General features: G+C 36.6%; 7 protein-coding genes across 7 annotated transcripts; 4 read left to right on the forward strand and 3 right to left on the reverse strand.

Moving 5' to 3' along the window:
• The first annotated feature begins 244 nt into the window (after positions 1 to 244).
• On the forward strand, positions 245 to 28023 carry LOC126824056 (nucleoporin 88). The gene is made up of 12 exons (XM_050553217.2): positions 245 to 262; positions 1802 to 1994; positions 3328 to 3499; positions 16976 to 17074; positions 17538 to 17619; positions 19501 to 19605; positions 20188 to 20334; positions 20947 to 21069; positions 21843 to 21989; positions 22538 to 22664; positions 24812 to 24930; positions 25207 to 28023. The coding sequence occupies exons 2-12, from the start codon at positions 1836 to 1838 to the stop codon at positions 25277 to 25279; spliced, it is 1353 nt and encodes a 450-aa protein (XP_050409174.1). The 5' UTR covers positions 245 to 262; positions 1802 to 1835; the 3' UTR covers positions 25280 to 28023.
• A 1016-nt stretch (positions 28024 to 29039) lies between these two features.
• LOC126824097 (glyoxalase domain-containing protein 4) lies at positions 29040 to 48373 on the reverse strand. The gene is made up of 10 exons (XM_056101924.1): positions 48195 to 48373; positions 45104 to 45153; positions 38873 to 38993; positions 37971 to 38109; positions 37028 to 37078; positions 35615 to 35694; positions 34990 to 35076; positions 33670 to 33783; positions 32621 to 32707; positions 29040 to 32133 (listed from the first exon to the last, which is right to left on the reverse strand). Exons 1-10 carry the CDS (start codon positions 48282 to 48284, stop codon positions 32068 to 32070), a joined length of 885 nt encoding a protein of 294 aa, XP_055957899.1. The 5' UTR covers positions 48285 to 48373; the 3' UTR covers positions 29040 to 32067.
• Positions 48374 to 48501: 128 nt separating this feature from the next.
• Positions 48502 to 53252, forward strand: LOC126824048 (rRNA methyltransferase 3, mitochondrial). The gene is made up of 4 exons (XM_050553208.2): positions 48502 to 48923; positions 49458 to 49702; positions 50640 to 50798; positions 51256 to 53252. The coding sequence occupies exons 1-4, from the start codon at positions 48508 to 48510 to the stop codon at positions 51849 to 51851; spliced, it is 1416 nt and encodes a 471-aa protein (XP_050409165.1). The 5' UTR covers positions 48502 to 48507; the 3' UTR covers positions 51852 to 53252.
• Positions 53253 to 53368: 116 nt separating this feature from the next.
• LOC126824105 (ribosomal RNA small subunit methyltransferase NEP1) lies at positions 53369 to 60460 on the reverse strand. The gene is made up of 6 exons (XM_050553302.2): positions 60302 to 60460; positions 58504 to 58605; positions 56774 to 56915; positions 55416 to 55474; positions 54689 to 54838; positions 53369 to 53503 (listed from the first exon to the last, which is right to left on the reverse strand). The coding sequence occupies exons 1-6, from the start codon at positions 60425 to 60427 to the stop codon at positions 53390 to 53392; spliced, it is 693 nt and encodes a 230-aa protein (XP_050409259.1). The 5' UTR covers positions 60428 to 60460; the 3' UTR covers positions 53369 to 53389.
• Positions 60461 to 60959: 499 nt separating this feature from the next.
• LOC126824019 (uncharacterized) lies at positions 60960 to 96431 on the forward strand. Its single transcript, XM_050553119.2, has 31 exons — positions 60960 to 61173; positions 62034 to 62183; positions 64250 to 64452; positions 65089 to 65135; positions 66326 to 66504; positions 67411 to 67527; positions 68169 to 68244; positions 69013 to 69101; positions 69447 to 69506; positions 70549 to 70649; positions 71731 to 71870; positions 73209 to 73401; positions 74505 to 74597; positions 75015 to 75138; positions 75758 to 75834; positions 76677 to 76788; positions 77461 to 77553; positions 78358 to 78444; positions 78753 to 78834; positions 80338 to 80411; positions 80871 to 80995; positions 81886 to 82001; positions 82859 to 82971; positions 84890 to 85037; positions 85867 to 86036; positions 86857 to 86939; positions 87988 to 88054; positions 89373 to 89543; positions 90522 to 90716; positions 91328 to 91513; positions 92642 to 96431. The coding sequence occupies exons 1-31, from the start codon at positions 61123 to 61125 to the stop codon at positions 92891 to 92893; spliced, it is 3774 nt and encodes a 1257-aa protein (XP_050409076.2). The 5' UTR covers positions 60960 to 61122; the 3' UTR covers positions 92894 to 96431.
• Positions 96432 to 97233: 802 nt separating this feature from the next.
• On the reverse strand, positions 97234 to 110582 carry LOC126824099 (uncharacterized). Its single transcript, XM_050553293.2, has 6 exons — positions 110488 to 110582; positions 108373 to 108599; positions 107085 to 107232; positions 106037 to 106182; positions 104226 to 104405; positions 97234 to 103045 (listed from the first exon to the last, which is right to left on the reverse strand). The coding sequence occupies exons 2-6, from the start codon at positions 108593 to 108595 to the stop codon at positions 102864 to 102866; spliced, it is 879 nt and encodes a 292-aa protein (XP_050409250.1). The 5' UTR covers positions 108596 to 108599; positions 110488 to 110582; the 3' UTR covers positions 97234 to 102863.
• Positions 110583 to 110612: 30 nt separating this feature from the next.
• On the forward strand, positions 110613 to 117609 carry LOC126824082 (mitochondrial ubiquitin ligase activator of NFKB 1). The gene is made up of 3 exons (XM_050553264.2): positions 110613 to 110851; positions 111805 to 112001; positions 113464 to 117609. The coding sequence occupies exons 1-3, from the start codon at positions 110732 to 110734 to the stop codon at positions 114170 to 114172; spliced, it is 1026 nt and encodes a 341-aa protein (XP_050409221.1). The 5' UTR covers positions 110613 to 110731; the 3' UTR covers positions 114173 to 117609.
• The last annotated feature ends 17838 nt before the right edge of the window (positions 117610 to 135447 follow it).

Consider the following 135447-nt stretch of genomic DNA (forward strand, 5'->3'; position numbering starts at 1 on the left):
CATAAAGATATAATAATAGTTATTGTGAGTTCTTATATTGTAATTTATCTACAGAAAGGTTATCATACATGTAAAGATATAAAAATAGTTATTGTGAGTTCTTATATTGTAATTTATCTACAAATGGTAAGGTTATCATAAAGATATAATAATAGTTATTGTGAGTTCTTATATTGTAATTTATCTACAGAACGGTAAGGTTATCATAAAGATATAATAATAGTTATTGTGAGTTCTTATATTGTAATTTATCTACAGAACGGTAAGGTTATCATAAAGATATAATAATAGTTATTGATTAGTTCTTATATTGTAATAAAATCAAATCATAAAGATATAATAATAGTTATTGAGAGTTCTTATATTGTAATAAAATTCATCTACAGAATGGTAAGGTTGTCATAAAGATATAAAAATAGTTATCGTGCGTTCTTATATTGTGTATATTTGATCAAAGTTAATGCTTGTGGCCTATTTACATCTCCAATTAGATTGCAAACCCAGTTAATAAACATACATTATGCAAGAGCTAAATCTGTCTATTACAAGTCTTTCTTTAGGCTTTAAATGTTATGTAAGGGATTAATTAGACATTTATTAAATTATCCAGACCATAATCAACTGACGATGCCATCATTAGCCTGCAATATTTAGTAGATTTGAATAAGCTTTGTAATGGATGAAATAACCGTAAAAATGGATAATCAACACTTAATTTATTATTGTACTAACGGTAGTAATGACGATTGAGGCTGGCCTAAAATTGAATCCCTAATATCTCGGTTCAGAGTGGAGCAATTTGATTGAAATTTTCAGCATATTCGGTTTTTATTATCTGTTTTTTAACTATTATAGCGAGAACTTACCAAATGCTCCTTTAAGCAGTCCAAAAAGGAATGAATGAACTAGTCTGATAAAGAAGGATTTGCATCTACTCTTTATCCAATTTCAACCGTGGTGGCTCACTAACAAGGTCAGAGGTGTTTGTCGAAAAAATTCCCTGGAATTTACCAGCGCAGTTTCTGTAAGTCACAGATGCAGGGGGATGGGTCTGGCAAGGACAGCGTCTAGTCATTTGGATGGCACGAAAAACAGTTTGGCATGCACGTAAAACGTAAAAAATATCCTTGACAGATGGAATTTGGAATATGAGTAGGACATAGTGCCGCTGTCCGGGCAAAATTCTCCTCCTAACACGCTGTATGACTTTAACCTGTCTTCAGTAGCCCAGTCAGTGCAGAATAGTAGGATGTTAAACCCCATTTCATTTCTAACTGCTTCTTAAAACAGTCAAGAGATAGTAATTATTTATGGTCATTGATAACGGTTTAGTACAATGGGTGAGAAATGTTCACTCTATTTTGAGTGATTTAGATCTACCTGAAATGAGGTTTAACATCCTACTGTTCTGCTCTGAACTGGGATAATGAAGACGGGCATACGCCATACAGTGTGCTATGAGGGAAATTTTGCCCGGACAGCGGCACTACGGACTAATCTTTTATCGAATTCCAACTGTCAAGGGGTCTTTTACGTGCACGCCAATGTGTACACGGGACCTCGGTTTTTCGTCCCATCCTAACGACTAGACAGTTGTCCTTGTCAGGCCCTCCGTCCTGCAACACCGACAAGGGGGAACCACCCCGGAAAATCAGGATGAACTTTCTCGGCCAATGTAGCGATCAAACACCCAACCTCCAGGCTAGCCACCATGATCCCCCCCGCCCCTCCCCCGTTGCAAAAGGAATACTGATTTGTTTGATTCATTTTGATTATTTATGTTGCTTTATTTGTGTTACAGTGAATTAAATCTACCGGTTCAGGGGCCATTGATTATGTATCCCCCAGCAGATGATAATTATGGTATAGATGCCTGTGATATAATGTGTTTAAATTCTACGCCACCTGTGTTAGTCGTCGTTACCTGTGAAGGGAAATTACACCATTGTCTAGTATTACAAACTGTTGATAACAACTCGAACTCGACCATTCAGGTATCAAAAGAACAACAACCAGCACATTTTTATACACCCACACTGTAATTTCGTCACCCTGTCCGTCCATCCGTCAACAATTGGCTTGTGAACGCGTTAGAGACTACAGTTTTCAATGCAATGTGCTAGGGCTATACTATATACCGGAAAACTATCGGAAAACACCATGTTATACTGAATACTGGAAAACACCGGAAAAACACTAAATACCGGAAAACACACTAAATACCGGAAAATACCGTAAATAGGTAACCCGGAGAAGGGTTATACTATAAAGCGGAAACTAACTTTAACCCTAACCCTAACCTTAACCCAGGCACACAGAGGACCAGACTCCGGGTTACCTATTTAGGGTGCCAGTCTCCGGGTTACCTATTTACGGTATTTTCCGGTATTTAGTATGCTTTCCGGTATTTAGTGTTTTTCCGGTGTTTTCCGGTATATAGTATTGTTGGTGTGCTGTAAGGGAAATTCTGCCTTTATGTAATTTCTACCTACCCTTCGTTGAATTCAAGGGTTCTTATACATGTCCGCAAACCAATGAGTATACAGTTTTCTGTCGCAACCGAAAGACTAGAGGCTTTCCCTTGGCAGGCACTCCATCTTGCATCTATTACAAGAAGTTAGGAGACTTGAAAATCTTGAGGAACTTTCTTGATTCATGGTTAATGAGCCAGCTTCTTGCTCACTGAGTGGTCGAATGGTTAACACTTGCACGTTGGATCACATGGTCTGTCACCGAGGAGGGGAGTTTGTCAAATGGTTAACACATGCGCGTTGGTCACAAGGTCTGGCATGGTTACGAGTTCCAGCTTGTACGTGTCAAGTAATAGGATCGCTTGTCCAACCTCGTGGGTTGTCTCATGGTCCTGTAGTTTCCTCCCACTGCTAAAGACCCCTACACGCAAGCGAATTATTAGAATAAATTTGAACCATATGTTAGTCCCAAAATTTGTTTGTGAGTGGACATTAAACTCTGGCCACGGTTTCATAAAGCATACTCAGACTTAAGTTAAGAATTTACTCAACTTTCAATCACTGTTTATGAGAAATATTTTTCATCCAGAAACACTAAATTTTGTCCATTTTTTTTTGATTGATTTATTTGATACAATAAAACAATAAAAGTTTTATAAAGGGCTATATTATAGTAAAAAAGTTTCGTTCATATTGAATTCTTCAGACAGATTTGACTCACATGGTAGCCTTTTATTCATACTATTCCTAAACCTCATCCAGAGATTTTCTCTTGGCTAAAATAAAACCTTTTTACTTTGTTAAAAAAACTTTTGCTTGTATATTGTATGTAATAGTTTTATTTTCACTTTTCCAGTCAGAACAGAGTAGCAAGTTGTCATGTGATAGTATGTTTTATGAACCTATAACTGAACCTAATCTTTATGTGATAGAGAGTGTTGAATTAGAGTTATCCCTCGCTACACCTCAACATGATTCTAATGAACTAATAGAAGATGATTTTACCTGTCCAGTTAAATTACAAAAAGGTATGTTAAAGCCTCTTTATTAGTTAGTCTTTACAGCTCCAAGTTGACCACAGTGCCTTCAGAGTCGATTTCCCTATGTTACTATCGAAGGCTTATTTTTTATACGCCTACCATAGAAATGTGTTTGTATATTGTCATCACCTCTGTCCGTTGTTTTATACGCCCACATAGAAATGTGTACGTATATTGTCGTCACCTCCGTCCGTCGTCCAGGCGTTAAACAAGATTTAATTCAAAATTTAGTCAATGTTTTGTCAGTCAGAAAGGAAAACATTTTTTTAAAAAAAGTTGTAGATGTTATTTTTACTCATAAAACTTACCCGGAAAAGCAAAATTGTTGGTTTATCATTGGTCGAGAGAGAGAGAGAGGAATAATGTTGATATTTCTGACTTTAAAAACAAAATTAAATGTTATATATATAAAAAACACCAACACATTGCAACATTTTTCTAGAAATAGTTTGATACCAGGAACAGGTAAAATTTTTAGTATCAATTAATTAAAATTAATGTCATTTTAGGATGTAAAGTGCTAGAATTCAAGATGGATTATGTGGTTTACTAGAGTTATAAAAACATTTTGATATATAACATTAATTATTATTATTATAACAGAAATATATACATAATGCTGTCTTTATAAAAAGTGCTTTGGAGAAATTATAAAGTGCAGAAAGTGGTTTTAATTTCCCACTTGTAGAAAATGAAATGAAATGAAATGGGGTTTAACGTCCTACTGTTCTGCTCCGAACTGGGCATACGCCATACAGTGTGGTATGAGGGAAATTTTGCCCGGACAGCGGCACTATGGCCTACTCTTATATCGAATTCCAACTGTCAAGGGATCTTTTACGTGCACGCCAATGTGTACACAGGACCTTGGTTTTTCATCCCATCTGAACGACTAGACAGCTGTCCTTGCCATGCCCTCCGTCCTGGCACGCAAGTCGACAAAAACATGTTAACGTATATTTCAGTCAGGTGGATACGATCTGCTCGATTGGTATTTAAAAGAAGACAAATAATTTTATTACGGACCTATTTCGTGCGTTTTTCATCGCGAGTTCTTTCCCTTGAACAAAATGGCCTCCCTACGCTATTTTTTTTAGCATAGAATATTTAAATCATAATCTAGACTCGGATACATTTTAAACAATTATCCAAGAATTCCATCTACCTACCGACCCTACCCTTTTTTCCATCGTTACAGGAAACAAACTTTTTTTTTTTGGCCTAATATACTTTCATGTAAAAATTACCTTAATGGGGTCTAACAAATGACTCAATTATACTAAAGGTAACATATTAGATTAAAGATACATTATGGGAGATTTTTACAGAGAATTGGCCATTCTTGCTATAACAGTTCAAAAGTAGATGATGAAAGAAGAATATTTTGAAAATTTCAGTCAAATTACTTTATTCTGAACATAGTTATCATTGTTGTAATATTTGACTAGAAATGGTAGTGAAATGTGCCTTCACCGTGGCTGATCGTTTGATTGACAAGCGTTAACTCCACCTACATATCTCGATTATCAAGTAAAGTTTTCAATGGCATGCGGAAACGCTCTACAGCGGCCTCGCTAAGTACACTCTATCATTTAGCCTCGATCTAACTGACGTATTCTCATCAGGATGCGCCATGTTTGAATTAATTGATAAGTGAAATCCTATTTAAATCCGAGCTGTAGCCGAGCCATCCGTGGGTCTACAGAGTTGATTTTGGGCTTGTTGTTTAAATAAAGATCTAATTTATAATTTCTATAACATCTGAAGCCTAAATTAAGACTTGCAATAATCAGATTTTGCTCTTGCATAATGTATGTTTAATTTAATATTAGGCAATTTGAGTCTATGGTTTTAATTTTCTGGTCATTACAAATAAGGAGCCTTGGTGGCTAAGTGAGTAAGACGCTGTGCTTTTGAAAATACACAGGGGAATTTGGGGTTATTCTTCTGAAAGTTTTTCTTTAAACCTGTAACAGGTTATTCTTCCAGGGTAGTTTTTTTTTTCTCCATAAGAAAACATAATCTAAAGTTTTTCTTATGGGAATTCTGGGATATTCTCATTTTGCGTACATGTAAACATAGACGTTTTTTAAGCAAGATAAAGTCCTCGACTTCGGTTATGCTGGGGAAGAAAATCTTCAGAAAAAACCCTTGACAGAAATGGGATTTTTTGATGGATTCAAAGAGAGACTTCTTCTAATAGGAAGCGAGAACATTCATATGAAGAAATTGAGTTGGCAGATGAAGTTTGAAGGTTTCTTCAGGGCATGTAAACTTTTAATAAGAGAGAGAGAGAGAGAAATGGGGTTTAACGTCCACTCGACACAAACCAGGTCATTTCGGGACCAACATATGGTTTAACTTTATTTACATAATTCGCTTGAGCGTAGGGGTCTCTAGCAGTGGGAGGAAACCGGAGGACCCAGAGAAAACCCACGAGGTTGGACAGGCGACCCTACTCCTTGCCACGTACAACCGGGGATTCGAAACCATGCCAGTCGACTCAATGACAGACTTTATGATACAGCGCGCGCACGCTAACCATTCAGCCATCCAACCCCCCAACTTTTAATAAGCCATAAAAGTGGTATGTATGTAAAAACAGTGGGATTATATGCACTTTACAACAATTTAAATGAAATGAGATTTATCAAAGTCCTACTTTTCTGCTCCGACTGGGCTAATGAAGACGGGCATACGCCATACCATGTGCTATGAGGGAAATTTTGCCCGGGCAGTGGCACTATGACCTACTGATATATTGAATTCCACCTGCCAAGGGATCTTTTATGTGCACGCCAATGTATACACGTAGCCTCGATTTTTCGTCCATCTGAACGACTAGACAACTGTCCTTGTCAGGCCCGTCGTCCTGCAGTACTGACCAGGGTAAAACACGTCGAAAAATCCTGATGAACTTTCTCGGCCAATGCAGGGATCGAACACCCGACCTCCATGCTAGCGAGCCAGTGTCTTACCCACCTAGCCACTGTGGCTTACACATCAATTTAAAGCCAATCTGATTAAAATTATTTGATACAGGACCGTTTATGTGTAACACAATTTAAAAACCTTTTCAGTTACAGACATACATGTATCAGGGTTAATGATCATATCATGTCACACATACTACACACAGAGTGTATGTTTAAGTGTAGTCGTTCGGATGGGACAAAAAACCAAGTTCCCATGGACACATTGTCGTGAATGGAAAAGAGATCCCTTGAACAGTGGGTGTCCTCGCTAGAGATAAAGGGACATAATTTATAGGCGAGGCGGTCCCACGTGACCTCATTGTTTACCTTATAGCACAGTTTTTCTGTACATTCATTACGAACTCGTGTGTTGACAAACGTTAGTTTTTGTCGTTAATATGGAATTTAATACCGATACGGTTCTCTTACCATTGATAAGGTCACGTGGAACTGAGTTTTTACTAGCGACACCTGGTGGGAATTCCTTCAGCGATGACGCCCATTGGAATTCGAAGTAAGAGTAGGTCATAGCGCCGCTGTCCGGGCAAAATTTCCCACATAGTCATAGCACACTGTATGGCGTATGCCCATCTTCATTAGCCCAGTCAGAGCAGAAAAGTAGGATGTTAAACCCCACTTCATTTTGTATGTTTAAAGTGTAGGATAAAGCATGAGAATGAGGTTATGCTGGGGAAAGAAAGACTGAAGAAAATAACCTTAGAAAAAGAAAAACCGAGGCCGGCCTGCCTAGGTTTTTCTGTCGAGGGATTTTTTTGAAGATTTTCTTTCCCAGCATAACCGAAGTCGAGGACTTTATCTTGCTTATAAACCGTCTATGTTTACATGTGCGCAAAATGAGAATATCCCAGAATTCCTATAAGAAAAACCTTAGATTATGTTTTCTTATGGAGAAAAAAAAACTACCCTGGAAGAATAACCTGTTACAGGTTTAAAGAAAAACTTTCAGAAGAATAACCCCAAATTCCCCTGTATATATTCAAAGCAGCCCTCGACTTTCAGACCTCGAGTTATTCTGGGCATAGAATATACCCCAAAGATCAAAGAAATTTACCGTTACAGGTTTATAATGACCAATAATGCACATGGCAATGTTCTAAAGTTGTACGGGGGGTTGGATGGCCGAATGGTTAGCACGTGCGTGCTGTATCATAAGACCTGTCATTGAGTCGACTGGCGTGGTTTCGAATCCCCGGTTGTACGTGACAAGGAGTACGGTCGCCTGTCCAACCTCGTGGGTTTTCTTTAGGTCCTCCGGTTTCCTCCCACTGTCCAACCTATGTTAGTCCCGACATGACCTAGTTGTGTCGAGTGGACGTTAATCTCTCTCTCTCTCTCTCTCTCTCTCTCTCTCTCTCTCTCTCTAAAGTTGTACATTTTATATAAGATGGCATATTAAATTGTTTATTGTCAGTGCACTCTTGGCTTTCTCAATTTATTCTTACCAAAAAAGCACAGAAATATAGCCTTGTCATTGTCATCTGTCTTAGATATGGCATATTTATACCAAATTCTAAATAAAATTTAAAAATGAAACCACTTTTTTAATGAGCTAAACGACCTTGTCTTGTGATTTTATATAAACATATTATTTATGTATCAGGTAATTGTTTTATTTTATTTGTTAATTGGATTAGAAATCAGTCAAGAGTATAGACCAATCTGGTTAAAACACAGATCCTATTTCGTTTCGTTTTTATAGTTCAAAATTTCGTCTTTACTACACTTGGATCTGGAAGACTTGTTATTTAACTCGTGTTCTGCTTGAAAGGAGGGGTCAGCCAATCAAATGGTCTGTCGAATCGAGTGTTTGACCTTTTTTGCCCGGAACTGTGGGTAATCCACAAGTAACATCAATGCTGATTGGTTAATCAAATGTCTGACATCATAGGTCAAAAGTCGGTCTTTTGACCCCTGACGTGACCTATCGCTATAACTTGTCAGATCTTCATGTAGTGTAGGCCATCGAAAGTATAAAAAAACGAAACGAAATATAGATCTATATTTTAATTAGATTGGAGTACAGATGAGCTGATCTGATTTAATCATCCGTTACTACATCAGTATCAGGTGGTAATTGTATTTTCGATAAATATCGGTATTTGCCGATAATTGGCCATATTTACCGATGTTTTTACCGATATTCAAAGGTAGCTGAATTTGATGTGTGGTTTTTAGAGTAAATGTGTTTTGTTATGTAAATATTGGCAATTTTACCCATATCGGCTCATCTGTACACGGTAATCCATGTATCATTTGATCTTGGGTATCTAGCACTATTTTCTCTCACATTCATTTCATATCAAATCATTGTTTAAAAATTCATAAAAATCATTTAAAAATCAGCCCAAATCATCTAATTTTAACTTGCGTCCAGTTTAAAGCAGACCATTCAGTTTTGATAATTTAATTTAATCAATCAGCTTTAAACCGGACGCAGGTACAAGTTATATGCATTGTGGTGATTTTAAATGATTTTTATGAATTTTTAAACAAAGATTGGATATTAAACAAATGTGAAAGAAATTAGTGCTAGATACTCAAGATTAGATAATACCCGGGTTACAGTGCAGTCAGGAGTTAATGAGTTTTGTGATGTAGGTTTTGATTGTGTGTGAATGGCCGAATGGTTTTGTTTGCGCATAGTGCCATCCTCCTACCCTCCTATTAGAAAATTAGATTATATTAATTTGAGATATATTTCGGATGTTATTATAGAAAATTAGATGATTTTTATACGCCCACATTTTCATGTGGATGTATATTGTCGTCGCCCCTGTCCGTCCGTCCACATTGAATGTGGACACTCTACAGGTCACAATTTTTATTAGATTTTGACGAAACTTAAAATATAGGTCTATCTCCCAAAGATCTCTGTTCCCTTCGATATTGGCATACATGTATATAGGACCATAATTTCATGGATTATGGCCCCTGATTGTACAAAAAATCACATTTTTAGCATGTGGACACCCTAGAGGTCACAATTTTCATCTGATTATGTTTATAACCTGAATTTCTTGGTTCCTTTTGATATTTGCGCATATCGGATCGTAACTTCCTGAATTATTGTCCCTGATTGTATGAAAAATCATGTTTTTAGCTTGTGGTCCCTAGAGGTCACAATTATTATCCGATTTAAAAACCCGTTTTTATATTTCATTGTTACACCCTAATGATGGCTGAGTTCGAATTTCTGGAAAATCAGACCAAAATGGCAGCCTCTTGTACGCATATATTGTAAATATATGGTATATCAAGGTTGTGGACCCTCTAGAAGTCACAATTTTGATCCGATTTTGATGAAACTTGAAATATATTTTTATAACCCAAAGACCTTGGTTCCTGTCGATATTCACACATATTGGATTGTAAATTCCTGAATTATGGCCCTTGATTGCAAGAAAAATCGCTTTTTGTTTTAGCTTGTTCTCTATCCATCTCTTGCAAAATGTGGGCGTATCCTGCCTAGCAGCTGCTGGCAAAATGTTGTCATAGAAAATTACATCATTTTTAGAATATTGTCGTAGAAAATTTGATTGTATTAAACTGAGATATTTTTAGAATGTTACCATAGAAAATTTGATTATATTAATCCAAGATATTTCTGGAATTGTACCCTAGAAAATGAGATTATTTTATCTTCTTCGATTGGCATTTAGTAATTGAACATATTAACACAAGGTACAATTTTATGGATACACAATTGCTCAGTTTAATACTAAGCGACGTTTCGACGAGGATAAAGACGTAACGTCGCTTAGTATTAAACTGAGTAATTGTGTATCCATAAAATTGTACCTTGTGTTAATATGTTCAATTACTAAATGCCAATCAAAGAAGATAGTGTTCTATATTAGTTGTGTTGAGATTATTTTAAACTGAGATATTTTTGGAATGTTTCCATAGAAAATTAGATTATATTAATCTGAGATATTTTTAAGTTGATCTTGATGGACATAAAAGGAACCAGTGTTGACATGTAAATAAACGTTCAGTAAATCATTGTGACTTGGGACTAGTTTATAATGGATTTCCTTGTCACCATCAACAAGTTTTATTTATCTGATGTTAGTAGATTTCATTATGGCCATCATTGTCTTGTAAAAGACGTAATAATTTTAGTCCTCACGTGAAATTTAATACAATTTAATGTCTTATTCCATAATATCTTAATCTGCAGATGTTTTTGTGATACGGACACTTAAAGGAGAGAATGAATGTGTTTTTATGTCCGTTGTTGACTGTTAAGAAAATATAAACAAGTTCTTTTCAAGGTTTAATGACAAAAGTGACATTAATTTCCACATAGAGAAAGAGAGACAAATGGGGTATAAGGTCCACTCTAGGTCATTTCGGGACTAACATATGGTTCAATTTTATTTCAATAATTCACTTGCGCGTAGGGGTCTTTAGCAGTGGGAGGAAACCCACGAGGTTGGACAGGCGACCCTACTCCTTGTCACGTACAACCGGAGAATCGAAACCATGCCAGTTGACTCAATGATAATTTCCATAATTTCTTTAAAGAGTGGGAGTCACGGTGGCTAAGTGGGTAAGACGTTGGCCCGCTAGCCTGGAGGTCGGGTGTTCGATCCCTGCATTGGCCGAGAAAGTTCATCAGGATTGTCTGACGTGGTTTCCCCTTGTCAGCTGTCTAGTTGTTTGGATGGTACGAAAAACCGAGGTCCCGTGTTTTCCCTTGTCAAGGGCCTGATAAGGACAGCTGTCTAGTCATTCGATGGGACGAAAAACCGAGGTCCCCTGTATACATTGGTGTGCACATGAAAAATCCCTTGGCAGTTGGAATTTGATATAAGAGTAGGCCATAGTGCCACTGCCCGGGCAAAATTTCCCTCATAGCACACTGTATGGCATATGACTCTTCATTATCCCAGTTGGAGTAGGACATTAAACTTCATTTTATTTTATTTTCTATAAAGAGTAAGAATACCCTGCCCAATGCACAGTACCATAACCTTATTTGATTATTGAATTTTGATTCACTGGATGCTTTTCGACATGATTGATACATTTCAATATACCATTGGTGCATTTTATTTGACTATTGGTGCATTTCGGCAGATGATTGGTGAATTTAGATAGACGATTGGTGCATTTCAATAGATATTTCGATAGACGATTGATGCATTTTAATAGATCTTTCGATAAACAATTGATGTATTTCAATAGATTGATGTATATTTTGACAGACGGTTGGTGCCTTTAGATAGACGATTGGTGAATTTAGATAGACGATTGGTGAATTTAGATAGACGATTGGTGAATTTAGATAGACGATTGATGCATTTCAATAGACGATTGATGTATATTTTGACAGACGATTGGTGCATTTAGATAGAAGATTGATACTTTTTATAGACGGTTGGTGTATTTAGATAGACGATTGATGCATTTCAATATTCGATTGATGTATATTTTGACAGATGATTGGTGCATTTAGATAGACGGTTGATACTTTTTATAGACGATTGGTGTATTTAGATAGACGATTGATGCATTTCAATAGGCGATTGATGTATATTTTGACAGATGATTGGTGCATTTAAATAGACGATTGATGTATATTTTGACAGAAGATTGGTGCATTTCAATAGACGATTGATACTTTTTATAGACGATTGGTGTATTTAGATAGACAATTAGTGAATTTAGATAGACAATTTGTGAATTTAGATAGACGATTGGTGCATTTCAACAAATGATTAGTGAATTTAGATAGACGATTGGTGCATTTCAACAAATGATTAGTGAATTTAGATAGACGATTGATGCATTTTGACAAATGATTAGTGAATTTAGATAGACGATTGATGCATTTTGACAAATGATTAATGAATTTAGATAGATGATTGGTGCATTGCGACAAATGATTAGTGAATTTAGATAGACGATTGGTGAATTTACATAGACAATTGGTGCATTTAGACAATTGATTAGTGAATTTAGATAGACGATTGGTGCATTTCGACAAATGATTAGTGAATTTAGATAGACGATTGGTGTATTTTGACAAATGATTAATGAATTTAGATAGATGATTGGTGCATTTCGATAACTTCAAGTGGTTAAATATTGAATTCATGAATTTATATCAACTCTTGTCATTTACTTCAAATTGTGGGTAGTCTGGAATTCAACCAAAATATATGAGCTTTGGAAGATGTCACTTAACGAGCCACCACAACTGTCATTTTGCCACATGTCACTGTCAGAACGTAAATGTTTTTATATTTGTTGTTTGACAAATAATGAAGGAGGTCTGATTTTAAAATATGAATAGTTTATTTATATTGACCTTAAAGGTTATTTGAGCAGGAAAGTGCTGTTGCATCTAAGCCAGGTGTAAAAATGATGCAAATATCTTCCTTCGTCTCTTGACAGAGAATTTGTCTTGGTATTAGAAAGTAATAAAAGCTTGGGTGTGTTACAGCTTTTGTCGCCAGTCATGCATCAAGTTGTCAGTTTATTTTGACGAGTATTGGAAATACATTGACAGCTATCTTAATTTGAAGTGTTTATAGATCTAGCAACAAGGGAGGATGGGGTGGAATGGGGAGGGGGGAATTTCAATTTCTAAAATGATCAGATATGTCATGGGCGCAACATTATTTTTAAGCTTTGTGTAAAGTTTTAAAATGAAATGAAATGTAGATTTAAAGATAGGTTCCCAGAAAAGTATTTATCGGGTGATTATTTCCAATAAAAGTATGGCAATTTTGGTATATATGGAAAGTAGAGATATCCAATCTTAATAGAAAAATACTGGATTCCCTGAAAAACACTCATGGAGCGTATACAGGCAAAAATGTCAGGGTTCTCCTAATCGACAGCCCGACGACTTGGAATATCTGTACGCGTGACGTCAAAGGTTAGACGTACAACACTTTCTGAGATAAAAATCATGGAAAAAGACGGGGGCAGTGGATAATCTAAGAATTTAATTAGGATTTGATATTTGTAATAAATAGTCATCGATTAAAGACAACATTGTCTTGTGTATGCAATGAATTCTCCTCTGACTTCGCACCCGTAAGTCACGTGACACAAACATAACCTTTTTTGATCGATTTTTTATAGCAAGGGTATTCCTTGACAATTACAATGTTTTGAGAAGGATTTGAAGCAAATTTATGATAAATTAATTATTTTGAATATGTTTTTAGGCCAAATATATCATCAAATCCCCCAGTTTGTATGCGGGAATGTATCTTTAACGTCCTACTGTTCTGCTCCTAAACTTGGCTAATGAAGATGGGCATACGCCATGTAGTGTGCTATGAGGGAAATTTTCCTTCATAGCACACTGTATGGCGTATGCCCATCTTCATTAGCCCAGGTTTGGAGCAGAACAGTAGGACGTTAAACCCCATTTCATTTCATTTCTGTCACAGACTTTGTGAGACACAAATTATCACACAATGTTCATTGTGCACATACAAGCAATTTTCGTGGGACTTTTCAGACAATGCCAGCACTGACCTTCTGACTAGTCAAAATGGCGGCGTCCATGGACGAAAATCAAGTTATTGCCGGCTGCCATTTTGTGAGATCACAGGATATTTTAGCTTGTGCTGATTGGTCTAACAAAATAATTGCTCCATGATTGGCTGCTTGCTGCTGCATACACAGCAATTTATATAAGATTTCAGAGCGACGAGCAATCTGATTAAAACACAGATCCTATTTCGTTCCGTTTTTTTTTTATAGTTCAAAATTTCGTTTTACTTGTCTTTACTACACTAGGATCTGGAAGAGTTGTTATATAACCCGCATTCTAGTTGATGTGAGGGATTAGCCAATGAAACGATCTGTTACAGCGAGTTCTTGGTGTGTGAGTGTGATGCACAGAATTGTGGGTATCCTGCTAGAAACATAAAGGCTGATCAGTTAATCAAGTGTCTGACGTCATAGGGTCAAAAAAAGGTTGTATAACTTCTGACGCGACCTTCCACTACAACTGGTCAGATCTTCATGTAGTAGAGGCCATCAAAAGTATTAAAAACGAAACGAATTATAGATCTGTATTTTAATCAGATTGAGCGACAAGCAATTCTATATTGTCGAATATCAAACTGGGGTGAAAAGTTGATAATGATAGTGACACACAAACCAGTGAATTTTTCTAGCATTTAGCCTGTGTCGGTCTTATTTAAAGGCCTATTACTCCCCGGTCCGAGGTACCCCTATACAGCAAATTTCAGCCTTCGGACAGCCCTGAAGTAGCTACCAACTCTGAAAGATACATTATGGGAGATTCGATAATGAGTTGGGAGTTCCCACTATAATAGTTAAAAACTAGATAACGTAAAGGCAATTTGCTGAAAATTTTCATTCAAATTGATCCACTATGAACCGAGGACTAAGCTATTGAAATTTCTGCCTAGCCTCGGTCATCATTACTAAAGTCAGTACGATAAACAGCATAGTCTCGATTATCCATTTAATCGTTTAATCGAGAAGGAAAGTTATGTAGTAAATCGGCTCACAATCCACTTAAGATCGCAGGCTAGCGATGCCATCTAGAGTTGATTATGGTCTGGATAAGTTAATTAATGTCTAATTAATAATTTAGATAACATTTCAGGCCTAAAGAAAGACCTGCAATAGACAGATTTAGCTCTTGAATAATGTATGTTGAACAGACAATCAGAATATTAGTATAAACACATGTGCCTGTACTTTCAAAAAAATGAAAATATATAAAATATTTATATACCCAACCCAATTGTTGATTACATCTAAATGAACACAATTCATGATTTATTGTCACGTTTTAAACTTGTTTTTATGTTACTATGGCATCTGATTTATTCAGTCCATCCTCTATTGTGAACAGGTAATGAATTTATATATTTATGTATCGTGAGGAGGTGTTGTGTTATGTACCCAAGCTTCTCCTTCAGTGATTTTAATTGTTGAAATTGTTTTAAACTTATAATGACATACTCGAAGGTTTATAATGGAAAATGTCCATGCTCTTCTACTCGGAATTGTTGTCTTGACTGGCCCCATAGGGGTTTAAATTTAAAAAGATTAATGACTTAATGGAAATCACCATGTACAAGCTGTCACAAGCCAATGACAACTTGATGCTAAAACAATAAAATAGAAAATAATTAAGTACTATTATATATCATTCACTGTCCTTGTCATCGGCCATCTTGTTGCTAAGGGTTGAAAGATGGAGTAGCAGTGCAGCAGTTAATCCAGGGAGTGTTATTTATGACTAATTAAATTAAGATAGCCAAGAGATTTATTCTGTTACACAATAGTTGCCGTAGCGACATATTTAATATATTTAATCTTATGTGTCTTTCTAATGGTAACGTTTATGTAAAACATGATTTATATATTACCATGGTGGATTTGACACGCCTTATTTAGCAACAACTAAAGAAATGCCTTATTTTGCAACATTTAAAGAAATGCCTTATTACTCAACATCTAAAGAAATGCCTTATTACTCAACATCTAAAGAAATGCCTTATTTAGCAACAACTAAAGAAATGCCTTATTTCTCAACATCTAAACAAATGACTTATTTCTCAACATCTAAAGAAATGCCTTATTTTGCAACATCTAAAGAAGTTCCTGATTTATCAAATCTTTAGTATGAATTTTATTCAGTACTAATAGCTGGAACATGTCACATTCAACAGTATTACCGTTACACATATATAATGGCCGAATTCCACAAAATCATCCACCAAATTATTTAACATTAGTGGATTTTATTGTCCTAAAATTATTCTCTGTGCCCAGACCTAAAATCTGTGCATTGTGTTGAACTGTATTAAACCATGCAAATTTGAATTTTGCTAGTACGAATTTTGTTTTCCATTTCTCCAAGAGTCTTAATTTAAAAACAAAAAGTAGGCTGCTTGGTTGCTGATGCTCTCCTCAAAACCTTTCAGTTCCCAAATGTTTAAATTTTGAACTTCAAATAACAAAATTTTCCAGAGACTTGAGTGGCTATTTATTCATCCCCCCCACCCTCCCTCCCCAAAGAACTAAAAATTGAATTGGTTTTGTTAATAACGTCTGGAGTTATGGCCCTTGCTTTATCTTGTAGAACCTTGTGAATGCTCAAACGATGATAGTTATCTCCTGATCTCTATGAAATTTATGTGCATCATATAAATTGTTGAAACAAGGAAGCGTATCAAATTCAAATTTCAACAAATTTGTTAAATTACTGCTAGAGTTTGGTCTTTGTTTCACTTTAAAGGAGCTTTTAAATGTTCAAAGAAAAAATATCATCTGATCTGTATGAAATTGATATTGATATCAGTGATAAATGCACTCATTACCTACAAAAGAATAAATATGTGACAACCCTTGTAGACTGCTCGCACGATTTAGCTGCTGTGGGCATATGTTTATATGTTTCGTTGCCAGGCAACCTATCATATTGTGATGGTTGAAAATTTTTCTCTTTTTTTTGCAGATCCGAGTACATATGATAGATATCACTGTAGTCATGCAGCAGGTGTACATACAGTAGCGTTACCATGGGCACACAATTTAAACACTTTTGCTTTAGATGGTAAAATTTTTATTAGTAGAAATAAATTTATATAATTAAGGGTGCTGATCGTCATTAATTATGACAACAAGATCAAAATATATCAGTGGTAGATATCTCCTGGCTGGGAGGGGGTGGGGCGGTTGATGGCCGAATGGTTAGCGCGTATTATAAAGGTCTGTCATTGAGTCAACTGGCGTGGTTTTGATTCCCTGGTTGTACGTGACAAGGAGTAGGGTCGCCTGTCCAACCTCGTAGGTTTTCTCCAGGTCCTCTGGTTTCCTCCCACTGCTAAAGACTCCTACGCACAAGTGAATTATTGAAATAAAATTGAACCATATGTTATTCCCGAAATGAATTAGTTTGTATTGAGTGGACAATATATTATTTTATTTTAAATTTGAAATAAATATTTATCAAGTTGTCAGGTGATGTAGGAATCATTATAATCTAAATTCCATGTTTTTATTTTGATTATTTACAGAGGATCAGATCAATCCTGTTTTACCAGAAAATCAAGAATGTATCGTGGAGCATGTCATCTGTACAAAACCACTCACTTCAAGGTAACAACATTTCTGATTATCAGAAAATAAAAAATGGTTGTTCTCAATTATTGAATTATTAATCATGTCTGTCTGTTAATTTTTTTCTTAACAATGGCAACTTAAGGATACATTATGGGAGATTCGGTAACGAGTTGGCAGTTCTCACTATAATAGTTAAAAACTAGATAATGTAAAGGCAATTTGGTGAAAATTTCATTCAAATTGAACCACTATGAACTGAGAACTAAGCGACTGAAATTCCCATAAGCCTCGGTCATCATTACTAAAGTCAGTACGATAAACAGCATAGTCTCGATTATCCATTTAATCATTTAATAGAGAAGGAAAGTTATGCAGTAAATCGGCTTACAATCCACTAAAGATCGCAGGCTAGCGCTGCCATCTATAGTTGATTATGGCCTGGATAGGTTAATTAAAGTCTAATTAATAATTTAGATAACATTTCAGGCCTAAAGAAAGACTTGAAATAGACAGATTTAGCTCATGCATAATGTATGTTTAATAAAGCTTGCTGGAAACCACAGAATTGTCAAAAACACAAGGATTATTGAGGGAAGGGAGATAACTCCATTTTCACATGTTGAATTATTTTAGAAACATTTGGGAGGTATTTTTACTAAAAAATATAGCTGTAATATAAGTAATGTGCTTTAAAACCCCCAAAACAGTTAAATATAGGGGTTACAACAAGACACAATCAAAATTACTTTTATTAAGAAATATTTGGGTCCGATAATTATTCAAATCAGTCAATGTGTGTTATACAGTCAGTTCTAATTAAAGTTATGGCCATTTTAATACGCCCACATGGAAATGTGGTCTGATATTGCCGTCGCCCCCGTCCGTCCGTCCGTCCGTCCATCGTCCATAATTTCTTGTAAACGCTCTAACGCCAAAAGTTATCATCCAATTGTTTTAAAATTGATTTATGTTGTTTACATTAGTGAGATGAAGAAACCTATTTAATTTCAATAATTTTCGTTTATAACGTCTCGAGTTATGGCCCTTGTTTCACTTTGTTGAACCTTGTGAACGCTCTAATGCCAAAAGTTAACATCCGATCTTTGTGAAATTTATATGCAATATTTAAATTAGGGAAACGAAGAAACCTATCGAATTTCAGCAATTTTCGTTTATTACTTCTAGAGTTATGGCCCTTGTTTCACTTTGTTTAACCTTGTGAATGCTCTAACCCCAAAAGTTATCATCCTATCTTTCTGAAATTTATATACATTATTTAAATTAGTGAAACGAAGAATCCTATCGAATTTCAGCAATATCCGTTTATTACTTCTAGAGTTATGGCCCTTGTTTCACTTTGTTTAACCATGTGAACGCTCTAACCTGAAAAGTTATCATCCTATCTTTCTGAAATTTATATGCATTATTTAAATTAGTGAAACGAAAAAGCTCTTTCAAATTTCAACAATTTTTGTAGATTACTTCCATAGTTGAGACCCTTGTTTCAATTTGTAGAACCTTGTGAACCCTTAAACGGCAAAAATTATAATCTGATCTGTATGGAACTGTCTTGTAAAGGCCCCCGATTACCTACAAAGGAATAAATATGCGACAACCCTTGTCAACAGCTTGGTTGGGTGGTCTCATGTGTGCACTTTAGATCATAAGGTCTGTCATTGAGTCTCATGGCGTGGTGTGGTTTTGTTTCCCCTTTTCCCACTGCTAAAGACCCCCAATGTGTAAGCGAATTATTGAAATGAAATTGAACCATATTTTGTGTCAAGATCATAGTATAGTATTTTATATTAAGATATAGTGTACCATATCCTATACAAGGTTCATCATAATGTTTTATATTTAATATAGTGTACCATATCCTATACATGGTTATCATAATGTTTTGTATATTTAATATAGTGTACCATCTCCAATACAAGGTTTATCAGTCGTCACCGATCCGTCATTAGGCGTAACTCTGTTGGTCTTATCCAGTGATTATCAATTTACAGCTCTCCCTCTCGGGTAAGTTCAGTTTGTTTTTGTCTGTAGGATAAAGTACAATCTCGCAAGCCCGGAAATAATAATCATACACGTAACTGACAAAACATCCAGTTCTAATGAACTTGAATCTGACATTTTGAACTTTGCGGTCAAAAATGAGAGGCAACTGGGATGTCTTGAAGGGTCTAATACAAGGGTGGCCAATCTTATATGTGCCAAATATTAACTTTTCATCTTCAACGGAATTCAAACAAAGATTTGATAAAATACACAAGATTAAATGATACCTGGGTTACAGTGTAATATGCTGATAATGAAAATTTTGAATAAATGTGAAGAAATCAGGGCTAAATAATAATTAATTAATTATAAAAATAACAATAATAATAATTATTATCAATTATTATTATTTATTATTAGTAATATTATTAATATTATTAATATTATCAATAATAATAATTTATGCAACTTGTATAGCGCCAAAATCCAGGTACACACAGCTGCTCTATGGCGCTTTTACAATGATACAGTTCGAAAAAGTGAATGGATTACAACGAATGGGTTACAGTATAATATGATGACAATGAAAATATTTTGTTTCAGTTCCAAATATAGAACAGTCTCAGCGTCGTTGGCATCTGATTCCGAGAGCAGAGGAGTAAAATCACCGTTACGAAGATTAAGTAGGGAACCCTTTGATTACCATATATCTAAAATATTACAGAGAACATCTTCTAATCCATTACTAAAGTAAGCTTATATATATTATTATTATTGTTTTATTCAGTATATGAGGGGGGTGGGGAATGGCCGTGCACTTTGTATCATAAGGTCTTTCATTGAGTCAACTGCCATGGTTTTTATTCCCTGCTTATACGTGACAAGGAGTAGGGTCGCCTGTCCAAACTGGTAGGTTTTCTCTGCATCCGTCGGTTCCTCCCACTGCTAAAGACCCCTACGTGTAAGCGAATTATTGAATTAAAATTGAACCATGTGAACCCCATGTGTTAGTCCCGAAATGACATAGTTTGTGTCAAGTGGATGTTAAACCCCTTTTCTCGCTCTCTCTCTCTTGCTCTCTCTCTCTCTCTCTTTCTCTCTCTCTCTCTCTTTCTCTCTCTCTCTCTCTCTCTCTCTGCTTTATTAATATGCTATGAGATCATTTTTAACCCTTTGGTTAAATTAGGGTATATTGATAGGGGATGAAGATATCTTACCCCTTTATTGTCAGTCCGTGTTATCAGCTGTGATATACTGGTTAAATATTGGTTTACACCTGTGACACGACCCCTTTGTTGTCAGTCAGCTGTAATATACTGGTTAAATATTGGATTGGTTTTATTTTATTTTGTTTTTAAACAGATCTGGGTATGGAACAGAAGTAAGTCAGCAGGAATGTTTTCAGTTGTTAAGTCGAGCAACGCAAGTTTTACGTGAGGAGTATATGCAGAAACAAGACCAAGCTCGGGTTGAAATAGAAACAAGGTATGGCATGAAATAGGATACTTCAATCACTTCGGATGGGACAAAAAACAGAGGTCCTGTGTAGTCTTTGGCGTGCACATAAAAAATCTTTGGCTGTTGGAAATCGATATAAGCGCAGGGGGTTGGATGGCCGAATGGTTAGCATGTGCACGCTGTATCATAAGGCCTGTCATTGAGTCAACTGGCATGGTTCTGATTTCCCGGTTGTACGTAACAAGGAGTACGGTCGCCTGTCCAACCTCGTGGGTTTTCTCCGGGTGCTCCGGTTTCCTCCCACTGCTAAAGACCTCTACGTGCAAGCAAATTATTGAAATAAAAAAAAGAATTAAACCTTATGTTGTGAGAGAGAGAGAGAGAGAGAGAGAGAAGAGAGAGAGAGAGAGAGAGAAGAGAGAGAGAGAGAGAGAGAGGCTTGAAACTGGCTTTTTTGGCTTTTGCTCATATGATTTTTATATGTTTTTATACAGTAGAATCTGTATTTTTACAGTTTTTTTTACCTGATTGGTGGGGGGTCAGATAATTAACTATTAATCATGGGATTGGCGAAGGTGTTACAAATTAGATGGTATCATTCAACACTGACCGTTGAATGGGCGATGTTTTGTTAAATTTATTAGTAAAATAATGATGAAACAATAGAATTTCTACGGGGTGGAGGGAATTTATTGTGACATCTTACAAGAAGATCTCGCTGAATATGAGTGGCTTCTCGTATAGATTCTACTGTAATGAAAAAAAAAAAAAAATAATGACATATAAATGTTTCTCCTCAGAGCCAAAATTTTGACCGACCAGAAACGACTTCAGAACGAAGATTTAAAGAGATTGGAAGAATCTAGAAATATTCTACGAGACCAAGCGGAAACTATCGCAGAGAAACTAGAAATGTGTCAACATTCACAAGAACTTATTTTAAAAAGGTATAATTATAACATCACGGTTTTCTTCATTTCGCTGGTTGGGACCGAAAAGTAAAACTTTAAACTCCATTTCTTGATCCTTGAGACAATTCCTGGATCCCGTCTTCATTAAGTAGGACGTTGAACCCCATTTTATTTCTTGCTCCTAAAGGTAGGATGGAGGGCCCGACAAGAACAACTGTCTAGACATTCAGATGGGACTAAAAACCAAATTCCTGTGAACACATTGGCATGCATCTAAAAGATCTCTTGGCAGTTGGAATTCAATATAAGAGTAGACAGTAGTGCCGCTGTTCGGGCAAAAGTTCCCTTATAACACACTGTATTCAAATCCGGTGAATATCGCAGGCTAGCGATGGCATCGAGAGTTGATTATGGTCTGGATAGGTTAATTATTGTCTAATTAATAATTTAGATAACATTTCAGGCCTAAAGAAAGACGTGCCATATGCAGATTTAGCTCTTGCATAATGTATGTTTAATCCAATTGGATCTAACCAGTGACTTTAAATAAAACTTATATTTACTATGTTTGTATTAATATTTAGATTGGGGGGTATTATGAGAAAAATACAGTCCCGTCTACCTATGCTGTCTGATGCTGAAAAGAATTACAATAAAGAACTACAGACCATGAGTGATAATATTGATGTGATTAAAAAGAATTTAGAACAGGTAAGAACTTTAATTCAGACTTAGGCCTGTTTTCAATGTACGCGTATTTGTGGTGTTTCCGCGTGTGTTTTCGCTGGAGAAAAAGTCAGTTTAATGCAAATGTAATGGGACCACATGAAACAGTTACTGGAGTCAGACCGACTGATTCTTTCTGTGTTATTGGAGTCAGACAGACTTACACTCTCTGTTATTGGAGTCAGACAGGCTGATACTTTCTGTGTTATTGGAGTCAGACAGACTGATACCTTCTGTGTTATCGGAGTCAGACAGACTGATACTTTATGTGTTATCGGAGTCAGACTGATACTTTCTGTGTTATTGGAGTCAGTTTGAAGCAAAGATTAGCTGAAGTCTCAAGTACAAAATTCTCCTAAATTTAGAATTCTGTTGTGTTCCCAGCATTGCACTCTTGTATTAGACTCTTGTATTACCAAAATACATTGTGTTCACAAAGATGTCAAAACACATTTCTTCTCAAATTCAGATCCATATCGTCATTAAAGTTAGCCTAAATGATGATGATTTGATTCATTTGCCTGTGTACTTATAATCCAACTACATGTAAAGTTTCTCTGTGGCACTGATATAAATATATTAAAAACATATCACAGTTAGATAAACTATTTCATGGTGCGATGTAGGACGGAGGGCCTAACAAGGGACAATGTATAGTCCTTCTGATTGGATGAAAAACCGCTGTCTGTCTGTCTGTCCGTCCGTCCGTCCGTCCGTCCGTCACACTTTTTGGGACGCAATATCTCTCCTTCTAATTGACCTAGAATGTTCAAACTTGGTGTAGGTGTTTATTAGGTCAATGCCTTGATGGAGTTCGAAGATGAGCATTTTCTGCTTAGGGTAAGCAGAGATAAGCGATTTGATTGGTTGATGCTTTGGGACACGATAACTTTAGTTCTAATTAAGTGAGAGTGATGAAACTTGGTGTATAGTTTCATTACATCAATACCTTGACTAAGTTCGATAATGAGCATTTTCTGCTCAGGGTAAGCGGAGCGATAAGCAATTTGATTGGCCGAGACTTTGGAACACAATAACTCTCCTTCTAATTGAGGTAAAATGTTCAAACTTGGCGTAGGTGTTTATTAGGTCAATGCCTTGATGGAGTATGAAGATGAGCATTTTCTGCTTAGAGTAAGTAGAGATAAGCAATTTGATTGGTTGATGCTTTGGGACACGATAACTTTAGTTCCAATTAAGTGAAAGTGATGAAACTTGGTGTATAGTTTCATTACATCAGTAGCTTGACTAAGTTCGATATTGAGCATTTTCTGCTGAGGGTAAGCAGAACGATAAGCAATTTGATTGGCCAAGACTTTGGAACACAATAACTCTCCTTCTAATTGAGCTAGAATGTTCAAACTTGGTGTAGGTGTTTATGAGGTCAATGCCTTGATAGAGTGCGAAGATGAGCATTTTCTGCTTATGGTAAGTAGAGATAAGCAATTTGATTGGTTGATGCTTTGGGACATGATAACTTTAGTTCTAATTAAGTGAGAGTTATGAAACTTGGTGTATAGTTTCATTACATCAATACCTTGCCTAAGTTCGATGATGAGAATTGTCTGCTTAGGCTAAGGAGCAATAAGCATTTTGATTGGTCAAGACTTTGGAACATAACAACTCTGCTTCTAACTTGATGTTGATGTTCGTCTTGACCGAATTCAATGATTAACATATCGAGCTAAAGCTAAGCAGAAATAAGCAATTTCCTTGGTCGATGCTTTGGGACAAGATAACTTTGATTCTATCTGATAGAGAGTGATGAAACTTAGTGTATAGTTGATAATCAGTTTGATTGCTCGATACTTTTGAAAAAAATAGATGTGTGATTAATTAGTATGTGTCATCTATTTATTTGGGGATTTCGGCGGGGGACATCAGCCTCACTGTTGGCTTGTTTTGTCTTAAATATTGGATATCAGAAGCCCATCTTTTCCAGGTAAGACCACAACACCAATGCTGAATTAAATTGCAAAAAAAATCGTGTTTTCAATGTCGAAGATTTTGGATGATATTGAGTTACGGACTTAGCTACTTTAAACCCCCATTTCTTTCCGCATGATTCATTCTTTTAACATCATGTTTTGAAATTTCATCAAACTTGCATCTTTTTATAAATTTTATTTCAGTTGAAAAAGAAACAAGAATATCAGAAACGCCAGATGTCATTTGGAAACAATATGGCTGCCAGTAGTCCAGTTTTAAAGAAAAATCAAACAACTAAATTAAAAGAAATTTTACAGCAAGAGTAAGTATTGCTATATAAATAAAAGATAAATTGGTTCTCACAAACAGTCTATGTTAATGCCCCGATGTGTCATTTTAGTGCTATAGAATCACTTGCAAATTACAATATTTAGAAAGATGGATCTCTAATAGCAATATCAGCAGGCCTGGAAATAACGGTAGCAATATCAGCGGGCCTGGAAATAACGGTAGCAATATCAGCGGGCCTGGAAATAACGGTTTTAGATGTACCTGATCAGAGATTTTAAGTAATTGTTTAATATTTTTCTATTTATAGAAGTGATGAAATAAGTGAATTAATGAAGAAAGTGAATCAGTTGAAGGTGGATACTAGTATATCGTTATCATAGCCTAGGGCTCAAATTGTATTGAATACAAGTACATCATAGCCTAGGATTCAAATTGTATTTAATACAATTTATATCATAGCCTAGGATTCAAATTGTATTTAATACAAGTATATCATAGCCTAGGATTCAAATTGTATTTAATACAATTTATATCATAGCCTAGGATTCAAATTGTATATAATACAAGTATATCATAGCCTAGTGTTGAAATTGTATATAATACAAGTACATCATAGCCTAGGATTCAAATTGTATTTGATATAAATACATCATAGCCTAGTGTTAAAATTGTATTTAATATAAGTACATTATTGGCTAGAATTCAAATTGTATTTAATACAAGTACATCATTGACTATAAACACAGGCATGGAAATAGTGATTCTAGTTATACCTGACATAAATAAAACACTACAAGACATTTGGAACTTTGTGCCAGACATTTATCATAAACATGATTAAGGATGCATTATTCAAGAGCTAAATCTGCCTATTGCAGGTTTTTACTTTGGCTTCAAATGTTATATAAATTAATTGTTTAGACATTTATTCACATGACAAGCCTAGAATCAAGTCACTAGATCATTGTTAGGATGACCCACCATAAATAAATATCTCCATATATCTCGACAATTACGCCACAATATTTATATGTATGCCAAGTCCCAAATCAGTTTCACACAATTATAGTCACTAAATAAACGATCATGTTGTACTTAATAAGCTATGACCATTAATCATGTATAAATAATAGACTGAAAACTGGTTCCAAGAGTCGTCCATAACATCCAGACACTTTTGAGTAAAAGATAGGTTACGTGCCCTTGTTTTGAAATTAGTCTCGCTTAACCAGTCTATCGACCATTCTACGTCTGATTGACAGGTCGGGATAATCAAGACTACTTTTTTACGAAACATAACAGAAAGCTAGAACAAGAAATTGAATTTAGAAATAAGCACATTAGGTAGCTCAACAATCGTTTTATGAAGCTTGTAAAAGTAAAATGTAACTAATGCTAGTATCATGTTCCTGTCTAACCCGAGTGATTCAGAGATATTATTTGTACTAAACCAAAAGATGCCGCTCTTAACGGTACAGTTAATATAAAGCGATTTAAAAAATGAAACGAATGTAATTTCTAAATCTGCTGTAATAACCAAGAAGCTTAATTTTACTGCTATTCAAAATTGTCAACAAAAATTTTTTTACGGCTGTAATAGTTGATAGATTTGTAGAGAATTGCACGTGCAAGGGCTATTTATAGTATCATACTGTCAGAAAGTTGGTCTCGGAACGGCGAATGTGCACGCTTCAGTGGTAGTCTCGAACTATCAGCGGTGGACTGTATTTCTGTGAGTACATGGGTCATCCTACCATGGATGCTGTTTCACCCGCATATGCCGGACATGTCCTGTGCCAGTTGACAACAGTCCAACCTTGAATATGCCCAATTGGACATCATGATATAGTGAATCATATTCAAAATTCCAAAATTCCTATCATTGTATAGGAGAGATTTAAACCGATTGAATTGCAATCACCATTTAATGATTTAATATAAAAATGGAGAAGCGAGGCTGAGTCTCAATTAACAAATTATGGAACTATTATTGCTCTTTATCTAAATCTTACATAATGCATCTTTTAAAATACTTATAACCAATACCGTGCCTGACAAAATGACAGGCAGAGTAGGAACTGTACCTGACAACACCTGTATTTGTACCTGACGTAGTCTATGACAGGTGCCACATTTCCAGGTTGGAATACCGACCATTCGCACAATACACACACGGGAACATATAACAGAATAATTATTTGAAGACCACCATAACCTGAAAATCCCAATGTTATAGATTTAAGTGCTGTGGATCGATTTATGATCAATGTTTCAGCCTATTCCATGTAGAATTTGTAGGCTTATTAAGCCTTGAAGTGTTTATGTTAGTGTACAAATCCTAAGAGATTTAATCAATTATGACAGCCAAGAAAAGATACAACATTTTGTTTGTGAGGACTCGAACAGAGACACAAATAGTTATGTGATGTTGTCATTTGATGTTGGGTACTATTATTTTAAATAGCGGTACAGGCACTTAATTAATCTTCCATAGAAATACATGTGACATGATTGAGTTATCAATACTTTAGGTTGTTTAAAACAAGACATTACGTAATATTTTGATCAATATGAGTAGAATCATGACATAAATAAACAGCTGTTATGGTTGGTTAAGATATCTTCTTATGCAGTTGGCCCAAAATGCCCCTTTTCACTCAATTTTCAGTATTTTTGGGATTTAGAGAATTCATTTCCGTAATGTCCAGTCAAGTATCTCCGTTGTTACTTAATGTCTTGACCTCAGCCTTTAAACCACACTTAAAATCATAGGCCCATAATTAATTGTTGGCGAATTAAAGATACGTTCTCACGAAAGTATTTATAGGGTAGTTATTTCCAATAAAAGTATGGCAAATTTGGTACACATGTATATGGAAAGTAGAGACGCCCAATCTTACTAGAAAAATACTGGATTGTACATGGGAAGGCATCTTTAATTGGTGGTGATTTAAGGGCTGGGGCCACCTGTTCTGTATATAAATACTGGATTGTACATGGGAAGTCATCTTTAATTGGTGGTGAATTAAGAGCTGGGGGCACCTGTTCTGTATATATACACATATTGTAAGTTGACTATAATACCCAATGATTTTGTAAAATGTAGATAATAAATCTGTTATAAAAATCAGATCAGGTCTGTTCAATACTTAATTTTCACCCAAATCTTATTTTGAGGGATCACGGTGGCTAAGTGGGTAAGACGCTGACTCGCTAGCCTGGCGGTTGGGTGTTCGATCCCTACATTGGCCGAGAAAGTTCATCCAGATTTTCCGGCGTGGTTCTCCCTTGTCAGTGATGCAGGACGGAGGGCCTGACAAGGACAGCTGTCTAGTAGTTCGGATGGGACAAAAAACCGAGGCCCTGTGTACACATTGGCGTGCACGTAAAATATCCCTTGACATTTGGAATTCGATATAAGAGTAGGCCGTAGTGCCGCTGTCCAGGGAAAATTTCCCTCATAGCACACTGTATGGCATATGCCTGTCTTCATTAGCCCAGTTGGGAGCAGACCAGTAGGACGTTAAACCCCATTTCATTTCAGTACATATGGTTGCTGGCTCAATAACGAGCCTACTAAACTTATGCTGTTTGTTTACAATTAGCTTCGCTTGAGAACCGACACTAGGCTAGTTAACCTACATAAAGATGATTTTAGTTGAAACACTGATAAGTAATTTCGACAAGTATATATTCTGCTTTCATTAAATAAAATTGAAAAGGTTTAATTAGTCTTTTTGTCAGAGTCATTTCGGGACTAACATATGGTTTAATTTTATTTCAATAATTCGCTTGCATGTAGGCGTCTTTAGCAGTGGGGGAGAAACCGAAGGACCCGGAGAAAACCCACGAGATGGGACAGGCAACCCTACTCCTTGTCACGTACAACCGGGGATTCGAAACCAAGCCAGCTGACTCAATACAGCGCGTACGTGCTAACCATTCTGCCATCCAACCCCCCTATTCTCGAAGTAGAGTGGGTAGTGTGCAGAATGAAGAATGAATAATGAGGAGGTGCCAGGATTGTTCTGACAAGAAATGTGGCCTATAAATTCAGACACCGTCTTTTAATTCTCGACCAATTGATCATGAAATCAGGGGAAACCATTCTTGATCTTCGATTTATAAATAAAAAAACGATTTTGAGGAAAACTCCATGATTTATAATTCATTTCGCCAGTCACATTAATAGTAACATTCACATCTATATTTTATACAAATAGAATTCTGGCTGTGATCCAATAGAATTACAGTAGGCCTTACAGTAGGCCTACCCTGGCTGTGATCCAATAGTATTAAAGTACCCTGCTGTGATCCAATAGTATTACAGTACCCTGGCTGTGATCTAATAGTATTACAGTACCCTGGCTGTGATCTAATGGAATTAAAGTACCCAGGCTGTGATCCAATGGAATTGCAGTACCCTGGCTGTGATCCAATAGAACTACAGTACCCTGGCTGTAATCCAATAGAATTACAGTACCTTGGCTGTGATCTAATAGAATTACAGTACCCTGGCTGTGATCTAATAGAACTACAGTACCTTGGCTGTGATCTAATAGAATTACAGTACCCTGGCTGTGATCCAATATAATACAGGACCCTGGCTGTGATACAATAGAATTACAGTACCCTGGCTGTGATAAAGCACAGATTACATCAATTTAACATGTTTTATATTTAAATTCAAAGATGCTGTATATTTGCATACACACAATAATTCATTACAATAACATCAATACAATTATTTAGAAAAAGCTGTTTGGCCAAAAGAAAAGCCTGCAATTAAAGTATTCTGCAACAAGCAATAACATAAACACTTGTGTAGAATACAGTGATTGTTTTCCATATCAATTTCCATATATAACCAATATGGAAAAGCAATTTGGCCAGAAGAAAAGCATACAACTCGGGTACTTTCTGCAACAAGCAATAATATAAACATTTGTGTACAAATTGTTGATTGTTTTCCATATAAAACGTGTTGTGTTTTTTTTTATTAAAAGCAGATTGGCCAATAAAAAAGTATACAACTACAGAACTTTGTGCAACAAGTAATAACATTACGTATAATCTATCTGGATTTTTTTTTACCCTTAATATTGCCTTGTTTAAATATCATTTTAGCGTAAAAACGAAACCCGTATTTTCCATATTATTGCTGACGAGGCCTAATGAGGCCATAGGTTGCATGGGGTTTTGCCGAACTGTTCAGGAGAGCTAAAGAATTTGCATAGCTGTAAAGAATTGTACAAATACATCTGGTCAAAATTTTACATTTCTAAAGATATCTCTACTGAATGTATGTGTAGCGGTTTAAAGAGAGAGAGAGAGATATGGGGTTTAACATCCTCTCAACACAAACTAGGTCATTTCGCCACTAACATATGGTTCAATTTTATTTCAATAATTCCCTTTAATAAAGAGAAGAAATGTCATGTCCAGCACCTTGTGAGGTCATGATTTTACCCAAAATATTTTGTCAATAATAGGCAACCAAGGTGTAAGGTCATGATTTGACGTAGAATATTCTGTCAATTGGCATTCAACAAGCTGCTAAATATAGAAAAGAAATGTCATGTCAACTGAGTCATGTGATGTCATGATGTTATATACATGATTTTTGAATTAATTTACATACCGGTAATTTGTACAACATATATAGTCTTTGAATGCCTATGTGAAACCTACCCAAGATCCATTTTAACAAATAGTTCCAATGGCGGACTACGTCATACAGCTGAGGCTATATGTAGGGTACTGGAGTCGGCTGAGGTTTGCCGAGTGATGTGAAACATACCCAAGTTCTAATTTAAGAAATCTTAGTTAAATAGAAGTATATACCAGGGCTCTTGTTTGAGCTATATTAACCAGTCATGACTGACCAGAGTGTGAAAATGACCAGATGCTAAATATAGATAAGAATTTGAGAATATTATGTATTGATTGTAAATCATTGCTGTACCTTTAGATTAAAGTAAAGGAAGATGTAGGCAAGACTGAGGTAATTTTATTCCAGCAGTTTGATTTATTTAATTCTGGAATAAATACATGTTTTCAAATCACCTTGGTGTTATATTAAACCTCACTCTAATTCCGATATATGATCGTAAACTAACTTGTCAGTCAATTCATATGTTTTAAAATTAATTATCTAAAGAAAACCTCAAAACACAAAATACAGTAACATTTATAAACACAAAAAAATATATGGACAATATTTGGATAATGTTAAAACTTGTCATAATATCAAGCTAATCGCTAATCCCAAGTAAACAAAAGACCTCAAATATTCACCTGTTAGCAAAAATTGACTTCATATTTAATTAATAATTCGTCAATTGCTATTATATAACTAATATCTAAAGTTCTACAAATATTTTTTTTATTTAGTTTTAATCAACCCTAGAAAAATATGATACAATTTATGTATATTTAATAGATATCTTTAAAAATAAAAAAATGTCATAGATAAGTCATGATATTGGACACGTCAATCGTCAACATTTAAAATTGATATTTTCTTTAAAAGTTTAAAAATCAACATTTAATATGGACCTGACCCTGAGTTCACAAAGCATTCTCAGACTTAAGTTAAGAATTTACTCAACTTTCAATCACTGTTTATGAGAAATATCTTTGATCCAGAAACACAAAACTTTTATTAATGATGTATTTGATACATTAAAACAACAAAAGTTTTATAAGGGGCTGTATTTTAGTTACAATAAGGCGATCAGTTTTAAGTAAATTCATAACTTAAGTCTGAGAATGCTTTGTGAACTCGGGGCCTGTTGTCAATATAGAATTGAACTTTGAACTCCTATTGCTTTATGCTCCTTTAAACCTGTATAAGATTGGAAGACGATGTTGGGATATATAACTTATATCATACTTCAGGAGCACCTGTTTAAAAATTTGGCTTCTTATTTCGTCATGCTAAACAAAAAGTATTTGATTCCTCTTCCCAAAAACTTTTAGGTACAAATATTGAAGATGTTAAATTTTAAGCAAATATTTTCCTTCATCATATAATTTGGGTATTTTATAATGTTTTAAAACTGGTAAAATCTAGTCAAAAAGTCTCTTTCATCCAGAACATGACATATGGGTTAACAGTCTAATATGATTTTTAGAATATGATGGGTAAGAGATCAGATCCTGTTTTTTACGCTGCAGCTTTCGACTTGTTGTGTTTCGCGAACCATTCATCACTTTTGTCATTCTTTAAACCCTGCAAATATAGAACAACAACAAAATCTTAAAATCTTTCATTTTCTTTTTTTTTACAAAAAGATGTCATAAATTTTGTTTCTAATAAAGTTGAAAATATTCTGAGAAAAAAACCAAAAAACATACTAATTATTGGATATGGCAGCAAATTAGGGTAGAGATCTTTTCTCGAAGTAGAGTAGATAGTTTTCTGTGTACAGAAAGCCCCTGACACTGTAATTCATGGTTTTAGCCTTACTACTCGACTAACACGGTCTCCTTCCCCCACATGGATCCACAACACTAAGCATGACATACATGAGAGATAGAATGGCCCTGACACTGTATAATTCATGGTTTTAGCCTTACTACTCGACTAACATGGCCTCCTTCCCCCACTTGGATCCACATCACTAAGCATGACATACATGACAACATATATAGAGATAGAATGAACTTGGATTTCAGAAGCCAGAGGTACTGGGTGTATGATAAAGAAGTTAACAAACCTCATCTAAAAGAGAATCAGCTTTTGGGTCCACTTGTGATAATTCTTTAAACGCTTCATCTCCAACAAAACATATTTCATGGCCATCCTAAAATTCAAAAAACAAATTTTGATATAAAGTCAATAATAGTTTTAAGTTGTCTTTTTAGATCAAGAGAGAGATCAAAAAAAAAGAGAGAGAGAGAGAGACAGACAGACAGAGAGAGGGTTTAAAGTCCACTCAACACAAACTAGGTCGTTTTGGGACTAACATATCGTTCAATTTTATTTCAATAATTCGTTTCACACAGGGGTCTTTAGCTGTGGGAAGAAACCTGATGACCCCAAGAAAACCTGAGGTTGGAGAGGCAACCCTACTTCATGTACAAACAGAGAATCGAAACTACACCACTTGACTCGATGACAGACCTTATGATATAAAGTGTTGTGTTAGAAAAAATTCAACCACCCAAGCCGGTTATATTTCATAGAATTGTGTCCCGCATGTGTATTTGTTAAAATTGTGTATTTGATAGAATTGTGCATTTGATAGAGATGTGTTTTTGATAGAATTGTGTATTTTACAATGTCACAAAGTGACCTCAGGTTCTTAAGCTTAATAACTGCCCCTTTTCCCAATTTCCCACACAACTAATTAATTTATTTCAATGATTTAAAAATATAGTTCATTTTGGCATCTGATACATACCAAATGAACATAACAATGGTGACTGATAGAACTGTGTATTTGATAGAATTGTGCATTTGATAGAATTGTTCATTTGATAGAATTGTGCATTTGATAGAATTGTGTACTTGATAGAATTGTGCATTTGATAGAATTGTGTACTTGATAGAATTGTGTACTTGATAGAGCTGTGCATTTGATAGAATTGTATACTTGATAGAATTGTATACTTGATAGAATTGTATACTTGATAGAATTGTGTATTTTTTTAAATTGTGTATTTGATAGAATTGTGTATTTGTAAAAATTGTGTATTTGATAGAATTGTGTATTTGATAGAATTGTGTATGCCCAGTTTAATTACTTAATGCCAGTTGACTTACAGGATCAGCCAATATAACAACTTGTACTGTTGCCTTGCCAGGAGTATCTAAACTTATCAATGGGGTCAATATCTTCTGATTTTCATTCTTCATTAACTGTTCTAATGCTGGTAACTATAAAATACAAATATTAATATTCAATTTTACCGGTAATATAATACTGGTAATTCTAATTTCTGGGATATTATTTGCAATATGATTAAAATACAGATCTATATTTCATTTTGTCTTTTTATACTTTCGACGGCCTACATAACACGAAGATCTGACCAGTTGTAGTGGAAGGTCACATCAGGTGTCATACAAGCGGCTTTTGACCCTATGACGTCAGACATTGATTAATCAATCAGCGTTGACGTTTCTACTGGTTTACCCACAGTTTCGTGGATCGCATGTCAAGAACTCGCCATAACAGACCATTCTATTAGTTAATCCCTTACTTCAACCAGAATGCGGGTTATATAACAACTCTTCCAGATCCTAGTGTAGTAAAGACAAGTAAAACTATAAAAAACGAGAGGAAATCGGATCTGTGTACTAAGAGCAGGATTTATTCACACCATATAGTAAGGGCTTCATGCACACCATAATGGTAATGGCCTTATGAACACCATCTTCCATAATGGACTTTTTAATGGCCTTGCTTACACCATCTGCCGTAATGGCCTTATGCACACCAAGTGGTATTGGCCTTATTCTCTCCATCTACGGTAATGACCTTATGCAAACCATCTGTCGTAATGGCCTTATGCACACCATGCAATACTGTAATGGCCTTATGCACACCATCTGTGATAATGGCTCTATGCACACCATCTGTGCTAATGGCTCTATGCACACCATCTGTGTTAATGGCTCTATGCACACCATCTGTGTTAATGGCTCTATGCACACCAAGTGGTATTGGCCTTATTCTCTCCATCTACGGTAATGACCTTATGCAAACCATCTGTCGTAATGGCCTCATGCAATACCCTTATGCACACCATCTGTGATAATGGCTCTATGCACACCATCTGTGCTAATGGCTCTATGCACACCATCTGTGTTAATGGCTCTATGAACACCATCTGTGCTAATGGCTCTATGCACACCATATGTGCTAATGGCCTGTAGCACTCCATTTACTCCTTTAGAACTTAAGACTGCATGAAACCGCCTGATAACTTGTGTGCCCTTAACTGCTCCAAAATGCCTGCGTCACGTGTATAGCTGTGGTGCCCCCAAAACCTGTATACTGTCCTACAGCGTCAGTCAAAGAAACAAACAGATAGAGGGTTAATGAATCTGAAATATCAAACAAGAAAAAGGGTTATTTACCTGCTCTTTAGGACATGCAAAAGCAATTCGGCCAAAAGCTGTTGCATGATCAATAGGTACTCCTAAATCAATAAATTCTAATTTACACTGAAATAAAAAAACAACAAATAAACATCGGTTGTCATACAATGAAACATATAATACATTCTTTCTGTTTGGTCTTGAAGCCTGTATATGACAAGGAGTAGGGTTGCCTGCCCATCCTCATTGGTTTTTTTGTTTAGCAGTGACGGGAAACAGGAGGACTCTGAGAAACTACACTTGGTTGTCTGGGCAACCCTACTCCTGGTCACGTACAAGCTGAGATCGAAACTGTCCTAATTTCTAAATTTCAGACCTTATGATCCAAAGGAAATGCTTTAAACGACTCAGCCCCTCCCTCCTCCCCTCATGCAAAGTAAGAGAAAGAGAGAGAGAGAGAGAGAGAGAGAGAGGTGACTTGTATATTCAACTTCAATTATTAAATGGAATTGAAACAATTATCAATGAAGAGAAGACAGCTAGTTTATGATTTAATGAGCAGAATGATAAAGTAAAAGTGGTTTATTATTTAACTGGACGTATTTTTAATTTTTAAAGTATTTATCTACAGTAAACATAGAAATACTACTTTATATATAAATACCTTATTATCAGAATACCCTAGAACGACAGATTTTTCAGTCTGACTGTATATTTTCATTCCTAATAATCTTGTCCAATAATCTGGAATATATACATAAATACACTGTAATAATAACCTGGTTCAATATGTATTATACATTATACAAACTGTATTAATAACCTGGTATTAAACATACTAATAACCTGGTCCAATTAATATTATATATCTACATACATAAATACACTGTACTAATAATATATCTTTAATAAGACTAAAATTATCAATGGAATATATCTTTAATAAGACTAAAATTATCAATGGAATATATCTTTAATAAGACTAAAATTATCAATGGAATATATCTTTAATAAGACCAAAATTCTCCATAGAAGATATCTTTAATAAGACCAAAATTCTCCATAGAAGATATCTTTAATAAGACCAAAATTATCAATGGAAGATATCTTTAATAAGACAATTCTCAAAGGAGGATATCTTTAATAAGACCAAAATGCTCAATGGACAATATCTTTAGTAAGACAACTCTCAATAGAAGATATCTTTAATAAGACCAAAATTCTCAATGGAAGATATCTTTAATAAGACATAAATCCTCAAAGGAGGATATCTTTAATAGACAATTCTCAAAGGAGGATATCTTTAATAGACAATTCTCAAAGGAGGATATCTTTAATAGACAATTCTCAAAGGAGGATATCTTTAATAGACAATTCTCAATGGAGGATATCTTTAATAAGACAATTCTCAAAGGAGGATATCTTTAATAGACAATTCTCAAAGGAGGATATTTTTAATAGACAATTCTCAATGGAGGATATCTTTAATAGACAATTCTCAAAGGAGGATATCTTTAATAGACAATTCTCAAAGGAGGATATCTTTAATAGACAATTCTCAATGGAAGATATCTTAAATAGAAAATTCTCAATGGAAGATATCTTTAATAAGGAGGATATTTTTAATAGACAATTCTCAAAGGAAGACATCTTTAATAGACAATTCTCAAAGGAAGACATCTTTAATAGACAATTCTCAAAGGAAGACATCTTTAATAAAGACATAAATACTAAACGAAATGGGTTGTAACACTATGGTCTACTCTTATATTGAATTCCACCTGCCAAGGGATCTTTTACATGCACGCCAATGTATACACAGGTCCTTGTTTTTTTGTACCATCCTGATGAACTTTATCGGCCAATATATAATAAGGTGATTGTGTAATGTTGTATAAAAAATCTGATACATAACTTGCTTTATCATGTTGCACATGTTTTTGATAACAGAGTTTCTTTTTGTTATAAATTCTACACAAACATTGCAAGTTATTATCTTAATCGAAAACAAACATTCTTATCAAAAATAACATGATAAAGCAAAAAATTTTAATATAAAAATAGAAGTTATGATTACCAATGGTATTCTGTAGATTAGAACATCCAAGTATAACTTTCTGTACAGGGTCTGGTAAAAAATAAAAAAAATAAAAAAATAAAACGAAATGAGGTTTGAGAGAGAGAATGTGGTTTAACATCCACTCAACACTAACTAGGTCAATTTGGGACTAACATATATGGTTCAATTTCATTTCAATAATTCGTTGCACTTAGGGGTCTTTAGTTGTGGGAAGAAACACAATGACCCAGAGAAAACCCATGAGGTTGAACAGGCGACCTTACTCCAGGCTAGCGAGCCAGCTTCTTACTCACTTAGCCATCATTTGTGTTGAGCGGACGTTAAACTCCATTTCTCTCCCTCACTCTCTCTTTTTAAAATTTTGATAAAAATAACCATCCGACATGATAAACTTGTGACAACAAACTAGATCAAATTTGATTGATGACTATAAATTTTATTTATTGTTATCTACAAATGGTGGGAATGCCATTAAAATTCTTAAAACTCCCAATGGTGCTATCATTTAATGTACAAGATTATGTAATCATCGTAGTACATAAATAATTTGAATGTCTTAAACATTATCACGCAATGTCACACCCGAGACATTCAAAAACCTTGAAATACAGACTAAACTATCACATACGTCAAATTTTGTATCATCCGAGTCCTTTAAAACATTAAAATACTGATAACATTATCAAACACAACAAGTTTTGTATCACTGTATCACACAATGTCTTGCAAGATACCTTTAAACGAGTAAAGAGAGAGAGAAAAATGGGGTTTAACATCCGCTCGACACAAACTAAGCCATTTCAGGACTAACATATGGTTCAATCTTCCAGATCCTAGTATAGTAAAGACAAGTAAAACGAAATTTTGAACTTTAGAAAACGAAACGAAATAGGATCTGTGTTTTAATCAGATTGCAAAGATCAAGTCAAAATAAACATACCTCCATTTATATCTGCAGGAAGAATAAAGAATCTATAACCACCCGGTGATATGATAGTTGTCACACCATTTTCAACCGTGGCTGGTGTGTTTGTCTTCTGGATATTCTCTAACACTTTATTAGAAGCTATTGCTATACCCTATAAAACAAAACAAATGATATGGGGTTTAACGTCCTACTGTTCTGCTCTGACTGGGCTAATAAAGACGGGCATGCGACCATACAGTGTGCTATGATGGAAATTTTGCCTGGGCAGTGGCACTATGGCCTACTCTTACATCGAATTCCAACTGTCAAGGGATCTTTTCTTACATCCATGCCAATGTATATACGGGACCTCAGTTTTTCATCCCATCTGAAGGATTAGACAGCTGTCCTTGTCAGGCCCTCTGTCCTGCACCACTGACATTGGTATACTGATGTTGTTTTGTTAATTAAATGCTAAACAATCAATTTAAGTACATATTTAGAATTTAATAAAGCTGTGAGAAATTTGATATTAAGCCAAAAATGATGCATCGTTACTTTAAACATACATTATACAAGAGCTAAATCTGTCTATTGCAGGTCTTTCTTTAGGCCTGAAATGTTATCTACATGTAAATTATTAATTAGACATTAATTAACTTATCTAGACTATAATCAACTCTTGATGCCATTGCTAGCCTGCGATATTACTGGATTGGAATACATTTTGTGAAGGCTGATTTAACGTCAAAATGGATAATCAAGACTTTGTTTTTTTATCGTACTGACTTTAGTAATGATGATTGAGGCTAGGCCTAAAATTCAATTGCTACAGCATCTTGGTAAATTTTCAGCATATTCTCTTTACATTATTTTGTAACTATCATAATTACTCCCAAATGGCCCCTTTAAGTAAAAATTTATTAATCACCTACCTGAAAATCATTTCCTACTTTATAGGATCCAAGACCATAATTATACGTTAGTTCTACGACAAAATGATCATCTTCCGGTCCATAGCCCACCATGGATTTACTCCATCGACCATCATACGGACTGAAAAATAACAAAACTAAAAATTAATCTACCATCATACGAACTGAAAAATAACAAAACTAAAAATTAATCTACCATCATACGAACTGAAAAATTAAAAAAATATTACTCATTGATTTTCCAAGCAACAAACTTGACTGAATTAGAAGAGAAGTTTTAATCCATGTCATGTTTCAGGTACAAACATTATAACAACTGGCTCCAGAAATGCGCAGGGGGATCACGGTGGCTAAGTGGGTAAGACGCTGGCTTACTAGCATGAAGGTCGGGTGTTCGACCCCTGCATTGGCTGAGAAAGTTCATCTAGATTTTCCGGCGTGGTTCCCCCTTGTCAGTGATGCAGGACGGAAGAAATCATTAGAGGTGACTGTAAGGGGAAAATTTCCAATAATTAAATGACCTTTCAATTGCAAATTGTCTTATACATTTGTTTATCAGTTAAGTTTGGCGACTGTCTGTCGTCGTGTCACTGTAAAAACTATTACTATTCTTTATAAATCTATGGACTGCTTCTAATATTAAAATATGTGATATGTGATTTTATCATTTTTATATCAATTTTGATGTCAGTTTTGTCATATCATGCAGTTATCTCTGGTAATAAGTTTCGGCCATTTTGCTGTCATGCAGTTATCTCAATATTTGTTTTTTTCTGGTAAGAAGTTTGGTCATATCATGATTATCAGAGGAAAACCTTATCTTAAGTTACATTCTTATGTATAATATATTCAACCCTAACAGGGATAGACTGATAAAGACAGCTGTCTAGTCGTTTGGATGGAACGAAAAACCAAGGTCCTGTGTACACATTGACGTGCACGTAAAAGATCCCTTAATGGTTGGAATTCGATATAAGAGTAGGCCATAGTGCCGCTGACCGTCTTCATTGGCCCAGTCGGAGCAGAACAATAGGACATTAAACCCCATTTCATTTAATTAGCCCAGGGAGAAGTTGGACGTTAAACACTCATTTAATTTCAACTTTAACAGGGATAACTTGATAAGACAAGTATCAGTCTCTTTTATAAGAGATCAATGGGGTTTAAAATCCACTTAACACAAACTACATCATTTGGGGACTAACATATGGTACAAATTTATCTTTAATAATTTGCTTTTCCATAGAGGTCTTTAGCAGTGGGAGGAAACTAGAGGACCCAGAGAAATCCCACAAGGTTGGACAAGTGACCCTGGGAATTGAAACTACTTCATGTGACTCAATGTCAGATCTTATGATCTAAAGTACATGCATTAACAACGTTTATTATTCAATGACATGCGTTATACCACTTGGCCACCCAACCCTCCCTCTTTAAAGAGAGAGAGAGAGAGAGAGAAATGGGGTTTAACATCCACTCGACACAAACTAGGATATTTCGGGACTAACATATGGTTCAATTTTATTTCAATAATTCGCTTGCGCATAGTGGTTGTTAGCAGTGGGAGGAAACCGGAGGACCCGGAGAAAATCCACGAGGTTGGACAGGCGACCGTACTCCTTGTTATTTCGTAGTTCAAATATCTTGTATGAGTAAACATATATTATTTCGTAGTTCAAATATCTGATATGAGTACACATGTATTATTTCATAGTTCAAATATCTTATATGAGTACGTACATGTATTATATTTCGTAGTTCAAATATCTTATATGAGTACATATTACGATGTAGTTGATATCTGATATGAGTAGTATTATCTCATAGTTCAAGTATCAACAACAGATTATAAACACATGTCTAATATCAACATAGCTGTAATTCAATACACACTATCAAACTTAAGCTCTTCTTAATGTGAGAGAGAGAGAGAGAGAGAGAGAGAGGATTTAACTCCACCAACACAAACTAGGTCATTTCGGGACTAACATATGGTTCAGTTCTTTTTCAATAATTCGCTTGTGACCCTACTCCTTGTCACGTACAACCAGGGAATCAAAACCACGCCAGTTGACTCAATGACAGATCTTATGATACAACGCACTAACCATTCAGCCATCCAACCCCCCTAGAAAGTTCCTTTATGATACAATGCGCTAACCATTCAGCCATCCAACCCCTCTTTCAATCACGGTATTGGCCTAGAAAGTTCCTTATGATTTTCCATTGTGACTTTCCCTCTTGGGTTTTTGTATCATCCAAACAACTATACATGTATGGTGTCCCATGCCAGACACCTTTATCCTGCACCACTAACAAGGAGGAACCGCGTCGAAAAGTACTGATAAACTTTCTCGGCCAACGCAGGGATCAAACAAGGGACCTCCAGGCTAACGAACGAACGACTTACACACTGAGCGACCGTGGCCATTAAGTAAATTAGGCAGTCAGTAGTAAGAAGATAGTTGATCACCTGTATGAATGAAACTATATCAGATGAATGGGGTCGAGTCCCAGGTGTCACAGGTGTAAACCAATATTTAACCAGTATATCACACCTGATAACACGGACTGACAACAAAGGGGTAGGATATCTTCATCCCCTATCAATATACGACCTAATAATAATATAAACAAAACCCCTTATCAATATACCCTAATTTGACCAAAAGGTTGAACATGATCTTAAGCTGAAGTTATTAAACATACATTATGCAAGAGCTAAATCTGTCTATTGCAGGTCTTTCTTTAGGCCTGAAATGTTTTATTAGAAATTTATTAACATGAAAAGACCTTAATCAATTCTCGATGCCATCTTTTCAATGGATTTGAATCCAATCTGCTGCTCAATGCTAATTGATGATTAAATGCAAAAATGGATAATTGAGACTATGTTTATTATCGTTTATTTAGTAATGATGAGGGAGGCTAGGCCGAAAATTCAATCGCTAATATCTTGGTTCAGAGTGAAGCAATTTGACTGAAATTTTCCGCATATTCCCTTTACATTATCTACTTGTTAACTATTATAGTGAGAACTGTCAGCTCTTTATCTAATCTTCCATAATGTCAGTCATTGTTTTTTAAGGCGAGCGATCGCTCTTGATCACCTGACACTCACCTGAATGTCGACCAAGGGGAGTTTTTTTCCCCTCCCCCTAAAACTGAAAATCGCTCTCCTTTACATAGTCATTGGGGGTTTATTATCATTTGATAATAAGAGTGATTTAAAAATTAAGGAGAGTGATTTAAAAATTAAGAAGAGTGATTAGTTATGTGCATGGGAAATGGTTCTAAAATCAATAACTGCATGTAATGGGGTCATTCCTGGCCCTAAGTTCACAAAGCATTCTCAGACTTAAGTTGAGAATTTGCTCAACTTTCAATCACTGTTTATGAGAAATAGCTTTGATCTAGAAACACAAAACTTTGCACATAGTTTCTTATTGATGTATTTGATATATTAAAACAATAAAAGTTTTATAAAGAGCTATATTTTAGTTAAAATAAGGTGAACAAGTTTGAGTAAATTCTTCAACTTAAGTCTGAGAATGCATTGTGAACTTGGGGCCAGGAATGACCCCATTACATGCAGTTATTGATTTTAGAACCATTTCCCATGCACATAACTAATCACTCTTCTTAATTTTTAAATCACTCTCCTTAATTTTTAAATCACTCTTATTATCAAAACTGGGAGAGTTTTTTGAGGGGAGCGATTTTTTCAATTCATTGATTGTAGGGAGCTTGTTTTGGCTTTCTCTGAAATACAAACAACAACGACTTGAATTCCCCTTTAAATATTCACAATATTGACCAGATTTTCATAACCATGATACACAGTGTAACATTGTACAATACATGTATATCCATCTTAAGACAAGTTTCAAATTAAACAAAATTTGACCAAAGAGTTGAAATGATCTCAAGGCATCTTATTACATCCAAAGTTCATAATTAATATTGACCAAATATTCATAACCAAGATTTAATACTGCAGTCTTGATGTATTTTTTATCTGCTCAGTATATCCCAATCTATTTCACAGACAGGCCTGGAAATAACGGTTTTAGATGTAACTGACAGAATGTCACGCACTAATGAAATAGTACCTGACAGTTACAAACCGGCCAGAAGTGGGTCAAATGAAGTCCCAGTAGGAAATAGGTTAATTATAAGCTTCCATTCCCTTTAATTTAACCAGACTTCAACAAAATGAAATGAAATGAAATGGGGTTTAACGCCCTACTGTTCTGCTCCTATACTGGGGTAATAAAGACGGGCATACGCCATACAGTGTGCTATGAGGGAAATTTTGCCCGGGCAGCGGCACTATCGCCTACTCTTATATCGAATTCCAACTGCTAAGGGATCTTTTATGTGCATTCCATTCCAATGTATACACAGGACCTCGGTTTTTCGTCTCATTCGAAGGACTAGACAGCTGTCCTTGTCAGGCCCTCCGACTTCAACAAAAATAAATTTTGGTAATTTTTTATGGAGAATGTCTTATATTCTAATGTATGTGATTATCACAAAAATAATGCCAATTATTGATAAACATTTGGAAAATTTTCCATTTTTAATTCATCCATCGATCGTGATGATCTAAAATATTAGCATTTTTCTACTATTGCCAGTATCAAAAAATGCTTCATTCCTAGGACAAAGAGAGAAATGAATGTAATGGGATTTTACGTCCTACTACTCCAACTGGGCTAATAAAGATGGGCATACCCCATGACGTGTGAAATGAAATCAAATGGGGTTGAACGTCCTACTGTTCTGTTCCGACTGGGCTAATGAAGTTGGGCATACACATACAGTGTACTATGAGGGAAAATTTGCCTGGACTGCGGCACTACGGTCTACCCTTATATCGAATTCCAACTGTCAAGGGATCTTTCACGTGCACGCCAATGTGTACACAGGACCTCTGTTTTTTGTCCCATCCGAACAACTAGACAGCTGTCCTTATTACTTTACACTTGTTTTAACACAACCGAATTTAAAACCACAAGTGGAAAGTAATAACTGTCATAAATTATCTAATAAATAATTTGATGATTCTGTCGGATCATTAAATATGTATATTTTCTGGTTATATTTACAGATCTCTCCAGTAATGACAGTATGGTTTCATAGATAATATATTATTAATTAAATAGACGGTATACAAATAATCGCGATCATTAACAAATTAATAGTTACGCATACTTAGTAAGACGAGATGTGCTTGTTTTATAAACAAATAACCATTAATTATTTCTGTGAACACACGATCTTCTAATCCGATTAAATACAGAATTATTGAACATGACAATGGAAAAAATAAAATGTAATGAGGTTTAACGTGTTCTGCGGCGACTGAGCTAATGAAGACGGGCATTCACCATATAGTGTGCTATGAGGGATATTTTGGCCGTACAGCGGCGTTACGTCCTACCCTTACATGTATATCAAATTTCAACTGAAAAGGAATATTTTACGTGCACGCCGATGTGTACACAGGACCTAGGGTTTTTGTCCCATCTGAACAACTAGACAGCTGTACTTGCCAGGCCCTCGGTCCTTCAACACTGACAAGGGGACACCCTTTACAATGGAAGTTCACAAATTCTATCAGCAAGCCTGGAAATATAGCACAACCCTTCTGGTACCTATCGTACAGAATTGATTTTTTCAAATTTTTTATGGGAATGTTATTTACAATGCGGCAAAACCCGCTGGTCTAGAGAGTTGATTATAAGCTTGTCATGTGAATAAATGTCTAAATAATAATTCATATAACAATTGAAGCCAAAAGAAAGACCTGCAATAAGCAGATTTAGCGCCTACATAATGTGTCTTTAATGTATACCGGGTGTTTTTTTGGCTGAACCCTTAAATCATAAAATAGATATTAGCTCTCATGTTTTAAAACTGTTGCATTAATTTCTTTTGGGTTCTAAATAAAATGTGTGAGAGAGAGAGAGAGAGAGTGAGAGAGGTCTACTCAACACAAACTAGGTCATTTGGGGACTAACATATGGTTCAATTTTAATTCAATAATTCACATGCGCGTAGGGGTCTTTAGCAGTGGGAGGAAACTTGAGAACCCAGAAAAAACCCACGAGGTTGGACAGACGGAATCGAAACCACCTTAGTTGACACAATGACAGACGTTATGATACAGCGCGCATGCGCTAACCATCCGGCCATCCAACCCCGGCGACAATAAAATGTACATACCCATTACAAGCAGCTTTACATCCTTCTTCAAATTCTTCATGACGCAAAAACTGAAGAAAAAAAAAATATCAAACAAATTATCTCAAAGGAATTTTAAAGCTTATTAACTTAATAATTAAATCTTTCATTTTTACCAACAAGTTAAACCCTTTATATTAAAGTTCAAGTTCAGATGACTTGTCTCATCTGACCCAGAAAAATTAATCACTTAAAGGGACAATAACACTCTTGCTGGCTTGACAGCTCCAGAAAATAAAAAATAGCCTTATTCTAAGTACTAGATGTGTTAGTGTCCTACCTGTTGTGTAAATTATCCATTAAATCCTATTTTACTTGTCCAGAGGGCTCAAAAATATTTTTAAATCCAAGTCACATTTGAAAAGCTTTACGTCAGGCTTTTCAAATCATTTAGTTGAATTATTCCAATTTTATAAATTAGGTGTGTTAAGATGAAATTTGTATCATCAATTAATTGGAATATTGTAAAATAGTACAATTTGTTGACCAGAATAAAGATTGGGACATATTATTCAGTTACAACAACAGTGGTATTGAGCCTTTAAGATGAGAAAATCTGTTCAACATAAAACTGTGACTTACATGTATATGAAAAATGAATGTATTTTGACATTCATTCATATCTTATTCACTGTCATAGATATTGTAGTTAATTGTGCTATTCAGGTTTTTTTATAATAATAATAATAATTGATTTAAATAACACCAACAACTCAACTCAGCGAGTTGCTCTCGGGCGCTTTACATAAGTACAACTATATAAGTACGAAAACTTAACTAAAGATAAAATCCAAATTTTAGTAGATACTTCAATTTTGATTGGCTAAGCACTAAAATCAATCTAATATTATTCAATCAAATTGCTAAAATTTGGATTTTATCTTAGTTAAAATTTTGTGAAACAGCCCCCAGATCCGTGGTACATAGATTAGTATAGACTAATGACAGACTAACATGTTCATAAATTACAGTAACATCTTTACGTTTGTCATTTACATTGTACCTAATGTCAAAAGGTCATAGGTAATTTTCTCGAAGTCCCGAGACAAATCTAGCATATTTGTGTCTTTCTGGTATGTGAAAAATTATAATAAATATCGTTGACTAAAGGTAGTGTAACTCCATTTTAAAAAAACCCAAACTATAACTGTAAACATGCCTTCAAGGTCATTCGTCTAAACCTGATTTTCTAGAAAATGTTTTAAATACGTATTACTGTTTTAACATACAGCAAACAAGAACTATCATCAAAACAGCAAGAGAACAGTTTAAAATATTTTAAAAAGACATTATACATTCTTCTATTGCCCACCTCCACTCTTCGCACGGCAACACATAACCCCATTCTCTATCATACCGCCCCCACTCCTCCCACCCACCCCAACTCTAAACAAATTCCCCAACTCCTCCTATCTACCCCTATTCCTCCCATCCACCCATTATCTCTTCACACCACACCCACTCCTCCCACCCACCCCAACTCTAAACTACATGTACTCCCATCCTCTTCACACCACACCCATTCCTCCCACCCACCTCAACTTCAAACTCCTCCCATCCACCCATTCTCTCTTCACACCACACCACACCACACCCACTCCTCCCACCCACCCCAACTCTAAACTCCTCCCATCCACCTATTCTCTCTTCACATCACACCCACTCCCCCCCACCCACCCCACACTCTAAAAAAATTCCCCAACTCCTTCAATCCACCCCTCATCCTCCCAACCACACCAACTCCAAACCAGTTCCCCAACTCCCCCCATCCACCCCTACCCTGCCCACCCACACCAACTCTAAACTCCTCTCGTGCACCCATTCTCTCTTCACACCACCCCTACTCCTCCTCCACTCCGACCATCCACACCAACTCTAAACAAATTCCCCAACTCCTCACACTCACCTCTACTCCTCCCCCCCCCCCAGGGTTACATACAAATATGGGAAATTAATATGAATCATTACAATAAATTAACGTGAAGTGTGTAAGAAGGGAGACATCTTGGCTACAGACAAATTTCAATCACTCATATTTCTGTCTATATCTTTGTCTCCAAAAATATCTAATCATAAACAATTGTTTTTAGAGAGAGAGAGAGAGAGAGAGAGAGAGAGAGAGAGAGGTGGTGTGGTTTCCATTCCTGCTTGTTCATGACAAGGAGTAGGGTTTCCTGCTTCCTTCTACTGCTAAAAGACCCCTTCAAGCAAATCATGATATTCTGCCATTATTCCAGGCCAGCCCTGATTAATTTCTCTTAGGCGTAGAGTTATTGAAAAAGCATTTTCCTGTGCAACTACTAGCTGGTATCAAATAATGTTCAAACTGAGAAAATTTATGAAATTCAATGAGATTTGAATGGAAATATTAGTGGTTTGGGCGTAGTTGTAGGCCAATCAAACAAGCATTATCATTTGACAATCAAAACCTACCCTTTATCTTGTGATTTTAAATGTATGAGAGCATCTCTAAAAGTCATATGACATATCCTCAAATGATCAATATTATCACATGACGTTTTTGGAAGAGAAATATGCAAGACAGCCCATAAAAAGGTTGGTGCTAAATGATAAGGCCAAGTCAATTTTTCTTCATATGTCACGAGATGTAAACTGGGCTAGCACTAATCCCAACCCTAACCCTGGACCTACCCCCAATATGCTAACACTAACCCTAACTTACAATCTCGCCAACAATCACATGCCCTAACCTTACATCTCAGCGACCTTGACAAAAATTGAGCTGGTCTTAACAACTACATGTAGATTTAGCCCCCCTAAAAATTGTATTCACCATTCAGTCAGACAGGTGGAAACACCAGTAAGTACGATGTCTTAATCATAAAGGCCTAGTTTGGAGGCTTTATGAAATGTAATGGTTCACTGCACTTTAATGTTAATTCTACATGTCAACTGATACTGTCTAGATTTTTGTAATTTAGGCCTATAGTATATAAGACTTTGTAATATATAAGCATGCCTATAAAAACATACAACTGTCTTAAAGATAGGCTACTAAATACTATAAAAATAGTAGCCTATATAAACTATAATCATGTTAAAATAAACCCACCTTCATACCAAGCACATCTCTGTAAAACTTTGCTGTTTCGTGTCTATTCCCAATTTTAAATACGAAATGAAGAGCTCTTCGTGATGCCATTTTGATATCAATAACAATACAACTTTGTCGGCGTATTTATGCTGAATAATTTTCCACTTGTTGGCCGACTGATTTCATTCAGCTTTCTTGTCACATGACAGCCATGTGATCATATTTACACAACTATGTAGTCTTGTTAATCCAGACACTTTGTTGTGATTTGATATGGACAAATGACCTGTAAAACGTGACTTAATGCAAGGTCAACAAAATGGCGGCGTCCATGAAAACGTGTATTTCTAGTTGTTTTACAACTTTATTTAAATTTAAGCCACAGGCGTCCTCCTATAATCTGTCACATAATCTAATATGTAGATCGTACGCGAGAGGAGTTCGAAGGCGTGTCGAAAATATGCTTACACCAGAAATGGAACGCGAAAAACTTGCAGAAAAGGGGATTTCAGTGGAAGACCCCTCTCAGAATCCTTATTTATCCTACATACCTACAGATCCCGTGCAACAAAATATCAAAAACTCAACCAATAACAAAATTGGAAAGAAAAAATCCAAACATGAAGATCAAATGACTGTCGAAAAAATTAAACGGCAAAATAAAATGTTTGAATCAGAAGTCAAAAATACTAAATCCAGTTCAAAATACCAATATGAAAAGTTGGACGATGGAGATAAGAGATTTGGGTAGGTATATTAATTTATACCCAAGCCTGGACACCAGTTATCATACAGCATATATTTACAGGCCTAGACATAAGACAACTGCTATAGACATTATTAAACACTGCAAAACACAGTTATTGCCAATTGGTCTCATCTGATTGGGGGATGGGGGTTGATGGCTGAATGGTTAGCACTTGCGCGCTGTATCATAAAGTTTGTCATTGAGTCAACTGGCATGGTTTTGATTCCCCAGTTGTACGTGACAAGGAGTAGGGTCGCTTGTCCAACCTCGTGGGTTTTCTCTGGGCCCTCAGTTTCCTCCCACTGCTAAAGATCCCAACGCGCAAGCGAATTATGGAAATAAAATTGAACCATATGTTAGTCCCGAAATGACCAAGTTTGGGTCGAGTGGACGTTAAACCCCATTTCTCTCTGTCTCAGATCTGATCGAAGAACCATAAAAACTTGAGATACAAGATTTTGCAGTAGCACTGACAATGTGTTTGTATTGCATTTTCATCGTAAAAAAATATGAAATCTATTTTTCTATTTCAGTAAAACCATTCTAGCCGCCAAATCCAAGCCGCAGCGCGAAGAGAAGAAGATAATATTATTAGAAGGTCATAGGTTAATTAATGATGGGTTAAAAGCTGGTGGTGTAATGAAACAGTTGTATTTTAGTGATGTTAAGCTGCTATCGGACTTACGACAAGAATCTTTATCGACAACACCACTGTATAAAATTACTTATAAGCAACTCAAAATATGGTCGGATACCCAATCACCATCTGGTCTTATTGGTAGGTATATCATTCAGATGTTGTCAGTGAATTGGGAGCCGCGGTGGCTCAGTGATGAAGACGTTGGCTCTTTAACTTGGAGGTCCCGTGTTCGATCCCTGCGTTGGCCGGGAAAGTTCAACAGTATTTTCTGCGTGGTTCTCCCTTGTCAATGGTGTAGGATGGAGGGCCGAATGGGACGTAAAAAAAATTCCTCAGCAGTTGGAATTCGATAGGACGATATAAGAGTGGGTAGTAGTGCCGCTGTCCGGGCAAAATTTCCCTCATGGCCCACTGTATGGAGTATGCCGGCCTTCATTAGCCCAGTCGGAGCTGAACAGTTGGACGTAAAACCCCATTTCAGTTTTGTTAGTGAATTCATAACCTGCTACACATACATGGGGGTTGGATGGCTGAATTTTAACGTGTGCGCAGTGCATCATAAGGTCTTTCAATGAGTTAACTGGCGTGGTTTTGATTCCCCGGTTGTATGTGACAAGGAATAGGGTCACCTGTCCAACCGCGTGGGTTTTCTCCCGGTCCTCAGGTTTCCTACCACTGATAAAGACCACTATGCACAAGCGAATTATTGAAATAAAATTAAACCATGTTAGTCCCGAAATAACCTAGTTTGTGTCGAGTGGCCATTAAACCCTATTTCTCTCTCTCTCTCCTGTTTTCTAGTAGTTTGTGTTGTTGTATTTTAACATGAATTTGTTTTATAGTAGTTTGTGTTATTGTATTTTAACTAACATGAATTTGTTTTCTAGTGATTCATTTTATTGTATATTTAACATGAATTTGTTTTATAGTAATTTGTGTTATTGTATTTTTAACATGAATTTGTTTTATAGTAATTTATGTTATTATTTTTAACATGAATTTGTTTTATAGTAATTTGTGTTATTGTATTTAACATGAATTTGTTTTATAGTAATTTGTGTTTTTGTATTTTTAGCTATATTTGAGAAACCAAATCAAGGACAAGCATTAAGTTTACCTGAAGAAACCCTACCTGTTACCTTGATATGTGATCGTGTTCGTGATCCAGGTAATATGGGAACATTGATCAGAACAGCTGCAGCAGTCGGATGTCGGGCAGTCATGACCGTTAAAGGTATTTATAGGTCTATCTGTTTTTTATACATAGGTAAAATTTATTTGAATGGTCGTATGTACAATTTAATGTGAAGAATTTTTACTGGCCATTAAATTATATAAAAAGGCGAAGTTACATAATTGAGACATATAATAAAAAATATTTACAGGTGCCTCATAAGAGAGAGAGAGAGAGAAATGGGGTTTAACGTCCACTCGACACAAACTATGTTATTTCGGAACTAACATATGGCTTAATTTTATTTCAATAATTCGCTTGCGCGTAGGGGTCTTTAGCAGTGGGAGGAAACCGGAGGACCCGGAGAAAACCCACGAGGTTGGCCGGACAGCAAGATTTTTGCCCTACTCATCTTTAAATTGAATGACAGACCTGATGATCTAACATGCATGCGTTTAACCATTTGGCAACCCAACCCCCTATATTTAATAAACAATAATTCTCTTGTTTTTGACAGGTTGTGTGGATGCTTGGGAACCGAAGGTACTTCGTGCTGGTATGGGCTGCCATTTTAATATTCCAATATATACTGGCTTCACCTGGGACACCGTTTCAAACTATTTTAATTCCTCAACTCAAATTTTCATAGCTGACACGAGACAACCTCAAAAAATCACCAGAGGATTGGACGAAAAGAATGTTGATTTATTTCTAGATCTGGCAGAAACCGTTACGATTGAAGGTTCAGATGTGAATATGGACGAACACCGTGAAGATGACCATGATGTAGATGATGATGAATCAGAAGATCGCATGACTAAATCAATGAAGAAACTTTACAAGAAAACGCCCCTTCCCATCACTAGCTATGATAAACTTGACGTAAACTCTAATGTGGCTTTAATCATTGGTGGTGAAACTGAAGGCGTCAGTCCAGAGGCTAAGAAGATGGCTTTCGATCGGTTTGGACACATTGTGACCGTTCCTATGACTAATGTAGTGAATAGCTTAAATACGTCTATTGCAGCGGGTGTTATTCTCTATGAAATTAAAAGACAAATGGACCTGAACAGAGCGAATGACCAGCATCCAAATATCTCGCACAGGGAATGAAATAATGTGTAAAAAGACAAATAGGTCTGATAAATGCAAATGACCAACATCCAAATACTTCACACACAGAATAAGAGAATGTGTTAATATTTATTTGTGAAAAAAACAATTAATCTTTTTTGTTCCCCCTGCCTTTTCGGTTTGTTCATCTGTCACAATAAATATTCTTTTGTAATGTATAAAAAAACAAATAGGTGTGAACAATGCAAACGACCAGCATCCAAATATTTCACATACGGAATAAGAGAATGGGCAAATATTTATTTGTGAAAAAAACAATCTTTTTTGTCACCTGCCTTTCCGGTTTGTCTGTCTGTCACAATAACTATTCTTCTGATTGATGTAGAATGTTCACACTGGGTGTGGCTGATTTGACCGGGTTCGATGATGAGCATAATCTGAGCTAAGCTTTTTGATTGGTCAAGGCTTTAGTAAACACAACTTTGAATCTAATTAATTAAGAGTTATGAAACTTGTTGAAAAGTTTAATTACGTCAACACCTTGACTATGTTTAATAATTAGCATTTATTGATTGGTCAAGACTTTATAAAGATAAATATGCATGTAATTAACAAGTGTCTTCTATTTATTTTACATTAAGACGTGCAGGATGGAGGGCCTGACAAGAACGGCTGTCTAGTCATTCAGATTGGACGAAAAACCGAGGTCCTGTGTATACATTGGTGTTGGAGTAGGCCATAGTACCGCTGCACGGCCAGAATTTCCCTCATAGCACACTGTATGGTGAATGCCCGCCTTCATTAGCCCAGTATAGAAGCAGAACGGTTGACTTTTACATTCTTCACTTGATGTAGATGAAATAAAAATGCTAAATAAAAAATCAATCAATCTGAATAAAACACAGATCCTATTCGCATAAGGCATATTTCAAACTTTTGTTCGTATGTGCGAGTAGATAACTTCCATTTTGTTGCCATATTTGAAAAATGTCCTACATTTTCACGGAAAGTGACTCGTACAGCAGACAGCTAGTTTCGAATTTTCCGGGAAAATTCTATTATTGCGTCGTGTCAAATAGGCTGATTGGAGTCAAAATGATAGAGGGAAGTATTTTGGGGCTCTGTGCATGGAATAGCTGACCATGTTTTAGACCATCGGGACGAAACTGACAGTGAAATTCTGAACATACTGCTGATCTGACTTAGACGAAGGAAAAAAGCCGGAATTGGATCAAATGGACCAAAGATTTTGATCCGAGTTGAACAAAGATCCGACTTACACGCAGAAATTTAATAAGAAAAACGTGCTGGATCAAAGGGTCCAAATGATTTTTTCCGAGTTGAGCAAAGTTTCGACTTATACAAATCTGACTTGCGCGAGGTTTACTGTAGGTAAAAATTTCTTTTACTTATCTTCACTATACTAGGATCTTGATGATTTGTTATTTAATCCTCGTTCTGGTTGATGTCGAAAGTATAAAAAACAAAATGAAATATAGATCTGTATTTTTATGAGATTGAAAAATAATTAGAATAAAAATCCAAGATAAAGTGTATACAAAATATATAATTTTATTTCAAATTACACCCCATTCCTCTTCAAACGCTGAACAGAATTTAGCACACGTTAGCGCTGCGGATAACGGATAGTTGCTAACGGATACTGATTTCTCTACATAATCTATATCAACCTGAAATATATAAATATGAATATATAAACGGCAGGAAAGGAATTAACGTTTAACATCCTATGACAAAGGGGGGAAACCACAGTGACTCAGTGAGTAAGACATTGGCTCGCTAACCTGGAGGTGCCTTGTTCAATCCCAATGTTGGCCGAGAAAGTTCATCTAAGTTTTACGGCCTCTTATCAAAGGTGCAGGGACAATGTATAGTTGTTCAGATGGCACAAAAAACTGAGGTCTTGTGTACACATTGATGTGCACGTAAAAGATCCCATGGCTGTTGCAATTTGATATAAAAGTAGGCTATAGTGCTGCTGTCTGGGCAAAACTTCCCCCATAGCACACTGAATGGCTAATGTCCTTCTTCATTAGCTTATTTGGAACAGAACAGTAGCATGGTAAACTCCATTTCATTTCGTACACCATGCAGTGTGCTTTGAGGGAAATATTACACCGAACCTCCTGGTGAGTGAGTTAACCATATACTCACCACGCCACCTGGGTTCCCAAACATAGACATTAGGAAATCAAATTGGGTTTAACGTCTGGCTTTTCAACTGGGCTAATGAAGACAGACATATGTAATGCAGTGTGCTAAGAGGGAAATTTTGTCCAGGCAGTGGTGCTATGGCCTATGTTTATTTCGATTTATAACTCTCAAGGGATCTTTAACATACTGCGAATGGTATTGGCATATATGGGACCTAGATTTTTTTTTGTTGTAAATCCAAACAACTGGATACTGTCGACATTGATATTGAACCAGAACCTCCTAGTTAGTGTGCCAGTGCTCAATGAGGCATGTCCCTTGATGACATGAAGGCATGTCCATTGATTACACAAAGGTATTCTCTTGATTACACAAAGGTATGTCCCTTGCTTACACAAAGGTATTCCCTTGATAAAAGAAGGTATGTCTTGATATACACGGAGGTGTGTCCCTTGATTACACAATGGTATGTCCCTTGATTACACAAAGGTATGTCCCTCAATTTACACGTAGGTATGTCCCTTGATTATGCAAAGGTGTGTCCCTTGATTACAAGAAGGTATTCCCTTGATTACACAAAGGTATGTCCCTTGATTACATGAAGGTATGTCCCTTGATTACACAAAGGCATGTAATTATAAGGATCTTATCTATTTACAACAAAAGTTTTCTGAAACCAAAATAAAGTAGGCCCTACTCACTTTGCCGTGTGCCATGGCTCCTATGACTACAACCATTGGACTATCTTTAGGTACTAAGGTTCTAGGATTGACCACTTCCTCGGCTTGAAATGATGTACCTAGTTTCGTACAACCCACAGGAAGGTGATCTGTCACAGGATTTTTTATAACCTGAAATTAGGAAATTGTTTCAATGACATTAAAGAGTCAGAGCATTAATAGAAAGAAAGAGAGAGAGAGAGAGAGGAATGTAGTTTAAAGTCCACTAAATACAAACTAGGTCATATGGTTCAATATATTTCAATAATTTGTTTGCACGTAGGGGGTCTTTATCAGTGGGAGGAAGAGCTAAATCTGCCTATTACAGGTCTTTCTTTAGGCCTGTAATGTTATCTAAATTATTAATTAGACATTAATTAACCTATCCAGACCATAATCAACTCTAGATGGCATCGCTAGCCTGCGATCTTTAGTGGATTATGATCCGATTTACTGCATAACTTTCCTTCACGATTTAACGATGAAATGGATAATCGAGACTATACAGTTTATCGTACTGACTTTAGTAATGATTATCGAAGACAGGCGGAAATTTCAATAGCTTAATTCTCGGTTCATAGTGGATTAATTTGAATGAAATTTTCAGAAAATTGCCTTCACATTATCTAGTTTTTAACTATTATAGTGAGAATTGCCAACTCGTTATCGAATCTCCCATAATGTATCTTTAAGTAATAAAACGTCCTACCTTTAATAATTTTTGTGGACCATCTGAAGCATGTATACTTAATTTGTGGAGTAACTGAACTGAAAAAGAAGAAATATCGCACATTTATATCTGTCCAGTTCTTTAAATTAATTTCATGGATGTCGACATCTTGTTTTATGACTAGTTGCCTCCCTTAGACTTTGTTTATGATAATGTAAAAGACCAGATAATCTAGCCAATGACCTATTTTTCTCAAATGTTGACAACGCATCCAGACTAATATTTGTAGAATATTTTTCTGGATGATAGAGACTACGATGCTACATATCCGAAATCATCATGTCAATTTCAATAGATATTTGTATAACACATGACACAATTATACATTATACAAGTTACTAAATGCTGCTTAAACATACATTATGCAAGAGCTAAATCTGCCTATTGCAGATCTTTCTTTAGGTCTGAAATGTTATCTATTATACAAGTTACTTATAAGTTTAAGCGTGTCCTGTTTTATTCTATTCCCTTACTAAATGCTGCTGAAACATAAATCTGCCTATTTCAGGTCTTTCTTTAGGACTGATATGTTTTATAAACTATTAATTAGACATTAATTAACATCAAAAGACCTTAATCAACTCTTGATGCCATCTTGTGTGTCGGATTTTCATTGGATTTGAATCTGATCTGCTGCTCAACGCTCAATGATGATTAAATTCATAAATAGATAATTGAGACTATGTTTTTTTTTATCTTACTAACTTTAGTAATGATGATCGAGGCTAGGCCTAAAATTCAATCGCTAATATCTCCATTCAGAGTGGAGTAATTTGACTAAAAATGTTTCAGCATATTCTATTTACGTTATCTATTTTTTTAACTATTATAGAAAGAACTGTCAGCATATTATCTAATCTCCCAAAATGCCCCTTTAAAAGTTTTACGTATGTCATGTGTAATTTTCTACTCCGTTACTAACTGTTGTGTAAACAATTTAGACATTTGTTGGATGTGTTGTTACACATGTATATCCATGATGACTTACCCATTCTGATTAAAATACAGATCTTTATTTCGTTTCGTTTTTTTATACTTTCGATAGCCTACACTACATGAAGATCTGAACGAATGTAGCGATATTTCGCGTCAGAGGTCATACGAGTGAATTTTGACCCTATGACGTCAGATTTAACAATCAGAATTGATGTTACTAGTGGATTACCCACAGTTGCGTGCAAAACACGCCTAAAGCTCGCCGTAACAGACTGTTTCATTGGCTAATTCCTCACACCATTCAGAACAGGTCAATGATAACAACTCTTCCAGATCCTAGTATAGTAAGGACAAGTAAACGAAACGAAATAGGATCTGTGTTTAATCAGATTGTGACTTACCCATAAGACCACAGAATCGTTCAAATGTTCTGGGTATTCTAGTTTGTGGATTGATCTCTATTAAGACATTATTTTCTGTGTGAATATAAACTTGTAATAAACCAGCTCTATTTAACGGACTATCCATTAACATTAATAGACACTGAAACAACAAAATAAACACGAGTTACATTCAGTTGTGTCCAGAGGCGTAGCCGTGACATATATATTGGGGGGGTCCGCAACCCTAAACCCTAACCCCAACCCATTTTTTAAAACTCCTAAAAAATATAAACAAACACCATGTGGCCATGCTGTCTACCAAGACACCACGTGCAAAAGCATTATGGTTACGTTGCTGGCGGTTATATTTTTGGGTACCTACATGCGATTCACTCTGATAAGTGGCAGAAAAAAATTAACAAAATATTACTGATATGCAAACTAGACACAATTTTACGGAACACAGGTACTTTTCACTTCACACATGTTTCCAGGATGATTATCTCTGTGTTTTATTTTAGCAGTATAAACCATATTGGGATATGTACAGGTTTTATATAGATAGAATCTTACCAAACCTAATAATTGTTGTAAATAAATAGGAGTTTGGGCCTACTATGTAAATTTTTTGGGGGGTCCAAGTATATTCAGACCCCCCCATGTGTGACGCCCATGGTTGTGTCACATTATGTGACTCACATACAAGGATATGAAACGAAATGGGGGTTTAATGTCCTACTATTCTGCTCCATCCAGGCATACGCTGTGCAGTGTGCTATGTGGTTAACTAACTGTTCTGCTCTGACTGGGCTAATGAAGACAGGTATATGCCATACAGTGTGCTATGAGGGAAATTTTGCCTTGACAGCGGCGCTATGGCCTACTCTTATATCAAATTCCAACTGTGTGTACAAGGGACCTTGGTTTTCCATCCCATTCGAACGACTATGTTGTCCCTTGCCAGGCCCTTGGTTCTGCACCAGACATGGAGGAAGCATGCCCGAAAATCCTGATGAACTTTCTCGGCCTATGTAGCGATTGAACATGGGACCTCCAGGTTAGCAAGCCGACGTCCTACTCACTGAGCCACCGTGGCCCCCTAAGGAGCAATAGTTTTGGGCTATCCAGGGATATATACGTACTGGTATCTAAGGAATTGGGTTTGTCAGTATTTACCAAATGTAGTTAAATCAATAATTTAACATTTAATCAAGAAAACAAAATATCAATGGCAGATAATCTCTTGGTTTGGATTCAATCAGATTCAAATGAGATCCATGAGAATATTTTACCCATCCCTTACAGGAGTCGATGACTCGCTTAAGATGTTCAATGTTGCGAAATGTTAAATTCATCGAGGGATAAAGAAGTAAGAGAGAGAATCTAGGTCATTTCAGGACTAACATATAGTTTAATTTTTTATTTCAATAATTCGCTTGCTCGTAGGGGTCTTTGGCAGTGGGAGAAACCGGAGGACCCAGAGAAAACCCACGAGGTTGGACAGGCAGCCCTACTCCTTGTCACGTACAACCGGGGATTCGAAACCATGCCAGTTGACTCAATGACAGGCCTTATGGTACAGCACGCACATGCTAACCATTCGGCCATCCAACCCCCCTGATAAAGACGAGGAGAGTATCATCGTCGAAACATTGCATGTTAATAAACCAGTGATTATTACTCCATAAATCGCTCAAATGTAAGAGCAGGAGGACCACACCACACACAAAACAAGTTATAATAGTTACCTGATGAGTAATATCTGGTCTGCATTGTGAAATATCTTTTTTAAATTTTTTAGATAAATGTTTATGTCGATCACAATTTAATAATTCATAAGATTTTCCGGTCTGAAATAGGAAATTTGATAACTACATGTATTAGGTTTTAAGTCATGTGCTTGCTGGGATTTAACACAATGTCTGCCTTTTGTTGGCAAATCATTATACTTATTAATAAAGAAAATGCGATAGCAAGGAAATGAAATGAATGAAATGAGGTTTAACGTCCTACTGTTCTGCTCCGACTGGGCTAATGAAGACTGACATACGCCATACAGCATGCTATGAGGGAAATATTGCCCGGGCAGCGGCACTATACTGGCCTACTCTCAAATCAAATTCCAACTGCCAAGGGATCTTTTACGTGCATGCCAATGTATACATGGTACCTTGGTTTTTCATTCTATCCGAACGACTATACAGCTGTCTTTGTCAGGTCCTCCTTCCTGCATCACTGACAAGTGGAAACCACGTCGGAAAATCCAGACGAACTTTCTCTGCCAATGCAGGAATCAAACACGCGATCTCCAGGCTAGCGAGCCAGCGTTATACCCACTTAGGCAATAGCAAGGTGAAATGAAATAAAGGGGCTCAATGGTAGCTAACAATAACCTATCAGCTGCACTGAAGGTTTTAGCAATGGCCGACAAAATGAAATGAAATGAAATGGGGGTTTAACGTCCAACTGTTCTGCTCCTATGCTGGGCTAATGAAGATGGGCATACGCCATACAGTGTGCTATGAGGGAAATTTTGCCCGAGCAGCGGCACTATCGCCTACTCTTATATCGAATTCCAACTGCCAAGGGATCTTTTACGCGCATTCCAATGTATACACGGGACCTCGGTTTTTTGTCTCATCCGAATGACTAGACAGCTGTCCTTGTCAGGCCCTCCGTCCTGCATCACTGACAATCTGGATGAACTTTCTGGGCCAATGCAGGGATTGTAGCAATGGCCGACAGTAAATATAAGCAATGTAGAAAAATGAATCAGACGTAGCAGGATCTTTCAACTAAATTAGCTTCGGGTGTAAGACGGTGAATTGTGGGTAAATCCTTGTGCAATATATGAATGCATAACCGCCTGGACAAAGACAAGTTGGACCAGTTGACCACTCGGACCAAGACAGAAGACCACTGGGACTAATAATAATTTCAAGTGATTCCAGAGTCGCAACTTTCATGCAATTGTTTTGTTTCATGTAACAGACATAGCTTACAATTACACATTTAATCTGCTAAAACAGTCTTAAATATCAGAAAGCCAATCAATACTGAATACAAGGCTACTGAATACCTGACAACTCATCCCAAACACAACTTATCCCAAGACAACTCATCCCAAAAAAGAAGACAACTCATCCCAAGAAAGAAGACAACTCATCCCAAGTTAGAATACCGAGGCTACTTTATTATAAAAACATCGGAGAACTAATCTCAATCATGTGGTCTTATAAGTTAAAAATAACAATTATGTAGTCTTTGATTTTAATTATGAAGCGAATTAGTAAAAGTAAAGCTTAATATTAGTCTGAGTTGTCTTCTAGTTCTATCTCGGTCCAAGTGGTCTATCAACTGTCTTGGTTCGAGTGGTCTTTGGTCCGAGTTGTCTGATTATCCAGTATCTGCACGTGGGCAAAACCACGTGCTGTATTTAGCTACAGAGTACATGTAAACAAATAACCATTTTCAATATTTCGTTATTTTGTGGGCGTAAAAATATATACTTTTTAAGCCCTCAAATTACATCAAAATTTAAATAACCTTGACTGTTTCTAATGAGGCTTTTTCGAGAACAACAATTAATCGTTTTTCTGTGCTTGATTTAGATACAGATTTGATAATTTTCGGTTTTCTTCCAAATTCACGTTCTTCACTGGGCGCGGCCATCTTGCTTATTTACAAGCAACCGGAAGTAACACTTCACGAGACCTGTCCACGAATTATTGTACTAACGCTATTAATAATAATTAAGTTGCATTCTAAGCATGATTAGACTATAAAAATCATTCCGTTCGATCAATAATCAATATAAATTGATAGAAAGCTGTTACTACGTCGCCATCTTTTGTTTACGTTTGCGACGCACGTGTTTGAAACCACGTGACATTGTTTTGGTTGGATGTGACATGTCATGACAGAGAATATGTTTTGACAAGGCTGACAGACGTTTTACAGTTAATGAAAAAAACCCAAACAAACATGTTTTTTATTTTCGCAACATTTACGATCTGATGACAAAAAGTTTGATAACTTTCAGTTGTTTTAGTTAACTTTATAGTTTATCAACTGGCAAATTACAAAATAATATTTTTGGAAATTATTCATGCAACTTTTATTATCGGTACTTATCTGATTACTAATCTTCAACAGATTACTAATCTTCAACAGATAACATATACAAAAAAACAAGAGGATAAATTTGATGACTCAATTTCATCAAAAATTGTTAAAATTGTAGTTAATCCACTGGTAGGGGGAAGGTTATTTGGTGCAAAATGAAGATAATACCGTAACATCGGACCCACTTTGGCTAGGTGGTTACAAATTTTATTTATTGGTAGCCAAAAGTTTCATCAGCGAGGATGTCAACCAATAAAAATAAAGCAGCTGATAATAAAGCAAAGTCAAACAAAGTAGGTTCATGAAATATATTTTTTGAGCATGATAATTAATGTTATTGATTAAAACAAGTTTAGTTTCTATAAGCTTGTGATGCATTTAATATGAATTGAAAGCTATAACTCTCATTTAGTTGCAGTGGTGGACAGATTCAGCATTTTTGCATCCTGATCTCCCGCTTGTTAGTGGCGCAGGATGGAGGGCCCGGCAAGGAAACAGTGGCTATTCGTTGGATTGGCCTAAAAGAAATCTTTGACAGCCAGCTAGAGTTGCATGGAGAGGTGGTTGATCGAAACTGAGCTGTCTACTTTCTTCATAGCACACTATATGACATCTTCATTAGCCAAAGGTGTGCAGAAAAATAGAAAGTTAAATCCCTTTGTATTTTGATAGATAAAAATAAGAGAGAGAGAGAGAGAGAGAGAGAGAGAGAGAAGGTGGAAATTAACCGATCTGTCTGTTTCCCTCATAAGACACTACATGACATATATATGCTATACCCGTCTTCATTAGCCGAAGGGGTGCAGAAAAATAGGGGATTGAATCCCATTGCATTTCTATACAGAAAACTAAATACATTTAATGCGATACATTGGGGCAGCATGTGGTCAGTCTAATGCTAACGCTTTAGATCATTAGGTCTGTCATTGAGTCAAGTAGTGTAGTTTTGATCCCAAGCTACATGTAGTATGTGACAAGGAGTAGGGTCGCCTGCACACCTTTCCCCTGGGGCCCTATGCTCAAGCAAGTTATTGAAATAAAATTGTACCATAAACCTCTCCCTCTCCCCCCTCTCTCTCTCTCTCTCTCTCAATAGAAACATTGAAAGGATAATACCCAAAGATATTTTATCATATTTCATTTACTCAAACAGCAAAAAGCTCAATACAAACCTAGCAGTAATGGTAGGAAACCTCAATCCCCTGCTGGTCAGCCTCCTCCCGTGGTACGAAGACAGTCCCGAGGTGGATCAGCTGCTCCAAGTCTAGCAACCATATCAGAACCAGAATCAGTACAGTCAGATGTAAGTCAGCAATTCATTTATTCTTAAAGCCATTGATTGTCATTTAAGGATGTCCTAAGACCATGAAAATTTAGATATAAACCCTAAAGATTTTTTAAAAGTCTTTCTTGTTAATATTGTCTCAGTTAGCATGTGCTAACCATTCGGCCATTCACCACCCCCACCCACACACACAATATTGTAAAATTTGAATCTCTAAAGGGAATATCAATTCAAAAGTGCTTTAATTTTGTTAAAGTTATAATTTCAATTTCATATTTTTAAGTTATATTTTTAAAATGTATTAAAATAAAGCCCTTAAATAGATGGTATCTATAAACAGTCCTACCTTGTTAAAGAATAATCCTATTAATCCTATAATTCACTATTGCCAGTTGAGAAATTGGCAAAAATATCATTTTCAACTTCAAATTCAAATGTTGTTTGAAGATAGCTATTCCATGGTGGGGAATAGGAAAACAAGGGAGGTAATTGGGAGGTAATTGTGTTATTATTTCCGGTGTGAAGATTTTTAAGTGTGAGAAAGATAACCTATGATCGTATAATAGTGAGTTGACAACCTATTGAGCAAAAGACATAGAAATAATTATGTTTTGACTTTCTTAGAAAATATGAAATTGTAACTTTAAGGTATTTACAAAGATGTGATGAATTGAAAATTTGTCAACACTCAGCATCCTCTGCAAACAATATTACCAGGATTTCAACTTAACAAGCTGGCACCTACAATATATGCTATATCTTTTGACAGGCCTCTCTGTAATCTGATGGGGGGTTGGATGGCTGAATGGTTAGCGTGCGCGCGCTGTATCATAAAGTCTGTCATTTAGTCGACTGGCGTGGTTTCGAATCCCTGGTTGTACGTGACAAGGAGTAGGGTCGCCTGTCCAACCTCGTGGGTTTTCTCCGGGTCCTCCGGTTTCCTCCCACTGCTAAAGACCCCTATGCGCAAGCGAATTATTGAAATAAAATTAAAACCATATGTTAGTCCCGGAATGACCTAGTTTGTGTCGAGTGGACGTTAAACCCCATTTCTCTCTCTCTCTCTCTGTAATCTGATTGTTCTATTTTTATTAAATGTTAATACTCAATTTGAGTACATTTAAAGGAGCCAAATCGCTAATATTTGGGGCCTAGAAATTGACACAAATGGGTCGCAACGCATATAATAATGTAATATGAATGTATATAAACTGATTTACATTCAATCGTTTCTGTTTTTACTGCAATTTCTAATCAGTTATGTTCCGCGAAATACGCCAGAAGTCTCAATCCAATGGCAATCTCTAGTGTCTGGTTATTCCACTCTATTCCGATAGTATTTATTGAGCATGCTCTCCAGATAAGAATATGACGTCACCGTTCGACATGACTTGTGGAATATATCTAGCCTCTTTCTACGAGTCCCTTGTTAAAAATGGCCCTGAAATGCACCATGGTACACGATTCATGTACCAAAGGTAAAATGTTTATTTTGTCTTAATTATTGGATGTCAGAAGCCCATCTTTTCCCCGTAAGATCACAACATCAATGTTGATTTAAATTGACAAATAATTCGTGTTTTTAATGTCGAAGATTTTGGATGATATTGAGTTAGAGACTTAGCTACTTTAAGTAGTGAATAAATTATGAAAAATATGATATTTTCCACAAAATGAAAACAGTGCACAGAGCCTTTAATCCAAATTTATCAAAATAACAAATGAAATGAAATGAAATGAAATGGGGTTTAACGTCCTACTTTTCTGCTCCTAACCTGGGCTAATGAAGACGGGCATACGCCACACAGTGTGCTATGAGGGAAATTTTGCCCGGACAGCGGCACTACGGCCTACTCTTATATCGAATTCCAACTGCCAAGGGATCTTTTACGTGCACGCCAATGTGTACACGGGACGTCGGTTTTTCGTCCCATCCGAACGACTAGACAGCTTTCCTTGTCAGCCCCTCCGTCAAAATAACAAACTATTAATGGTCTAAATATATTTCGTAGAGAACGACAAATGGCCTGATGTGTAAATAGCTTGATCTTATTCAGTTTTATTGATTGTCTTCTTATTTTCAGGCATCAGAAATCTTAGCAAGAGCGAAATATGACGTACCATCTGGTCCAAACGCTCGACTAAACAACCAAATACGGGAATATTTAGAAAAGACCGGATTAGATGCTAATTTTAGATTGGTGTTGGACAGATTATTGAACAGAACGGATCTACCGTATAATCCATACGCTGGTTTTGTTGTTAGGATGAGAAAATTTTCAGAGAGGTAAATTATAGGTAGAATGGTGTTTTAACGCCTTGTCAACTTAATGTGTTGGTTATTTTGAGACTAACACATGCATAGAGAGAAATGGGGTTTAACTTCCACTTGACACAAACTAGGTCGTTCCGGAATTAACATTGAGTGTAGGAGTCTTTGAGCAGTAGGAGGAAACCAGAGGACCAGGAGAAAACCCATGAGTTTAGACAGGCGCCCCTCTGTTTTGTCCCATACAAGAGTTGGATCGAAACCATGATCACTTGACTCAACGACAGACCATATGATCCAAAACCATCCAAACTCCTTGGTGTACATGGCAAGAATTTTACCCAAATAGTTCTGTTTCTGCCTGCTCATCATGAAATTCTAACCGCCAAGGTTCTTTTACGTGTACGCCATTGAGGTATTTTTTATTTCAATGATTACATTTACAATTCAACTGGGAGAATTTGGCCTGGACAGCTGCATTTCTACCTTCTTTTCTTTGATTTCCAACTGCCAAGAATTCTTTTATTTGCATTCTAGAGTAGTGTGTATACTGGAGGACTGCGTAATATGTTTAATGGTGCTTTAACAATTATCTCCCTTGACACACTAAAGGGAGATAATTTGTAAATTGTGGTGATTTTTTTTTTATTGTAGATTTTATTTGGAGTCAGATACAATAGAGAGGATAGAAATGGCTCTTGGTAAGATTATTTTAAAAATCAATTATTTAGAATTGAAATAAAATTATTTGTTGATTAGTACCCAAATTATTGTCATAATATTAAAGTTTTGGATGCAATCTTTTAATCATGCTACAGAGAGAGGTTAGGTTTCACAGACTTTTTATGATGCATATGTTATGCTAGCTTCCCACTATCACGATTCGCGCTACGATGGATATAGTGATTTTAATCGTGGAGTAGTCGTGGTGATCCTATCAGGTCTTATCAAATATTGAGGTCATTCGTAGAAATCCTGTTGATCATATCGAAACGAATCCGAGCATATCTGCACATACCAGATCGTGGACTCGAAGGGGGCAATCCTATCGTAACGCATCGCATGACAGTTGGAACCTAGCATTAGTTAGGTTTGATTGTAAGGATTCCATTGTCTTATGTTTTCATATAAGAGCATTGTATTATATGTTAGGTATAGACTTAAGACCACAGGCCATAGAATTTATAGACGTCATTTGTATTTCTAGAACAATATCTAGTTTTTCATGGCTTAATTTTTGCCATGAAAAGTTTTATTCAAATTGATCATGCAAGAGGTAAATCTGCCTATAGCAGGTCTTTCTTTAGGCCTGAAATGTTATATAGACTTTTAATTAGTTAAAGTAGCTAAGTCTCTAACTCAATATCATCCAAAATCTCCGACATTGAAAACATGAATTATTTGTCAATTTAAAACAAAATTGATGTTGTGATCTTACCGGGAAAAGATGGGCTTCTGATATTCAAGGCACTCGAAGAACGAGGCTAGACATTCAAAAAGTCATGTCAAACGGTGACGGCATATTCATATCGGGAGAGTATGCGCAATAAATACAATGTAGACTAGAATAACCAGACGCTAGAAATTTTCATTCGATTGAGACTTCTGACATATTTCGCCGAACGTAACTGATTTTAAATTAGAGTAAAAATGGAAACGATTGAATGTAAATCAGTTTATATATATTCCTATTACTTATTCTATGCGTTACGACCTATTTGTGTCAATTTCTAGGTCCAAAATATTAGCGATTTAGCTCCTTTAAGTATTGTCTAACTAGTTAATAAATTTCTAGATAATAATTTAAATAACATTTGAAGCCATAAGAAAGACCTGCAATAGGAGGATTTAGCTCTTGCATAATGTATGTTTAATATATTTATATTGACAGGTCGTATGTTGCAAGAAACCAATATATTAAATCTTTATACACTGAGAGAGAATCCATGTGTGTGGGGATTATCCAGTATTTTACCTACAGTAAATCCAACAACATTATTACATTATAAATGGCTGGTTGATAACATCACACCTAAAACAGAAGAAATACTTGATGATGAAGACTACACAGTAAATTCATAATAACTTTTCTTGATATTGCTTTTGGGGGGTTGGATGGCCAAATGGTTGTTGCATGGTTTTGATTCCTGGGTTGTACATGACAAGGAGTAGGGTCGCCTGTCCAACCTCGTGTGTTTTCTCTGAGTCCTCTGATTTCCCTATGCGCAGGCGAATTATCAAAATAAAATTGAACCATATTTTAGTCCCGAAATGACATAGTTTGTGTCAAGTGGATGTTAACACCCCTCTCTCTGTCTCTCACTCTCTCTCTCTCTCTCTCTCATTATGGAAACCTGTTGTTAACTTCTCATTCCCTCATCCAACCCAAATTAATTCTTCTATCTAATATAATGATTATGTTTTATTTAGGTTCAAGCTATGGTAGCTTTAGTTGGAACAACAATATTTCTAGTGTAACAATTATGTTTTATTTAGGTTCAAGCTATGGTAGCTCTAGTTGGAACAACTATATTTCTAGTGTAACAATTATGTTTTATTTAGGTTCAAGCTATTGTAGCTCTAGTTGTAACAATTATGTTTTATTTAGGTTCAAGCTATGGTAGCTCTAGTTGTAACAATTATGTTTTATTTAGGTTCAAGCTATGGTAGCTCTAGTTGTAACGATTAAGTTTTATTTAGGTTCAAGCTATGGTAGCTCTAGTTGTAACAATTATGTTTTAATTAGGTTCAAGCTATGGTAGCTCTAGTTGTAACGATTATGTTTTATTTAGGTTCAAGCTATGGTAGCTCTAGTTGTAACGATTATGTTTTATTTAGGTTCAAGCTATGGTAGCTCTAGTTGTAACGATTATGTTTTATTTAGGTTCAAGCTATGGTAGCTCTAGTTGTAACGATTATGTTTTATTTAGGTTCAAGCTATGGTAGCTCTAGTTGTAACGATTATGTTTTATTTAGGTTCAAGCTATGGTAGCTCTAGTTGGAACAACGATATTTCTAGGATCCTTCTATTCCCAGTCTCATCTGATACAACTTAGAATAACGTATATCATATCTGGTCCTTCAGTTCAACAGGTATATATGTCTTACTTATAGTCAGGATTAACTCGTAGACTTTAGATCATAAGGTCTGTCATTGAGTCAAGTGACATTGTTACGATCGCAAGGAGTAGGGTATTCAACAGGTTCTCCCCTACACACAAGCAAATTATTGAACTTTGTATCATCTGTTAGTTCAGAATTGACCCTGTCCGTGTCATTGTTTAAAGGGCCAATTTCGATTATATTTTGAAGAATAAAACTGCGTAATTTTGTGTTAAAGGCCCCTAAAAACCTCTACCTTAGAGCCGAGCAACTAACTCAGTATACGTGCTACGTTTTCAAACAAGTTAAACCCACCGGTGTCCCAAGACTTTTATTTTATGAAAATAACGTGTAGGTGAAATTTACCTTTCGTTATCAAGTACAGCACTGTATAGACCTCCAAAGGAACAGTAATCGATTATTGGGTAACCCAACGAAAAAATTGACCCTAAATTTTAAAAGGGTTACAAGTCAATATTTTGAGCTGAAATTTTGAGACAAGATAAATACACCATTCCTCTATATTTTGGCGCTTAAATTTCATACGTAAATGGACTTTTATTTTTGAGACACTGTTCAAATCAGGATGGTGTCTTTAATAATGTTAGTAAATGTTTGTCTTGTATTAACAGGGAGTGCCTTTGTTTATTAATAATATAATGAAAGACATTGATTCTATGTACAGAGATCCAAACCACAGAATACTAGGTGGGTATTGGAGGAATTTTTATTATATTACTTCTAATTCCTTCTATCAATAATTTTTGCCCTAAAAGATACCAAGGTATTAGGGCCTGACAAGGACAGCTGTCTAGTCATTCGGATTGGTGTGCACATAAAAGATCCCATGACAGTTGGAATTCGATATAAGAATAGGCCGTATTCCCTAATGGCATACTTTCTGGCATGTGTCCGTCTTCATTAGCCCAGTCAGAGCAGAACAGTAGGACGTTAAACCTTATTTCATTTCATTTATACCATTTAGCGACGGTCTTGAAATTCAATGTATGAATATCATTGATGTTTTTAGACTAATACCCATGTTCAATCTGGTTAAAACACAGATCATTATTTTGTTTCGTTTTTATAGTTCAAAATTTCGTTTTACTTGTCTTTACTACACTTGGATCTGGAAGACTTGTTATTTAACTCATGTTCTGAATGGTGTCAGGGATAAGCCAATGAAACGGTCTGTTACGGCGAGCTTTAGGCGTGTTTTGCACGGAACTGTGGGTAATCCACTAGTAACATCAATGCTGATTGGTTAATCAAATGTCTGACATCATAGGGTCATAAGTCGGTCTTTTGACCCCTGACGTGACCTATCGCTATAACTTTTCAGATCTTCATGGAGTGTACGCCATCTAAAGTATAAAAATCCGAAACGAAATATAGATCTGTATTTGAATCAGATTGTTCCCATAAATTGATCAAATTTCAGCATTTAAATATTTTTGAATTAAATATTTTTGTCAGGTGTAAATGTACCTGTACGTATTGGAGAAGGAACCAGAGAAGACTGGAGTCAGGCGTTCTGGGATCCTGCAGGTATTCAAGAAGACAAGGTATAAGATTCTGTTCTTTAGGAACGTAAAATTTTACTTCTTGCTTGTCTTTTTGGGTAAAAAAAATAATTTTAAAACTTGGGGTGGGGGTGGGGGGGCGAATAGTTATGGTGTGCACGTTTGATCACAAGGTTTCACTTCCCCGCTTGTACGTGACAGGGAGTGGGGTCTCCTGTCCAATAGGTTTTCTCCCCGTCCTTCAGTTTCCTCCCACTGCTAGAGACCCGAACGTACAAGGGAATTATTGATATAAAACTGAACCATATGTTAGTCCTGTAATGAATGACCTGATTTGTGTCGAGTGGATGTTAAACCCCATTTCTCTCTCTCTCTCTCATATTTCAGGGAACATTTTTACAGTCTGTCAGTGATGCTGTTATTGGCAATAAATATATCTATGTAGAGGTAAGAGTTTATGAACAAATTGTCACTAAATACTGAAAGAACAAAATTAAACATACATTATGTAAGAGCTAAATCTCTCTATTGCAGAACTTTCTTTAGGCCTGAAATGTTATCTAAATTATTAATTAGACATTAATTAACCTATTCAGACCATAATCAACTCTAGATGGCATCGCTAGCCTGCAATCTTTAGTGGATTATGAGCCGATTTACTGCATAACTTTCCTTCACGATTTAACGATTAAATGGATAATCGAGACTATGCTGTTTATCGTACTCACTTTAGTAATGATGATCGAGGCTAGGCGGAAATTTCAATCGCTTAGTTCTCAGTTCATAGTGGATCAATTTGAATGAAATTTTCAGCAAATTGCCTTTACATTATCTAGTTTTTAACTATTATAGTGAGAACAGCCAACTCGTTATCGAATCTCCCATAATGTATCTTTAAGTCCTGTTCTGTTTTCAAGACTGTTACTATGACACTATTGCAAGTTATTAAACATACATTATGCAAGAGCTAAATCTGCCTACTGCAGGTCTTTCTTTAGGCCTCAAATGTTATCTAAATTATTAATTAGACGTTAATTATTAACTCTTGATAATTATTTTCTGAATTTGAATACATTTTGTAATGGATAATCGAGAGTTTGTGTTTCATTGTACTGACTTTAGTAATGATGATGGAGACTAGCCTAAAATTCAAAAGCTAATATCTCGGTTCAGAGTGGAGCAATTTGACTGAAATTTTCAGCAAATTGCCTTTACATTATCTAGTTTTTAACTATTATAGCACGAACTGCCAACTCTTTATCTAATTTCTCATAATGTATCTTTAACTAATATGTTAATGAATTTGAATAAGATAGATTCTCTTGTGAATGTCAGATTATTTTAGATTTGAAATTCAATCAGTGAACTTGTGTAGATTGAAATATATTGAAAATGTCGTCCTGGATTCTGTCAAGGGAGGTAATTCTTTCAAATTTAATTTTATTTTAATTCTTATAACTAATAAAGTAATACTTATTTTGAATTTCAGTGTGTCTTCAGACTAGATCCTAATCAGCTATCATATGTTCGCGGACAAAAACAGTATGCGTTAAATTTTATTGAAGTAATAGACAGCATTCAAGAACAGGGGTAATCGTCATGTTATCTTCATTGTAGCGAGGTTGGATGACTGAATGGGAGAGAGGGAGAAATGGGGTTGAACGTGTCTAGAAAAATGTTGTCTTTTCATACGAATGAAATGAAATGGAGTTTAACTTCCTACTGTTCTGCTCCGAACTGGGCTAATGAAGATGGGCATATGCCATACAGTGTGCTATGAGGGAAATTTTGCCCCGACAGCGGCACTATGGCATACTCTTATATCGAATTCCAACTGCCAAGGGATCTTTTATGTGCACGCCAATGTATACACGGGACCTCAGTGTTCCTTGCTATCTGAAAGACTGTATATTGTCCCTTGACAGGCCTTCTGTCACACACCAGTGACAAGAGTCAAACACGGCTTTTACATAAGAAAATGGGGCCGCCGTCGTTGAGCGGCCATTTGTTTAGGTTTGAATCCAGGTGTGGGCCAAGAAGAATCTTTGCGAATTTTAAAACTTGATCTTCACTTGTTAGGGACCTCACCTTATTTACTCATGGGAAAAGTGTGCATAGTCTTTTGGATGGGACAGCCCCCCCCCCCCCCCCCACGAGGTCCATCTGTGTAAACGTTGATGTGCACATAAAAAAAGCTTTCATTAGCCCGGTTGATGCAGAAAAGTAGGACATTAAACCCCATTGTAACATGGACGGGAAATCTTCCTTTGTTCTTTTCGTTAAATAAGCCGATTGTTTTCCCTCTAGTAGATTGGGTGGTGCTTAACCATGCAATAACTAGACATGTTCAATGTTATTGCACACTTTTGCTAGTTTACGCCAGTTTTAGTAGAAATCCTATACTGAAGTGGAGTAGTTTTCTGTGCAAAAACAACAAGCATGTTGAGCAGGTGTCCATGTTACAAGTCATTTATAGCACGCTTCATTCGTTAATAGGTTTAACGCCTCGGCCTACAGCCTCTGGTTAAACGTGTTAACTCATGAAAGTCGTGCTATAAATATAACTTTCATAGTTTATTGATGTGAATTAAACACAAATAAAGCTTTTGATCAACAAATGAATGAAATTAGCTAACAATAATGATTTATTTTAGTTTTATATATTTTGTAGTTTGTCCAGTTTTTCCGAGTTTCCGATGTCATCTTTACACGAAGGTTTATTTTTAAATCAGGCCCATGCTGAACATTATTTCTCAGTGTTTACACCACAGACAGAAGAAGCTGATATACAGAATATACATATAGGATCAGGTAAATATATCTCACATAGAGTATTTGACGGAGTGTAAGTCGACGTGGAGTATACATCTAATCGTCATATTTTACGGGGTATAAGTTGAATCAGCATATTTTACAGGGTTTAAGTTGAATCGTCATATTTTAAGGGGTATAATTTTCCGACATGGTTTCCCCTTGTCAGTGGTGCAGAACGGGGGGCCTGACAAGGACAGCTGTCTAGTCCTTTGGATGAGACGAAAAACCGAGGTCCCGTGTATACATTGGAATGCACGTAAAAGATCCCTTGGCAGTTGGAATTTGATATAAGAGTAGGCGATAGTGCCGCTGCCCAGGCAAAATTTACCTCATAGCACACTGTATGGCAAATGCCCGTCTTCATTAGCCCAGTATAGGAGCAGAACAGTAGGACGTTAAACCCCATTTCATTTCATTTCATTTAAGGGGTATAAATTAATGTGGAGTATAAGTCGGATTGTCATATTTTACTGTTTTTCCATTCATAGAATATACATATAGGATTAGGTAGATATTATATGGAGTATAAAATGAAACGAAATTAAATTGGGTTTAAAGTCTCACATAACGTATTTTACGGGGTATAAGTTGATATGGAGTATAAAAATGAAATGAAATGAAATGAAAATAAATTGAGTTTAAAGTCTCACATAACATATTTTACAGGGGGAATTAGTTGATATGGAGTATGAAATGAAATAAAAATGAAATGAAATGGGGTTTAATGTCTCACATAACGTATTTTACATAATATACAGGGTATAAGTTTATATGGAGTATAAAAATGAAATGAAATGGGGTTTAATGTCTCACATTATGTATTTTACATAATATACAGGGTATAAGTTTATATGGAGTATAAAAATGAAATGAAATGGGGTTTAATGTCTCACATAATGTATTTTACATAATATACAGGGTATAAGTTTATATGGAGTATAAAAATGAAATGAAATGGGGTTTGATGTCCTACTGTTTTGCTCCAACTGGGCTAATAAAGACTGGCGTACACTGTACAATCTTTTACAGGTACGCCGATGTATACACAGGACCTCGTTTTTTTTGTCCCATCCAAATAACTAATATGGTTTAATTTTATTTCAATAATTCGTTTGCGTTAGCAGGGGTCTTTAGCAGTGGGAGGAAACCCTGCTCCTTGTCTCATACTAACGGGGAATGGAAACCACGCCAGTTAACTCAGTGACAGACCTTATGATTCAATGTGCACGCGCTAACCATTGGTCCATCCATCCCCTCCCCCTGTCATTAGCCCAATCAAAGCATAACAGTAGCATGTTCAACCCTATTTCATTTCATTTCATCAATATTTTTCAGCTCGTGGTGCCACTAGACAGAGTAGTACCAGAAGACAGTCTAGTGCCATGGGAGCTGGTGTCAGTGGTCTACAGAATCACGTCTATGAACAACTAGAACGATACAAACCAAAGAAAATCAGAATAGATGGATTTAAATTAGGAGACGATCCAGGAAGTGGGCCTTTTGCCTGGCAGATTGTCTCCCCTTTAAAGTAAGCGCATAATCTAAAATTTATACGAATGAGCCTTTGTTTGTATACGCCCATATGGAAATGTGGACATATATAGCTGTCACCCCTGTGAACGCTTTAACGCCAAAAGTTATGATCCGATTGTTTTAAAATTGATCTATGTTGTTGACATTAGTAAGATGAAGAGGCCTATTTAGTTTCAATAATTTCCGTTTATTACTTCTAGAGTTATGGCCCTGTATGAAATTTATATGCGTCACTTAAATTAGTAAAAAGAAGAATCCTGTTTATTATGTCTAGAGTTATGGCCCTTATTTCACTTTGTTGAACCTTGTTTGTAAACGCTCTAATGCCAAAAATTGTTATCTGATCTGTGTGTAATTTATATGCATCATTTAGATTAGTGAAACCACAAATCCTATTGAGAGGCTGTACCCAGTTGATATTCAGAATTCTAGAATTTGTTCCAGAGATACAATGTGTGAACATGACAGGGGGGGGGGGGGGTGGATGGCTGAATGGTTAGTGTGCGCGCGCTGTATCATAAAGTCTGTTATTGAGTCGATTGGCATGGTTTCGAATCCCCGGTTGTACGTGACAAGGAGTAGGGTCGCCTGTCCAACCTCGTGGATTTTCTCCGGGTCCTCCGGTTTCCTCCCACTGCTAAAGACACCTATGCGCAAGCGAATTATTGAAATAAAATTAAACCACATGTTAGTCCCGAAATGACCTAGTTGTGTCGAGTGGACGTTAAACCCCATTTCTCTCTCTCTGAACATGACAGAGATCAGATTTCTGGAAATCATATCAAATTTGGTCAACATCAAATACACTTAAAATATATATGTGTTGGGTATCATTATTTAAAATAATGGTACGGGCAATGTGCCAAGCATACATTATTTATACTAGTTGAAATTTTGGACCTGCATGACGTATTTCATTGCAAAGCATGTACGAGTGTCTGTTTGTTAAGTTGTTTAATGGTCTTGAGCTTAAGACATTGCGTAATATATTGAAACAACACTCAGGACTAACTTCCTTCTTGTTGTTTCATTATATTACTTAATGGCTTGCTGTCGACCATTAAACCCCACATATATACACCTATTTGTATTTTTCAGATCACACTTTCAAAGAAGAATAGCCAAACAGAGTCCAACTGCAGAATTATTTGAAACAGTTTATAGTGCTTTAATATTAATATTAATGGACAGGTAATAGTTTATAATAAACTATTTGAAACAGTTTATAGTTTCCAAAGGGGAGTCATGGCGCCTAAGTGAGTAATACGCTAGCTCGCTAGCCTGGAAGTTGGAGGATTTTCCGGCGTATTTTTCCCTTGTCAGTGGTGCAGAACTGAGAGCCTGACAAGGACAGCTGTCTCTTCGTTCAGAGGGGACGGAAAAGTGAGGTCCTGTGTACACACTGGTGTGCACCTAAAAGATCTCTTGGCAGTTGGACTTCGATATAAGAGTAGGCCGTAGTGCCACTGTCCGGGCAAAATTTCCCACATAGCTTACTGTATGGCGTATGCCCGTCTTTGTTATCCCAGCTTAGGAGCAGAACAGTAGGATGTTAAACCCCATTTCATTTCATTTCATTTATAAATTTTAACATCTTTTTATCTACAGGTCGTCTTATTCTCCGAGTATTCTGTTTGAAATTTATCGGTTATTACATGGTACCCCAGGTCGTCTGCATCTCATAATGGAAGAAAATAAATCTATTAGAGCCTTATTACGGGGTTTTGCTAATGTAAGTTTATTATCATAATTTTGGATTATAATTAACCATATTACAGCTTGATACATGCATTTATCTAATATTTACTCAAATTGATCATAAGGGTGTATCATGAGTTCAGGGGGGGGGGTGGTGGTGGCCGAATGGTTAGCACGTGTGCGCTGAGCTGTATCATGTGGTCTGTCATTGAGTCAACTGGCGGGGTTTCGATTCCCCGGTTGTACGTGACAAAGAGTAGGGTCGCCTGTCCAACCTCGTGGGTTTTCTCCGGGTCTTCCGGTTTCCTCCCACTGCTAAAGACCCCTACGCGCAAGCGAATTATTGAAATAAAATTGAACCATGTGTTAGTCCCGAAATGACCTAGTTTGTGTCAAGTATCGTTCAAGACTGGATCCCGAGCTTGTATGTGAAGTAGGGTCACCTGCCCAACTTCATGTTTTTTCTCCGGGTCTGCAGGTTTCCTCGCTATTTCATGAAATACCTGGTAGAAATTTACATGTTATTTACTAACAAAAACAAGTTGAGCGGACATTTAACTCCATTTCCCTCCATTTTTAAGCAGGTCAGTATTGTTTATTGAAATAATATTTTGTATTGTTAAATGATTTTTTTTATATGTTTATTCTTGTAGACAGACGATATTTATATTATACGATATTTTCTAGCCAGATATAAATGTGATATAGAAGAATTGTTATCCAGTAGTCTGTAAGTAAAATTACTTACTTGTAGAAGTCACGAAACATACTGATATTATAGAAGGGGTTGGATAGCCGAATGGTTAGTGTGTGCGCACTGTATCATAAGGTCTGTCATTGAGTCAACTGGCATGGTTTTGATTCCCGGGTTTTGCGTGACAACGATTAGGGTCGCCTCCATTTCCTCCGGTTTCCTCCCACTGCTAAAAATACCTACGTGCAAGGGAATTATTGAAATAAAATTGAACCATATGTTAGTCCTGTAATGACCTAGTTTGTGTTGAGTGGATGGTAAACCCCATTTCTCTTTCTCTCTCTCTCTCTCTCTCTCTCTCTCTCTCTGATATTATAAGTCATTATTCACAATTTTGGAAGGGGGTGTGGGGGGCTGTAATGAGCCAAAATGTGTTTTTTTAAAACTAATGAACACATATTTGCAAATTATTTGGGGGTCTTCAGACTTCAAACAGGTGTGTTTAAATACAATTTCAATATTCAATCCAGATGCCCCCTCCCCCTTTGGTTCTGACAGGTCTGTTTAAATATAATTTCAATATTCAATCCAGTTTTCAGTTAATCCTATCTTTGTAAATAGGGTTGGGGCACATGATTGTTGACGAGATTGTGGATTAGGGTAAGGGATAGGGTTAGGTTAGGGTGGGCGCTAGCCCTGTTTACATCTTGTGACCTTGACAAAATCTGCAGGTGGCCTTAATATTTAGATCTAACAATTAAGACCATATCTTTAAGAATTGTATTAATGAAGCTTTCAATTTATTTTGAATGGTAGTTACAGTAATAAAGATTAAACACATTTCAAACTATAAATATATAATTGTATATTTTTTGTAGACAAGAACGAAGTAATGATATAGTTACAGTCGGTCAAGTTTTAACTGCTCAGATAGATGACCTCCTGGCACCGGATGATTTCCATTTTGGTTCTGCAACACATATCATGAAAGTAGGTCTATTATATAATAAGATAATATTTTTTTCGTGTGTTAAATATGATATATTTATTTGACTTTACAGATCTCTGCTTTTATTCCTATGTTAAAACTATATGGTAATAAACCCAGTACAAATCTTAGATCGCAAATCAAAATTTTTTAAACTCATTAAATACCTGATCGTTCTTTTGGTCAGCATTCTTTTTCATTGACTGTTCTAGTATCACTACTTTCAAAGACAAACTTTTTAAAGTTATTTTATTATTTATGGGTTTTGTCCTGTTACTCTTCTTATGTGCAATTCATCTTTTACTTTTATCTGTTACCTGGGAGGGGCCATTGAGTCAATTGGCGTGGTTTCGATTCACCGGTTGTACGTGACAAGGAGTAGGATTGCCCTCCAACCTTGTGGGTTTTCTCTGGGTCCTCCTGTTTCCTTCCACTGCTAATGACCCCTACGCCCAGGCAAATTATTGAAATAAAATTGAACCATATGTTATTTCGAAATTACCTGGTTTGGACATTAACCACTCTCTCTCTCTCTCTCTCTCTCTCTCTCTCTCTCTCTATCCTGTTAACTCTAATATAAATTTCAGGTCTAAGCATTGTAAAGTGCCTATGGGTAGCCATTGGTTGGATTTTGTTCCACTTTATAAATGAATAGATTATTATTATTATTTCAGATTGTGGGTACTCTACGTAATATGAATTCATATTGTCAGACATTATCTATACAATTAGCTGAAGATTGTTTAAAATGGTGTCCGAAATTAGTTGTAAGTATTTAGTGTCCGATTTTCTTTGGATTTGAATCCGATCTGCTTTTCATCGTCTAGGTCCAGGGTTGGGGTTGGGATTAGCGTTAGCCTTGTTTACATCTCGTGACCTATGACGAAAAATTGAGCTGGCCTTATCATTTAGCGCTAACCACTTGCTCCCTAGTCTGCAATTTGTCACAGAACTAGTATATGACCAGTATTCAGAGTTATTAATGTGATTCTGAGTCTTTAGAAAGAGCAGGAGTTTTGGGTGGCCTGAAAGCTTAAATTGTTATTATGAAACTAGCGGATGTCCCTGCGCTGCACAGGTTGAAACACCACCAGACCTAAGTTAGTCCCTATTCCGAGCTACCCCTATACACAAAATTTCAGCCACCAACCCTGAACAAACAAACAAAGAAACGACAGCTGTGTTTTAATCTTGGGGAGTTGGATGGCCTATAATGGTTAGTGTGTGTGCAATGTATCATAAGGTCTGTCATTGAGTCAACTGGCGTGGTTTTGACTCCTGGGTTGTACGTGACAAGGAGTAGGGTCGCCTGTCCAACCTCATGGGTTTTCTGTGGGTCTACCGGTTTCCTCCCACTGCTAAAGATCCCTCCGTGCAAGCGAATTATTGAAATAAAATTGAACCATATGTTAGTTCCAAAAAAGACCTAGTTTGTTTTGAGTGGACCTTAAACTCTCTCTCTCTCTCTCATTTCTGAATGAAAGAAATGTCTTTAATATACAACAAAAGAAATTTAATTTTGAGTATTTCAGAGTCATAACATGTATGTTATGTTTGAATTGATATTTCAGGAGCTTATTGAGAAAATGCAGACAACCTTTCCCAATGATATGCAGAGACCTCAGACTAAATTACGAGATAGAGGAGAACAAAAAAAAGTGAGTTTCATAAACTTATCATAAGGCCTGTCATTGAGTCAGCTGGCGTGGTTTCGAATCCCCGGTTGTACATGACAAGGAGTAGGGTCGCCTGTACAACCTTGTGGGTTTTCTCTGGGTCCTCCGGTTTCCTCCCACTGCTAAAGTCCCCTACGCGCAAGCGAATTATTGAAATAAAAGTAGACCATATGTTAGTCCCGAAATGACCTAGTTTGTGTCGAGTGGACTTTAATCCCCATTTCTCTCTCTCTCTCTCTCTCTCTCAAAAAGAAATAGGAAGTGGAATGAGGTGTTCTATATTATTTCAGACAGGAATGAGAGCGTGGGAAACAGATGATGTATATAAACATGGTATTGAAGAAGAGGATATAATTAAACATGAAACTAGTGGTAAATATAACATTTACTTAGGGGAAAAAAATATAATTAAAAATAAAAAGTACTTGCTTTCTCTTTCAAAAGTTTTAGTTCCCCTTTGTAGTACTATCAAACTTCTTTCCTTGTGTTTGTTTTCTTCGTGATCGTAATCTATAACACTACAGAATAAATGGTTTTACAACTTTATTGTTAAGCTGTAATGGCTTTGAAGGTACCTCGTTCTCAATAATAATAGCTGCTTGGAATATCTGGGTGAGCTCTGACCAATCTTGCTCCACACCCTGTTTTATAACCCCCTAATTTCTGCACGTCTTAGATAGCCTTGACGTTAATTTCCATCCCAAATATGGAATAAACCTCTTTATTTCACAAGACAAGAGGAGGAAACATTACCTTATTTGGTCTACCAACCATAGGTCAATAAACAGATAGAATTTGATGGATATTTTGACACTGTTTTTTATGTATAACTATATATTCCTCTTCATTAAGTGCATGTGATTTGACTCTATAGACAGAGTGAAGCAACAATTCTTCAAAGAACCAATATTGTCTTAAGGACCAAAATGCTACACCTTTTCACATTTTGAAATTTTATACAAAAATATCATTCACAATCACAGTGGCTATTTATTTATCAAGTCAAGACCCAGAAACTCTAGTAATTAATTTGTATTGGCCTAAAGGGGACTTCGTAGCTGGGTTATTAATCCATTTTGAAACGAACCGGTCAGAATTGGGTCAAATAAGGTTCCGGTAGGAACAGGGTTTTAAAATTTTAAGCTTCCATTCCCTTTAATATAACCATACTTCAACAAAAATAATTCTTGGTAATTTTTTTATGGAGAATGTCTTATATTCTAATGTATGTGATTACCACAAAAATAACGACAAATAGGTACACCGTTCGGAAAATTTTCCATATTTAATTCATGTACCGGCTTGAAATTCATGTCAGTAATATTCCTGAATAAATTACTGTATTATATATTCGGTTTGTTTTTTTTTTTGTTGGATATAAGCTGATACGGCACTGTCGTATTTCTTCATAGCACAATTTGTAGGGTTTTTTTTCTATAACTAACTTTCAAATGTTTTTATTCATTTGTCCATGAAAGACACATGGCTTTAAAATTAAATTCCATACGACTGTGCCATAGCTTTCAATGATAAAATAGACTTCGTAGATATTGAAGAGCCACTGGCTCGAAGTTGCTGATGGCCATTTGAGGGATCGAGGAATTTATTGTATACTACAATATCGAGGAAGTGAAATCTCTATAAGGATTTGAGGAATTCAAAATTTCACACCATCTGGCATCCTCTTCAGATGACATAAACAAACCAGCACCACCCACCTATAAGTATTGGATAAAAATATTTTGATTGGCCTCATTGATATTTTGGTTTTCTTTTCTTAATGTAATGTTTTAAAATAATTACATTTTAGCATGGATTAAGATGTGAGTAATAGGTCTTGTCTAGTGGAATATATCGGCTATTTTAATTTTTCAGTTATAAATGTACAGATGTGTATAGAACGAGATACGTCTCCTAAAATCATGTCAACAGAATCTGTTTTAATGAAGGTGAGTTACAATCAGGACAATGTACATGTCAACAGGGGGAGGGATATAGAACAGCCTATCTTATTAAAAAACAGATCTATATTTCGTTTAGTTTTTTATACTTTCGATGGCCTCTACTACATGAATATCTGACAAGTTATAGTGGGAGGTCATGCGAGCGTCTTTTGACCCTATGACGTCAGACATTGATTAATCAATCAGTGTTGAAGTCTCTAGTGGTTTACCCACAGTTCTGTGCAGAGCATGGCAAAAACTCACTGTAACAGACAGTTTCACTGGCTAATTCCTCACATCAACTAGAAAGAAGGATATGAAGACAAGTAAGACAAAATTTTGAACTAGAAAAAACGAAATGAAATAGGATCTGTGTTTTAATCAGATTGTAAGACTATGAATAATGTATGAGTGTATTTGTATATATAATAAGAATAATGTATGATTATATTTGTATGTATATAGTATATGATTGACAGTCATCTAGATGAAACATGGTATAAGTTTCTAGTAGAAGTATATACAGGGGATTATATACCACCAAATCCTTACGCCAGATTAATTACCAGACTTAGACAATGTGCTATGAAGTAAGTATTTAAATGTAACTTGCTTGCTAGTGAGGAAGAGGGAGTTGGGTGGTCTAGTGGTTTAAATCAAATAAAATTGAGTTTATCGTCCTACTGTTCTGCTCCAACTGGGCTAGTGAAGAAGGGCATATGCCATACAGTGTGGTATGAGGGAAATTTTGCCTGGGCTGTGGCACTATGGTCTACTCTTATATTGAATTCCAACTGCAAAGGGATCTTTTACGTGCACGCCAATGTATACACGGTACCTCAGGTTTTCGTCCCCTACGAACGACTTGACAGCTGTCCTTGTCAGGCCCTATGTCTTGCCTCACTGAAAAGGGGAAACCATGTCGGCTAGTGCCTTAACCTTGTGAGCATGAAATCCCAAGGTCTGTCATTGAGTCAAGTGGCGTGACAAGGAGTAGGGTCACCTATTCAACCCTGTGGGTTTTCTTCGGGTCCTCCAGTTTCCTCCCACTTCTAAAGACCCCTATGTGCCAGCTAATTTGAACCCCTACGCGCAAGCGAATTATTGAAATAAATTTGAACCATGTGTTAGTCCCGAAATGACCTACTTTGTGTCGAGAGGATGTTAAACCCCATTCCTCCCTCTCGCTTACTAGTAAGAAAGAGGGGTTGGGTGGTCTAGTGGTTTAACGTGTGAGCATGAAATCACAAGGTCTGTCATTGAGTCAAGTGGCGTGACAAGGAGTAGGGTCACCAGTCCAATCTTGTGGGTTTTCTCTGGGTCCTCCGGTTTCCTCCCACTTCTAAAGACCCCTACGTGCCAGCTAATTTGAACCATATGTTAGTCCTAGAATGACCTAGTTTGTGTCAAATGAGCTTCAAAGCAGAAAATTTAGATATTTTTTTTTAATTCTGCTTATATATATATTTGTATATTTTAGAATGGATTTATGTTATGAACAACCGTCTGCTGTGTTAGAAAGAGTAACAGGAAATTCACCAAAACTTGTCGATTCAGAGAATTTTGTTTACCAAATTCCTGCTACTGAAATATATGGTAATTTATTTCTTTTAAACTCTTGAACACTACTAGGTCATCCAGAATTTATATACACATGAAGGATGAGTTGAAACTTGCAGTATTTTTCTCGGGTAGAACATAGAGACTGGTGACTGCAAATGACTGATGTTCCTGGGTTTTAATGTCCACTTCGACCGAGGCTGATATCACAGACTAGCAGAGAAATGAATAACTACTGGTAGATCATCCAGAATTTGAATACACATGAAGGATGAGAAGAAATTTGCGTCATTTTTCTTAGTCGAAAAACAAAGACTGCCGACTGCATTTACTCATGTTCATTCGTTCAAATGGCTTTATGTTTGCTTCCACCTAGGGTGATATCACAGACTAGCAGACAAATGACTGACTAGCATTTGGTTCGTAATTAACCGGATTTGTTGGGTGGTTTGACGTGCTAGAAGGAGCAGAAGTTATGTTCAGTTCAGGTGCTAAAGGGTTAAATTTCATTGTTGATGATGAGGTTTTATCAGGATCTCTATTATTTTATCAGGAACTGTCTATTATTTTAAAGCGAGAATTTCAAATTTTCTAAGAAAGTCAAAACATAATTATTTCTATGTCTTTTGCTCAATAGGTTATCAAATCACTATTATACGATCATGGGCATTATTTCCCACCCTTAAAAATCTATGACACAGGAAATAACAACACAATTACCTTCCCTGTAATGATATTTTTGCCAATTTCTCAGCTGGCAATAGTGAATTATAGGATTAATAGGATTATTCTTTAACAAAGTAGGACTGTTTATGGATACCATCTATTTTAAGGCTTTATTTTAATACATTTTAAAAATATAACTTGAAAATTTGCAATTTCTGTTTTAACAGGACCCCTGTCTATAATGAATATTGTTGATCCAGATGCTATAACCAGTGTAGCACAGATTGTAGCTAAACATCTTACGCCTAGAAATTATATACAGAGAAAAGGACCTTATCGGGTGAGTAGAAAATTATATGGAACATTGCTAAGCTAGAGAACTCCTCAAATAAAATTAATTGCATGGTGTTCTCTTCAAAATAAAATTACATGGCACATTGGTTATCTAGAGAACTCCTCAGATAAGATTACATGGAACATTTGTAAGCTGGGGATTTCCTTAAATACAATTACACGTAACATTTATTAGCTAGAGAACTCCTCCAATAAGATTAAATGGAACATTTGTAAGCTGGAGATTTCCTTGAAGACCACATAAGATAAAAATCTTAATTGCATGTACTTATAGCCAATGGTTACTATATCCATTTTACGGCTAATTCAAACCAATCTGGTTAAAATTAATTCAGCTATTAAGGTTTAAGTATCTGAAAGCCAAAAACGGTTTTCAGATTTCCTTAAATACAATTAGATGGAACATTTATTAGCTAGGAAAATCCTCAACTACAATTACATGAAACATTTGTTAGCTAGAGAACACCCCAAATAATATTATGTGCATGGTGGTCACTTTGAATAAAATTATATGAAAAATTAGTTAGCTAGAGAACTCAAATTACATGGAACATGGAATATTTTGTTAGCAGGAGATCTTCTCAAATACAATTACATGGAACATTTGTTAGCTAGAGAACTCCTCAAATAGAATTACATGGAATATTTATTAGCTAGAGAACAACCTAAGAACATTTGTTAGCTGGAGAACTCATCAAATAGAATTACATGGAACATTTATTAGCTAGAGAACAACCTAAGACCCTGTCTATTTCAAGCTGATTGACATGAAACGTATCATGCCTGTTCTTTGGACATTTACGCACAACGATTTATGCATTTCATAATTCCAAGATGGCACCAATCACATCACGAATCAGAGGTTCTTTATTCATAATACAGTCGTCCATTAAGTAATATATTGAAACAACATGAGGGGCGTTAGTTGCGAGCTGTTGTTTCAATATGTTACACAATGTCTTAAGCTCGAGACCATTAAACAACTTAAAATACAGAAACTTGCACTTAAATACGTCATGTGGGTCCAAAATTTCTTCGGTATCATTATTTGAAATAATGGTACGCTAACATCAAAGGATGATGTCACATCTGTATTTTAAAACCATATATAATAGATATAACTTTATTATGTATAGGTTGGTATATCTCCTGGTATTAGTGGTAATACAGTATATTACACTAATAGATACTAATAGATATAACTATATTACACTATATAACCATAGATATAACTATAGATATAACTATATTATATATAGGTTGGTATATGTCCTGGTATTAGTGGTAATACAGTATATTACACTAATAGATATAACTATATGATACTAATAGATATAACTATATTATATATAGGTTGGTATATGTCCTTGTATTAGTGGTAATACAGTATATTATGGTAAATTACAACCCTATATAATAGATATAACTATATTATATATAGGTTGGTATATCTCCTGGTATTAGTGGTAATACAGTATATTACACTAATAGATACTAATAGATATAACTATATTACACTATATAACCATAGATATAACTATAGATATAACTATATTATATATAGGTTGGTATATGTCCTGGTATTAGTGGTAATACAGTATATTACACTAATAGATATAACTATATGATACTAATAGATATAACTATATTATATATAGGCTGGTATATGTCCTGGTATAAGTGGTAATACAGTATATTACACTAATAGATACTAATAGATATAACTATATTACACTATATAACCATAGATATAACTATAGATATAACTATATTATATATAGGTTGGTATATGTCCTGGTATTAGTGGTAATACAGTATATTACACTAATAGATACTAATAGATATAACTATATTACACTATATAACCATAGATATAACTATAGATATAACTATATTATATATAGGTTGGTATATGTCCTGGTATTAGTGGTAATACAGTATATTATGGTAAATTACAACCCTATATAATAGATATAACTATAGAGGAACATTATTATATACAAGGACCTACTGGATGTGAGGGGGAAGTTAGACAACTCTTTGCTAAAATAGGTCAGTATTTTCTAACCCTAATACTCTATGCTCATTAAAAACCTGAAATATTTGCATTCATAAAAATAAAGTCGCCTTTCCCGATCGCATATTTTTGTGACAACTTCTAACTTTTCATGACTTAATCCACTCAAGTTGATTAATTAACATTTAAGTAAGCAAAAAAAACCAAATTCAACTGATGGCCGAATCAAATTATAAAGAGGCCCATCAAAAGATTATGGGTGGTGCTGAGGTGTTTGAAAAAAAAAAATCATTTGCACTTTTTGTTATGTCCAATAGAGTAATATCTTGCTCATTATTCTATTGTGTATTTAGCTTATTCTATCATACATTTAGTACGCCTGTCCAACCTCGTGGGTTTTCTCCGGGTCCTCCGGTTTCCTCCCACTGCTAAAGACCCCTACGCGCAAGCGAATTATTGAAATAAAGTTAAACCATATGTTAGTCCCGAAATGACCTAGTTTGTGTCGAGTGGACGTTAAACACCATTTCTCTCTCTCTCTATACATTTAGTTCATTCCATTGTTTATATAGCTCATTCTATTGTATATTTAGCACATTCTATTGTATATTTAGCTCATTCTATTGTATACTTAGCTCATTCTATCATACATTTAGCTCATTCCATTGTATATTTAGCTCATTCTATTGTATATTTAACTCATTCTATTTTATATTTAGCTTATTTATTGTATATTTAGCTCATCATATGGTATATTTGACTCATTCTATTGTATATTTAGCTCATTCTTATGTATATGTAGCTCATTCTATTGTATATTTAACTCATTACATTGTATATTTAACTCATTGTATTATTTTATAGTACATAGCCATGTAAGTGAATTAATACAGAGAAAGACCTATCCTGTACTTGGTGTTTATATGGGAGATGAAGAGATACGTTGGCCATGGGAAGATATATTAAACAAAAGACGAGGATTCTGGACAGAATTTGAAATGGTTGTATCGAGAAAAGAACCTGTCTATATGAAGGTGAGATTTTGACATTTGGGTTTTTAGGACATTTTTAATATTGTGTTTTTTTTTCTTGGAATAAGGCGTTTTTTCTGATTCATTCTTGTTATCCATTTTGGAAAAATGGTTGACTTTCTGCCCAAAAGACTTTTGCGATAAATGTGAACCACCTGGCTTGTTGTACCTTTAAAATGGGAAACCCCTACAGATTGGGTTTCTACATTCCAGATATACCAAATTTGCCGTACTTTTATTGGAAATAACTACCCTATAAATAGTTTTTGTGTGTGGGAATACATCTTTAAACTTTGTAATTTTTTCTGGTAAAATTGAGAGTCTCTACTTTCCATATATACCAAATTTGCCATTCTTTTAACCTATAAATCTTTTTTCATCGGAATGTATCTTTAAAGATACATTATGAGAGATTAGATAAAGAGCTGGCCGTTCTCACTGTAATTGTTACAAACTAGATAATGTAAAGGGAATTTAATGAAAATTTCAGTCAAATTGATCCGTTCTGAACAGAGATATTAGCTTTTGAAGTCTAGGCCTAGCCTCGATCATCATTACTAAAGTCGGTACGATAAAAAACACAGTCTTGATTATCCATTTTTGGATTTAATCATCAATGAGCGTTGAGCAGCAGATCAGATTCAAATCCAGTAAATATCACAGGCTAGCAATGACATCGAGAGTTGATTATAGTCTAGATAAGTTAATTAATGTCTAATTAATAATTTAGATAACATTTAAGGCCTAAAGAAAGAACTGAAATAGGCAGATTTAGCTCTGGCATAATGTATGTTTAATACCGGTAACGTTGTAATTGTTTCAGGCGTATATTATAATGGATAGATGGCGATATGTTCCTGTCAAGAAATTTTTCCTCCTACATTTTCTTAACAACGATGGAATGAAGTAAGATTACCCAAATATTTACGATTGTTTAATAAAAAAAATGTTTTCGAAATTTGTATCGTGACGTGAAAGGAAGTAAAAATTTGCATTCTGAAGTTCCTATCTCCATGGGTTGTCACTCTGATATTCCTTTTTCATGTCTTGTCACTCTGATATTCCTTTTTCATGTCTTGTCACTCTGATATTCCTTTTTCATGTCTTGTCACTCTGATGTTCCTATCTCCATGGGTTGTCATTCTGATGTTCCTATCGCCATGTGTTGTCATTCTAATGTTCCTATCGCCATGTGTTGTCATTCTGATGTTCCTATCGCCATGTGTTGTCATTCTGATGTTCCTATCGCCATGTGTTGTCATTCTAATGTTCCTATCGCCATGTGTTGTCATTCTGATGTTCCTATCTTCATGTCTTGTCACTCTGATGTCCATGGGTTGTCATTCTGATGTTCCTATGTCCATGGGTTGTCATTACAGAAAAGTATGACTTAAAATCCCATTTCATTACATCTCTGTAATTGAGAGATATATTGTTCACTAAATAAATGAATGATGCTATGATATATATATATATATATACATATAAGGAGTGTGTTTGAAATAGCTTTATTTAAACATACATTATGGGAGATTAGATAAAGAGATGGCAGTTCTCACTATAATAACTAAAAACCAGATAATGTAAAGGGAATTTGCTGAAAATTTCAGTCAAATTGATCCGCTCTGAAACAAGATTTTAGGGATTGAATTTTGGGTCTAGCCTCGATCATCATTACTAAAGTCTGTACGGTAAAAAAACATAGTCTCGATTATCCATTTTTTGATTTAATTATCAATGAGCATTAAGCAGCAGATAGGATTCTAATCCAGAAAACATCTCAGGCTAGCGATGCCATTGAGAGTTGATTATGGTCTGGATAAGTTAATTAATGTCTAATTAATAATTTAGATAACATTTCAGGCCCAAAGAAAGATATGCAATTGGCAGATTTAGCTCTTGCATAATGTATGTTTAACGTCTGATATTGTTTATATCTGTTTTCTATTGCTAGTCAAGAACTATTCTACAAAGAGAATCCTACATCATATTATCATAGTGTGTTTCTTAGTAAAGACAGAGTAAGTTTTTCCTCAATTATTTCAAGGAGCTCTCACTCAGTATTATCAATAACACTCGAATTTTTAAATACTAATTAGAATTCTGTATTGGTCCATTCCAATCAATATTGTGAAATATGGGCTCCTGATGATGTCCAATATTTTGGGGGATCACGGTGGCTAAGTGGGTAAGACGCTGGCTCGCTAGCCTTGAGGTCAGGTGTTTGATCCCTGCATTGGCCGAGAAAGTTCATCCAGATTTTACGGCGTGGTTTCCCCTTGTCAGTGATGCAGGATGGAGGGCCTGACAAGGACAGCTGTCTAGTCATTCGGATGACACGAAAAACAGAGGTTCCGTGTCCACATTGGCGTGCACCTAAAAGATCCCTTGACAGTTGGAGTTTGATATAAGAGTAGGCCGTAGTGCCGCTGTTCCGGGCGTATGCCCATCTTCATTAGCTCAGTTCGGAGCAAAACAGTAGGACGTTAAACCCCATTTCATTTCCAATCTTTTTGAAGAACACCTGATATCACTTATTTTGGGAAGCTTACAGAGCTAATGTTTTCTATGGTTACGTGTGCAATGCAAGGGGGTTTCCCCCTTCCCATTTTCAAATTCCAACTGTGAAGGGATCTTTTTAATCTATCAATATTTTGAGGATCGCTCAGCCACAAGTGCATTTTAATGAAGGGTTCTCTCCCCTTGATGCTTAACATGTGCCAAGGTTTTGGTTTAGAGAGTAGTTCACTAACAGAACCCTGGGATAGCCCTAAAACAGCTTCACCAAACAGTTTCTGGCCGAAATTATGAAACTGAAGAACATATTTTGTATATAGGACAATAAATTTGTCGGACCATCTGCAGGACTTGGCAAATGTGGGAACTGGGCTTAAAACTTTCAAAGATACTTCTGAGCAAACACAGAGATGGAAATCTGGGACATGCTGGTTGTGGGTTCACACCATCCTCCCAGTCAGAGTTGTCCTCCCTTGTAATTCACACTAACCTCTAGATTAGATCTAATGGATGATGCCAACTTCAAGTTTGGTCAAAGGTCACGAGATGTAAACAGGGCTAGCACTAATCCCAACCCTAACCCTGGACCTAGCCTCAATGCTTACCCTAACCCTAACCTACAATTTCGCCAACAAATCAAGTGCCCTAACCTTATTTACATCTCGGCGACCTTGATGAAAATTGAGCTGGCCTTAACAAATAGATTTAGCCCTAACCTCTACTAATATCTATTGAAGTCTAATGCTGGATAGCGAGAATTGCATGGGAGAATGGGTCCACACCTGTAGTTGTGAATGCAGCTGCCAATCTTCAATTTTTCAGTCTGCCTTTCATTTTCAAAATGGTGGTCCACCACGTTCAGGCGATCCGATGAGTGAACCCAATATACGAGCTGTTTGTTTACATCTTAATGAAGAAATGACACGAGCCAAGGAGCACTGTGATTGGTTGAAAGTTCACAGGTTATTATTACTGAAGTCTGTCATGTATCAGGTATGATAATAAATTGTTTAAAACTCAATGATATAGGGGGAGAGATATAGGTCATTGCGGGACTAACATATGGTTCAATTTTATTTCAATAATTTGCTGGCAGGTAGGGATCTTTTAGAATTAGGGGGAAACCGGAAGAACCGGAGAAAACCCACTACTTGTCATGTACAACCTGTGAATCAAAACCACGCCAGTTGACTCAATGACAGACCTTATGATATAACGTGCACGCATTAACCATTAGGCCATCCACCCCCCCCCCCCCCCTCACTGATATAAGATTTAAGATAACTTCAAAAGGCTAAAAAATGTTGTTTGACTTTGCTGAGTTAGTGTTATTTTGCAGAAGATGTGCAAAAGAGGGTAGAACAACATTTTATGAAATAAACAGATAATTCTCGACAGCTATTTTAAAGCAGCTTCTCTAATTTTACAAGATTCTATTCTTTTCTGGTTTTTTTTTATTTTAGAGAACCCCTCAATCCTGCATTTTTGCAATCTGGTTAAAATACAGATCAACATTGCGTTTCATTTTTTTTATACTTTTGATGGCCTACGCCACATGAAGATCTGACCGGTTATAGTGGGAGGTCGCATCAGAGGTCATACAAGCGGCTTTTGACCCGATGATGTCAGACATTGATTAATAAACTAGCGTTGACGGTTCTAGTGGTTTACCCAGAGTTCCATGCATCGCACGCCAAGAACTCATCGTAACAGACCGTTTCAATGCCAAATCCCTCACATTAACCAGAGCGCGGGTTATATAACAACTCTTCTAGATCCTAATGTTGTGAAGACAAGTAAAACAAAATTTTGAACTATAAAAAATGAAATGAAATAGGATCTGTGTTATAATCAGATTGGCATTTTTGCCAATATTTCTACAACTAATATGGAATTTTTTTTTAAAGTGAAAGCTCTGTTATATAATAAAAATGTATTTTTATAAATTTTAATTTATTTTTTTTGTTTTAGAGAAGTGATCATATTGTGGATAGTTGGAGAATGTTACATTCTATGGCTGGTCAAGCGGAATATGTCCGTTGTCTGTGTACGTCATTAAAAGATCTAACAGTATATAATATAGAATATATTAAATGGCTGAATCTCATGGAATCAGATGTAGGTACCGAAGTCAACAGTTTCGCGAACTCCACCATTGGTAAAAAGGTAGGGTATTTTTATATATAGCCTTAAAACAGAGGGAGAGGAGAGGGAGAGCAATGGGGTTTAGTGTCCACTCAACACAAACTAGGTCATTTTGGGACTAACATGGTTCAATTTTAATTCAATAATTCACTTGCATGTAGGGGTCTTGAGCAGTGGGAGGAAATCAAAGGACCCAGAGAAAACCCACTCCCTGTCATGTACAACCGGGGAGTCGAAACCACGCCAGTTGACTCAATGACAGACTTTATGATACAACACGCACTCTAACCATTTGGACATCCAACCCGGCTAGCCTTTAAAGGAATGGTTGACCTGTTTCAATATGGCTGATAAAAAGCCTTGTTTTTTAGTAAATGGGTCAATTTGTTTTTTATAATCATATCTACATTTGTAAAGCGCCACTGTCTGAATGTTCAGCGCTTTAGAAAACGATTATTATTATTATGTACTCTATGGTGCATTGTTGGACAAAGAGGCTTAAACAAAGTTGGCTTAAGTGCTATTTTTAAAATCGGAAATTATTTTATTTTCTTCCAGGTACCATTATACCTTACACCAAATCAGCTACCAGATTTATTTTTATAATTAGAAATTATTTTATTTATTTGCAGGAACCATTGGATAGTACAACACTGAGTAAAATGACTCGAGCTTTTGAACAGAAGTTAAACGATGTGTGTGAATGGAGAATATCTATGGCAGCTGACGAATTACCTGAAATAATTCTCGATAAATTAAAAACTGTGACAGAAAAGGACAAACATTCACAAGAAACGTTTCCAGTCGCAGATGAAGAGGTATGTAGATTTATCTTGAGTTCATATTATTCTCTTTATTTCATCATTGACAGATTTATCACAGGATTCCATTTTCAGCAAATAATTTACCTGTATTTTGTCATGGTGCATACTAGTAATTTACCTGTATTTTGTCATGGTGCATACTAGTAATTTATACTAGTAATTTACCTGTATTTTGTCATGGTGCATACTAGTAATTTACCTGTATTTTGTCATGGTGCATACTAGTAATTTATACTAGTAATTTACCTGTATTTTGTCATGGTGTATACTAGTAATTTACCTGTATTTTGTCATGGTGTATACTAGTAATTTACCTGTATTTTGTCATGGTATATTCTAGTAATTTACCTGTATTTTGTTTTGGTGTATACTAGTAATTTACCTTTATTTTGCCATGGTGTATTCTAGTAATTTACCTGTATTTTGTCATGGTGTATACTAGTAATTTACCTGTATTTTGTCATGGTATATACTAGTAATTTACCTGTATTTTGTCATGCTGTATACTAGTAATATACCTGTATTTTTTCATGGTATATACTAGTAATTTACCTTTATTTTGTCATGGTGTATACTAATAATTTACCTGTATTCTGTCATGGTATATTCTAGTAATTTACCTGTATTTTGTTTTGGTGTATACTAGTAATTTACCTTTATTTTGTCATGGTGTATTCTAGTAATTTACATGTATTTTGTCATGGTGTATACTAGTAATTTATATGTATGTTGTCATGATTTATACTAGTAATTTACCTGTATTTTGTCATGGTGTATACTAGTAATTTAACATTATTTTGTAATGGTGTATACTAGTAATTTACATTTATTTTGTTATGGTGTATACTAGTAGTTTTTTGGTTTGGTGTATGAGAGTAATTTACCTGTATTTTGTCATGCTGTATACTGTTTACCTGTGCTGTGCCAGGGTATATACTTTTAATTTACCTGTACTTTCTCATGGCGTATACTAATAATTTATATCTGTAAATTGTTTTGACTTTAATTTTCATTTATTGTGATGTATACTAGTAATTTACCTGTGTTTTATCATGCTGTATATATGTACAATGATGTTACGACGTATCTTGTAAAGTACCTGTATTTGTATTTTTTTTTCAGACATTACAGGTGTTAGATGAAATAAACCACATGATTAAAGCCATTCAAGATACAATAGCAGGCGACGTTCATAATATCAGTCCCGCAGCAGAAGCAGACATCGTTTCCGTAGAAACGAATACAGGAAATCGACCAATGAGTGTTGCTTCCACACAATTAGACAATCCTAATCGTTACCATCATCCACCTAAGGCCATTCGAGCCATGGTTAGTGAAGATGACTATTATCTTTCTAAACCACATTACAGATAACACCCAGCATTATATATAGATAAATCCCAGCATTGCAAATAACACCCAGCATTACAGATAACATCTAGCATTATAGATAATACCCCGCATTACAGATAACACCCGCATTACAGATAACACTTGCATTACAGATATAACACACAGCATTACAAATGACACTCAACATTACAAATAACTTCCAGCATTACAGATAACACTCAGGATTACAGATAATACTTAGTATTACAGATAACACCCAACATTACAGATGACACCCAACATTACAGATAACACTCAGGATTACAGATAATACTTAGTATTACAGATAACACCCAGCATTACAAATAACACCCAGGATCACACATCTAGCATTGCAGATAATATCTAGCATTCCAGATAACAGGCAGCATTTCAGATAACCCTAGCATTACAGTTAGCATCAAGCATTACAGATAACTCCCTGAAAACACTCATCATTACAAATAACACCCAGGACAACACTTGGCATTACAGATATTATCCAGCATTACAAATGACACCCAGGATAACACTCAGCATTACAGATAATACCCAGCATTACAGATAACACCCAGGATAACACTCGGCCAAACAATCCTTACCATTTTCACCATCCATCTTGTGGCATCAGTGCTTGAGATTTAGATGTTTGGAGTGACAATCTCAGTAACCCTTATCCTTTTTATCATCCATTTTAGATTCAGATGTATTAAGTGACATGTTTGACATCTAACAACAAAGTAATATTTTCTCAAATACATTGAGATCTAATGCAGTTATATCTCTTTAAATTTAGACATCTATGGAGTAACATCTTTGCCAAAAATAATGACACAAGTAACATGTGCTATTCCATACATTTAGGTCTAATGCAGTTAAATCCCTTTAAATTTAGATCTATGGAGTATTATCTTTGCCAAAAATAATGACTTAAGCAACTGAACCATGTGACATTTTGTCGGATGTGCTATTCCATACATTTAGATCTAATGCAGTGAAATGTCTAATACAATACCACATCCCCCATGTTCCTGGTCATTTGCATTCAGATTACAAAAGTTCAAACTAGCATTATTTAAGCATCTAAATAGCGCATTAGTTTAGTGTTTGAATGATTACTTCCTGATAGTATAACTAAATAACGATCATGAATATAACAATATCCTGGGCAAATGTCTGTCATGTACATGGCAGGAATCAAAAGCACTAAAGCACATGCATCAAACCACTTGGCTACCCAACCCAACCCCCATCATCCCTTTTGAAGACATATATTTGTCATGTACATGCCTTGAATCGAATCTACACCACTTTACTAAGTACAGTCCGGTATGATCTAAAGCGCATGTGTCCGTCCCCTGTCCCCCACCTTAACTTTGAAAAGAAAATGTTAAAACCAGTTTCCTGTGTGTATATTAATTTTATTGGTCCAGATAATGTCAATATACATTTCTCTTGAAATCCTTAAACGGCATTTAGTAATTAAACATATAATATAAAAACACAAATTTATATGGAAAACAATCACCGAGTTCATTTCACACTACGTTTCAACAAGTTCCTCTTGTCAATTCTCTTTTACATATATCTCTTGTAAATTATATTTTATAGAATTACATGTATTTATTAAACATGCATTATGCAAGAGCTAAATCTGCCTATTGCAGGTCTTTCTTTAGGCCTGAAATGTTATATAAACTATTAATTAGACATTAATTAACGTATCCAGACCATAATCAACTCTCGATGTCGACGCTAGCCTGCGATAATTGTTGGATTATGATCTGATTTGCTGCATAACTTTCCTTCTCGATTTAACGATTAAATGGATAATGATTTTTGTTGTACCGACTTTAGAAATGATGACCGAGGCTATGCGGAACTTTGATCGCTTATTTCTCGGTTCATAGTGGATCAATTTGACTGAAATTTTCAGCAAATTGCCTTTACATTATCTAGTTTTTAACTATTATAGTGAGAACTGCCAACTTGTTATCTAATTTCCCATAATGTATCTTTAATTATTAGTATTAATTACACTTGTTATTCATTAGTTAGTCATGTATTAATTAGTTATTACATGTATTAAAGATCCATTATGTAAGATTTAGATAAAGAGTTGACCGTTCTTGCTATAATAGTTCAAAAATAGATAATGTAAAATAAAAATATTGAAAATTTCAATCAAATTACTTTATTCTGAGACAAGTTTCCACCGTTTGTAGTTTTGACAAGATGTGTGCATAGTGGTAACCAGGGCACTTGTATATTCGCGACTTAGCCTCGCTTTCCCATTTTTAAATTAAATTTTTAAATGGCGAACTGTTCTGATCTAGTTAAAATCTTGAGTATCCGATGCCATCGAGAGTTGATTATAGTCTTGTTTTATTAATAAATATCTAATTAATAATTTAGATAACATTTATTGCCTAAAGAGAGAGAGAGAGAGAGAAATGGGGTTTAACGTCCACTCGACACAAACTAGGTCATTTCGGGACTAACACACAGTTTAATTTTGTTATTTCAATAATTCGCTTGCGCGTAGGGGTCTTTAGCAGTGGGAGGAAACCAGAGGACCCGGAGAAAAGCCACGAGGTTGTATTGCCTAAAGAAAGACTTGCAATAGACAGATTTAGCTCTTGCATAATGTATATATGTTTAATTAAACTTGTTATTCCATGTATTAATTAGTTATTAGTATGAAGTCCTACTGATCACCGACAAGAACAGATATTTCAATTATCCATAATTTTGTCATCCAGATTTTCCGACGTGGTTTCCCCTTGTCAGTGATGCAGGACGGAGGGCCTGACAAGGACAGCTGTCTAGTCCTTCGGATGAGACGAAAAACCGAGGTCCCGTGTAAACATTGGAATGCACGTAAAAGATCCCTTGGCAGTTGGAATCCGATATAAGAGTAGGCGATAGTGCCGCTGCCCGGGCAAAATTTCCCTCATAGCACACTGTATGGCGTATGCCCGTCTTCATTAGCCCAGTATAGGAGCAGAACAGTAGGACGTTAAACCCCATTTCATTTCATTTCATTTCCATAATTTTGTCAATATCTATTTACAACCGGAGGACCTGGAGAAAACCCACGAGGTTGGACAGGCGACCCTACTCCTTGTCACATCAAAGCGGGGGAATCGAAACCACACCACTTGACTCAATGACATATTTTTCCTTTTCGGTCTCTTCTTGCAATACCTGGTGGGGGGGGGGGTTCTTTAGCAGTGCAAGGAAACTGGAGAAAACCCACCAGGTTGGACAGGCGACCCTAGTCCTTGTCACGAACAACCGGGGAATCTAGTTGACTCACTCAAGGACAGACCTTATGATACAGCACGCACGCGCTAACCATTCAGCCATCCAACCCCCGGAATCAATAAAGAAGAAAGAAAGCTTGTTGGTGATTAGTAGGGTGGGTAATTTGTTATTTTATACTTTGTTACTTTTTATACTTTCTCTTATTTTACCCTGATTATTTTATTGTTATAGATTTTTTTATTGGTCTTAGTAAATAAATAAAACTATTGTCAAACAAAAATTGGATTTTTGTATAAAGATTTTATTCATTGCTGTCAACCAGGCCAGTTGATTCAATGACAGACCTTACGTTACAAAGCGCACATGCTAACCATTCGGTCTCCCCCCCCCCCCTCCTGTTTGAAAGACCATGTATGACTGAATAAGAATATAATATATCCACCAATCGGCACAGCTTAAACATTTTCAATGTCATAATTCCACTCTGATTTCTGCACTAAGAGAACAGGGACTTGAGTCTGGATCGCAATTTTATCTGTAAGAAATATCTTCATCATGTTAGGTAGCATTATGCTTTGAATTGAATCCCTTCATTATAGTCGCTAATCGTCAAGAAGGATTCTGAATCCTATAAAAACTATAATCTTGTTGAAGTTGAATCTCTAAAAAGAATATCATTCCAAAATGGAGAGAGAGAAATGGGGTTTAACAACCACTTGACACAAACTAGGTCATCTTGGGACTAACACATGGTTCAATTTTATTTCAATAATTCACTTGCGCGTAGGGGTCTTTAGCAGTGGGAGGAAACCGGAGGACCCTAAGAAAACTCATGAGGTTGGACATGCGATCCTGCTCTTTGTCACGTACAACCGGGGATTCGAAACCACGCCCATTAACTCACTGCTGTCTACTTTCCACTCAACAGAAACTAGGTCAGTTCAATTTTACTTCAATAATTCGCTAGCAGTGGGAGGAAACCGGAGAAAACCCACGAGGTTGGACAGGCGACCCTACTCCTTGTCACGTACAACCAGGGAATCGATCCAAAATGGAGACTTGATATTTTTGTATATTATATGTTTAATAATCAACCCGAGTACATTTTAGATTGGAATAAGTCGTAAAAAATTAAATATTGTCCGAAAAATACAAATGACGATTGGTTGCATTAAATAAAATAAAATTAAAATTACCCATACATCTTGTCAATATATTCAAATCATCTTTGAAACCTCGATAAATTTTTTATAGCACTTTTAAATATTTCCTTACAAACAATTAATAATGTAACAATCAAACATCTAAACAAGGTAACAAGCTGATTAACCATTGCTACATCTAGGTATCATTTAATCTTGTATATCTAGCACTAATTTCTTTAACATTCGTTTAATATCAAATCTTTGTTTAAAAATTTGTAAAAATCATTTAAAATCATCCAAAGTCATCTAATTTGTACTTGTGTCCAGTTTAAAGCTGACTGATTAATTTTGATAATGAGTGTCCAATTTACAAGTGTTTAATTTCCTGACCACCGTAGGTAAAGGCAGGATTTTAATAAATAAACAGCCACCTTGTCTTGTAAACAAAATTCAGATCTTGAAAATTCGGAAATGAAATGGGCTTTAAGACCCTATTTTTCTTCACTGACTGGGCTAATGAAGATGGGCATACCCCATACAGTGCGCTATGAGAGAATCTTGCCCAGGCAGTGGCACTACATCCTACTATTATTTAGATAGCCACCGCCTTACTAATTGCAGCTCCCTCAAAGTTTGAAACTAAAAGCTTTTGATAAGAGCAAACAAAGACTTTTTGTCTTTAAATGATTTTTTCTCCAACAAATCAGAAACGGAGAAAGATAGATCGGAGACAGTCCTTTACATATGACGTCATATGTGGATTATGCATTAGGGTTAGGGTTAGCACCAGCCCTGTTTACATCTCAAGACTTTGACGAAATCTGCAGGTCCTAACCCACAATCATATGATGTCATATGTCCTAAAATTTGCAGGGCCGTCGCCGTAAATGTAGCAATGGTTAATGAGCTGGAATATGCGTAATCAATAATGACAACAAAATAATTAAACTTGTATAACATAAATGTATACACTGACATAATATGGTCTATACAACGAGCAAACATATTCAAAACAAAAGGTAAACTACTGCATAACATATTAACGAGATATGGTCAAAGCCAGCGCTACCTGTAATCTTTGTTAAAATCTTTTAATGGGCCTAACTTTAATCTGATTGATTATAAACCGGGAGATTTTCTACTTTTGAATAATATTGTTTTCTTATAGATACATTATGAAAGATGGCCGTTTGTGCTATATTAGTTAAAAAAATAGATAATGTAAAATGAATATATTTAAAATATCATTTAAATTACTTTATTCTGAGCCAAGTTATCACTGTTTTGCAGTTTTGATAACATGTTTATTATCGTAACAAAGGTCCAGAGGCCTGTTTCACGAATTTTTAACTAAGATAAAATCCAAATTTTAGTAATTTGATTGGATAATATTAAATTAATTTTAGTCCTTAGCCAATCAAAATTGAAGTATCTACTAAAATTTGGATTTTATCTTTAGTTTAGATTTCGTGAAACAGGCCCCTGGTCAAAACTTAAGACTCGCTACTTCATTTCAAAATTTATTCATTAAATGGCCGAATCGTTCTAATCTAGTTAATAGCTTGAGAATCTGATAGCATCGTGAGTTGATTAATTTTATTTTTATTTCTTCAGGATTTGCTACTCTTGATTTATTTTGTCACAATTTAAAAATATAAAAAAATTATTTTCCCTTCCTGTTTATGATAATCACTCCAAATTTATTTACTTGCTCAATAATCCTGAAAAAGTAAAATTCTGGTGGCCTAATATGTAGTTCCAGGTTGTTATTCAAAATAAAAATCGAATGGGCGAAGTCTGTAGGTTTTGTTTCGAAATACATGTGTGGAAATAGATTGCTATCTGACTTACTCATCAACACAAAAGATTATTGCATTGCCTAATATCAACTACTGCTTACCCTGTGCATGTGAAATTTAAAGCATGTGGTTATTTGAGGTGAATTATTACCTCAATATCAACCATCAACCCGTAGTGACTTTACAGAATAGCCATCTTAAAACATCAACAGTTGCTATGGAAGATATACGTCTGGAGGTGTGTAAGTGAGAGAGAGAAATGGGGTTTAACGTCCATTCGACACAAACTAGGTCATTTCGGGACTAACACATGGTTCAATTTTATTTCAATAATTGGCTTGCGTGTAGGGTCTTTAGCAGTGGGAAGAAACTGGAGGACCCGGAGAAAACCCACGAGGTTGGACAGGCGACCCTACTCCTTGTCACGTACAACCGGAGAATCGAAACCATGCCAGTTGACTCAATGGCAGACCGTATGATACAGCGCGCGGTGGTGTGTAAGTTATATGGTGTCTAACGTCCTACTTTTCTGCACAGACTGGGCTAATGAAGACAGCCTCAGCAGACAAAATGACATATAATCGCTTGGACACAAGGTTTATCTCTCTCAAAGAATATACAAACTCCATAATTAACAATAATTAACAATATTTAAAATAATTAATAAATCTTTCAACACAATATCGATAGATACCAGTACACCATTAAACATTAAATTTGATTAACAATTAACAAAATATAATATCTTTATAATTAGTATCACTTGTTTTGTTCGATTAACAAAATATAATCTCAATCAATTTACAAATATAAATGAATTTAATCGTGGTTTTATGTACTGTTTCTCTACACCAACTGGGTTAATGAAGACAGGTTTACACCATGCATTGTGCTATGAGGGGAATTTTGCCTTGACAGCAGCACTATGATCTACTCTTATATCGAATTCCAACTGCCAAGGGATCTTTTACGTGCATGCCAATGTGTACACAGGACCTCGGTTTTTCGTCCCATACGGACGACTAGACAGCTGTCCTTCTCGGGCCCAGTTGCTAATATTTATTACACAAAACATGTACTGGGAATCAGATGATAAAGTTATTGGATTTTCCGGTGTGGTTTCTCGTTGTCTGCTTACTCTTTATCAAATTCTAACTACCAAGGGTTCATGGGACTTTGTTTTTTTTGTCCCATCCAAATGACTAGATGTTCTTTGCAAGGTCCTTAGTCCTGCGCCACTGACGAGTGGAAGCAACGCAGAAAAATCCTGGGGATCTTTCTCGTCCTACACCAGGATTGAAGCAAAGACCTAGCTGTCTGGTGTACGAATGCCTTACTGACTTAGCCACTATGGCTCCTAGTAGAATGCTACAAACTCTGAATTTGGGGGTGTTGCATGCGTAGTCAATATACATGTACCAAGTCCTAAAGGATTAAAGCCCCTCTTTGCAGAAAAAATATCAAATAAAGTGACCAAGAAATTGGTTCGATTTTAGCCATATCTGCCAAATAAACAATCAAAAATAGTGCCAAATAGATGGGTCTCATTTCTCTTATATTTGGAAGTGGGAGTGTTCCAGTTTTAATCAGGCCAAACCAATTCTTATTTCATTGGGATATCGATAAACAAGTAGCCATTATTCTTATGAACTATGTTTTGTTCCCAAGATAAAGGAAGGAAGCAAAAACATTTTAATAAGTAATCCCCAAGATTAAATTGGTATGTCCTCATATTTATGTCTGTTGAATTTAAATCATCAAACAGGCCATTGAAACCACTATAAAATAATCATAATACTGAAAATATATCCTTACAAGGCCAGCCAATATACAGAGAGAGAGAGAGAGTTTAACGTCCACTTGACACAAATTAGGTTATTTCTGGACTAACACATGGTTCAATTTTATTTTAATAATTCATTTAAGCGTAGGGGTCATTAGCAGTGTGGGAAACCGGAGGACCGAAGAAAACCCACGACATTAAACTTTGAAAAATGATTGAAGAGAGAGAGACATATAGAGAGAGAAAAGAACTTAGTAATGCACTTTGATTGGTCCATTATGTAAATATCAAGAATATTTAATATACCTGTATTTATATATATGTTTAGGTTTAGATACAATTCTGTCATGAGATTAAAGGATTATTTATACAGTCAACGATTCACTATTTAAACAATCGGACTAAAATACAGATCTATATTTCGTTTCAGTGTTTTTATACTTTCGATGGCCTACACTACATGAAGATCTGACAAGTTATAGCGATAGGTCACGTCAGGGGTCAAAAGACTGACTTATGACCCTATGATGTCAGATATTTGATTAACCAATCAGCATTGATGTTACTAGTGGATTACCCACAGTTCCATGCAAAACACGCCTAAAGCTTGCCGTAACAGACTGTTTCATTGGCTTATCCCTGACACCATTCAGAACACGAGTTAAATAACAACTCTTCCAGATCCAAGTGTAGTAAAGACAAGTAAAACGAAATTTTGAACTATAAAAACGAAACGAAATAGGATCTGTGTTTTAATCAGATTGCTATTTAAAAAGACACGATCTCTTTGATTCAGATCAAAATAAAATTACTGATTTAATTAAATTTGATCTTTTCATTTGTTGAGAGGCAATCGAAATAAAATCTTAATCTGCTTGGTGCCAAAATCAAATGTAAATTTTCTCATGCTTATATGCAAGCCTGGAAATAAGGCATCGGTCACAGACAATGTCACACCTGTCACAGACAATGTCAGTCACAGATTCAGGCTTTGTCAGGCACCTGATTTGTCTTTTTTATTGATATTATTAATACATGTCCGCCACTAAGTTGTAAATGTCAGGTACTATTTCATTAGTGTCTGACATTTTGTCTGGTACATCTAAAACCGTTAATTCCAGGCCTGCTTTTATGTAATCATATAATCATTGAGAGACATTTAGCCGTTGATTTATGATATAATACTAGAATACTTAGTATGGATACAATCACTTGGTTTATTATACTGCAACGTTTTAGCAACATTTCACAACTCTTCGAAACATGGCCTTAAAATACACTAGTAGCTGTTTTCCATAAGTATGTGATTTTGTTGTTTCTCTGGTTTGATGGTCGAGAGCGAGACATTAAGTTATATATTGATACTGCACGAGGCGTAAGCCGAGTGTTGTTTCAATATATTACGCAATGTCTTTAGCTCGAGATCATTAAACAACTTAAAACACAGACACTATCTCCCACGTGCTTTTCAATGAAATACGTCACGCAAGTCCAATATTTCATCTAGTATAGATAATGTACGATCAGCAAGTTGTCCGTGCATTATTGGAAATAAAAGTACGCCAACATCAAAGGATGACGTCACATCTGTATTTTAAATCCAGTTTATAAATGCCATTTAAAGATTAAGAGTTCACAAGTCGTTTTTGTATGTTAGGTATTTGCTTGAAAGCGACTTGTGAAATCTTGTTGAAATGTTGCAGTATAATTTTAATAAACCAAGTAATTGTATCCAGAAATAGAACGAATTTCACAAATGTTGGTGAATTTCATGGACGGTGCAGTCACTACCCATGACCAAAATCTCCTAATAATAATAAACTATTACCCAATTCCGAAAAAACTAAATGCATGTGAATTGTCTGCTTCAACAGGTAAGAAGAGCGAAGGTGCAGAAATCAAGCTGCTTAAATCCAGTAACTGCAACGTCCAGTCATCAGCCCCTTTATTTAGATCTAAATCAAAGTGTTCTCGTCCCTTTAATAATAGGCGGCAGCAATACTCAAGCCCTTAACAAGATCCCTTATTTCGGTTTCTATATCAAATAATGACATATCTATAGATACATAGCCGCTAACACCCTCTGCTATAAGTTTCGCTCGCCATTTTGGATTTTTATTCATATCTATCAATGCTTGAGTTATTTTGTCTTTTACATCACCTGCAAAGACAAGTTCAAGGTCATTTACATCATTTTTAAATCTCTGAATAGATATTTATTAATTTGTCTGGTTGGATATCTTGTCTAGCTTGTGAAGAGATTTGGAAGGCAAAATGAGAGAGAGAGAGAGAGAGAGAGAGAGAGAGAGAGATGGGGTTTAACATCCACTTGACACAAACTAGGTCATTTCGGGACTAACACTTGGTTCAACCTTATTTCAATAATTCGCTTGCACGTAGGGGTCTTTAGCAGTGGGAGGAAACCAGAGGACCCTGAGAAAACCCACAAGGTTGGAGAGGCGACGCTACTCCTTGTCACATACAACTGGGGAATCGAAACCACACCAGTTGACTCAATGACAGACCTTATGATACAACGCGCAAGCGCTAACCAATTCGGCAAACGAATTATTGAAATAAAATTGAACCATATGTTAGTCCCGAAATGACCTAGTTTGTGTGAGTTAATCTCCATCTCTACTTTTCTTTCAGGATTACCATGACACACTCTCTCTACATACTTCAGGTCCTGTGGACAATGAGATTTCATATCTGGAGGTTAGGTGTTTGATCCTTGCATTGGCCGAAAAAGTACATCCAGATTTTCCAGCGTGGTTCACCCTTGTCAGTGATGCAGGACAGAGGGCCTGACAAGGACAGAGGTCCCGTGTACACATTGGCGTGCACGTAAAAGATCCCGTATTGAGTAGGCCGTATTGCTGCTGTCCGGGCAAAATTTCCCTTATAGCACACTGTATGACTTTAGCCTGTCTTCATTAGCCCAGTTCGGAGCAGAACAGTGAGACGTTAAACCCCATTTTATTTCATTTTGCTTTCATCTTATCTACAACACTCCCGTCAAAAGGCAACACCTAGTAACTCATGTTTTTCTTATTTTGAGAAAAGCAAAGGAAAACGTACATGTAATGAATGAATATTAAAGCCCAGCTTATCCATTGTTTTGACTATTGAGTTACTAGGTGTTTCTGTGGCATACTAGGCAAATGAAGGAAGTTGCTAGGTTGTGTCATGGGTGTAACTGCTTACAAAATCAAAAGATTGAATATCTAGTACAACAAACAGGAAGCACATACCCTAGTAACTACAAATTTGGTAAAAAAAAGTGAGTTACTAGGTTTTGACTTTTAACGGGAGAACATAATGTTGAATCATATACTTACCCGGAAGTCTTGAATTAAAAACTATAGGATATATAGGAAGTGGTCCAAATGATGTTATAGTTGTTAAACGACCTTTCATATGAGGATTTTTTCGGAAGTAAGCCGTCAGTGTATTAGAATCAATGGCTGCTGCATCAACAGTATGATCTAACACCATTTCTATAGACTTGAGATGACCACCTGATAAAATACAAGCAAACTAGAATATATCGGGACTAACACATGGTTCAATTTTATTTCAATAATTCACTTAACAGTGGGAGGAAAATGGGAGGATCTGGAGAGAGAGAGAGAGAGAGAGAGGGGGGTTACATCCACTGATACAAACTAGGTCATTTCGGGACTAACACTTAGTTCAACCGTATTTCAATAATTCACTTGTGCGTAGGGGTCTTTAGAGCAGTGGGAGGAAACTGGAGGACCCGGAGAAAACCTACAAGGTTGGACAGACGAGCCGACTCCTTGTCACATACAACCAGGAAATTGAAAATACGCTAGTTGACTCAATGAAAGAACTTATGATGCAGCACGCACACGCCAACCATTCAGCCATCGAACTCCACATTTGGCCATTCAACACCCCCGTGTCATATTAGGACTGACATACATACAGGCCCTGGACTGTAGAGTGCAGTGGATGATTACAGCTCGCCCCCGGATATATTCACTTATTCTAATTGTTTATTGCTTTTTGGGGTTTTGTTTGCAGAACCCCTTGCAGAGAGAGAGAAATGGGGTTTAACGTCCACTCGACACAGACTAGGTCATTTCGGGACTAACATATGGTTTAATTTTTTTATTTCAATAATTCACTTGCTTGTAGGGGTCTTTAGCAGTGGGATGAAACCAGAGGATCCGGAGAAAACCCACGAGGCTGGACAGGCAACCCTACTCCTGGTCACGTACAACTGAAGATTCGAAACCGTGCAAGTTGACTCAATGACAGGCCTTATGATACAGCATGCACGTGCTAACCATTCAGCCATCCAACCCCTCTATTTGCAGTACGGTCCTCCTGCACTTTCTATATGATACAATTTTAATTCAATAATTTGCTTGTGCCTTCTTAACCTCATGGTTTTACTCCAGGTACTATGGATTCCTCCTACAGTTAAGACCCCTGGCCCCGAGTTCACAAAGCATTCTCAGACTTAAGTTTAGAATTTACTCGAAACTGTTTGTCTTATTCTAACTAAAATATAGCCCCTTATACAACTTTTGTTGTTTTAATGTATCAAACACATCAATAAGAAATTATGTGTAAAGTTTTGTGTTTTTGGATCAAAGATATTTATCATAAACATTGAAAGTTGAGTAAATTCTTAACTTAAGTCAGAGAATGCTTTGTGAACTCCGGGCCTGGTCTGTCACTAAGATGATAAAAATAAGACAACTGTAAATATTGAATAGAGAGAGAGAGAGAAAAATGGGGTTAAACGTCCACTCGACACAAACTAGGTCATTTTGGGACTAACACATGGTTCAATTTTTTATTTCAATATATGCTTGCGCGTAGGGGTCTTTAGCAGTGGGAGGAAACCGGAGGACCCGGAGAAAACCCACGAGGTTGGACAGGCAACCGTACTCCTTGTTATGTACAACCGGGGAATTGAAACCCCGCCAGTTGACTCAATGACAGGCCTTATGATACAGCGTGCGCACGTGCTAACCATTCGGCCATCCAACCCCCCCTAAATTTTGAATAGAAAAGAACCATATTTGGACTGATATTGCTTCAACTTTTCACAATGTTATAGTTTTCGAAGGGATTCAAAATCAAAATGGTCTGTCATAAAAATTGAAGATCTCACCTGAGTGAATTATATTTCCAAAGAAATTAGCGTTGACTCCCATCTGTTTTAAATGTTTGAGTACAATGAGATTACCACTCAATGACAGTTGATCGTTGTATGCCCATTTGTGTCCCTTTAAATCTTGGAATTCCTTGTATTTGGTCCTAAAATAACAAGAGAAAGATACATAAAATGTAATATTAATATAAAATATATAAAATGTAATATTAATATATAATCGCATAAAATGTAACATTAATATTGAATACATAAAATGTAATATTAAAATTAAATACATAAAGTGTAATATTAATATTGAATACATAAATGTAATATTGATATATAATCACATAAAATGTAATATGAATATTAAATACCGCACATAAAATATAGTATACCAGTTTTTCCAGTATTAAATACATAAAATAGATTCAAACCAACACTTACTGGCGTGTTTATATCTCGTCTGCAGAGGATTGCAAACTGTCAGTTTAAAAGATTTTTGTAAATACTAATTGGAATTGAACCATTTTGGACTTATATTTCTTAGGGCGTGTGTGCTGTATCATAAGATCTGTCATTGAGTCAGTTGGTGTGGTTTTGAATATCCGCTTGTACATGACAAGGAGTAGGGTCGCCTGTCAAACCTCTTGGCTCTTCTCAGGGTCCTCTGGTTTCTTCTCACTGCTAGCGACCCCTAAGCGCAAGCGAATTATTGAAATAAAATTGAACCATGTGGGAGAGAAATGGGGTTTAACATCCACTCGACACAAATTAGGTCATATCGGGACTAACATATGGTTCAATTTTATTTTAATAATTCGCTTATCAGTGGGAGGAAATCAGAGGTCCCGGAAAACCCACGAGGTTGGACAGGCGACCCCACTCCTTGTCACGTACAACCAGGGAATCAAAACCATGCCAGTTGACTCAATGACAGATCTAATAATACAGCACCCACACACTAACCATTCGCCCCCCCCCCTCTTTTCTTTCAGAGCTAAACACAAAATATAATTGCAGGATTTTGAATTTAAATATATCCCATCAGAACATTCTTACTTACTTGTTTGAACTATCAATGATAACATCGGAGAAATAAATTGGTCTGTTTTGTCCTTTCGGATGAACGTGTATCGGAGCAGCTTTACATAACTCGACAAATCCATTCTTCTCGTTTTGTAATCTCATAAATCCTGTACTACACATAAACCCTGTTGATATATAACATAAACCCTGTTGATACATAACATATAACAGAAACCCTGTTGATACATAACATATAACATAAACCCTGTTGATACATAACATATAACATAAACCCTGTTGATATATAACATAAACCCTGTTGATATATAACATAAACCCTGTTGATACATAACATATAACATAAACCCTGTTGATACATAACATATAACATAAACCCTGTTGATATATAATATAAAAACCCTGTTGATATGTAATATAAACCCTCTATTGCAGGTCTTTCTTTATGCCTGAAATATTATCTAAATTATTTAGACATTAATTAACTTATAAAGACCATAAATTTTATGATGGATGATTTAACGTAAAAATGGATAATCAAGACTTTGTTTATTATCGTACCAACGGTAGTAATGGCGATCGAGGCTAGCCTAAAAGTTAATCGCAAATATATTGGTTTAGAGTGAAGCAATTTGTTTTCATTAACTATTTTTTAATTATTATAACGAGAACTGTTAGCTCTTTATCTAATCCAGTGATTTCAACCAGATCTTCCTAAGTGTGACGCGAAATTTTGAACGGCACACTAAGAAAATGTGAAAAACCATATGATCCCAACTGAGTATTCACTGGTGTCTACTGATAAGTTCATAGCTGTGTTTTTCTTTATTTAGTTTGAGTCATTCTATGTGTCTATGACTAGTCTGTGTCTACGGTTGTATTCCGTCTGACTTACCATGTTTTTATTTTGCAAAATTCAAATAGTTTTCATATATATTTAGCCAAGTGTGCTGCTATTTTTTCATGTGTTCCAAGGTGTGCCTTTGGCAAAAAAAGGTTGAGAACCACTGATCTAATCTTACCTAAGGCCCCTTTAAGACTACATTGTGTGTAAGAAAGACTTCTGACTGTCAAAAATATTATACACTTTGGCCGAAGGCCCCCTAGATTTTGTCGCTGTAGGTTTCTGCCTGCCAAGCCTATAGGTAAATTCTAGCACGGCCATTTCTCCTATAAACTTTCAAATAAATATTACACAACTTGGCTAGGGGCCACCTAGATCTTGTTGCTGTAGGATTTCGCCTGCCAAGTCTAAAGCTAAATTCTGGTATTGCCCCTCCCACTATAAACTTTCAAATGAAAAGTACCTATATCAACATCATCTGAGGTGAAAGGGTCGACTCTTTCTGCTGGGGGTCCACTCCATCTTGACTCGTGAATAATATAGCCCTCCCTTCCAGTCACTTCCTCTAAATAATGTAGTATTGTTTCAAATAATTGTATGGGTATTCCTGGTGACAGGTACGTAATCAAACGTAGTTTCCCAACAGGGCCGCTTGAACTAGGTGTTACTGCTGCTGTTGCTGACATGGTACTGAAAATAAATGAAAAATTTTAATCAAATAAAGCAGAAGGTAGCAGTGAATCTAATCCTACCAGCAGCTTTGTGAAGGGAGGCAACAAGGAACTCTAATAGTAAGTGCAGGGGGACTGCACCACACAAAATTTACACAAAAACAAATACATGGACAGGACATCATACTCAGGAAAACACAAACATACAGACAATTCAAAAAAAGTGAATGGATCCGGGGCTAGCCGTAAGCGTCCACTGCGCTGTACAGTCCCAGGTCTGTAGTGACACAGACTTCACTCAAATTTGAAAACAATTAGGAATACAACCCAGGGAACCCATTGTGTAATGCCAGCATGAGTCATGATCTGCTATATGCTACATGAAATACGAATGTAAACATATGTAGTAAAATTCAACTATACAAGATAACCACATCGGTGAAATGTATAAAAAAGTAGTCTAAACTCTTAAAGTAGCTAAGTCTCTAACTCAATATCATCAAAAATCTTCGACATTGAAAACACGAATGATTTGTCAGTTCAAATCAACATTGGTCTTGTGACCTTACAGGGAAAAGATGGGCTTCTGATATCCAGTATTTAAGACAAAATAAACATTTTACCATTGGTACACGAATCATGTACCATAATGCGTTTCAGCACCTTTTGGAACAAGGGACTCAAAGAGCGCGGCTAGACATATTCCAAAAGTCATGTCAAATGGTGACGCTATATTCTTATCTGGAGAGCATGCACAATAAATATCATCGGGGTAGACTGGAATAACCAGATGCTAAATACTGCTATTAATTGAGACTTCTGGCGTATTTCGCCGAACATAGCTGATTAGAAATTAAAGTAAAAACAGAAACGGTTGAATGTAAATCAGTTTATATACATTCACATTACATTATTATATGCTTTGTGACCCATTTGTTTCAATTTGTAGGTCCCAAATATTAGCAAATTAGCTCCTTTAAATTCAATAAAGAAACGCTTCAGTATTTATAGGGTAGATGTTCCATAGTCACAAAAAAACAAAAACAAAACTGAATACAGAGAAGCAAGTAGGAAATGTAGACTGTCTCGAGGGACAGCCGTCTGCTGACTGAGAATGACGTCATATCTTAGAAGGTGATAAAAAATCAGAGAAATGGGGTTTAACGTCCCCTTGACACAAACTAGGTCATTTCGGAACTAATTCAAGCAGTCGATTATTGACACTTCTTGATCACGATATTAGCTAGTACCGTAACAGTAACACTTGATTATAATTTTAATAATATGACAGATGTCTAGCCATTCGGAAGGGACAAAAAACCAAGGTCCTGTGTATACATTGGCGTGCATGTAAAAGATCCCTTGGCAGTTGGAATTCAATATAAGTCAGTAAGCCATAATAGTGCCGCTGCCTGGGCAAAATTTCCCTCATTGCCAATTGATGGCTTCCCGAATGGCTGTGTCGTCTGAATGATGGATAATTAAAAGTTGTGTAAAATCAAAAGTTTTTGACCGATTGGTCTAAAATTTGGTGTGAGATCATAGATAACACCCTTGAACACCCTCTAGGACCACGGCAAGTACTAGGTGTATGAAAGTGCATTAGCGCCCAAATGGTATGGAGTGCCATGTCTTCATTAGCCCAGTCGGAGCAGAACAGTAGGACGTTAAACACCATTTCATTTCATTTCGTCAAGTAGTGGCCCTTTAAGTTTAATCATTACGTAACACGTTCGGTATTAACGGTACCGGCGGTAGACGCATGATCCGATAGTGATCTACAGGTGACATAATTTTATCATTCATTCGTTGACTTTGCACTCGATTACGTAAAGTTAAACCATTTATCCATTTGGAAATACAAAAGTATTTAATCGATTGATTGCGTTAATTAAATACAACATTACATTTCTAATTTCTGTTAGTAATTTTTAAGAAAATAAACTTCTCTGTAACCGGAGCTCACCGGAATGGTTGAAGCGGAAACTGGATGTTCGAATCTGTGACAGGGTTAGAGAACTCTCACGACATTACGGGAATTCTGTACTTTCGGTTTATCATGGCCGCAGAATGAATGGTGCTTTTTCTTTACAACTTTTTAGAGATACATTCTGTGGTTTTTGGCAATACGTATTCTAAATTTCTTGAACTATGGTTGAATTGAACTTTGCCGACAAATTAACAACTGCTGGTGTTGGTTTGTCCAGTATTCTATTGTATGTTTTCTACAACAAATATAAAAACCGGCTGATTTCATCAGATCAACTCAAGGTGATTATTCTTCTTTTAAAACTGACATACATGTATTTTCTCGTCACCCCCGTCGACTGTCCCCAGTTTAGAATTCTTATTAACATTTCAGATTTGAAATATAAATGAATTATTAAATGTAGAACAATAGCCTAGTAGCCTATTTTTAACTATCAATACCTTGGCATAAAAGCAGGAAATTATTCTTCAGTAATTTTTTTTTTAAATTCTGGACATCTTATTGTAGACATTAATGACATTATTAAGAAAAATTCACAAAAGAAATGTTCTTCTCTCCCATGTAAAACACAACAGGAGTATAGGCCCTACTGGTAACAGGGTTAGGATAAGATTGTTGCTTTTGCCAAATTGCCTAGCTAGCTAGGAGAGCCTCCAAAGGTTTTATTTCTCAAATATTTCTATAATACAATGATATCATTCACCAGATTTAGATTTTTTTGCACTTGATTGGTCAATAATTACATCTGCATTGATTCAATTCAAATGGGTAGTTTTAAAGTCTCTGCACTTGCATTTTTCGGAACATATCAAATTTTCTTCAACTTAATCCATGCTAAAATGAACTCAAATTGACAATTTAACATTTAGAGAAATATGGTCACCAGAATCCATGCCCCTCTCCCCTCCAAATCAACTAGACTATGTCTATATTCATAGCGTTCGATCGCTGCATTAGCCGAGAAAGTGGTTTCCCCTTGTCAGTGGTGCAGGACAGAGGGCCTGACAAGGACAACTGCCTAGTTGTTCGGATGGGACAAAAAAAAACGAGGTCCCATGTATACATTGGCAGTTGGAATTTGATATAAGAGTAGACCATAGTTACACTGCCTGGGCAAAATTTCTCTCCTAGCACACTGTATGGTGTATGCCCGCCTTTATTAGCTCACTCGGAGCAGAACATTTCATTTCATATATTCATAGCCGAAATATATTTTGAAGAATTTATTTTTCAGGCATCGGTAACATTAGGTGATAACATTAAGGAGCAGTTGGAGCTAGCACCAGATCATAAAATACCCTACGCGACAGTAGAAGGAATAGTGACGGCAGTTGGCCAGACATTGTCCAGTCGTCATGACGCTGTCACAGAAGGTGTCATACAACACTCTGTATTAAAGGAACATAAATCAAGGAGAGTCAATGGCTTCTGGTAAAAATTATTTTATTCATTTAAAGAGGAGAAAGAGAGGGTTTAATGTCCAAACCAGGTCATTTCGGGAATAACATATGGTTCAATTTTAATTCAATAATTCGCCTGGGTGTAGGGTTCATTAGCAGTGGAAGGAAACAGGAGGAACCGGAGAGAGAGATGGGGTTTATCCTCCACTCAACACAAACTAGGTGTTGTTTTCAATATATTACTCAGTGCCATACTTGTATCAATATACAACTTAGAATACAGAATCTATCACACGCATGTCTTACCATGAAATAATCAAATGAGTCCAATATTTCATCTGAAGAGTTCAGGGGAAGAACGATCTAAGTCACATTTTGGTCTTTTCGCATAAAAGGCAAAACAGACTTTTGGACGAGAATGCTTGACGCGAACAGAACAACGAGTGGGTTTAATTACAACTTCAAAATGATGTTTAATACAAATCATAATTTCCAGTACAACAACTGACTTCTACTTTTCAGCCAAATTAAGGTCAAATAAATACCATGGATTTGTATTTGTCCGGAAGGCCATTTCAGAAGGGCCTTGGTTCGATGTGACTTCGATCGTTTTTACCTGAAATTGATTGTTCCACAGAAAGCTTATACAATTTGCTACCAGATGGCGCCATTAACTGGGGTTCTTTGAAAAAGGGGGGGTTGGATGGCCAAATGGTTAGCATGTGCACGCTGTATCACAAGGCCTGTCATCGAGTCAACTGGCGTGGTTTCGAATCCCGGGTTGTATGACAGGGAATAGGGTTGCCTGTCCAACCTCGTGGGTTTTCTCCGGGTCTTCCGTTTTCCTCCCACTGCTAAAGACCCCGACACACATGCGAATTATTGAAATAAAATTAAACCATATGTTAATCCCGAAATGACCTAGTTTATTTCGAGCGGAAGTTAAACCCCATCTCTCTCTCTCTCTCTCTCTCTCAGTGAGTTTTAAACAATTTATTATCATACCTGATACATGACAGACTTCAGTAATAATAACCTGTGAACTTTCAACCAATCACAGTGCTCCTTGGCTCGTGTCATTTCTTCATTAAGATGTAAACAAACAGCTCGTATATTGGGTTCACTAATCGGATCTCCTGAACGTGACTTACATCTTTCTTCTCCGGGGCTCTTCATCTAGTAACAGTTAAATTTATAATCTGATTACCAGTGCTGAATTAGGTTAGATAGGTGCTTAGTCCTATCGGAAGGGATAACAAACAGGTCCCGTGTATACATTGGCAATTGGCGTGCACGTAAAAGATCCCTTGGCAGTTGGAATTCGATATAAGAGTAGGCCGTAGTGCTGCTCCCCCATCCAAATTTCTCTCATAGCACACTGTAAGGCATATGCCGTCATCATTAGCCCAGTCGGAGCAGAATAGTAGGACGTTAAACCCCATTTCATTTCGATAGGTACTGTTTTTAATTACATTTCTGGTGTTGTGTTTCAGGTCTGATGCAACCAGGACTATCAGGAATGTTATTGATACTGTACCATTCTATCTTCGACCAGCCACGAGACATGGCGACAATGTTATTGTCACAGAAGTCGGTGAGGCAGAGTTTTTGATGGATGAGCTCGCCGTTACTTATGATAAATTCGAACCAAGTCAATCTTCCTTTCTGCAAACAGGATTGGATCGAATATTCGGTGAGGTCACAAAAGGTCTTCACGAAAGGGAGGAAATGCTGGTAGTTGGAACAGGAATTCTTGGTGTCGGAGAAGTTTTCCTGGAAAATGGAAAAGTGAAAATTGGACCAGGAGCAGGAACCAAATATATTTTGACAAAACTTACTAAAAAGGAGGTGATCAAAAGACTGAAATCGCAGTCGTCCATATTTAAATATTTGATGATTTTCACGGGTCTGATTGGCGGGGGTTGTCTGATTTATCTTCTGGTGAAATTTTCGCGGAAGTATTTTGAAGATCGGAGAAATCAGGAGATATTTCGATCTGCTCGACTGGGAAGAGCGAATAACGAAAACGGTGAACAAACTGAAAATGAGTGTGTTGTTTGCTTGACCAATCCTAAAGAGGTTGTCATTCTAAATTGCGGACACGTAGCTTTGTGTGCCCAGTGTGCAGAAATTTTACCAAATCAGACATGTCCCGTTTGTCGTGGCCATATAACTAGATTTGTACCTTTATATCAATCTTAGAGTTCAATCAAGTTTAGGGTTCAATCAAAGTGCATCAACCTGTTTGTATCAATTTTAGGGTCTAATCAGATTTTAACCCCTTAACTGTGTAATTAATTTGACGTTAACTACCCCCTATTGCGTAATTAATTTGACGAAAAACGTCATATTTGGGCCTATTTTTTCCTGAATACACATTTGAGTGGTCTTAAACCAAAATAAAACTAACAGTAAATAGAGTTGTCTCCCTTCAATTAGATTCCTCGACCAGGCGTAATAAAATGTCATCCGCAAGGTAAGATTGTGTTCGAAGAATAGGTTGGGGAAAATACCTCCAGGGCGTTATATTACGTCCTACACACGGTGAGTGGCAGTTGTCCAGGACGTTATATAACGTCCTACGCAGTTTAGGGGTTAAAGGATGCTGACCTGTTAATCAAGTTTAGGGTTCAATCAAAGTACAATAACCTGTTTGTATCAATTTTAGGGTCTAATCAGATTTTAAAGGATGCCGACCTGTTAATCAGATTTAGGGTTCAATAAAAGGACATCGGTCTGTTTGTATCAATTTTAGGGTCTAATCAGATTTTAAAAGATGCTCACCTGTTAATCAATTTTAGGGTTCAATAAAAGGACATCGACCTGGTTGTATCAATTTTAGGATTCAGTCAAATATGATGAATAACAATCTGATTAAAACACAGATCCTATTTCGTTTCTTTTTTTATAATTCAAAATTTTGTTTTTTCCTTGTCTTTACTACACAAGGATCTGGCAGAATTGTTATAAAACCTGCATTTTGATGGATGTGAGGGATTAGCCAATGAAACTGTCTGTTATGGGGAGTTCTTGGTGTGCTGTGCATGGAACTGTGGGTATTTCACTAGAAACATCAACACTGATTGGTTAATCAAATGTCTGATGTCATAGGTTCAAAAACCGCTCGTATATGACCTTCTACTACAACCGGTCAGATCTTCCTGTAGTAGAGACAATCGAAAGTATAATAAAACGAAATAAAATATAGATCTGTATTTTAATCTGATAGGATGATCAACAACGATATTTTGATTTTTGTTAGAAAGAAATTTTAGTAACAATTTACAGTACAACTAATTTCTTGCATAAATTAAATGTCATGTAAAAACCTAACATGCAAATTTATAAAGCGCAATAAATACTTGTATTAGGAGCTCCAAATGCGCTTGCAAAATTATATATTTCGCTTCCATTTCATCCTTAGTGTTGTATGAACAGGTGAGTTTTGAAAATGCAGATGGACTTTGATTCTTTTATATGACGAGGTAGTGAATTCCACAAGAGCCAAAGATTACTGGAATGAACGTTTGGTCATTTCTAAGCTCGTGGATGGTACTGTTAAGAGATGTTTTGAAGAAAATTGTAGACATTTTCCTGGAATACATGTGAAGATGAGATTTTTGATGTAGGATGGAGCAGAGCTGTTAATATATGACGGCATATCAATGGTTACCGTGCAGCACATTCCCACAACTTTCCAAACCACATTTATGACATAAATTATCATATTTAACAGAAATAAAATGTTACTTCTAATACATTAAGAGAGAAAGAAATGGAGTTTAACATCCATGTGACACAAACTTGGTCGGTCATTTTGGGACTAACATATGGTTGAATTTTATTTCAACAATTTGCTCGCGAGTAGGGGTCTTTAGCAGTGGGAGGAAACAAGATGGACAGGCAACCCTCAGGCCCGTAATGGGTGGGGGGCCAAAGCCCCCCCCCCCTACCTGCAAAAAGTCCCCCCCCCTTGAAAAAATTGTCGACCTCAAAAACAATAGATATACATTGTCTGTCAATTTTACAGCAACCCTGAGAACACTTCCCGCACCCCTAGTTGCTCTGAGCTACTTACGACCCTGGCAACCCTACTTTATTCTTAGCGAAGTCATGAGTGTTTATTATCGTAGCGTTTCATCTCACAAGCATTCTAATCCATTTAAATTTCTGCCCTTAGATAGTCCAGAGAGTTGATTCTAGGCTTGTCATGTGAATAAATGTAATTCTTATACGGCATTTAGTAACTGAACATATGATATAAAACACAAATTTATATGGAAATGAAATGAAATGAAATGGGGTTTAACGTCCTACTGTTTTGCTCCGAACTGGGCTAATGGAGATGGGCATACGCCATACAGTGTGCTATGAGGGAAATTTTGCCCGGACAGCTGCACTACGGCCTACTCTTATATCGAATTCCAACTGTCAAGGGATCTTTTACGTGCACGCCAATGTGTACATGGGACCTCAGTTTTTTCTCTAATCCGAATGACTAGACAGCTGTCCTTGTCAGGCCTACCCACTTAGCGACCGTGATCCCCAAATTTATATGGAAAACAATCACTAGGTTTAAATAATAAATGTCTAAATAATAATTTATATAACATTTGAAGCCAAACAAAAGACCTGCAATAGGCAGATTTAGCTCTTACAGAAGGTATCTTAAATATCTGATTGGTTTTTAAAGGCTCAATACCACTCTTGTTGTAACTGAATAATATGTCCCAATCTTTATTCTGGTCAACAAATTGTACTATTTTACAATATTCCAATTAATTGATGATACAAATTTCATCTTAACACACCTAATTTAAAAAATTGGAAAAATTAAACTAAATGATTTGAAAGGCCTAACGTAAACCTTTTCAAATGTGACTTGGATTTAAAAATATTTTCGAACCCTCTGGACAAGTAAAATAGGATGTAATGGATAATTTACACAACGGGTAGGACACTTAAACATCTAATACTTAGAATAAGGCTAATATTTATTTACTGGAGCTGTGTTATATATTGTCCCTTTAATTGTAAAAATATTTTAACTACATGTATATTTGTTTGCGTATATTAGACTATTATCATTGCTTTGAGTGATTTGTTTATATTTAGAAATGTAATAATAATTTTATAGAATATATTTTGAAATACAATAAAAAAAATATCAAGAACACCACTTTATTGTCATTATCTTGAATGTTTTGGGAGGAATGTAATGACGTGGCTTTAATTCCCTGCTGTCTAACCTTATGGGGTTTTCTCAAATTAATGAAAGAAAAATGAACCAAATGTTAGTCCCAAAATGGCATAGTTTCTGTCAAGTAGACTTAAACCACATGGGGGGTTGGATGGCTGAATGGTTAGCGTGCGCGCGCTGTATCCTAAAGTCTGTCATTGAGTCGACTGGCGTGGTTTCGAATCTCCAGTTGTACGTAGGGTCGCCTATCCAACTTCGTGGGTTTTCTCCGGGTCCTCCGGTTTCCTCCCACTGCTAAAGACCCCTATGCGCAAGCGAATTATTGAAATAAAATTAAACCATCTGTTAGCCCCGAAATGACCTAGTTTGTGTCGAGTGGACTTAAACCCTATTTCTCTCTATCTTAAACCACATCTCTCTCCCTCGATGTACAGTACAGCAGAACCGATTAAAATACTTCTTGGAGGATGGTGTTGGGTTTTTGGAATGGGATATAAAATGGAGTTATCTCCCTTGAATTAGAGACTGTTTCTGCCATTCCACCCAAAGAGTATCATGGATATACTCACGCCAGATTATAACTTATTCCAACAGAGGTTAACTTTGTCTATCGTGGGTAACAGAGAGTAACTAGCCTCTAGCGTGGGTAGTTCAGGGTAACTTGTCTCTAGCGTGGGTATCAATGGCTAACTTGTCTCTATCGTGGTTAATAGAGGCCAACTTGTCTCTAGCATGGGTATAGATGCCAAATTGTGTCCAGCGTGGGTAACAGTGGGTAACTTGTCTCTATCGTGGGTAACAGAGGGTAACTTGTGTCTAGCGTGGGTAAGAGAGGGTAACTTGTGTCTAGTGTGGGTAACAGCGTGTAATTTGTCTCTAGCGTGGGTAACAGAGGGTAACTTGTCTCTAACAGAGGGTAACTTGTCTCTAGCGTGGGTAACTTGTCTCTAGCGTGGGTAACAGAGGGTAACTTGCTTCAAGCGTGGGTAACAGCGGATAACTTGTCTCTAGCGTGGGTATCAGAGGGTAACTTGTCTCTAGCGTGGGTATCAGAGGATAACTTGTCTTTATCGTGGGTAACAGGGTAACTTGTCTTTAGCGTGGGTAACAGTGGGTAACTTGTCCCTAGCGTGGGCATCAGAGGGTAACTTGTCTCTAGCGTTGGTAACAGGGTAATTTATCTGTAACGTGGGTAACATAGAGCAACTTGTGGCCCTAGCGTCGGTAACAGTGGGCAACTTGTCCCTACCGTTGGTAACGGGGTAATTTGACTCTAACGTGGGTAACAGTGGGCAACTTGTTCCCGCGCGTGGGTAATATAGGATAACTTGTCTCAAATGATGTCTGTCTGGGGAGAAAACTAAAACAATTGACGATGCACAGTAAAAATGTATCTTACCAATTGGAAGTTATTAATGAAATAAGACACGCTGATTAAAATACAGATCTATACGTGTATTTCATTTCGTTATTTTTTTTATACTTTCGATGGCCTTTTTTTTACCCTATGACGTCACACATTTGATTAACCAATCAGCGTTGATGTTTCAAGAGGGATACCCACAATTCCGTGCACCGTACGCCTTGAACTCGCTGTAACAGACCATTGCATTGGCTAATCCCCCACATCAACCAGAACGCGGGTTATATAACAACTCTTTCAGATCCTAGTATAGTAAAGACAAGTAAAACGATATTTTAAACTATAAAAAAAACGAAACGAAATGTGATGTGTGTTTTAATCAGATTGGATATAAGATATCCATCATGGTGTCCCGTGTAACTCACATTCCGAAAATGCGATCGGTGCTGGACAGGGAACCAAAACTGTAGAATATATTGTTCGTGGCGACTAGGTAACTCTTTAGATCTGGCCCCGAGTTCACAAAGCATTCTCAGACTTAAGTTAAGAATTTACTCAAAATTGTTCACCTTATTTTAACTAAAATATAGACCTTTATAAAACATTTGTTGTTTTAATGTATCAAATACATCAATAAGAAACTATGAGCAAATTTTTGTGTTTCTGGATCAAAGATATTTATCATAAACAGTGATTGAAAGATGAGTAAATTAGTAACTCAAGTCTGAGAATGCTTTGTGAACTCGGGGCCTGGTTATCTCTATTTGTTAAGGCCAGCTCAATTTTCGTCAAGATCGCTGAGATGTAAATAAGGTTAGGCCACGTGATTGTTGGCGAGATGGTAGGTTATGGTAAGCATTGGGGCTAGGTCCTAGGGCAGTGGTTCTCAACCTTTTTTTGCCAAAGGTACACCATGGAACACATGGAAAAATAGCGGCACACCTGGCTTAAAATATATGAAAAATATTTGAAGTTTGCAAAATAAAAACATGGCAAGTCATAGACGGCGTACACAGACTAGTCATAGACACATAGAATGACTCAAACTAAATAAAGAAATACACAGCTATGAACTTACTTTATTGCAGTGTTTCGAATTTCACCAGTCAAATAGCTGGCTTCTTTAGTGAGAAATTTTCTTATTGTGCCGTTCAAAATTTCGCGGCACACTTAGGAAGATCTCGCGGCACACTGGTTGAGAACCACTGTCCTAGGGTTAAGGTTAGGGTTGGGTTTAGCGCTGTGACGAAAAATTAAGCTGGCCTTATCATTTAGCACTAACGGATCGTGTCTGTTCAAAAGACGTTATATTAAGTTTCGCGCGCTATCGTGTATAGATTAAATCTATAAGCCGCATAAACAATGGCGACGTTGTCATGGTACACCGGAAATTATCGGATCACGAATCAGAGAAATCTTACTAAAAGTGCATTTATGTTTTTTTTCTGGTTTCTATATATATATTTACATGTTCATAAAATTGGTGCATATTACTTGGAGCCAATATAAGTAAAATAGCGTGTTGCTTGTAACGTTCCTTACATTGTTTATATAAACATTCTGGCCTTGTGGCATTTACACGGGAACGCTGGTGTAATGTCGGTGGAAATATGAATCATGCAGGTACACGAACAAAACACATCTGTCTTAGTCTGTTATGCCATAAAAAAAGGTATCTCCAATATATTCTTACTTCCACTTCGAATTACGTATTGTTTAGATTAGGTTTCTTTAAATGAACCAGGGAGCCGCCGTGGCTCAGTGAGTAAGACAATGGATCGCTCACCTGCATGTCCCCGTGTTGACCGGGAAAGTTCATCTGGATTGTCTGGCGTGCCCCCCCCCCCTTATCAGTGGCGCAGAACGGATGGCTTGTTAATGGACAACGTATAGTCGTCCGGATGGGACGAAAAACGAGGTCCCGTGTATATATTGGAGTGCACGTAAAATATCCCTTGGCTGTTGGAATTCGATATAAGAGTAGGCCATAGTGCCGCCGCCTGGGCAAAATTGCCCCCATATCACACTGTATGGCATATGCACGCCTTCATTAGCCCAGTCGGAGCAGAAAATTAGGAAGTTAAACCCCATTTCATTTCATTTTTTTTTTTTTGTACATAGTTAACAAGAATAACACGGATTAAGCTTGCATGGGGCCTATGGAGAGAGAGAGAGAGAGAGAGAGAGAGAGAGAGAGGGGTTTAACGTCCACTCGACACAAACTAGGTCATTTCGGGACTAACATAGGCGAAGGGCCTATGGATGAAAATGTCACTGGAGCCCTTCATCAACAGTGAAAACGGACCCTATATTCTGGTGATTGTCCGTCACACGACGTGCACGCCAAGGTGTACACGGAGCCTCGGGTTTTTCGTCGAATCTGCATATACACCACGGACAAGGGGGAACCACGCCGGAAATCGAACACGGGACCTCCATGTTAGAGAGCCACCATCTCACCCACTGAGCCACCGCGGCTGTCTATCTAATTGGAATGTAGTTATACTGTCAATCTGATTAAAATACGGATCTATATTTCGTTTCGTTTTTTTATACTTTCGATGGCCTACACTACATGAAGATCTGACCGGTTGTAACGGAAGGTCGCGTCTGGAGCCATACGAGCGGCTGTAGACCCTTTGACGTCAGACATTTGATTAACCAATCAGCGTTGGTGTTTCTAGTGGATTACCCACAGTTCCGTGCACCTCATTAAAAAATCGTGCCGTAAACAGACCGTTTCATTAGCTAATCCATCACATCATCCAGAACGCCTGTTATATAACAACTCTTCCAGATCCTAGTGTAGTAAAGACAAGTAAAACGAAATTTTGAACTATAAAAACGAAACGAAACGAAATAGGATCTGTGTTTTAATCAGATTGTTATACTGAAGGACGTTGCTTCATCAGACTTTATACGTCAGCAAGTTTTAATAATACCCGCAAGTTTAATTGTACAGTACAAGTATGGGGCTATAAATGAACTTTGTACTATCAGCCCTGGGATTGATAAAACCTTGTATACTCAGAGTTTAAAATATTCCCCGGCATTACGAAATATTGCGGCATTACGACATTTTACGTCTTACGGCTGAATAACTTTTTGCGTCTCGCTTCTTCATTTTCCACGACCTCGTTAATTGATAACATCGTATGTATTTCGTTGATACGAGAATAACATCGCAGAAAGGAAAGAACTAGTCTTATTTAATGTCTCTCAAATACGTACTATACATTTTTCTCTAGTCATACCTGGGAGCCGCGCTGGATCATCGAGTGGGACATTGACTTGCTAACCTAGAGGTCCCGTGGTGCAGGACGAAGGGACTGAAAAGGGACATATCTATTTACACTAAATACATATACTTTAAACACCATTGTTTTATTTTTCTGATGCTTAAAAGTAGGAAAAAAGTTAATATTGGGGGCTCATTAAGCCGCACCGATGTCATCCCTATCAGTGATTGTATCATACGACCTAGCTGTCATTGAGTCAACTGGCATGGTTTCGAATCCCCGGTTGTACGTGACTAGTAGTTGGGTCGCCTGTCCAATCTCGTGGGTTTTCTCCGGGTCCTCCGGTTTCCTCCCACTGCTAAAGACCCCTACGCGCAAGCGAATTATTGAAATAAAATTAAACCATATGTTAGTCCCGAAATGACCTAGTTTGTGTCGAGTGGACGTTAAACCCCATTTCTCTCTCTCTCTCTCTCTCTCTCTCTCTCTCTCTCTCTCTCTGGGATGGCGGGTTGGATGGCCGAATGGTTAGCACGTGCGTACTGTATCATAAAACCTGTCATTGAGTCAACTGGCGTGGTTTCGAATCCCAGGTTGTACGTGACAAGGCGTAGGGTCGCCTGTCCAACCTCGTGGGTTTTCTCCGGGTCCTCTGGTTTCCTCCCACTGCTAAAGACCCCTACGCGCAAGCGAATTATTGAAATAAAATTAAACCATATGTTAGTCCCGAAATGACCTAGTTTGTGTCGAGTGGACATTAAACCCTCTCTCTCTCTCTCTCTCTCTCTCTGTGGGATGAGAGGACATTTTATAGTACACACTCTATGGGATGAGAGGACACATGCCCGACGATATTATGTTTATAAACATAAAACAATTTATTATTAACTCACGAAATAACTCCATGCTCAAAATATTTTTCCATAAATATCTTGTCAAATATCCAAAATCGACTAGCCAAATTATTTAGCATATGTCATGTGTTATATGTCTAAAGTATGTTTTTTTTATCGTCTGTCCTTTTCTTATAATTCTCTTTGGCATTTAAATGGAAATGAAATAGAATGTGGTTTAACGTCCTACTCTTCTGCTCCTAAACTTGGCTAATGAAGACGGTTATAGCCCATATGTTGTGCTATCAGAAAAATTTTCCCGGGCAGCGGCACTATGGCCTACTCTTATATCGAATTTCAACTGCCAAGGAATCTTTTTACGTACACGGCAATGTATACTCGGGACCTCGATTTTTCGTCCCATCCGAACGACTAGACAGCTGTCCTTGTCAGGCTCTCCGTCCTGCACCACTGACAAGGGGAAACCGAGGTCCCGTGTACACATTGGCTTGCACGTAAAAGATCCCTTGGCAGTTGGAATTCGATATAAGAGTAGGCCGTAGCGCCGCTGCCCAGGCAAAATTTCCCTCATAGCACACTGTATGACGTATGCCCGTCTTCATTAGCCCAGGTTAGAAGCAGAACAGTAGGAAGTTAAACCCCATTTCATTATATTTCATTTCATGTAGATGTGTGCACGGGTGGACCCAATTTTTTTGTCCTATTCGACCAACTAGGTATATATGTACTTTCCTTTAAAGGTCTGGGGGCGCCACCACTGACAGGTACAACACTTTATTAAGAGCTAAATCAAAAAGGTCGAGCTCTTTAAGCAAAGTAATATAGCTGAAGATTTGAAAAGTTTACTTTTGATTTTTATTTGTTTAAAAACTGTTATTTATTACATCTACTTGGTTAGCACGTGCACGCTGTATCATAAGGCCTGTCATTGAGTCAACTGGCGTGGTTTCGAATCCCCGGTTGTACGTGACAAGAAGTAGGGTTGCCTATCCAACCTCGTGGGTTTTCTCCGGGTCCTCCGGTTTCCTCCCACTGCTAAAAACTCCTACGCGCAAGCTAATTATTGAAATAAAAATTAAACCATATGTTAGTCCCGAAATGACCTAGTCTGTGTCGAATGGACGATAAACCCCATCTCTCTCTCTCTCTCTCTGTGGGATGAGAGGACATTTTATAGTACACACTCTATGGGATGAGAGGACACATGCCCGACGATATTATGTTTATAAACATAAAACAATTTATTATTAACTCACGAAATAACTCCATGCTCAAAATATTTTTCCATAAATATCTTGTCAAATATCCAAAATCGACTAGCCAAATTATTTAGCATATGTCATGTGTTATATGTCTAAAGTATGTTTTTTTTATCGTCTGTCCTTTTCTTATAATTCTCTTTGGCATTTAAATGGAAATGAAATAGAATGTGGTTTAACGTCCTACTCTTCTGCTCCTAAACTTGGCTAATGAAGACGGTTATAGCCCATATGTTGTGCTATCAGAAAAATTTTCCCGGGCAGCGGCACTATGGCCTACTCTTATATCGAATTTCAACTGCCAAGGAATCTTTTTACGTACACGGCAATGTATACTCGGGACCTCGATTTTTCGTCCCATCCGAACGACTAGACAGCTGTCCTTGTCAGGCTCTCCGTCCTGCACCACTCTCTCTCTCTCTCTGTATCTATTTATAGCTATTGCCTAATATAAACAGACCATTGGTATTGTGTGAGAGGAGATGTGTGTATATATATATACAGGTGTTATTGTTATCTCTCCAATGACTTATTCAACCTTTTCTTTATATCACAGTACATGTATTATATACTGAAATATACATTATAGGGCTAGGTCCAGGGTTAGGGGTTGGGAATAACTTGAAGTTGGCCTTAACAAATAGAACTTACCACTAAGAACCCCAGCACTTACCCATTTCCATATATAAGAATGTACTTGTACTATCAGTTTCCATGTACTGTGACCGAACACTCAGATTCAAGCGACTTAAATAAAATTGAGGTATGATTTAAAGATACATTATGGGAGATAAGATAAAGAGCTGGCAGTTCTCACTATGATAGTTAAAACCTAGATAATGTAAAGGCAAATTGCTGAAAATTTCAGTCAAATTGATCCACTATGAACCGAGAATTAAGCGATTGAATTTCGGCCTAGCCTCGATCATCATTACTAATAGTCTCGATCATCCATTTCATGATTAAATTATGAATGGAAGTCGAGCAGCAAATGGGATCATAATCCAGTAAATTTCGCAGGCTAGCGATGCCATCCAGAGTTGATTTTTGTCTGGATAAGTTAATTAATGTATAATTAATAATTTAGATAACATTTCAGGCCAACGAAAGACCTGCAATTGGCAGATTTAGCTCTTGCATAATGTATGTTGAATGAAATTATTATTTTCCGACGTGATTTTTCATTGTCAGTGATGCAGGACGGAGGGCCTGACAAGGACAGCTGTCTAGTCGTTTGGATGGGACGAAAAACTGAGGTCCCGTGTAAACATTGGCATGCACTTAAAAGATCCCTTGGCAGTCGGATTTCGATAAAAGAGTAGGCCATAGTGCCGATTATTCATGATTAAACCAACAATTGGTTATTCGAGACAATAAAATAAAACCAAGTACGAACAATCCAAACCATTAGACAAAATTTGAAGTCCTAAAAAAAACCGGTATAGGCAAAATAGTGTAATAATGCAAAATAGTGTAATCAGCATATGGACTGTTCACCGTGTACAAAATACACGACAAACAGTGGTAATAGGTGTCCGGAAGACTAAGCTTACCCTGCCTGGCGCCACACCCGCCATAGCTGTATCCAAACTATTAGGCGAAATCTCGGTAAAATAGCGTGATTGGCCAATGGACTATCGGTATGCAAAATGCACGTGATGAACAATGTTAACGATGTAGTCGACAGACATTATCAGGGAGATTGTATACGCGTCAAATTAAATATATCTAGAATAATAGCCGAGAGAGACATTTTATCATACCGACTTTAGTAATGATGATCGAGGATAGGCCCAAAATACAATCATTAAATTCTCGGGTCAGAGTGGATCAATTTGAATGAAATTTTCAGCAAATTCCTTTTACATTATCTAGTTTTTAACTTTTATATTGAGAACTGTCAGGTCTTTATCTAATCTCCCAGGATGTATCTTTAAATCATACCTCAATTTCATTGTAATTGGCTTGAATCTGAGTGTTGGGTCACAATATATGGAAACTGATAGTATAGGCTATATATTTATATCACATTCTTATATATGGAAATAGATAAGTGCTGGGGTTCTTAGTGATTAGTTCTATTTGATAAGGCCAACTTCAAGTTAATTCTGGACCTAGCCCTAACGCTTACCCTAACCCTAACCTACAATCTCGCCAACAATTACGTGCCCTAACCTGATTTACATCTCAGCGACCTTGACGAAAATTGAGCCGTTCTTAGTGAGAAAGTCACTGGTTCACTAACTAGGGAGTCTAGGGTTCGATCCCGGTGTTGTATATTTAAACTGATTAAATCTATAGTACCAATTAATATGTACCAGCAATTTCATTATAACCAAGAGGCCCAAGGTTCGACCCCGGTGTTGTATATTACCAATAGACGGTACCGCAGATTCACTGTAAGTGCTTAGGCTCTCGGTGAATAAGGCGCTGACTCTAGGGGGTCTAGGGTCGATCCCGATGTTATATATAGAAATGAAATGGGGTTTAACGTCCTACGGTTTTGCCCGGACAGCGGCACTGTGACCTACTCTTATATCGAATTCCAACTGTCAAAGGATCTTTTTTACGTGCACGCCAATGTGTATGCGGGACCTCGGTTTTTCGTCCCATCCGAACGACTAGACAGCTGTCCTTGTCAGGCCATCCGTCCTGCATCACTGACAAGGGAGAACCACGCCGGAAAATCTGGATGAACTTTCTCGGCCAATGCAGGGATCGAACACCTGACCTCCAGGCTAGCGAGCCAGCGTCTTACCGTTATATATATGGAAACAGACAAAATCTTTAATAATATTGAATGGTACAGCAACCGTTATATCTAAGAACTAGGAAGTTCATGGAATTTTGACCCGATTATTTGCAATAAAGCTGGCGAGTCGGCACCTGTTTGTATTCCACAGGGCCCTTCAGAGGAAAACAAAAATGTGCTGGGGCGTGACATCCCCCCCCCCCTTTCCATCAATAGTCATATCTAGATGATTCAGTTGTACCAAAGATGTTCTGAGGAATTAAAAATCTTTTTCAAGGTATGTGGACCATTTTGTCAGACTGTCATAAGGGTTAGTGACATAGTATTAGAAAACATGGACCTCATAGACTCTTATGGGCCCTGGGGCAGCGCACCGGCTGCACCCCCCTCAGCAATATTCAAAACCATATTGCTGTCGGTGCAATACAAAATGGCCCGTTTGCTCTCATCAACACAATGACCTGTACCAAACGGGTCAATGTAGACAGCATTAACCGGGCTAATGTAGGCGGCATAAACTGGGATTATCAACCGGGATAAGGAAGACGGCGTCAACCGGGATAATGAAGATGGCATCAACCGGGATAATGAAGATGGCATCAACCGGGATAAGGAAGACGGCGTTAACCGGGATAATGAAGATGGCATCAACCGGGATAATGAAGATGGCATCAACCGGGCTAAGGAAGACGGCATCAACTAGGCTAATGAGGACGGACGTGCTAATGAAGATGGCATCAACCGGGATAATGAAGATGGCATCAACCGGGAAAATGAAGATGGCATCAACCGGGAAGATGAAGACGTTACAGTTTGGTCTCATGCACAATAATTCAGACTAAAAGGATTCTATCACATTTTAGCGTTTTAATAATCTGGAACCATGTTTAAACTTGATACTCGACTATGTTATAAATATATAGAACATAACAATTATTATTTATAGAAGAGGACAAGGGGTTAAAGTATCGTTATGTTTGATGATTTGTAACTAATGTTGTGGTCAGAAAAGGGATTAAGTTATTTATCTCACACACGTAGCTGTACCGTAAATCAAAAGATCTAACAATATTCTTGATATATTAAAATATAAATGTGTGGTTATGAATCTTAAAAACAAAGTGGTTAATAAATTTAATAAAAAGAGGGGGGTGAAATGGGTGACCCTTGGTTACTACCCTATTAAATCAGTCATTATGACAATGTACTACGTATTTTATATGACATCTATATTATATTATTTTGTTGTTTCAATGGCATTTAGTAATTGAACTGGAATATACAAGTCACACTTGTATAGAATATAATTACTGCTTATGACTGAACGACGGTTCAACTAGGCTTCTCTAGTCATTATCAGTTCTATGGAATACAATTACTGCTTATTATTGAACGACGGTTCAACAAGTCTTCTCTAGTCATTATCAGTTCTTTGGAATACAATTACTGCTTATTACTGAGCGACGTTTCGAGCGACTAGGCTTCTTTAGTCATTATCAAGCAATGATAAAATATGATTGTTGTTGTTTATTACGAATTTAACGTCCAATACATACATGTATTATATGATATTATGGACAGGTTGATTTAATGAAGTTATTTTCATATGAAGGAGTAATATATGTATATAGAAATTGGGTAAAACACTAAGAGATAAACAGTTCTTATAACACAACACAGTTCTATGGATAACAATCACTAAATGGCATTCAAACAGTTCTTGTATATTAAAAACTCACTTTAAAACACTGTTTTAAAATCGCTGTCGTGAGAAGAGAGGCCGGTCATCTTCTCACTTTGTTATAATGAAAACAAGTTAAAACAGGAGGTCCAGCTGTTTGATGCCAGTGGATTAAGAAAACCCTGGGAAAAAGAATCCACTGTTTAATGTGGAAAAGCGAAGTTTTCGCAATAAAAAACACATAGTTGAACCCGTGGAGTATTTACATATAAAAATGTTCGTGCAGTTCTTTCCATAAAATTAAAAGTTAGCTTAAACTCCTTTGACACAGATCGCAACTTCGGTGTTAAAAATCATTTATTGTCTGCAGTCCATTAAAATTTTGGCTTTGTGTGTGACTCTTCCCAGGTAAAAGTTACCTGAAAAGGGAAAGAAGAGCCAGCAGCAACACAGAACAGAACAATTTAAACATTTATAAAATATGAAAATATAACAAGACAATACACATTTATACATGTACTCGTCAATACTATGTTGATGCTGACCAACCAGAGATACCCTTCTAATTACCTTAAAAGGAACGAGTATATACAATGATTGGATCAGGTATTTCTATTCCTTCGGATGAGACGAAAAACCGAGGTCCCGTGTATATATTGGAATGCACGTAAAAGACCCCCTGGCAGTTGGAATTCGATATAAGAGTAGGCGATAATGCCGCTGCCCGGTCAAAATTTCCCTCATAGCACACTGTATGGCGTATGCCCGTGTTCATTAGCCCAGTATAGGAGCAGAACAGTAGGACGTAAAACCCCATTTCATTTCATTTCATTTTACTAATCACAATACCCTGAAATGTGATTAATATTATCAAAGACCACTTTACCTGAAATTAACACAAGTGGATTAATGGATAGCTTGTTGTGGAGTATTTATAATGATTTGATTAGGTTTTAAAAATCACAACACCCTGCAAGAAGATAAATTGGTATTATTAAGGGAAATTGTTCATATATGCATGTTGAGCCAAGTGATACCACCTAACTATAAAAAAAACCTTAGAATAAATCATCGATGGTCCCAACGAAGGCCGACTATTTAAATTAGCGAGTAGTATTTACATTGGATGCTGTAGTGATTTAGAAAGGCAGGATTTGAACTATTAAGTGCATTATTTCGGAATAATTTCCACCCAGAACAGTTTTATTCCCGGCGGCCCGTAGCTAACCCAAAACGTTTCGGTTTCGGTTTCGGGGGCGGGGGCGGGGGCGGGGGGGGGGGGGGGGTGCCGCCGATGTACCTACACGTGATTAAATAAAAACTCTTATATATTTGTATACGCAAATCCAAGAAGTGTTGTTATTTTAAATTTGGGGCGCTCATACCAATATGGGTACGTTAGCCGTTGTCTTCGTATTTCGTCCAATGGATAGGGCACCTATTGGGGGCGCCGATTTTTTCCAGGGGGCCGGGCAGTCAGAAATAATAATATATACATTCGTAGAATAATTGATTTCCATGACAATGGGTGGATTATAAAATAATATCAGTTAACGTACAACAAAGGGTTATAAAGTATATAATATAACATTAATCCTGATATAAACGGACCAATCTGATTAAAATACAGATCTATATTTCCTTTCATGTTTACTTTAGATGGCCTACACTACATGAAGATTTGACCGGTGGTAGTGGAAGGTCTCGTCAGAGGTCGTACGAACGGCTTTTGACCCTATGGCGTCAGATATTGATGAATCAATCAGCGTTGACGTTTCAAGTGATTTACCCACAGTTCCATGCATCGCACGCCAATAAGTCGCCGTAATAGAGAGAGAGAGAGAGAGAGAGAGGTTAACGCCCACTCGACACAAACTAGGTCATTTCGGGACTAACATATGGTTCAATTTTATTTCAATAATTCGCTTGCATGTAGGGGTCTGTAGCAGTGGAAGGAAACCGGAGGACAGTCACGTACAAGCGGGGATTCGAAACCACGCCACTTGACTCAATGACAGACCTTGTGATTTCACGCTCACGCGTTAAACCGCTAGACCAACCAATCCCCCTTAAAATACATGCCCCTGAAACAATTAATCTCAGATGAACTGTAAAGTATTTGAAAACAATTAGTGTCTTCAGAAAAGCACCAATACCAATTTAGCGGTGAAAGTAGCAACACCTAAAATACATATGTGACGTCATCCTTTGATGTTGGCGTACCGTTAATTCAAATAATGTACGGGCACTTGCCAATCGTACATTATCTATACTAGATGAAATATTGGACTCGCGTGACGTATTTCGGGATAGTGTCTGTATTTTAAGTTGTTTAATGGGCTCGGGCTAAAGATATTGCGTAATATATTGAAACATATATTGTATCAATATATTGTTCAATGTCTCGCTTACGACCATTAAACCATAATTATTCTATAGCTTGTTGGATTATCTGTTTTTTAGAGGGGACATACTATGAACACCGAATCTAATTTACAGTTAAAAAAGCAATATTAACAATGTATATGCATTTCTAATGTTCCGGTAAATGTACGTATCCTCGCACTCATCTGTAATAGCCATAACACAGACGTAAATGTATGTATTATCCATCACGTATTATACACCTCTGCCAAAAGTATTTGGAATGGCAGCAAGTTTATATTCCTACCAATGAATAAAATTATTTACAACAGCTTCGCGCGCTATAAATCAAATTGTTTTCTGTAAAAGATAAAACCAACGAGATGCTTTTTCACGTCGAATGTTTACAAAGGTCGATGTCGACGTGACATACCTTCAGCGTAAAATACTACAGGATTGGTCAAGAATGACAGGTGTGTTCTGGATTATTTCTTTATTGGAATGTTGTTTGTTGAAACTATTGCGAAAGGGGGTCACTGTGGCTAAGTGGGTAGGACGCTGGCTCGCTAGACTGGAGGTCGCGTGTTCGATCCCTGCATTGGTCGAGAAAGTTCATCGGCATTTTCCGACGTGGTTTCCCTTGTCAGTGGTGCGGGACGGAGGGGCCTGACAAGGACAGCTGTCTAGTGGCTCGGATGGGACGAAAAACCGAGGTCCCATGTATACATTGGCGTGCACGTAAAAGATCCATTCGCTGTTGGAATTCGATATAAGAGTATGCCATAGTGCCGCTGCCCGGACACAATTTCACTCATAGCACACTGTATGCTCGTCTTCATTAGCCCAGTGGAGAGAGAGAGAGAGAGAGAGAGAAGAGAGAGAGGGGGGGGTAACGTCCACTCGACACAAATTAGGTCATTTCGGGACTGACATATGGTTTAATTTTATTTCAATAGAGAGAGAGAGAGAGAGAGAGAGAGAGAGAGAGAGAGAGGGGTAACGTCCATTCGACACAAATTAGGTCATTTCGGGACTGACATATGGTTTAATTTTATTTCAATAATTCGCTTGAGCATAGGGGTCTTTAGCAATGGGAGGAAACCGGGGAATCGAAACCACGCGAGTTGACTCGGGGACAGGCCATATGATACAGCGCGCACGTGCTAACCATTCGGCCACCCAACCCCCCGTATAGAAGCAGAACAGTAGGACTTTAAACCCCATTTCATTGCGATAAGGGTTTGCAGTGTTACATTTAAATACGAATTGAAATGGTATTGGATGTTCCGGGAACTGCTAAACGCCCTTCTCGACCCATCCAGTACATGACAAGGGGCGATTGTCCATCCTCATTAGTTTTTTCCGGGTCAATCGGTTTCCTCCCTACAGCAAAAAAACTCCAAAAAAACATACGCGCAACAGAATTATTGAAATGAAATTGAACCATACGTTAGTCCCAAAATGACATAGTTTGTGTGGAGAATGCGTTCAATCCCATCTCCCACACATTAATTACTCGATTAATAAAAACAAGTGGGTTTTGAGAGAAATTTGAAATGACGACAGACACAGGGGCATGACCGGATATAACAAGGATGTTTGTTTCTCAGTTTCGAGGCAGCAACCTCCAACCTCCAAAGCTTTCGCGTTTTTCTTAATAAAGAACAAATTATCACTAGTAGACCGTCATTGTCGACGAGGTTAATACAAGATTACTAAAATAAGTAGGTGTTAGGCTATTTATACATTTAAAAACTAATAATAAAATCTTATATTCAATTTTAAAAATTACAGGAAGCCAGTGTTGTTTTGTATAAAAATAGGTGTGATATGATCCCTGTATGACACAAGAATCTATGTGAGAATTAGTAACTTACAACAAATTTATTATTGTTTTTGTCGCATCCACTGACAATTATTTACGTAGTTTACCTAGGTTTCTCAATTATTTTACCTAGGTTTCTAAAATTAAAATAACTTATTTTACCGATATTGTTTATGTGATTATCTAAAGAAAAATTTGAGGTAAAAATTACACCAATATTGCTGGCTGTCTCCTGCTTGTATTAATAGATCAAAGGTAATTGTTTTTTCTGTTTATAGAAGTACCAATAACCAAATACTCTGGCCTACCACTTCGGGTTTTATGGCTATACCCGTGTTACGCCGGGTCAACCGCTAGTTGGCAATCAATGTTCGAATAAACCGTAGAACCTACATAATATTAATTAACAAGTACTCGTGACCTGGAAGCCATTAATCATAATAACCAGATACTCTGACATACCACTTCCGGTTTCGTATTTATGCTACTTCCGGTTTATGACTATACCCGTGTTACGCCGAGTCAACCGCTAGTTGGCAATCAGCGCCTACATAATATTAATAAACAAGTATTCGTAACCTGGAAGCCATTAATCATAATCTTTGGTTTCATGATTTCATCAAATCGTTGGGTCAAATGGAAGACGCCATCATTCCAAATAAAACAATCTATAAAGACATATGGCTACCATATCATAACCAACAGGATCCAGAACAAAAGTTATATTCCTTTCCTTGAAATGTCAGAAGTCTGGCTTACGTGATGGTGTTTTTACCTAGTTGTGTTGATATGATAAAGTCTGTTGTTTTTCTTCACATCAGGGGCAACTAATATGGCGAGGCAGTACGAGTTGGGTATAACAAACGTTTTATAAATGGGTTTTAATGTCCTACTCTTCTGCTCCGACTGGACTAATGGAGACGGGCGTAGGCTATACAGTGTGCTATGATGGAAATTTTGCCCGGACAGCTACGCTACGGCCTACTCTTATATCGAATTCCTACTGTCAAGGGCTCTTTTACGTGCACGCTAATGTGTACACGAGACCTCGGGTTTTTGTACCATCCGACTGTCCCTCAATCCTACACCACTGGCCAGGGTTTACCAAGCCGCCCGAAAATCCCGATGAAATGAAATGAGGTCTAACGTCCTATTGTTCTGCTCCGACTGAGCTAATTAAGACGAGCATACGCCATACCGTGTGCTATGGACCACTCTTATATCGAATTCTAACCGCCAGGGGATCTTTTACGTGCAAACCAATATATACACGGCAAACTTTCCCTCATAGCACACTGTATGGCGTATGCCCGTCTACATTAGCCCAGTTCGGAGCAGAACTGTAGAACGTAAAACCCCATTTTATTTCATTTCAATTAATTGAAAAGTATATACCCCCAGACAATGTTATTTCAACATCTAGCATATAAGTAAAAGGTTATTGGTATATATGGAGTATTTAAGTAGCATGCTTGCTATTTCTATGTGGCAGCAGCAATGAATCATAATTATATTAATGGAGGTTCTCACCCCTAATAAAACAATATCAAAGAAAACTCTGTTTTGCCTGAAACACATTTAGCGCTGCAAGAGAAAACATCTTCTATTACAGGACAATTTCAGTAAATACAGTTTTTACATGTGTGATAGAATTGATTTAACGCATTCTAAATATAATTTTAAGATAGATATATTTGCTATGGTTGACTTGTGATCATGATTTGAAGATTCCGGAAGTGACGCGAATAAAGGAAATGAGATAGAGAGCGGTAACAGCTGCTCAGGAAAGTTTCAGTTTATCGATAATTTCAACATCCCACCCAATGTATCCAAATCTGATTAAAATACAGATCTATTTTGTTTCGTTTTTTTATACATTCGATGGCCTACACTGCATGAAGATCTGACCGGCTGTAGTGGAAGGTCGCGTCAAAGGTCATACGAGCGACTTTTGACTTTATCGCGTCAGACATTTGATTAACCAATTAGCGTTGCTGTTTCTAGTGGGTTACCCGTAACAGACCGTTTCATTGGCTAATCTCTCACATCATCCAGAAAGCGGGTTATATAATTATGAACTCTTCCAGCTCCTAGTGTAGTAAAGACATGTAAAACAAAATTTTGAACTATAAAAAACGGAACGAAATAGAATCTGTGTTTTAATCAGATTGGTTGTTTATTTAACGTGACCCAATACTAAATGCCACTTAATGCCACAGGATGCCACTTAAAGGATCTAAATCGCTAATATTCGGGACCTAGAAATTGACACAAATGGATCGCAACGCATTTAATAAGGTATATAAACTGATTATAATTTCTAATCAGTTATGTTCGGCGAAATACGAGAAGACTGCAAATTTGGCGTCTGGTTATTCCAGTCTACTCTTGTAGTTTTCCCTTGTGGGATATTGATCAATTTCATTTCAATAATTCGTTTGCCCGTAGGGGTCTTGAGCAGTGGCAGGAAACCGGAGGACCCGGAGAAAACCCACGAGATTGTGCAGGCGACCCTACTCCTTGTCACGTACAACCGGAGAATCGAAACCACGTCAGTTGACTCAATGACAGAACTTCTGATACAACGCCCCTGCTCCCATTACACAACACAAATATCTACCGGTAATGCGATATCAGATAATCTCGGGACAAAGACCATCAACTGATTCAATAATACAATAGTCTTTGTTATCATATAGATATATTTAATAACTCTAACACATAATATAGCTATCTATACTTACCACTATACAAAATTCTCTCTCTCTCTCTCTCTCTCTCTCTCTCTCTCTCTCTCTCTCTCTCAATGGTATCGCTTATAAATGAAATTAAATGGGGTTTAACGTCCTACTGTTCTGCTCCTAAACTGGGCTAATGAAGACGGGCATACGCCATACAGTGTGCTATGAGGGAATTTTTGCCAGGACAGCGGCACTACGG

The sequence above is a fragment of the Patella vulgata genome, chromosome 6, assembly GCF_932274485.2.
Source record: "Patella vulgata chromosome 6, xgPatVulg1.2, whole genome shotgun sequence".
Classification (NCBI taxonomy): domain Eukaryota; kingdom Metazoa; phylum Mollusca; class Gastropoda; family Patellidae; genus Patella; species Patella vulgata.

Excerpts from the sequence above, each read along its gene's own strand:
- LOC126824056 (XM_050553217.2), top strand. The coding sequence starts at position 1,836 with ATGTATCCCCCAGCAGATGATAATTATGGTATAGATGCCTGTGATATA. Across the intron at positions 3,500-16,975 it reads TCCAGTTAAATTACAAAAAG|ATCCGAGTACATATGATAGA; the intron begins GTATGTTAAAGC and ends TTTTTTTTGCAG. Across the intron at positions 17,075-17,537 it reads AAACACTTTTGCTTTAGATG|AGGATCAGATCAATCCTGTT; the intron begins GTAAAATTTTTA and ends GATTATTTACAG.
- LOC126824097 (XM_056101924.1), bottom strand. The coding sequence starts at position 48,284 with ATGGCATCACGAAGAGCTCTTCATTTCGTATTTAAAATTGGGAATAGA. Across the intron at positions 45,154-48,194 it reads GAGATGTGCTTGGTATGAAG|TTTTTGCGTCATGAAGAATT; the intron begins GTGGGTTTATTT and ends TTTTTTCTTCAG. Across the intron at positions 35,695-37,027 it reads TAATCTACAGAATACCATTG|ATTATTGGACAAGATTATTA; the intron begins GTAATCATAACT and ends TATATATTCCAG.
- LOC126824048 (XM_050553208.2), top strand. The coding sequence starts at position 48,508 with ATGAAAACGTGTATTTCTAGTTGTTTTACAACTTTATTTAAATTTAAG. Across the intron at positions 49,703-50,639 it reads ATCACCATCTGGTCTTATTG|CTATATTTGAGAAACCAAAT; the intron begins GTAGGTATATCA and ends TTGTATTTTTAG. Across the intron at positions 50,799-51,255 it reads GGCAGTCATGACCGTTAAAG|GTTGTGTGGATGCTTGGGAA; the intron begins GTATTTATAGGT and ends TGTTTTTGACAG.
- LOC126824105 (XM_050553302.2), bottom strand. The coding sequence starts at position 60,427 with ATGGCCGCGCCCAGTGAAGAACGTGAATTTGGAAGAAAACCGAAAATT. Across the intron at positions 56,916-58,503 it reads GACCAGATATTACTCATCAG|TGTCTATTAATGTTAATGGA; the intron begins GTAACTATTATA and ends TTGTTGTTTCAG. Across the intron at positions 55,475-56,773 it reads ACGATTCTGTGGTCTTATGG|TTCAGTTACTCCACAAATTA; the intron begins GTAAGTCACAAT and ends CTTCTTTTTCAG.
- LOC126824019 (XM_050553119.2), top strand. The coding sequence starts at position 61,123 with ATGTCAACCAATAAAAATAAAGCAGCTGATAATAAAGCAAAGTCAAAC. Across the intron at positions 66,505-67,410 it reads TTGATGATGAAGACTACACA|GTTCAAGCTATGGTAGCTCT; the intron begins GTAAATTCATAA and ends TGTTTTATTTAG. Across the intron at positions 75,139-75,757 it reads TATTACGGGGTTTTGCTAAT|ACAGACGATATTTATATTAT; the intron begins GTAAGTTTATTA and ends TTATTCTTGTAG.
- LOC126824099 (XM_050553293.2), bottom strand. The coding sequence starts at position 108,595 with ATGTCAGCAACAGCAGCAGTAACACCTAGTTCAAGCGGCCCTGTTGGG. Across the intron at positions 107,233-108,372 it reads CTCAGATGATGTTGATATAG|GGTTTATGTGTAGTACAGGA; the intron begins GTACTTTTCATT and ends ATATATCAACAG. Across the intron at positions 106,183-107,084 it reads ATCATTGATAGTTCAAACAA|GACCAAATACAAGGAATTCC; the intron begins GTAAGTAAGAAT and ends TTGTTATTTTAG.
- LOC126824082 (XM_050553264.2), top strand. The coding sequence starts at position 110,732 with ATGGTTGAATTGAACTTTGCCGACAAATTAACAACTGCTGGTGTTGGT. Across the intron at positions 110,852-111,804 it reads TTTCATCAGATCAACTCAAG|GCATCGGTAACATTAGGTGA; the intron begins GTGATTATTCTT and ends TTTATTTTTCAG. Across the intron at positions 112,002-113,463 it reads AGGAGAGTCAATGGCTTCTG|GTCTGATGCAACCAGGACTA; the intron begins GTAAAAATTATT and ends GTTGTGTTTCAG.